The 125,227-nt window shown below is 43.2% G+C and overlaps 4 protein-coding genes across 14 annotated transcripts; 3 read left to right on the top strand and 1 right to left on the bottom strand.

Annotated features, from left to right (window-relative positions):
• The first annotated feature begins 846 nt into the window (after positions 1-846).
• Positions 847-27,369, top strand: RHOT1 (ras homolog family member T1). Of its 6 annotated transcripts, XM_036394508.1 has the most exons (21): positions 856-997; positions 4,612-4,670; positions 6,509-6,590; positions 7,495-7,538; positions 8,308-8,361; positions 8,720-8,772; positions 9,317-9,425; positions 10,001-10,102; positions 11,498-11,596; positions 12,025-12,133; positions 12,684-12,804; positions 14,297-14,381; positions 14,741-14,886; positions 15,498-15,598; positions 15,806-15,936; positions 16,284-16,367; positions 17,094-17,213; positions 17,554-17,756; positions 19,118-19,240; positions 24,621-24,764; positions 26,213-27,369. In XM_036394508.1, the coding sequence occupies exons 1-21, from the start codon at positions 961-963 to the stop codon at positions 26,328-26,330; spliced, it is 2,124 nt and encodes a 707-aa protein (XP_036250401.1). In that variant the 5' UTR covers positions 856-960; the 3' UTR covers positions 26,331-27,369. The 6 variants fall into 6 exon arrangements, with proteins under 6 accessions (XP_054372839.1, XP_036250398.1, XP_036250400.1 ...); XM_054516864.1 differs by lacking the exon at positions 26,213-27,369 and having other exon boundaries at positions 847-997; positions 24,621-25,830; XM_036394505.2 differs by lacking the exon at positions 24,621-24,764 and having other exon boundaries at positions 848-997.
• A 5,257-nt stretch (positions 27,370-32,626) lies between these two features.
• On the top strand, positions 32,627-93,813 carry RHBDL3 (rhomboid like 3). Of its 2 annotated transcripts, XM_054516857.1 has the most exons (10): positions 32,627-32,746; positions 36,185-36,208; positions 54,739-54,822; positions 69,146-69,304; positions 77,110-77,334; positions 78,402-78,550; positions 82,821-82,933; positions 85,050-85,150; positions 87,665-87,725; positions 88,438-93,813. In XM_054516857.1, exons 1-10 carry the CDS (start codon positions 32,627-32,629, stop codon positions 88,707-88,709), a joined length of 1,308 nt encoding a protein of 435 aa, XP_054372832.1. In that variant the 3' UTR covers positions 88,710-93,813. The 2 variants fall into 2 exon arrangements, with proteins under 2 accessions (XP_054372832.1, XP_036250393.1); XM_036394500.1 differs by lacking the exon at positions 54,739-54,822.
• A 1,276-nt stretch (positions 93,814-95,089) lies between these two features.
• C19H17orf75 (chromosome 19 C17orf75 homolog) lies at positions 95,090-101,608 on the bottom strand. Its single transcript, XM_036394501.2, has 10 exons — positions 101,430-101,608; positions 101,099-101,179; positions 100,320-100,445; positions 99,748-99,888; positions 99,492-99,549; positions 98,696-98,815; positions 97,981-98,045; positions 97,727-97,863; positions 97,076-97,179; positions 95,090-96,459 (listed from the first exon to the last, which is right to left on the bottom strand). Exons 1-10 carry the CDS (start codon positions 101,555-101,557, stop codon positions 96,250-96,252), a joined length of 1,170 nt encoding a protein of 389 aa, XP_036250394.1. The 5' UTR covers positions 101,558-101,608; the 3' UTR covers positions 95,090-96,249.
• A 1,376-nt stretch (positions 101,609-102,984) lies between these two features.
• ZNF207 (zinc finger protein 207) lies at positions 102,985-114,636 on the top strand. 5 transcript variants are annotated; one of them, XM_036394329.2, is made up of 12 exons: positions 102,985-103,152; positions 104,565-104,691; positions 105,128-105,266; positions 105,816-105,983; positions 106,647-106,722; positions 109,067-109,167; positions 110,136-110,296; positions 111,083-111,175; positions 112,372-112,614; positions 113,255-113,417; positions 113,572-113,755; positions 113,976-114,636. In XM_036394329.2, exons 1-11 carry the CDS (start codon positions 103,112-103,114, stop codon positions 113,730-113,732), a joined length of 1,473 nt encoding a protein of 490 aa, XP_036250222.1. In that variant the 5' UTR covers positions 102,985-103,111; the 3' UTR covers positions 113,733-113,755; positions 113,976-114,636. The 5 variants fall into 5 exon arrangements, with proteins under 5 accessions (XP_036250222.1, XP_054372822.1, XP_036250224.1 ...); XM_054516847.1 differs by having other exon boundaries at positions 113,572-114,636; XM_036394330.1 differs by having other exon boundaries at positions 102,986-103,152; positions 109,067-109,137; positions 113,572-114,636.
• The last annotated feature ends 10,591 nt before the right edge of the window (positions 114,637-125,227 follow it).

Genomic DNA, 125,227 nt, shown 5'->3' on the forward strand with positions numbered 1-125,227 from the left:
AAAACAGCATTCCCAAGAAGCAAAAGCTTTTTCAGGAAGACTCTGGCATTCCAGAATGGACAAAATAAATAGTTTATTGTGAATAAAGCGTGTGGGATTCAACTATTTCATTTAGTGGAATGGAGCTCCTTGTCTTTTAAAGTAGTTGACAGAACTGCTGCTCACCATCAGAGTTACTCTGCTGCCACGGAACACTCTGATGGCCTAAATGCACATTTGTAAGACCCCAGGGTGTGCCATTCAGCATCTCCAAGGCTGCGGTGGCTTTCCTGAGATAGCCAAAGCCACTGCCTTTGTAGTGTTGAGGGGTCCTTTGCTGGTTTATCTGGAAAAACAACAGCTACAGCATGAAGGCGCTGGACATCCCTAATTTCCCATATACCAGTTGCACCGTAGTGCCCAGGGACAGCAATTTGTTGTGGTTTGGATCACAGCAACACCACACCTAACAGCACACAGTGCAGATGGGAACCCTCTGTGTCACTATTTGAACATTGGGAAGAACTTCCTGAGTAGGTGATTAAACTTTGGGACGGGCTGCCTGGGTTGGATCACCCTCCCTAGCGGTGTAGGGAAGGACTGGGCTTGGATCTCGGTGCCGTGGGCTGGGTGACACGGTGGTGTTGGCCATAGGTTGGACGGGATGATCTCGGAGATCTTTTGCACCCTCACTGATTCTGTGATCCCGGTGTGCTCCGGGTGCCCCGGGCCGTCCCTCAGCGCTCGCTGCGATCACGGCCGGCCCGGGGGAGCCGCCGCCTCCCGCCCGCGCCCTCAGGGGCGGCCGCCGCCCCGCGCAGCCGCCGCGCAGCCGCCGCTCGCGGCAGGTCCCTCGCGAGCCGCCGTAGCGCGCCCGCCGCGTTCCGTGAGGGGAGCCCGGGCAGCCCAGGCCGCAGCGGCGCCGCCGCCGCCGCCCCGCCCGATGTGAGCGGCCCCGGGCCGGGGGCAGCGAGCGCGGCCATGAAGAAGGACGTGCGGATCCTGCTGGTGGGAGAACGTGAGTGCCGAGGCAGGAGGGCCGGGAAAGGATGGGGGCCGCCGGCTGTCACACCGCCCCGGTGCTGCGGGGCTCAGCCCGGCCCGGGCGGGGAGCCCGGGGCAGCGGCGGCCTGGCGGGGCGCGCAGGGGTCGGGGCTGGCCCGCCGTGACCGCTCGGAGCTCGGCCTGGAGCCCCGCGGCTCCTGCTTCGGGCACCAGCACGGCCGGCCCTTGGTGGAATTGTGCAGCTTGGACGTCCCTGGAGATGACACCGAGGTGAAATTCTTGCCTGGTGTTTGGCCACGGCCGATTTAAACATTTGCTTTTATTTTTCTTTATTTCTTTCTTTCTTGTTTTTTTTTTTTTTCATTTTCCTTTTTTGCCCATGTGAAAAGCACACTTGCACGTTTCCCATTTACTGACTTTGGAAATCAGTGGCCTGATGTGCTCCCAGGGGTTCTAGGTCGGCTGTTGTGGGTTTGTGGCCAGGACAGGGCCAGAGAGTCCGTATCCCTTTTTTTGCTTTTAACTTTCTGTGTGACCTTGGATAAACAGCGCACACGAAGGTGCATGCCAGAGGTACTGTGGGTCTGGATTCTTTCATGTCTTCTTAAAATTGTGTCCTGAAGTTCACGCTTAGGTACCCAAATAATTGACAAGGCTCACAGAGGCTCAGCTTCTCATCGGTATAAATAGCAGAGAGGAGGTTCTGTTAGTTTGCAAAGAGAGCTTAAGTTCCTCGAGGGGAAAGAATACAGAGTAATTACCAAGGGTGATTAGTAAAATTACCTAGTTATACTAAGAATGTGGTACTGCTAACAAAGCTTTCCTGAGGACTGAATGTCCCATATATATTTATAGTGCAGTTTTTGCTGTTGTTTCATAGTGCAGGTTGGCTCTGTCCGTACTGCATAGAAAGGCTCTCTGTAACTTATAGAGAGGAGTCTTGAGGGAGCTGTCACTGTGCAGAAAGAGCTAACTCATTAAGATTGTATTTGGTTAGTTTTGCATGACTGTGTTTGGGAATTGATGCCTTTGAATACACAGTTTAATTCCTCTTTAGAATACATGCCTGATTTACCTCATTGTCTTTGGCAAGGCTGTGTTTTGGGCTGGCTGTGTGCAGTGGTTTCAGCACAGGTGTAACAGGTACTTTGTTTGGCAACAAGGGTCACAGTGTGTCCAAAGGGAATTTTAAAGACACAGGTTTCTTAAATACAGCAGTGTGTACTACATGGCACACATCAGAGATTGTGAGCATTGCTATGTTACACTTCTGTTTGACTCTAGTGAGGAGGAGGGACAAATGTGTTTTACAAATTGGTAAAAGTTGTCAGTTACAGTGCCAGTCCTGCTCTGTGTATGTGTCTCATGTGTATTTTTTAGTCTGAAACCACAAGTTAGTCCAGACCATATAACACTTTTTAATGGTAACAGCAGAACAGGTTCAGAATCTGAAATATGCCAAGAACTCTTTATTGTAAGCCTGTTCCAAAACTCAGCCTTTTCCATTCCCAGTGGTCCACAGTTTAGATTTAAGTTGGTTTAGTCCTCATATGCTGGGTGCAAACATCAATTTTTAATAGCCAGTAATTTTCAGAGTATGTCCAGGATGTTATGCAGCATGATGTAAAAGACTTATATGTGAGGAAAAGGACAAATTAATTATCATAAAGTGCTGTGCTGCTTTCCTTCATCCCAGTCAGCTGATACTGTTTAGGCTGTTATTTCTAAGACTCTGAACAGATTGGAAAAGGCAGAGGGTTGACCTAGATTTGAACAAAATAACCCAGATCTCTACACCAGAACCTATGGATTTTCATAAAACCTAGGACACTAGAAAGTGTATCAAGAGCTTCTAAATACTGAACATTTACTCACCAGCAATACATAATCTATTTTCAGTCATGAGAAGTTGGGTTTCTACATCTGCAAAACCTGTTTTGCCACTATTTGAAGCTAGAACTGTCTTGGTCAGGTGCAAAACACACATCACTATTTTCACTAATTAGTAACTTTACTTACCTATAAGGAAAGTACTCATCTTTTTTCCCTGTGGAAGTAGGAGAGCTTCTGAAGCTCTTTTGATTCTGTCAGGATGAAAATTAAGGTGGAGTTGATGCAGGAGGATGCCTGGCAGTTTAAGTTAGGATTTTATCTCCTTTGAGTATCTTTGATGGAAGCACAACTGCACTGCTGTTGGGAAACCTGAAACTGCTGCTCTGCAGGGAGTACCACTGGGGAAAAGTGTGCAGCTGTTCTCTGTAAGGAAAACAGAAATCTTCCTCCTTAGAACAGCTTCTCTTTGCTTTTCATAATTCTTTTACAACTACTCTTCATCATGGTCAGTTAAAGAGAAGGTTTTATTTCTGGGTGTCAGAACATGTTACTGTACCAAAAATAGGCCTAGATAAGATGAGTGTACTCTGACTGGATCATCAGTTCAGTAACACCAATTCCTGCACAAAATCAGCCAGTGGTACAAATCACACCTCTTCATCTTCCACATTCAGAATTCTATAGAGTTAAACAGAGAAATGCAGTGATATCAGCTGCACACCTTCTGTCCCCTGGTGACATTTTCTGTGGGTTTCAGTAGGAGCAGTGACACAGGCTCTGCGTGCTGGGGAGCAGTGCCTTGGCTGGTTACACATTCCTGCTGGCAGGGGGGCTGCTACATCCAGGCTGAAATGAGTTTTGCTTGAATTGAGAGGTGTTGGAAATAGTCCCAGAGGGTATTTGAATATGAATATTTTGGTTTTTAAGAAATGTCTCAAAACTAAACAAAGCAGTAATAGTCCTACAGGGCTTCTAGAGGGCCAGAAAATTCAGAGATCAGGAGGTTTAGAGAGAGTGGAACCCGGAGAGAAGTTACCAACTCTTGGTTTTAAATGGTCACATTAGAGCTGGTCAAAAAAAGCAACTAAGTTGTGATAGCACTAGTCTGAACTTTGCAGGTAAACAAAGTAATTTATTTGACTGAATGGTGTTGGGTACTGAAGTTGAGACCATCATCTTGGACTGAGAAAACTGTGACTTTAGAAGGGTTGGTGGTTTGGGGTATTTTTCACTTTTAGTGGGGGACAGCTCATTTGTATCAAAGGGATTAAGCTCTTGCACTTTTAAAGTTGTCAAGGTACTGCAGACTTGGTTCCTGTCCTCTTGTCCAGCTCTCATCCTTGGGATTTTAGGACTAAAGTGCAATTATCATCTCAAGAATTCTGTAAAAACAGTTAATTTCTGCATGCTTTTCTGACTGCATTCTTTGTATTTCTGAAGTTGTATTAAAGCATTTCTAGTTTGTTTTGATTATTTGTTTGTTTAAGTGTTCTGTGTTAAGGTTAAAACCTGTCAGTTTTTCTGTGTAAAGCAGAGCAGAATTCACTTCCCTGCTGGAGGAAATACAGAAGTGGGAGATGGAGCCCAAGTTTTTGCAATAAAAGAATGAAGAGAAAATTGCTGTTGTCCATATTTAATATGATTGATCATATTTAATATGATTAAACAATAGCTTAAAAGATTTTAATGTGGAGAATTGGAAAATGTTTTTAAAATCTTCCCATTTTAAGATGGGGTGCAATGTTAAGTGTAACAAAACAAAATATCTAATATCTGTTTTTAATGCTTTTGCAGCCAGAGTTGGGAAGACATCACTAATTATGTCCCTTGTCAGTGAGGAATTCCCAGAAGAGGTAGAGCACTTTTATTTGTTTTCTAAGTTTTATTTTTATCCTGTCATATACTAAGTTAATAGACTCTGCTCTAAAGTAATGTTTAAAAACAAAATCATGTTTAAAATGGCAAAGATGACTTCAGGAAGAGTGATGTAGGTTAGTTTAAATCTGTCTCTGCATGAAGACATGAAATTTAACTTTTATCTAAGTTCCTTCCTTATTTTTCACATTGTTAATTAAACAATTTCTTTTATTTGTGATGAATGGTAGGTTTTTGAAGGAGCTGTAATTGGTCCAAACTGTCAGCATATTTCAATATGAGAGACACATAAATGGGAAGGTACTGAAAGAGACAAGACCATCCATTATTTTGGGGGGGGTGTTGCACATTTAAAGAGCAATTAGAATGCAAAATGATAGAGAATGAGGAATTAGAAGTCACATTGTATAACTTTGCCATTTTTTATGACTAAGCAAGACATTGCCTTTACTTCTGTCTTTGAAGAATATTTTATTGACTCTTGAAGTAAAACCTGCAGAAAAAGCTACTTCTACATATTATTCCTTTGAAAAGCAGCACATAGTTTTCTTTGTACCATAAAAAGAACCACAGCTGCTGCAAATAGTTAAGCTTTTTACATATAAACATGAATGTTTATTTCTTCTGATCACAGGTCTTAAAATAGACATCATGTGCTGCTCTTTGAATCTACTCTGCTCGGAGTTTAATGCAGATCAGTAGCTTACCACAGTTCAGGAGTCAAGATTGGATTGCAAACATAACTGAATTTTGTTAACATATTTGAATTTAGTTCCTAACCTTGCAGTTAAAAAGGAGATCCAGTTCCTTTGGCAAGTTGTTTCTTATTGTACTTAGTGAGTTGTAGTCCCCTGTTCACTTCTCACTTCTTCCTGCAGTATAACCTAGAATAGTCAATTAAATTTGTGTGTAGAGAAAAAACATAATTTATGTATAACACGAGATCTTCCTGAAATTACAGAAAAGTTTTTGTAAAAATACTGCATCCTATAGAAGCTGCTGAAAGAGACCTGCCCAGTTCCTCAGGCTAGTCAGGCCGATCAGAGCAGCATTACGGGGTCTAACAGGCACTTCAGGCTTGGAAATAGTCTTTAATGTAGGGTGTTATCAGTAATCACTCTTGAGGGAGATCTGAGCAGAGCCTGAAGCTTTACAAAGAGACATTCTTGTGGTGATTGACTTTTCTTTTTCCCTTGATTTACTCAGAGTATCATGAGAGTTCAGTGTCAACAGGTGAAAGGCAATAAATAGATATGCAGGAGGTTTTCATTAAAATTAGGTTTAAGTTGATTGTTCCCAAATATGGATTAGTGTTCTTTGGAAAAAAGGGCTATCAGAGTTTACAGCATTTTTCAGAATTAGCTTTTTCTAGCATCATGTTTTGCTTTGCAGGATTTTCTGGATTTAATGCTTAGCACTGTCAGAAGCAGGGATGTTGTCAGGTTACAATTGTGTAAAAATTGAGATTTGTATTTTGTCTGTCATGCTTGTTTAGGTGTTGGATAGAGTGGGCTTGAGTTTTATAGAAGTATTCATTGAATGTGTCCTTAACAGCACTGCTTTTCTGCAAAGCATGCAGCAAGTTCTGTGTGCAGTAACTAGCCAGGTAGAAAATGAGAAGGTAGCAGTGACTTTCAGTACTTTTAAGAAAAGAAAACCAAACAAATAAAACCCCAAAGTACTGGAATACCTGAACAACTAATAGCAGTTGCACTGTTTAAAGCTGACCAAATGGCAGTTGTATTATAGTGAATGGCTTTTTTCACCATCTGGATTATCTTGAAAGGTTCTTTCTTGGTGTTCCTTTCAACCCCAGGTTCCACCCCGAGCTGAAGAAATCACCATTCCAGCTGATGTCACTCCTGAAAGAGTGCCAACCCACATAGTGGATTATTCAGGTAGGGACTGCTCAGTACCCTCACTGATGTGCTGTGGAATTGTTTGTCTCAGCAGCCCCTGTCACAGGCAGGCAGGTCTGGGACCAGAGCTACAGGTGGGAGAAGCCTGGAGTAAAGTAGAAACTTTCTGAATTTCTAAGTTAGGACACCTCATGATTTTGGGTTAGTTTACTCTTTTGTATTTTTCTTCTTGTATTTTAATCTTTTTACTGAATAGATGAATAGATTCACTGTGAAGGTTCATGTGCCATCATAAATCTGTGCAAGTGTTGCTCAGCTGCAGAAACCCTTCTGCCATTTACAGTGCAAGCCAAGAGTTAGGCCATGTTAGCAGGTACCTTCCTGTCTTCTCTCTCCCATCACTGCTGAGGAAAGATCTCTGATGTGTTTAATCACCTGGAAAAAGAAATCATTTTTGTTGTTGGACTTGATCTTAAATTTATGTGGAGTGAGTTTTTCTTTCTGTTGAATGGATTTTTCATAGATTCAGTTAACAAAAGGTTGGTATCACTATAAAAATCATCACCACTTTAATAAAATCAACATTTGGCATATTCTGATGTAAAAGTTTACATTATAGACGGAAGAAGCTGTTGAGAAATGTAGAAGGATGCAAACTATGACTTGTTCCAAAGAGAACCTCTCTACAAATATAATTATTCCTCTTCAAAATAGCTGTAAAAATTGTGTGACTGTTTCTGTCTTACAAATTAATGGACCAATTTAATTATTGTTTTGGAAGGAGCACTCATTAGAGTATTTTATAAAAAGAAGTTTAAATAACAAGGCTTTGACAAAGCTGCCTCATGAGCATTCTGAAATACTCGAGTTAAGTTTCAGAAATGTTTTTTTAATTTTGTTTGCAAAAATTGTAGTATTAACGAGTAACTTCTATCAAATGCAGAAGCAGAGCAAAGTGACGAGCAGCTTTATCATGAAATATCACAGGTAAGTGTATTTTAGTGTTTGCTAGAAACTGGTTTTGGAAAAAGTCTTTTCCTTTGAAGTTCTCTGCATTAGATGAGCTTCAGTTTGAATTGAAGGAAAAAACCTTTCTTGCTTGGCATTTTCTGTTTTGTTTTGTGACTTGTGCTATAGGAAAGGTATCTCTAAGAAATCTTAAAGAAAGTAGGTACTGGCACTGTGTTGGTGAATTGAGCTTAAGCTTTGTCCTTCCAAGTTAAAGGACAGAACCTAAATATCCTTTAATCAGCAAGCCAGTTTTGTATAAATAATTCTATCCTGAAAAGATCCATTTTGCTGCTTTCTGTCACATGGTACTAATGCATTTATGAATAGCACAGGCTTCTTGGTGACTTTGTCATCCCTTCTGATTCCTATTTTCAGTTCTTTCTGGGCACCTTTGCACATTTTCTGCACAGTCTGTCATGGTGTTGTGTTCCATTTCTGGCATTTAGTTTGGTGCTTCAGTGGAGGCTGCACATTATGACTCTTCAGTTTGGATTTCCTGGTGGCACAGGTCTCTGCAGGCACAAGCTGTGACTGTCACACTGCAAGAAAGGCTTTTTGGCACTTCTCACCATATAAGTTCTTTGTTTTAATCTTGTTGATCAGGCTCCAAGTAGCTTAAACAAGCCTGGAACAGAGTTCTCTAGTGAGTTTACTCTGATGTTGTTATGTATGGTCTTTAATGATCTGTGTTGCTCAGGGGTTCTGAGCAGTGGAATTCCATGCCTTTCCTTTCTCTTCATTTCAGGCAAATGTGATTTGTATAGTCTATGCTGTTAACAACAAGAATTCTATTGATAAGGTACAGTAACACATTTTATCCCATTATTGAGATGTAACTTGTGCACTGTTAACTGATGTCAAGCTGAAATCTGGATTAGACGTTTGAAATGCCTGAGATGGAGTTTGAGATCAGTTTTTAAGAGAATGAACAGATGTGGGTTTGCTTCTGCTCCATTTTCACATATGAGTTTTTAGTAATTTCACTAATCTGAGAAAGTTGCTCATTAATCAGCTCCAATCTTTGTTTTCTTCTTTGTGGGGTCAGTATGTGCCTTTTTGGGAAAGAAGCAGTAGCAGTTGTAGTGAAACTTGTGCACAGTTCAGTCACACTTAATTTGAATATGTATTTTTCATGTCTGTTTTTAATCCCACTTTAGGTAACGAGTCGATGGATTCCTCTCATCAATGAAAGGACAGACAAAGATAGCAGGTGCTTAAGTAAAGATGAGAAGTGTGAATTAGGCTGCACATCGATGGGTGTCAATGAACAGTGTTGAGGATGTTAATTGTTTAAGACAATCAAATGCTAAACTTAAAGTTTATATAAGAAGTCCAAGAAGCAAGAGATCTGAAGTATGTAGGTCTGTTACATGTGCCAGCAATGTTCTTTACTTTGAATTTCATGGGCAGCTTTTACCAGGTGTGTTTATATTTGCTATGGTATAACTGGCTTTGGCTCTAGGGTCTGTATAGCTTTTCTGCTGCTGCTGGTTTGGGTAATAACAATGGGATTAGTTACCATTGTATGTAATGTGTGGGTTTTGTAGAATCAACAAGAAGTACATTTCTGTCTAAGTGTATATCAAAACACTTTATTTAAACTGCTGCCATTTAGTTTTGCCCATTGCCTCCAGTGGCATTTAATTACATCATGAAAATATTACAGTGTTTTCTGGTGGGACATAAAATGCTAAATTAAGAAACGTATTTTTGTCCATCTGTCTTTAAAGCTCTTAATATTCTTTTGTTTTTAGGCTGCCTCTTATATTAGTTGGAAACAAGTCTGATCTAGTGGAGTACAGCAGTATGGAAACTATCCTTCCCATTATGAATCAATATACAGAAATAGAAACTTGTGTAGAGGTATGCAAGACTTTCTGAAGTTAAAGAAAGTAACAGAAAATACATTCTTGCCTAGCATGTATGGTAACTTTATAGTAGAAAAAGGGATTTTTTTTTTTCAAACTAAATATTTCAAACATGAGTAATTGTAATAGTGAGTTTTTATGTTAACTTTCTTTAGGGAAGATTACATGGTTGTATAATCAAATGTTACTGTCAAATTCTAATATTTAGAGCCTCCTCACATACTTCTCTTTAACAAGGGTTTTCTATTTAATATTAAGCCAGACAGATGTCTGCAAAGAATTCAGAATTGATTTAATGTGTGGATATGTCTCTTTTTTTTTTTTTTTTTTTTTTTTTTTTCCAAAGCAGATACTGCTTTTTGATTTCTGTTCTTGGTATGACAATAGATTGTTGTGAAACCTCATCTGTTAATTAATTGAGCAGGTACAGGGGCTGGTCTTTTTTCCAAACCAGCCCTGTACTGACAGGAGGGGATTAAGTCTTTAAAAATTCGATGCTTACTTAAATTTCAGAAGAAATCGCCAAATAGTCAAGAAACTAGCTCATCAATGTGAGGATTTCTCTTTCAGTGTTCAGCCAAAAACTTGAAGAATATATCTGAGCTATTTTATTATGCACAGAAAGCTGTTCTACATCCTACAGGTCCTCTTTATTGCCCAGAGGAGAAAGAGGTATTTATCCATAGATTCTCAGAGCAAATAATTTGGGGGGAGTGAATCACTTTCCTGTTGTTTCCTTTTCAGTGGATTTTGCATCTCTTAGTGTGTTCTGTTACCAGCACCCCACCCCAAGTGTCAGGCATTGCATCCCAGAACCACTGAGGCTGTTTTGGGATGTATGAACCTGACCTGTCTTTCCTCTTCCTTCAAAGCAGTGAGGACAGTTTTTTGTTGCTTGTGTGAACTGCTGGGTAAAATGAGAAGCTTTGCTCATGGCTTTGAGCCAAATGTAATGTGACCCAAATTATGTCTTCAATTCAGTTCTCCTTTAGATGTGCATTTCACAGGAACTCCATTTATTTCAGGGAAAACACTCTAGACTTGGCCTGATCTAAGAGAATTCTTTTTTTTCTGAGAATCTTGGGAAACTTTGGCAAAAGGGATGAGAAACAAGTGATGAGTGTGGTTTTTAGGGATCAGGTGGTTAGCTGAGGATATTTTGAAGGAGTATTTTATTTTTTTTAAATTTTCTGAGCAAGTACAAATAGAATCTCCAATTATATCCATTTAGTATTGGGAAGTAGGAAAGTTGCTTCAGCTGTAAATACTTTGTTAAGTAGAGAATCAGAGAATAACCCTGTTTTGATTTCTTCCATCAGAATCATCTATATGAGTTAGTAATGTTGTGATAAAGTTGTTGTGCTGAAATCTTTTTGGTTTTCCAAAACCAATGTCTATGCAATCTGTGTGACCTCTGTGAAGAGAAGAGTCCATCATCACGGTAGTTGTTGGGAGAGCATTGCCAGTGTGTGTTGTCCCTCACTTGGAAGGTATCCTAGCAGTTCTTTTGTCCTAGAGATAGTCCATATGCTCGATGCTTTGCCTGCTAGATGAATGAGCCCTGTGAAGGTTTTCAGTATTTGATGTTTGAAGTGAGCTGGCTGTAGTTCTAGACCTATTTAGTTTTGCAAAGCACTGGGACTTTAAGGTGATTTTTTTTTCCCCACCAGAAAATGTTTTGGGGGAAAAAAAAAAAACAATTTATTTAGTTGTTTCTCAAAGTTTTCTATAGCAATAAGACTGAATTTAGAGAACTGAGTTTTATTTTTTTTAATAACAGTAGTGCCACCTTCAGCTTGTGAAGAGCTTGAGATTTTTCTAATAATGGAATAGAAAAACATTTAATGTGGAATAATTGTTTTAAATTTATGGATATAAATTTGCTAAATCAATTTTTTATTTCTTCTTGCTTTTTACTTTTGTGTACATGTGAATGAATGTCTCTGTTCTGAAACTGTAAATGAAGACTAGTGTGTGTTTCCATGTGATTGAGCTGCCTGGTGTCATTCAGTGTAATCTTTCTATATTCAAGCCTAGAAAGATACTGAACTTCCTTTTATTCCTTAGATGAAACCTGCCTGCATTAAAGCACTGACTCGCATTTTTAGAATTTCTGATCAAGATAATGATGGTACTCTCAATGATGCAGAGCTCAACTTCTTTCAGGTACCTCTCTTGCTTATGTTTCCACCATGCTTAAAGGTGCTATGTAATGCTATATATATGCTATATAATTCTAGAAAACAAATGATTGGTTATTGAATAAATAATAGAAGTGTGAGCTGTAAGGGAATCAGGCCTAAATACTAGGTTCTCAAGTGCAGCATAGAAGAATGGATTTGTACAAACAGAAATGAAATTATTTTTATTTCTAACCATTGTTCAAATTTGAGTTCAAGACCGAAATTTAAAAAATCTATTAACGTACTTAAAAATAAAATGCAGTTTTTATATCTTTATTCCCACTAAGAGATTGTGTTGTTGTCTTTAACCAGCTTATCAGAATTTTTAAGGCTGTATTTCATACAGGACATACTGTTTGTCCAGCTCAGTAGCCAGTGGTACTAACATATTGTTTTTGGGTTTTGTGTTAGAGAATTTGTTTTAATACACCACTGGCACCTCAAGCTTTGGAAGACGTAAAGAATGTAGTCAGGAAAAACCTAAGTGATGGAGTTGCAGATAATGGATTGACATTAAAAGGTGAGTCTTATTTAATTCTTAAAAGATTATACAGTTGATAATCACTCTTATGTGAAAAAGGTGGTCTTTTGGAATATGATCTCTGTCTTGATTTTCAGACTGCAAGAGCTGAGCTTGCTAAACAGTGATGTCTTGGTGTTCTTTAAGCCCTGGGAAGTGCCAAACAAAAATCTTATCCAGTTATTTTGATACCAGAAAACTCAAAGCAGTCTTCATCAAACTGCCCTCCAAGGCTCCTCCAGGCCAAAGCTTTCTGGTTTAAGCTGTTGAAAATACTGGGTTTATCTTCATACAGCTCTAAAATGCTGGTACTGGAAAAAGCAAACAACAGAAAACCAAGGGATTGTTTGAAGGAAACGGTTCCTTGGAGAATACTTTTACAAATACCATGATTTCTGAATGTTCAGTCTTGTAGATAATGCTGTACTATCACCCAGGAGGTTTAAAATTGTAATGTGTATTTTGAGTATCTGATACTGATTCTATTGAAAACACTTGTAGCAGGTAGAGCACTTCAGAGCCTTAAGATTTCACCATTTTTGATTTTTAGGTTTTCTTTTTCTACACACACTTTTCATTCAGCGAGGAAGGCACGAGACAACCTGGACTGTTTTGCGTCGCTTTGGCTACGACGATGACTTGGAGCTCACGCCAGAGTACCTGTTCCCTCCGTAGGTACCACTTCAGCCTCCTGAGCTTCAGTTCAGGCTCTGCTGCTCCTGCTCTGGCAGGAGGAGAGGGTTATGCCACTGTGTTTATTTAACACATTGTTACATCAAGTACCTCCCTTGCTTAATGGCCACCCAGCCAAAACCACCATGTGGCTGAGCACGAAGGAGGAACTCCCTGTGCCAAATCATCTCTCCTCTCCTCTCCTCTCCTCTCCTCTCCTCTCCTCTCCTCTCCTCTCCTCTCCTCTCCTCTCCTCTCCTCTCCTCTCCTCTCCTCTCCTCTCCTCTCCTCTCCTCTCCTCTCCTCTCCTCTCCTCTCCTCTCCTCTCCTCTCCTCTCCTCTCCTCTCCTCTCCTCTCCTCTCCTCTCCTCTCCTCTCCTCTCCTCTCCTCTCCTCTCCTCTCCTCTCCTCTCCTCTCCTCTCCTCTCCTCTCCTCTCCTCTCCTCTCCTCTCCTCTCCTCTCCTCTCCTCTCCTCTCCTCTCCTCTCCTCTCCTCTCCTCTCCTCTCCTCTCCTCTCCTCTCCTCTCCTCTCCTCTCCTCTCCTCTCCTCTCCTCTCCTCTCCTCTCCTCTCCTCTCCTCTCCTCTCCTCTCCTCTCCTCTCCTCTCCTCTCCTCTCCTCTCCTCTCCTCTCCTCTCCTCTCCTCTCCTCTCCTCTCCTCTCCTCTCCTCTCCTCTCCTCTCCTCTCCTCTCCTCTCCTCTCCTCTCCTCTCCTCTCCTCTCCTCTCCTCTCCTCTCCTCTCCTCTCCTCTCCTCTCCTCTCCTCTCCTCTCCTCTCCTCTCCTCTCCTCTCCTCTCCTCTCCTCTCCTCTCCTCTCCTCTCCTCTCCTCTCCTCTCCTCTCCTCTCCTCTCCCCTCCCCTCCCCTCCCCTCCCCTCCCCTCCCCTCCCCTCCCCTCCCCTCCCCTCCCCTCCCCTCCCCTCCCCTCCCCTCCCCTCCCCTCCCCTCCCCTCCCCTCCCCTCCCCTCCCCTCCCCTCCCCTCCCCTCCCCTCCAGCAGAAGACATTCTTAGTACAAAACTGGAACATAAATTTGAGCAGTTGATTATTGTATGTGATAAATTGTATTATTATTAAATTCTAAAAGACTTGTCAATATTTTCATAGCATTTCAGACCTATTTAAAATCCTCAAATTAAAAATAGATTGATCAATTCTGTGGCTTCTATTAAAAATGTAATTGCATCATTTTTTTTTTAAAAAACCCAAACCCCGAAGTACAAAAATAAAGCAAACCAACAAAAATGTGATTACTGTAGAGCTATATATAAAGGCATATATAAAGAGCTATATATAAAGGCATTCACTCATCATTTTAGAATTCCTAATAAAAAGTATGTGCTTTAATCTATGTGAAGATAAATTATTAAAGTTAAGTGCCAAGTCAGATACTAAATGTTAAAATTCATAAAGTATATATTTTGAGTTTTAATATTCTGTATTTCATAAACAATTAATGCTTCTTGTATCTGTTTTTGTTTTCTATGAACAGCCTAAAAATTCCCCCTGACTGCACAACAGAACTAAATCATCATGCATACTTGTTTCTTCAAAGTATTTTTGATAAACATGATTTGGTAAGCATTTAATTTGAGTGTGTGTGTGTATGTGTCTTTATGTTTACAAGCCTGGGTTTGTCAGGAGTTTTGCTAACAAAAATGTGTTTTTATCATGATGTTATTTTATTCAGGTTAACCTATAGAGTCAGAACTAACCTGCAGCTTACGATTGTCTACAAGGAGAGTTGGCAGTTATAGCAGTAGTACCAAATTGTTTTTAATTAGCTTATACATTTAATCTTATTAAAAAACAAGGAAAGAACCATGATTAAAAAGAAATAAGCTTGGTTTCTTGAATCTTGCAAGTGTACAGCAAGAAAATACCAGTTTAGAATAGGCACTAATTAAATTATGTCTGATACTGTATTTTGTTTCAGGATAGAGATTGTGCTTTATCTCCTGATGAATTGAAAGACTTGTTCAAAGTCTTCCCTTACATGCCATGGGGACCTGATGTGAACAACACAGTTTGTACAAATGAAAGAGGATGGATCACGTACCAAGGGTTTCTCTCGCAGTGGACGTAAGTGTGGTACAGGAGATTTTTAGTTGAGAACTTTGGGTATGATCATGTGTTTGTGGATTCCTCTTAAAAACTATTGGAAAGAGTAGAAGTTCTATAGTTGAAAATTGATCCAAACAGTCAAGTTTTTGTATCCATCCAGTGGCCTGATCTTCAGACTGTTGTTATAACCTGTTCAGGGTTTGGCCAGTATTTACTGCTAACAATGAAGAAGTGTCTCTTCAAAATGTGGAAATCCCTATGATCCCTGTTGAAATGTTACTGCTGTTGTTCTGCCCCTTAGAGATGATTTGAAAAATAGTGCTCAATAATAAGTTTTTTTTTTCCCAATTTTAAATACAGAAAATGAGGAAAATGTTGTTTGGGGAGATAAGAAAATACAGTGTGGGTTGACAGGCCTCTGCAAGTACTGCCTTTGTAGAGTTCTGGTGACCAGTAAGACTGATTATCACCCCTTACTCTCAGAGACTTTTGTCCTTCAGTACTGCATAGTGCCAGGAATGTTTCTGTCATGTCAGTCTGGAGATAGGAGACAAGGATTGTTTCAGTACTGTGAAGAATTGGTACCCCAGATGGTGACAATTGAAAATTCTTTTTGTCCCCTCTGCCAGACTAACCACATACCTGGATGTGCAGCGTTGCCTGGAGTACCTGGGTTATTTAGGGTACTCCATACTTGCAGAGCAAGAATCTCAAGCATCAGCAATTACAGGTAATAAAAATTTGATACAAGACAGAAATTTAAATTTAGAAATATACTAGAGAGTAAATTGTTTGATGGTTCATCTATTTTCATTTACTCTCTTTTACTTTCTGCTCAAGTGAAACCTTTAATATTCTTGGAAGATTGTTTTGTGTGCATTTTCATGTCTTCACATGCATTTATATCTTGTGAAAAATATTTGTGTTTTTCCAAAAGTGACAAGAGATAAAAAGATAGACCTCCAGAAAAAACAGACTCAGCGAAATGTCTTCCGATGCAACGTTGTTGGAATGAAAGGCTGTGGGAAAAGTGGAGTTCTTCAAGCTCTTCTTGGAAGAAATCTAATAGTAAGAAACATACTGCCTCTATTCACCTATATATGCTCTTGAGTTAAGATTAGACAGCAGAAGTGATTGATCTTAGAGCTTGAATGGTTATTACTCAGTTTGCTGAGTTCTTCAAGGAGATGCAGAATTACTTGGAGGAGTTTGGGTTTTTTTGGTTTTGTTCTATTTTGGCAGTGGCTATTGCATGCAATAATGACTTGTACATCATAGATTATAGCTGTGCATTTCCTTGCAAAAACCCCAAAGATAACTATAATTTTAATTCATTAAATGGAGTAAACCAGCTGTTCAAATCTAACTTAAAGGGAAAAGTTGCTGTGGTCTAACATGAAATTCTGCTTTTTCAGAGACAGAGGCAAATACGTGCAGAACACAAATCTTACTATGCCATTAATACAGTCTATGTATATGGACAAGAAAAATACTTGCTGGTAAGGCTGCCTCATTCTTGTTTGCCTAAGACTGGTTAATGTTAAAGTTCTGTAAATTATTCAGAGCCTTCTACAACAAACTAGTTTTAATTCTCCTTAATGTGGATTCCTCCCAAATATTTTCTGTCCCAAGTAACTTCTGGGTTTTTTTGTTGATAATTTAGCCGAACCTGGTCAGACCTGTTATTTTTGAAACGTTGACATGAGTTGTACAAAACCTAGTCCATTTATGGTTACACTGCAGGGTATCAAATTATAACGTGTGATAAATGATCAGAAGTCAGTCTACCTATTCAGTATCTGTCACACAGAGTGATTAGAATGGCTAAAATTAGTATTCAGTGGGAGAAATCAGTTCTTTAAGGCTTGTTCCATTGTAGTTCTCCTTTATGATAATATGATCTCTTTCTTTGTTTTCTGAGATCTAGTCCTGCTCTGTGGTTTTCCTCTGTAGGATGAATGCCCATTTCTGTACTTTAAAATCTTTGTTTTAAAGTAAATATCACTTTTTATGTTGAGGTGGTGATTGCCTGCAGGTGTGATGTTAACAGCTCACATATGCTGGCTGTATGGTAAATTCCTCCTGTTCTTTTTCATTGATTCTGCCTATTAGTCCATTAGTTTGAAGGATACATAAAAACAATAAAAATTATGAGACAAGTTTCAAAATTCCTTTTACTGCATAATAACAAGCTTTCCTCCCTGTGCAACCATCTTTTTTTCCAGCTACACGATGTCAGTGACTCAGACTTTTTAACTGATGCTGAGACCATATGCGATGCTGTCTGCCTGGTATATGATGTCAGTAATCCAAAATCCTTTGAGTACTGTGCCAGGATTTTTAAGGTTTGTAGAGTTTATATTTACAAACCTCTACATTTGTTTTTCTTCTCTTTGACTACATATTCAGTATCAGTTACCTGACCTAAACACTGGTTCTAGTGCTTAAAAGACATTTTATTTCCAAATGCTGGTTATTTATCAGGATGCCTTGGCAGCAGTGCACTTCTGTTACTCATACAAAGCAAACATCTGCTTTTCTATGTAAACTACTCTGCTTCTAGAAATGCCTGGCTTCAGTGGCATGAATATATCTTAATGCTGCTGCAACCAGTGTAATACAGCCTGTTCCAGGTTGAATTTTTCATATACTGTTTCTTTCACTTCTTTTTCTTTAAATTTGCAGCAGCACTTCATGGACAGCAGAATACCATGTTTAGTGGTAGCTGCCAAGTCCGACTTGCATGAAGTTAGACAGGAATATAGTATTTCTCCTGCTGAATTCTGCAGAAAACACAAAATGCCTCCACCCCAAGCCTTTACTTGTAATACTGCTGATGTGCCGAGTAAGGATATCTTTGTAAAACTGACAACTATGGCAATGTATCCGTAAGTACTGGAGCTGTTCTGTTTTCCATGTGCATGGTCACACAGCAGCACTCACTGCATGCCATCGTTAGCCACAGGATGGAACTGCCTCACCGAGCTTTAGCAACAGAGAGACACGACTGGCCTCAGTAGGATCTCTAAACCATTTCAAATTGAGGAGCTAGGCATAGATCCAACACAGAAATCAGTCTCAGATATTGTTGCCAAGTTGAAGAATACCCTAGTTCATGCAGCTCATGATGCAAATTCCAACAAACAGGCTTCTGTTTGGTCCATATTGGGAATACAAAAAGTATATAAGTTTTCATATCTTGGTATTTTTGAGAGCAAGTTGTACTGTAATCCTTGTTGGTAGCTCGACAGCTGATTGCAGTGGCCTCTTAGTGCAAACAGTTCCTCCAGTCCACTGCTTAAAATACTTTTTGTTTTCAGGGTGTTTATTACTATGTGCTACAGGTCATTCATCTAATAAATATTACAATTTTAATAGAATTTTTGTATAAATGTCTTTGGACTTCAGGTACAAGATACTTAAGCTCAGATTCTTCTTCATTACACATCTCACTGTTGCTAAACTCACTTTGCATCTTTTTTTGGTGGGTGAAGCTTTTAATATGGTGATGAACTACATAAATATTACAGCAGATGGAGTCTAGTATGACAGCTGACATTTGCTTTAAAATAAATAGAACTAATGTCACTTTCACCCAAAATAATAGGGTATTTTAAATTATTTGAAACTGAATTTACTGAATTATATCTGTAAAGCTTTAGTTTTGGTTTTGGGTTTGTTTTTTTTTTTTTACTCTTGTGTTCATTTTGTAGCACTGGAATACTGGGAAACCACCAAAGTGTAGCACTGACCAAATGTCTGTCATATCAATATTCCTGCTTCTCCCTTAGTTTTCAAGCATGTGTGTTTGGTAGGGTGGGAAAAACAGAGGCAATGCTCACCCGGTAAAGAGTGCATTCAAAGTGGTAGAAAATGTGGCTTCCTTTCCTTTGAAAAAGGGGTGTTATCTATTGCTGTGCAGACATACTCAGAAGCCTTTAAATGCTTCCCTTTTATGGGAACTTGTATAAATTCATCAGACATTTTCATTCATGTCTGTGCTTTGCTGTTAAGATCTGTATATGGTGGTGATGCCAAATGTCCAAGACAGTACAACCTCTAACCTTTAAATTCTGCACAGCTGTAGTTGTACCCTTTCTTTCCCAGTGTATTTTTTTTTCCTCCTCTCCCTACTCATTCAAATGTACCTTTTATTCCTAAATCTCTCTCTTGGTTGTGGCACAGTCCTAATGTGCACCTGATTTGATGAGCAAGATTTCAACTCCTGTCCTTCTGTGTGTTTTCGCAGCCATGCCCGGTTACGCTGTATGTGCGCCTGCAACAGGTGTACATTTTGCATCTGTCAGAACTTCCTCAACTCAGACTTGCTGCAATCTGTAAAGAACAAACTCTTCACTGCAGTTCTTAACAGGTCCTTAACTTTATTTACTAGGTACCAGGTGTGCTTTTAAAATAAAGGGTGTCTTTGGAATACCAATTGGTAACCTTATATACTGCAGATTTTTCACTCCATATCCACTAAATAGGCCAATACTTTAATAATTGTTATAGAATTATCAAACTTGGTTTAACTTGGAGGTTCTTTTGAGCTTAGTTTAGGCATTTTTGTGAAACATTGCTGATTGGTTGTTGATTCAGGCTCTTTGTGATTGCAGAAATAACGTGCAGGAATTAGGACTGTGTTTTTAGGGAACTGCTAATAGTCATTAAGTAGTGTCTGCAAATCTGTGTAATGTTTCTCACTTGAGACATTACAGGTTTGTTTAGTATTGATTAGAGGTAGTGCCTTTTAGATCCCAGTTACACAGATATTTTCATAAAGGCACAGCTTGACTACAGCAGCATCATGTAATATATGACATGTTTATAATTGCTAATTTGATATTTGGGAGTTCATAGAATTTCTCTGTGTGTGTGTGTTATGCTTGGTTTACACAAAGAGTGGGCATTTTGTCTTAAAAATAATCCAGATCTTTAAACGTCCAATTCCCCTCTGAATGAAATGCAAATGTAAGTGGTAAGTGCTTAAACATTTGCATTTCCAGATACTTTTGGAAAAACAATTGGTAAAGAGAGATAACTGGTTTTCAGCATTGAAAACAGTGCTATAACTTGTCCTGCAGGCAGTTTTGGACACACAGGATTTACTAACACCTCAGCACTTGTCATCACACCCCAGCAAATGGGAGTTCAAACCAAACAACTGTTGCAGTGCAATGGTTCCACCCTCCATGGCCTTCTTGGAGGCTTAGATGGGAAATGTGTTTATTTGAAGGCCATGGTTCAGGTATCCTGACATGCTGCTGCTCCATGGATGTTCCTACTTCATACAGGCTTCAGATGTAGCTGCTCCAAGTAAGATTAATGCAAATGACACACTTGTAGGAGATCTGCTAATACACCCACCTACAGGATTGAGCATTTTTCTTGTCAAATACCACTTTAATCCAAGATACAAGCGTTAACCACAGAGTGAGAATTCAGGGAAGGGTGAAAAACTCATTAGCTTAGGAAAAGACTGAATGAGTGAGGCTCTTCATGCTGCATCTCTTCTACAGCACTCATCCCATAGACAGAAATACCTTGAAACAGCAATCTCTTTGCATACTGTCACTCTAAAACTTCATTGAGCAGTCACTACTAGAAAATCCCAGCTCTTCATTATTGAGGCTGAAATTTCCTCTAACACATCTTCATTTTTTGGAATGGTGTGGGTTGCTCCATTTGCTGTTGCGATTTGTTTCTCTGTTTTATGGGGGTTTTTGAGTCTTGCATTAGACATTGAACTTCATTCCTCTGAAGTGCTGTCAGGGTCTCAGGGTACTGAAATATTTTATTGAGGTTTGAGATGCTGTCATTCCACACCTTATCACTAGAGAGTCTGTAACAAACATAGGAATCCACCACTGCCTAAAAAGTCTGTAATTCAAGGTGAGGAGAATTCCTCACAGACACTTCCCTCCTGAAAGAATTATTTGCTAGAATGCCCTTGCTCTCTCAGTCACTAGAGTTTGTTGCAGGTTTCCAGCACGCTCACTTCATCTCACCAAGTCCCTAACCAAACACCTTGCTGAGGTTATTTACCATTCAACACATGAACTGCTGCATAACAGCACATGTGGTAGAACTGGGATACCTCTAAACAGGAGGAAATAGCTCCCAGTTGTAGGCATATGAGAGTAGAGATGGATTTCTTGTCTTATAAAAATCATACATCCAATGATGTGCAATTAGAGAAAGCATTTGGATCAAGAAGGACTTTCTGATTCAGTTAGTTTCTATAAATTTTCTTACTCTGCTTTCACAAGTGCTTACCATTAAGTCAGCTAGTTGGGCAAAAGTTAGATAACTGATGGGGGAAGGAGGTTTCTAGTGAGTACTTAATCCTCCTGATCCCCTTCTATTCCCTTAGGCTGTGGAAGCTTTTCAGGTAAACTGAAATTTTTCACATGGGACCCCTTCCTGTGCCCTTTGTTGCTAAGTACCCCCTACACACTGTTACCAAGGCACAACAAAAACCACATTTGAATATTCCCACTGTAGTAATTAAAGGAAGAACATTGCCTCTGTGCAACTGAGAAACCTGCTCATGCCCCCCTCAGTTTCTTTCTGTGAACAAATTTCAGGAGTTCCCCTGAGGCTTGCAGGCTGTCACAAAGGCAGCTTCAGCCTGGAGGTTGCTGTGTTGGTTTGAACTGCCCAGGGTCACAATTTATTGGTTCCTTGAGGAAGGAGGCACAGCATTCAAAGCACTGGACATGCATGTATGAGACTTGCTAATATCCTGTAATATTTTTATAGTTGTAATTTGTTTTTTCCTTTAGGTGTTCACTTGAATTTGGCTGGCTGGCACCTAATCTCTTTTTACTACATTGTTTTACCAAAAGCAGTCATTCTAACCCTTTCTTTAATGATGAGCTTGGATTTTTGGCTTTTTTTTTCCCTTGGTTTCAAATCATCCATGTTGCCTTTTGCTTGTACAGTAGTGGCATTTTTCTGTCAGCTAAGTTCATTTCAAAATAAGATGATCCTAATGCATGAGAATTGTGTTCATCAAGGAGACTTCTTGGAGGATGTTTTTCTTTAAATTTTTTAAAACACCATGGAATGAAGTGAAATTCTACTTCCATATGAAACCTGGTTGTTTCAGGAATTAATAGTAAGGTTTTGGTTTCTGTGACAACCTTCCTTCTGTGAAATTAAAGTTAAGACAATAAATTATTATTGTGTTTTCCTGTAATAATGGTGAAGTTTTAAGAGTATAACCCAGAATTTGCCTTTCACTATGTGCAGTGTACACAGTTTTTTTTTCAAAACTTGCATATTGCCTTTAAATCTAATTGCAGAAATCTGTCTCTACACTTAGGTGTCCCCCAAATTAGGACATTGCTAAGTGACATCCCCAAAATCACATTAGGGCATTAGAAATTGCTAATTTATTTTCCTTCTTCTCTAAACTGTTTGATGCCCCAGACCACATAGAAATTTCCAAAGCTGTGTCCCTTGATTTCTTTCTAAACAGAGTGTAATGAATTGGCATTCCACATCCATTTTTAGGTTTTGTGGATAATAAGATGCATTTGGAGCTTTTCACATTTTAGATTACTAATGCATGGGGGAAAATTCTAACTGCTGGACTTAGTTTGCAACCTAGGAAAATATGTGCCTGAAGGGAAGCTGCAGCAGCTCGTGCAGGTTATGTGATGCTTTTGGAATTCAGTTGCTTATATTTAATGCTAAGAGCCTTTGTCAGAGCAGGCTGCTGCATGATCTTGCTTTGAGTTCTGCTGTGAGCAGCCTGTTGGCCTCAGCACTGTGCTTTTAAAATGCTTTGGAAGTTGCTATAGGAATGTTTTTGAAGTCCTGTATTTAAGATAAACCTTCCCAAACCTGGGAATTATTCTGCTGCTGACCTTGGGCAAAGTGTCAGCATCAGTGTGTAACTCAGCAGTTTTCTGTGTGTACCGTGGCAGGCATGCTCAGTTAACTTCTTAGCAAGTGCATGTGACAAACTTCCTGTGAGTTGTTAAAGTCTCTTGAAAAAAAACCTGTCCAGATTTCAGAGATCTTCGTCAACGAGTGGCAAGGTACTTGACTCACTGTTAAGAGTAGGTTCAATAAAAATATGCCTTTTTCTTTCCAAAATGCGCATTAAAATCCGAATTTTGTGCCAAAGGCAAAATTTCTAGACTTTCATATATTTGTGGAACTAATTGTATGGTTAATTACACACAGCAGCCTGTTTGGAAAGTTTGAAACATCATTCTTCTTAATAAGCAAGAGTTTCAAATGCAGCTTCATTTATGGAGTCCTCACTACTACTCTGTGTAAAAGTGCACATCTATTTAGATGTGTTACCCTTGGAGAGAATATTTTTTCTAATTCAGGGTTACTCTCTTACTAACAAGGCAGTAGTAATTTCCACCACTGATGAAAATTAGTATCATAAGCACAACTAGACTGAAGTTAAGTTTGAACGTTATTTTTTGAAAAGGTAGAATTTTTCAGTATGTATTGAGAGTGGGTTTTGTGCATTGTAGCCACCTTCATGTCAAAGAACCCACACTAGAAACAAATATTGATCCTTTTTTATTATCTCAGATTTTTTTTTGTTCCTTTAATGGCAGCTAAAACAATATTAGAGATTAAAGTTGTAAAAATGGATTTTATGACAGCATAAGGAACATTGAAAGAAGAAAAATTGGATGTTTATGAAGTTGTAAAGCAGTTAGACATCCATAATGTTCTGAATTTCAGTAAGCATTTTGAAATTTGGATTTTCAGGCTGAGACATTCAGAGTAGATTGCCTTGAGGTTGTAAGACGAGTCCCTGTCTCGAATTAGTTCCTTATTTAAATGAAAGAATCTGCTATTGTTAGGCTTAGAAAAGGGATCAAAGCCAATTTAGTCTCCCTTTAGACATTACAAGAGGATTTTATCATGGCTGAGAACATATTAATTGTTTTTAGAAGGATGAAGCATGCTCAGCAAGTTTCTTGCATATTATTAAATATGGGCATGTGCAAAACAAGGCAAATTATAGATAGGAATCAGAAAATGTAGATGTGAGAGATAATGCTTTTGCATTGCCTCATAAAGCACTAATTTGCAATTTAAACATTGATTTGCATATTTAAAGGGATGGGGTTTTAAATTGTACAAATAGTTGGGCATTTGAATTAACCAAATTAAACTGGAGACTTGTTAGTTACACAAATACTCATCCAGCAGTAGGACAGGCACTGTGTACTATCCAACAGAGCTTGTCATGTAATCTAGTAAAATCATGTTAGCTACAAGTGATTCATGTTACATACACAGATTAGTTTTATAATTACCTGTCTGAAGAAAAGGATTTCACAGCCTTTTACTAAGAAATGACCCCAAACTACCACTGGAGTGATAAAATACAGTCTTTGAGTTCTCAGCAGTAGTGGGATCTCATTTTTATGGCTGATGTGTGTATGGTGCAGAGGTATTGCAGTGTCCTGTGTGACACGTGGAAGTTGAGGCTGTGGAGATGGAGTGGGAAGAGAAATCCAGTTTCATAAACAGGTTTCTTTGTCCTTAAAGCAATGGCATTTAGCTACATGAAATCATACATTTTACTTTGCTTATTAAAAGCACAAACTTGATTTGTTTCTGGTTTTGCTCAAGACTAAGTTTTTAACAACTGCACAAGAATCAGGGGCTAGGTGGCTATAAATCAGAAATTCTCTGGGCTTTCTGGTTTGAGAGGGTTGCTGTTGTTGAGCCATGCAATGAACTGCACTGTGCATGTGTGTGAAAAGGTTAAGAGCCTACCTAGCTGAGGTGGGGGCCATGCTGTTAGCAGACGAGGAGAGCAGGATTATGCAGCAGGTGCACGCCGTCCACTCTGTAGAAGATTCCATCTTCATGGAGTCATCTCTTGGTCCACGTTTGCTTGAAGACAGGTAACAACAGCCAAACCCAGGTGACCTTGCCATTGCCTTTTCCCTTTCTTCCCCTCAGCAAGCCACCTGACATCCAGTTTGCAGAGACTTTGTCAAAACTAGCTGTAGAAAAACTAATGCTTGCAGGAATTCTTGGATTTGGTCTGTTCTATAACCCAGCAAGGCATTCTTAAATAAGATCAGGATTTTTTAGACTAAAGAGCAACTGTGTGTGCATCAAAGAGCCTGTTCTTCAGCATGTGGTGTGGCAGAACTCTGATTAACTATCTGGCTGTTACTGGCTCCTGCAGAAGTCTACTAAAGCATATCCAAAACTGGTTTTTTGTGTTTTGATAGCAAGTAGCAATTCCTGCTCTGTTAAACAGCTTGTGAGCTACAGCCCTGCAGTTCTCACTCTATGAACTCCTGTGTGTGCTTAGGATCTCTGTGCTCCTTTCCTTAACCCTCCTGCAGCTTCACTGAGTAACCCATGGCGATTAACACAGGCTAAAACATGTAGGCTAGTGAAGTTCTGTTCTATCTCTAAAGCAAACAAACAAAAAAAATCAACTTTACTATTGTTTAGGAACTTCCTGTGCTTTGAATTATGGCATTTATGATAACTTGTTTTAAATGGTAGCTCCTGCTTTCTGGTAAGCTGTCATACTTCAGACTGCTGTTAAGGGTGGCCAGCCTTGCTTAACTGAGCATGTTCACAGACTTCTTGCAATATTTGGGAGAGTTGGGTCATTGCCTGTCTCCACTGTCATGTGAGATGTGGATTTTTCTGTCATACAGTCACTCCATACTGTCTTTTTCTGTTGGTGCCATCGTCACTGCTTGTTTCACTCGCACTCTCTCTTAGCTTTCAGCTTGGTGTTGGATGACTGTTGCTGTTCTTGTGACTACTGGGAAGAAAGGGATTTTAAAATGGTTTGATTCTAGCTTTTGGAAAGATATTACTTGCTACTTGTCAGTAAACTTTTTTGGGGGTAGAATAAGTAGATAATCAACAAGACTGGAAGTTTTTAATGGAAAAGCAGAAATATTAAACTCAACATTTAGAAAAGAAAGAAAGAAAAAAGGATTTTGCTGGACAGAGTTGTTCTCACTATGAGTTACTAATTATTTGTAGCTATTTTTGCTTTCCTTTCCTGAATGCTTGCTGGTACTCTCAAAGGAGACACCCTGCCCTCCCCACATCCATGAGTAATGATCTGCTCCTGCATTTCTCCTCAGCCGTGTGAGCGCTCTGACTTCAGGGAGATTGGATGTGCTCAGGGCTGCAGATCAAATCCTGAGCTTAAAGAAAAGCAAAATAAGTGTAAAGTGCTTGTAAGGCTGAATTGTGAGCTGTTTGCCTGTGACAAGTGTAGTGATGAATTTCCAAAAGCAGAGTAGTTTAGCACAAGCTGTCTGGAGTTCCTGTCATGGAATTAACCTGGTTCTGTATGTGTGTTAAATTTCAGGCATGTGACACAAGCGGACCTCAAGAGCTCAACGTTCTGGCTCCGAGCAAGTTTTGGTGCTACTGTGTTTGCAGTTTTGGGTTTTGCCATGTACAAAGCACTACTAAAGCAGCGATGATCTGAGAAGAAGCACATCTGGCCCTACCAAATAAATAAATAAAAAACCACTTTTATGTACATTCTGAATGCTTTAAATTCTGCTAGAAATATTTATATATGCAGAGTTACTTTATTAATATTTGTAATTCATGCTTAAGATTATTTTAAATTATAGCTCCAATTACAGTATTGCATAATGTGTGGAAAAAAGGAATTGCATCTTAACAGCCAGCTAAAATGGCTTAACTTGTAAGGCCAAAAGGGAATTCGTTGTAAATAACCTGTACATATTAAAGCAAGTAAGACATTGCTTCCCAAAAACCTATTCAAAATACTGTTCTTAGATGTTCACCATGGTGACATTCTAGTGTATAGGTGAAATTCATTTTCAGTAGAGTAGACTCAACTCAAGGATCATACTTCCTCAAGGATTGCTTATTTATTTCACATTCATCTGAAGTGACTTCATCTTTTTGGACTATAAGCTATAGCAGGCAGAATTTGTGATTTTTGTTCATATTTTTAACTGATGAACAAATTTGCCCCTCTAATCATGTATTTCAGGAAAGAGTCACCTTTGCTGTCCTGGCCTATGATTTTGTATTTTACATGACCAGTGACATATTTAGAGTCTGGTCTCTTTTAAGAGGAAAAAGGTAAAACTTTGAAAACTGCCAGACCAACTTCATACACTGTGTGTAACCCGTGGTTTTCATTTTTCACTACGTTGTGTTTTATAACCCTCATGAATCAGACAAGCAAATTTTGTATGTTCTAAACGGTTATAATTTGGAAAGTGTTGCAGTTTAATTTCTCACATCTGTCAGTCATACTCATTGAAAGCTGTGTATAAGAGAAAACTACAATAGTACACAGTGCCTATTCTACTGTAGTATATTAGTTGCATGGATCACAGTGCATTCTGTAATGGTCTAGAATTATCTATAGACACAGCTTTTTTAACGATCAAGTAAACCAAACATTAAATTCCTCATGACAAACCTATTTTTCCATTGCTGGCCTTTTCAAGTATTTCAATAAAATAACTGTGTACTGTGTCTGTTTGTCTTTTTCTTCTTTGTCTTTAGCTTCCTGTGCCCTGAAAGGTGGAGTTTACCAAAACTTTGTCCTTTACATAAATGGATGCTGCTGGTGCCCTCACTTGTTGGAGGTTACATATCTCAGCAGTGCAGTTTTTATCATGCCTCCAGTAGAAGTTTAGTTCTGATTTATATCAGAAGACCAAAGTGCCTTCTGTGATACTTAGAAGCTGAAATGCAAATAGTCAACTATGAACTTCGAATTTACTGTCAAGGACAAAGACTGGGAGAAAAGACCAAGTAGTTCAGTGGTGTGTAGGAAGCTGTGGGCAGTGAATTGGTTCATATTTTCGTGTTGATTAAAGAGGCTCCAGCAGTGCGGCGTTCCCGGGGAGCTGTGGGGAGTCCCGGGATGCTCCCGAGGGAATCCCCCCGAGGGACCCCAGCCCGCCCGGGACCGGCCGCCAGGGGGCGCTGCCGCCGAGCTCACGGGGCCGCGCTGAGCTGGGACCGGCGGGAGCGGGAAACGGCCCCGTCAGCCCGGCCCGGAGGGAGCGGGAAACGGCCCCGTCAGCCCGGCCCGGGGGGAGCGGGAAACGGCCCCGTCAGCCCGGCCCGGGGGGAGCGGGAAACGGCCCCGTCAGCCCGGCCCGACGGGAGCGGCTGTTCCCGTGAGGAATGAACGGCCCCGTCAGCCCGGCCGGGCCGGAGCGGCGGCTCCCGTGAGGAATGAACGGCCCCGTCAGCCCGGCCCGGCGGGAGCGGCGGCTCCCGTGAGGAATGAACGGCCCCGTCAGCCCGGCCCGACAGGAGCGGCTGTTCCCGTGAGGAATGAACGGCCCCGTCAGCCCGGCCCGGCGGGAGCAGCGGCTCCCGTGAGGAATGAACGGCCCCGTCAGCCCGGGCCGGCGGGAGCGGCGGCTCCCGTGAGGAATGAACGGCCCCGTCAGCCCGGGCCGGGGGGAGCGGCTGTTCCCGTGAGGAATGAACGGCCCCGTCAGCCCGGCCGGGCCGGAGCGGCGGCTCCCGTGAGGAATGAACGGCCCCGTCAGCCCGGCCCGGAGGGAGCGGCTGTTCCCGTGAGGAATGAACGGCCCCGTCAGCCCGGCCGGGCCGGAGCGGCGGCTCCCGTGAGGAATGAACGGCCCCGTCAGCCCGGCCCGGAGGGAGCGGCTGTTCCCGTGAGGAATGAACGGCCCCGTCAGCCCGGCCGGGCCGGAGCGGCGGCTCCCGTGAGGAATGAACGGCCCCGTCAGCCCGGCCCGGAGGGAGCGGCTGTTCCCGTGAGGAATGAACGGCCCCGTCAGCCCGGCCGGGCCGGAGCGGGTTCTGCCGCCCCGCTGAGGGAAGCGCCCCTGCCCGGAGGCGCTGCCTGCCCTCCCTCAGGCCCGAGGCGGGCAGTGCAGGTGAGGGACGGAGCGGATCCCCGCCTGCTCATATAAAACAGGCTTTCTCCAGTGGTTTGGGGACCGGAATTTTCTTAGGGAACACCGTACAAGTCCTGCTATCCAGCTCTGCTGTGGCCTTATCCAGGCGGGTCGCTGGTGTTCCGTGAGGGAGCCCTGGTGCCGCTAGCCAAGCCCTCCTGGATCCTGTGAGGATTAGAGTTACCGTGAGGGGAAATTCTTCTTCTCATGGAGTATATAATGAAGAATGTCCAAAACTTAGCTACTGCAATTAAGTGCTGGGAAGAAAGAGCAGCACCCTGGCCCACTTACTCTCAACAGCGATTTGTTTTCTTTCTTCTGGTGCCGTCAGTTTTCTAACAACTTCTTTCATTGTATTTTCACAACCAGACTCAATTTCTTCCTGCTCAGTCTGATGTGTGAATTGCCTGACCATGGTGTAAAGTCACTGAGAGGACAAAGACCTTGATTCATCTTCCTCGGAGACACATCCTTCATCCCTCAGCTTTGACCTCTTGTCTGAAAGCTTGTCAGTTCAGGATCAATAGTAAGCAAGACTTGATTTTATGTTGGAAATTAATCTTAAATTACTAATTGGTCGCCATTTTAAACAATTATTTTGTTTAGGAATGAACCTGTGTTATGATCCCAGCAGGTGACAGGTAAAAACAAGCAGACATTTTAAAATACCACAAGGCTGACCTGATAGGAGAGCTCCCTTTTAAGACAACTGCCCCAAAAAAGGGTTAGTGGCAGATTTAATTATTTCCCTAACAATAACCAAAAAGATAATTTGAACCAGCTGCAACCAATAACAGTTACTGTGGCAGAAGAGGGCTGCAGGTGGAAAGACTAGTGCTTTTTCAGTGCTGCACTTGGAAAGTTCTAAGTACAACATGGAATAGGGAGGGTCATGAGGATGGTCTTTCAACACAAGTTAGAAATCACAGAGGAGATTTGACTTTATTTTTTCCCACTATTCCTTCACTTCAGGAGGGAGAGTACCCATGAGTCAGGGGGAAGCCAAATGGTAGTACATATAGTCTAATTCAATTGGCTCTGAAAGGTAAACTCTGAAAGGTAAACTCCCAGCACAAGGAGTGTGATGCTCAGAGTCCTTTACCACTGTTACCTTTTGGACTTGAGTTTAAGCCCGTCTCAAACCATCTGTGGTCCTTAGAGGTTTTTAGCTGAACGAATCTGAGAGGTCTGATCCAGTCCCAGCTGTGTATGTGCTATCTAATACCCTCCTAACGTTGTGTTTGTGTGCAGCATTTTGGGGTTTTGATCCAAAATGCTGCATTTTCCTTCAGAAGTTGCTCCCCAAGTCTGGCCAGCTGGCTGAGCTCTGGTATGGAAATCAAGCTGAGTAGCTTTCTCCACACAGTTCCAATTGTCAGAACTGGGAAGTTTTGTAAAAGCTACAAGGGAAGAATTGGGAAGCTGCTTCTCAGAACTGGGAAGTTTTGTAGCTTTGGGGCTCCTTCGGGGTGGAAGGAGGACTGGTGAACAAAGTGTTTAGGTTCACCCCAGAGGGCTTAGCTAACAGATGTTGGCTGGGTCCCTACTTTGAGGGGGGGTTATTGCATATTCATGAGCTGACCTTTTGAGCCACTCCCAATGCAGGGAGGACGTACATCTACATTTTATGTGCAGTATTTGGAATATAAAAGTTGCCTATATGACTGAGTGTGAAAACAGATTGGGGTTTATTATCTCAAGTCCTTTCTGCCTGCATTTCTTCTGAAGCCCCTCCTCTGTCTGCATCTGCTCTGGGGTGGCCCACAACCCCCCCAGTTTATCTAGCAATTACTGTCTTCCAAGGTAGAGTCACCAGGGTATGCAGTGGGGAGAAATGACATTCTAAATTAAGAGCCTCTCACACACTTGCAAGATGATAATTTGTCTGTAACAAAACTCCTCATTAGAATACTGTTAATTTCCTTTCTGTGGCAATTATAGCACAGCACTAGCTCATATGTGCAATGTGCAGAGATATTTCCCTGAAAAAAAAAAACAACCCAAAACCTATCATTACCACTAGTGAAAAACAGTCCTTAGAGAAGAAAAATGAACTTGTAATTTTGCAGCAATTTCTCAATTTAGTGGGAGTTTGGTGTTAAGGTAAGGAGTTCTGGGGGTTCTCCCTGTTGTTGATTGCATTCATGTTAGACTTTACAGTTGGCATTTTCCCACTAGCATCTGGAATCAGAGATGATACAGTCCCCAACTGAGTGGAACCTGTTACCCCTGAAATTCAGCTCATGTATTCTCTCTTTACTCTAAAAACTCACTTCCCTCCTCCCTACAGACGTCTTTAAATGACTGCTGTTTCTTCCTGTTGGCATAGCATATTTTTGCTTATCCATCTGTTTTGAAGTTTTGATGAGGTTTAGTTTTTCAATCAAAAAGAGATTGTTTCTATAATCACTGTTTAGTGCCTGGAATATTTTGGCAGGAGTGGTGTGAGTGAAGTGGGTTGGTGCTTCTCAGAAGTGCTGGATTTGGTATCCTGTTCTTATGCTTCAGGAGAGCAGGCTGGACAGGCTCTAGACCAGGGAGAAATGGCTCAAGGAATTGCCTTTAAATGTGCATGTGCAGGACGTCTGCTCTGTTTCACTGATGTCACTAAGGGGACAGAACCCCTCCTCTTCATCAGCTGTACCCAGGACCTCAGAAGAGCTTTTATTTTGTTGTCCTTTTCCTACCTGAATCCTGAGCTTGGAAAGTTCTCTTCAGGTCCAAGGGCTCTGGTTTTACTTCTCTGCTGTATGCTCTGCTACTGCAGCATGGAAGATCCTGCTCCCTTTTCCAGAGGTATTCTAGCTGGTTTGTTTTACTTTTTGTTTTTGTGGTTGGTTGATTTTTAAACAGGTTGTAGAGAAAAGAGGGACTTCCAGCTTGTTCTGTACTCGTGGCTGAGGTGTGTCTGATCTGGTACTGGACCTTTTCATGAAGAAAACATGGCCTGTGGTGCTGGACTCTGCTCTGACTGTGCTCTGTCTGGCTTTTAGCAGAAAGCAGAGGCACTGGCACCACGTGGATCAGCCTGGCTCTGCTCGCCCTTCCCCCTTGCCAACCTGCTATTTCTGTACTTGATTGCAAGAAGCTAAAACTGCTGGATTTTTGCCGGCAGTCAAGGCATTCCTCAAGTTCCTAATCCAGGCTCCAGATGGTTAAGTTAAGTTGTCCATCCTGACATATAGGAACGAATAATTATGGTAAAAGACTTAAAACCGCGCACCAGCCTCTCACGGTGAGACTCTAGGACAGAGAAGTCGCCTGCAGGGAGCCCCGGTGATCCGGCACGTCTGGTCACCTGTCCGCGGGCAGGAGGGCAGGGTGGAACCGGCCGGGCCCCGCCGCAGGGGCTGCCTGGTGCCGGTCACGGCCGAGCCTCCGCGGGTCACCCCGTGGGAGGCGGTGCCGGCCGTGGGCAGGGGCCACCCGGCGCTGCTCCCCCCGCGACCGCCCAGCCCGCATCCTCGGACGTGCCGCAGCTCCGGGCTCTGCCTCCGAGAGCCCCCGGGGCTCCCCCCGCACCGGGAAGGGCGGACCCCCGTCCCCGGGCGATGGCTCGGGGGAGGCGCCGGTCGTGCCCGGGCCGGGGGCACCGCCCGGCCGCAGGGGCGGGAGGCGGGGAGGGGTCACTGCCCCGGCCGGAGCTCGGCCGCGGGGATGCCGCCCGCCGGCGCTGCCCGCGCTAATTGGATGTTCCGTGGATGGAGGATTTCCTCCCCTCCCGGCTGCGGGAGTCATGAAGGCAGGCTCGGCTGCGCTTGAAAGTTTGCCAACCAGCAGCTAGGTTTAATTTCTTTAAGGATCTGGGGAGAAGGGGGGCGGGGGCTGGAGGGGGACCGTTTCCAAGCATGGGAGACAGGCTGCCGGAGCCTCACGCCAGCTCTTCCCCTGCTGTGGCTGCAAGCTCGGAGGCGGAAGAAATCGAGGTGCTGGACTCCGAAGATGTCCTACCTATGGCCGCAGAGGATGTAAGTTTCCTTTGCTCGGTGTCTTCCCCCCTTTCCCCCGGGCCGGGATAATCGGCTCAAGCTATTCATAGCTGAAGCCCGGGATGGGCACAGGAGCTGGGCCGGTGACCCTGCGGGACCAGGGAAAGCCGCCGTCCCCGCCGCCCTACGCGCCTCCCGCCGCTGGGTGTCTGCGGGCTCCAGCAGCCGCCGGGCTGGCTCTGTCCCCGGGGCCGCAGCTCCCGTCCTTCCAAGCCCCGGCGGCCCGCACAGGCTCCCGGTTCGCTGGGTGCCCGCGTCCGGTGGGGAGATGCCGGCGGGTGGCGGCTGATCGGGCAGGGGCATCGGACTGGAGAGGAGCTGACGCCTTGTCTCGAGGGGCTGCCGGGGGACAGAGAGCTCCTCCAGAGTCACAGCTACCCTGAGGGTGACAGATGTGAAACGCTCTCGCTCTCGGGAGCTGCTCCCTCTTCCAGCCCCCGAGCAACAAACAGTCGAGTAAGTTTTCTCCTCGGCTCGACAGGGCTGATGGCTTCTCTCCACCTTCCGAGCTCTGAAGGCACGTGGGGGTGGGATAACTTAGCACCGGCTCCCCGCTCACCCAGCCCAGAAGGACGCGAAGGGGTCCTGCGCACTCCAGATCTGCTCCTGCCGTGCTGAGCGGCAGTGCCTGCAGAGCTCGGGCAGTTGTTCTGCATCTGCCGGACCCGGAGGCAGGAGCTCGCCGTGCACCTGTCTGGGAGGGAGTGAACGTGAGAGCTCCTGCATTCCTGGTGCATCCCAGGACTGCTCACAGCTCTCATTCCCAGCAAACTTGGCTGGGATGAGGACTGAAAAGTGTCTGCTCAGTCTGCAGCGGTAAGTGCAGGGTCTGTTCCAGCCTGTCAGACATAAAGCAGAGATATTAAATGTCTTTCCTGAAGCGGGCTCTGGCTCGGGTCTTGCACCACTGCAAAAGGGGCACTTGGAGCTGAACGTCCAGCAGCGGCACATCCCCTCGGCCCTCTCTCAGCCTTTTTGATGCTGCTGGAGGAAGCCGCCCAGGCATGCTTAGGGACAGAGCCTGTGTTTCGCCCCCCAGCCCTTCTGAATCACCTAGAATTCGGTTGCTGTTGGATTTTCCTCCCAGAGGGCAATGGAGGAAGTGCAGTTGCTTGCTAGAGCTGCATTCCCCAGTCTGTATTCCTGAGCACAGTGCAGTCAGGAGGGAGCGTGTGATGCACGTTGACCTCTGCTACAACACAGTCAGACAGTCCTAAGAGGAGATGCCTGACTCAGGGGTGTGTGTAACTTTGACTTGGAAAGAGTGGATTTCCAGGAGCTTTTACAGTCCAGGTTTCCAAATCCCATTGCTGGCTTACGTCAGACTGTGACCTTTTCTTCTCTGACAAATTTTGTGCTTGTCTGGATGGTCCTACAGGAAAGATTTCCTGTTGTGATACATGTGACGCCCTTGGAGTTGCTCCAGCCTCTACACAAACGCAGCCATTAGCAATTCAATCCTGCCAGGGGGCCCAGGAGATGCTGAAATGTTCAGTGCCTGGCAGGATTGGGCTCCTGGGACAGGAGCTGTCCCTCATGAAGTCTAGATTCTCATCCCAGTTCTGCTGCTGCCTTCCTGCTTGACCTTGAGGTAGGAGAGCTTGGGTCAGATCCAGCTTGCAGTGTCTTGCCATTACTTGCATTGTTATTTGACTCTGGTACCTTGTTTTCTATAATCAACAAAACTAAAGCCTGCAGCTGCACTGGTTATGGGAAGCTGCTGAGACCTGGCAATAGATGATGTGACAGAAGCCTGAGGTATCATGTATCATCTGCAAGTCAGAAAAGCAGGAAGTGGTGTAAATGCCCTCCTTCTACTCTGCCAAGATTCCCTGCTGAATCAAGCAGGCTACAGAGCATCATCTCTGAAATTTTCAACTGCTCTGTGCTACTCTGTGCCCCCTGAGACCTAACTGGGGGTTGATTTTGTGTTGTTGCTATTACATCTGAAAGCCTGACAGAAGCTCTCTGGCTTGGCCAGCAAGAACTGACACAAGGTCAGTTCTTTATGTGTTATTAACCACAAAAATATAACACAGTGGAGGTTTTGCTGTCACAGCCTTGACAGTGTGGAACAGCTCAGCTGTGATGTCATTGTAGCTCTCAGAGCAGCATTCCATAAAGCCAGGATTCAGACAGTCCCAAAATGTTCTGTTTAAAGTGCTGGACTGATTTATGATGATAAATGAGAGCTTATAAATGGAGAGAGACATGGGGAGGAGGGGAGCCAACAACTTAACTAATGAAAAGTTATTCAGTGACCTGATACCCCACTGTCTCTTCAGTCAATTCTGCTTTAGATTTGCCTACCATGTGAAAGGAAATGTTCTTCTAAGACTAGATAGGACTCTAACCAGATTTCTGCTTTGCTAATAGCACTGTGAGGAGATTTGCTTATAAATGTCTGATATTTGTTGTTTTACTCAATTTGTTTCTTTTCTGGGAAGGTAAATGAGAAAACAACAGACGTAGAAACGTGCAAATGTTTCTGGGGATCCTAAGCCAGTAGTTACCCCAGTGCTGCCCCATGGAAGTTGCTGTCTTCTCAACTGGCCCCTAAATCCAGGATAGATGAGAGCCTTAAACAATTCAGTTGGAATTTCCTCTGTTTCATGGGACAGTGAGGCAGCAAGTCTGGGTCATGGAGATGAGTTGATATCAGTCTCTCTACAAAGCAGAAATCAGAGCCAGTTTCCAGCTATTTTTTTCTGTTTCTAAGTGACAAGGACTTGTGGAGTGTTCACATGGTTGTGAGCATCAAAGTGGAGCCTCCTCTTATACAGCATTTTTAAGGCAGTTCTGACAGAACAAAAGATATGGGGTAAATCCTTGCAGTGGGCTCTCTCCAGCCTTCCACCCTCCCACCTTGCACAAGAGGAATTACCTGTTTTTCAGATGTGGACATGTGAGGCTCAGAGAACTGATGGGTTATCAAAAGCCTGCAGAAAGCCAGACTCAGGAGCAGGCAGTAGACAAGGCTCTGACAACCCAGCAAAGGAATTGATGGGTCAGTGTTGGGCCACAGGATCTCAGAAAGTGATCTGGAAAAACATTGCTAATTCATCCATTCCCTCAATAAACACAGAGCTTACTTGATCTCTGTGAGTAAAAACCCCTTTTTTCCTCGCTTGCCTGCAAATAGACATAGTGGGAGAAAACAGAATTAACACATGAATGTTTTGAGTTCATCCTAATTTAGATTTGTAAATGAAAACTGTTCTCCCTGTGTTTGGTAGATTCCCCTTCCTCCTCCTCCGGAAGGATAGGTGATTCTGGGATGAAGAAGGATGCTGGAAATGGCATTAAATCATTTGGTTATTTCTCTGTTAGAATATCCTTCTACAGTTTACTGCATGTTAATGTCATTGCTCTTATACCTTCTTTTTACTCTTTTTCCTCCCTTATGCTGCCTCTCAGCACTGGAAAGCCCTATTTGATCAGGTATGTGAACAACTGATATATTCTCTCTGTCTTGTGAGCAAAGAGCCTAACCTCTGGTTAATTTCCTCTGTACTGGCTTTCCCTTGCATTTAAAATACAGCCTAGGAGAAATGTGCTGCATGCTCCCAGTTCCCAGGATGCTGGTGTGCAAGTCAAAATTATCACGGCTGCTTTGGGCCTTTCTCTCTGCTCCTCTTCAGAGTAGCCAGGGACAGTACTGAGCCCATCCCTGGTGGCTCAGGGGCTGAGCCAAGGTGCTGCAGCAGGTGCTCTGTTTCCTGCCAGTTGTGCTGTCCTTGCTTGGGGATTAAAGGATCTTCTGCTCTTTCAGGCAGGCAGACTAAGACTTATAAAACCAGCACAGGGTTCTTTGAAATGGCTCCCCAGCTGCTAAACTGACTTCTGCAGGGTTACATCATCCAGGCAGGACCTGCTGCTTTAAACTTGCACAGGATTAGCAAAGAATCTGCTTCTGTACCAAAGACTCTGGTTGTCAGGTAAATGCCTTGGGACAGATCTGTAGCTGGCTGAAGTCAGCACAGCTCTGAAGAGCTCCAGACTATAGCTGCTGAGATTTTGGGTTGTGGGTTCTAGTTTGTAAATTATGTTTTTAGCTGCTTTAATGGACACGTTTGCTTTGTGGTATCCCTTCCATCTGCTGGGTTGAAATGTGTAGCAGCTATAAACAGGGATTTTTCTAGGGTTGATTTGCTTCTAGACTGCAGCACTCTCTTGATGTCATAAACTTTTGTGCTGTTGTGTGTGCATATAAATGTCACCTTCTGTGAGGGAGCTTCCTCTGATGCTGGCATCATCCTGGCAATAAAGTTCGGATGGGATTTCATCCCTGCTTTATGAAGCAATAATCTTGCCCCTGTGTCTGGCTGCACTACAAAGCCAAAGCTGTGGTGCAGCCTGCACAAGGATGTCCTTGGTACCCTGGGGGTCCTGTTATCATTCAGCTATTAACTGGGGCTGCCTGTTCTGATGAGTGCTCATTTATCCAGGGTTAGCTGTGACCAACTGCTAATCCACGTGTCTGGACTGCAGCAAGTTGGCTGTGCTACAGTCAGCGGGCACTTGGGAGCTGGGTACTATGATTGTTGATCACACCTAAATTGTGTGGTGTGTTTGAATCTGCTGGGGCACATAGGGGGTGCTGCCACTGAAATGGTGGATGCACAGTAAATTGCTTGTGGTCTGGGCTGAATGTTTGTTTCAGCTGCTTTGAATTCTCCTGTCTCCAACACTGGCCCTAATTTGGAGTCTTATTCTACAAGCATCCTTTGAAGTCATTGAGTCCTTGTGGGATGGGGCTGTTGGCTGGTAGCTACCTCAGGCTCAAAGAGAGGAATCTGTAATTTCCCATTGGACTTATATGAATAGTAGATGGCATTTTTTCCTTCTTTTTTTTTTTTTTTTCTTTTTAAGGGGAGGGAGTTTGACTGTTGGATGTACAGAACACTAGCCCAGTAACAATGGAACAGGCTGTAAAGACAGACCTTCAGTAATTAGCTGTGTTTCAATTAGGGCTGCAGCTGAATTTTAAACCTTGTCTGTAAGACTTTATTATCAAAGAGAATGCAACCTGTGACAATTACACATAAGTCCTGAATAAATCAATGATGTCCTTGTTGCCTGTGGGCAAAGCTGACGTCTTCCTGGAGCATTATATCAGCAAAGCAATGCAATTAGTCCTGCAGTGAATTGCAAGATGCTGTTTGTGATGGAACAAGGTTGCTATTCCCAGCAGCAATGTGCTATGAGGAGAGGGGAGCACTTTGTTTAGCTCTGACTGGCATACACGTGAAACATGAGGACAGTCTTAATAACTAGAGAAAGCCTGGTGTTGACACTGGGAACAGTTGCAGCTCTCCCTGGGAGTCAGGACCTGACTGGGTGTGTACTTGGAGTGGCAATGGGTGGCCCAGGGCGCACGAGCATTTGTGACTCCTGGGCTGGGACTGAGGTTTGAGAGCCACCTTCTCTGTTTGACACATGTGCCTCTGCACTCACCACCTGCCAAGAGAGCAAGAGAAGGCTCTGGAGAAAGTGTTAAGAGTAGCTGGGAATTTACAGGCTGGTAGTCTGCAAGTGGCTTGTTGCTGTTATACTCTGTCATCCCAGAAAACTCTGAAGGGGAGTTCAGTGCACATACACCCAGCCTTTGAGAGGGGAATGAAATTATTATTAATGGTTGTTTGTTTGGGTTTTTTTTCTCTGGGGAAGTATTTTTAAAACTTTCATTTAAGTTTACTGACCAAAAAAAGCAGCAAGTTTTCTGTTTAACATACAAAATTAAAGGGGTTTGATTTTTTTATGATCTCCCCCTCCCCAGCTTAAATTAAAAATTCAGAACTTCTTGATGGAAAAATTGCTGCTCAGCCATAAAGTAGTGCTTTTTGCTTGGTTATTTTAGGAGAGAGAAGTGACTGACCATGTTTTCTGTAGGATATTTTTATTTGTTTTGATCCAGCTCTAATCTGTCACACCGGGAACTGTCAGTATCTCAAGCCAAGATCTTCAGCCACTTGCAGATTGATTTTTTTAAGAAGTAAAGGAACTTAAATTTTACAAAAACTCAGACCCAGAGCTGCTTCCTATGGTTTGAGGTTCAAAGAAGCCCTTCCCAGGACAAAATCCTGACTACACTGAAGCAAGTAGCAAAATTCCTCCTGGATTTAGTGAGGTCAGCACTTCACCCAAGAGTTTGGGAACAGGCAGACTCACAGCTCTTCAGTGCTGCAGCCAGACAGTTACAGTTCAGCTGCTGCCTCGTACTGTGCTTGCAAGATGTGGTTTTTATTACAAGGCCATGGCCCTCGGGCAGCTCTAACTCACTTTTATATGGGAACTTTTATAGGGATTCATACATTTATTTATTGTGCTCATAAACACCCTCCACCCCCACACACACATTAGCTCTGCATCTGCTGCCTTCTGCAGTGCCTGCACCATCGCTGCGTGCTCTGTGCTGTCTCTGTGAAGAATCTGAGCTCTGAGCAGAGCAAGCTCTCTCCATCCCTCTGCAATCACTTGGGGTTTTCTTCATTTGTTCTTCAGTGGCCAAAGCCCCATTTTTTTGTTAATCTTCTGGTAAAGTTGAAAACGCGACAATCCCAGGAGCAGCTGCTGACAGTTTCATGCTTCTCTGTGTTAATAAGATTTGTTAATTGCCTTGCACTCAGACATGAGAACATCTCCCAGTCCTTGCTGAAGCCAAGTTGTCTGATGGTTGGAGAGTGAGTCTGCAGATGAGTGTCCTGAGGGGCTGTTCCTGCTTTGCCACATCCTCCCCAGGGCCTCGGGTGCAGTTCTTTGCCACCGTGTCCCCAGTGCCCCTGCTTTGGCAATGACTGCAGCTGGTTGCTGTTATTCAGCCCTTGGCTGGGCTGGGTGAAAAGGGCTATCTAGGACAACGGTGTTCTTGGGACAGACCTGCCTTCTGAAGGTGGCTTTTAACCTTGTTCGATGCTAAGAGCTTCTATCTTAGAGTATCATCTTCTCTGTTTCCCCATCCCCATGGCTGTTGAGATTTTGAGGATGAATTAGCATTATCAGCCCTCATCTTGGAGTTCTCACTTCTTCTCACCCATACCCTGGTTTGTAGTCATGACAACAAACTTGTTTTAAATAGACACACAAAAAACTCTCTAAAAAGACCCTCCTTACTGCCTCAACACCTTGATCCTATTGCTTGTCAATCCAGGCTGTGTTGTTGTTGCAGCTGCTTTAGAAATCCTAGATTCCTCCCTGAGACTTGTACGTGGGTGTGATGGCAACAGATGAACAGAGTTTATGGGGAATGCAGAGAGATGCCAAGTTACCCAGTCTGTGTAGGCAGCTAATGGAAAACTTGAGCACAGAAACAAGGCTGTAGAGAAAGACATGCACTTGCCAGGAAGAGTTCAGTTGCTGACACTACCAGCAGTGGGTGCAGCTGAACCTGCTCCGCCATGGTCTCATAAAACATTAAAATATGCTTTAAGAGATGCTGACTTTGCAGCTGACTTAAATCCAGGGCTGGTTCCTGCACAATTGAAATTGCAGAGCAATCCATAAAATTGGGGCAGCTATTATCATTGTTGGTGGTAGCCGGGGAAGAGAATTATTTTGAACTTAATGATCTTTTATGTTAACTGTCCCTTTTTTCTGGGTAGCCTTTAGTGCAGGCAGGCAGAGCTATTTCCCACGCTGTAAAAGAAATTCCAGTTTATTTACTGGGGCACTGTTGAGCTAAACGTGACCCTTCACTTCAAAACGTTCCCCTGCCTATTGTTGCTGGCAAACCCCTGCCAGCAGTGGCTGCAAAACCTCTCCAGGCAGGTCTCACTGAGCTGTAGGCAGTGGTTTGTGCCTTGAGATTTCACCTCTTTCTCTAACAAACAACTTGTGCCTCACTGCTGGTTTGTTGGATCACTGGGAACAGGTGGAGCACAAACTGTAATATAAAGAATAGGAAATTATGGCAGTGATAGCAGCAGTATAGCCAGGGGGGTTGAGCCCAGGGTTTTGTGTAGCCTTCAAGTCCTTGCCTGAATTTTGGAGTATTGCTGCCTTTAGTGTTCATTGGGACATCTGTCCCCCTTTAAACGGAGTGGTGCTGCAGATAGGAGGCTATTGAAACTGTGATTAGGAAATAGTTATCAACTTGCCACTTCATCTGCTAAGGTGACTGGGGCATCATGAGGTGCTGGTGGGAAGACTGTCCATGGTGATAAGAGATTAGCATCCAGGCCCCAAACCAGCATCTGCCTCGTCTGCCATATCAGATGCTTCTGAGAGTGTGACAGGAAATGTGTCCCCTTCTCCCCCTCTGCCAAGCTGTGCATTGTAAAGGGAAGAGACATTTTAAAATCTACAAGGGTCTCTTTACAATGCACAGAGGGGGTTCTGCATCTGCCCCACGCCTTGAAGTCTAATCTCATTTACAGTTGTCAGCGTGGGCTGCTGGAGGAGATGAAAGGCAGAGGACAAGGAGGGAGAATAGATTAGTCTCGAGCAGAGGGCACTGGGAGTGCACCTGCCTCTGCCCCGCTACCTTGAGGAGGGGCGGCAGTAGCAGCTGGGCATGTGTCATCTGCTGCTCTTTGAGGCACCCGGCCATGGAGCACACGATTAATGGCTCAAGGGGCTGGGCTTTTGTGAGTGATAAAGCCCTGGGATTTGGGCTGGGCTCTCAGGCCTTTTCTCTGAGCAACACCATCACTTTGCATTTCTCAAGTGGTGTTGTGGTCGCAGAGAGCTGTCTGTGGCCACAATGCTTCCCTTTCTCCTCCCTCCCCAAACTGGGCTGACCTTTGCCATACAGCATTAACCCTTTGACTCCTCCACTTTGGGTTATGGGGTTGGGGGAAAAAAAAAGAATCCCTTCAAATTCATTGCCCTGTGGATAGCCTTGAAGGGAAGAAGGGGCTGGTAGATGTGTTTTTGCTGAAGGAGATTGGTTTGCTGTTGCCCTCTAGATTATCAATTCCTCACTGCCTTCAGCCAGAGGCTTTTTTGAATACAGCCTGGGAAAGGGGAAGGGAATTTATCCTTCCCTCAGTCAAGGAGGGAAACTTGGGCATTAAGCAGCAAATATATGTCCAAGTGACTATTTCCTCTGCAGGATAATGTCTTTTACCATGCCTGGATTAGCCTCTGTCCATCCCCGGTATTGTTACAGTGGGTGGCAATCTCCCAGCACTTCCAGGCTTATACCCAGATTTGACTTTTAGCCAAAATACCCTGGAGTGATGGCTCGGCATGAAAAAGCCACATGGAGGTCATGAATGATCTTCCCACCCTTGCAAGTTGAACAGCAAAAATGTCCCAGGTTCCTCCTTAATCTTCTATCTCTGTACACGGAGCACCAGCCAGCCCTTACGCTGAACGTGGATCTCTACAGCTTGAAAAGTTTGTGGTCAGCTATCCCTTTCTCCTTTCCCTGGCTATTTGGGCACTCCTCTCTCCAATCCCACCAGCCTGTACACTGACTGTTGACTTTGACTAGTGCAAAAAGTTGGGAGAGGAAGCCATCAGTATGAACCAGATATTGGCAGCATAGCAAACACAGCACTCTTAAGCCTGTGCCAGTAAAAGCAGGCATCTCCTGAAATGTTTCAAGGAGTCATAACAAACACACCAAAAAACACATGGAGGCTGAGTCAGTCTTACACAGCTCATGAGTTACTGGCAGCTTGATGTCTCTAGATTTGTAAAAAGCCTCAGGAGGCTTCCTACTCATTACACATTTGTGTACCTTCCACGTCTGAGCCTAGTAACCTGCACATTGGAGTACAGTGTCCAGAGCCTTGTGTCTCTGCTGCTTCCTGATCCCAGCTGCAGTGAGGGGCTTTGGAATCTCTGCTCTGCTGTTTCAGCTGGATGTGTGGGATGGGATTTAGGCACATAGATCCTTGCTAATGCATTGTTCTCAAATCCTGTCTTGCACATAGAAAATCACTGAAGCAATAAAAACGTTTAAGCCTGCGTGTTTAGAAAGAAAGGGGAGAAAAAGCCATAAACACAGAGTGGATTGATGCTGTTTTGCAAATCAGCTGGTGCATTGTGCTCTGTGGCTGTGTGCTGTCATGATAGAGAAGGGGAAGAGATCATCTCATCTCCAGAGGAGCAAGCCAGCTGCTTAGCGAGTGGAAACAGTTTGGAGGTGCTTTTCTACACCATCATCACTTATTCCTGTAACATTTACAGGACCTTTAAAGTTACTCTCTATCAGACAAAACAAATGCTTCTCCTCTACAGTCGGAAGTATGATGTTCCCATTGCTTTCTGGTATTTGCAATCAGTGCAAAAGTACTGGGGCACGTTTGCAAATTAAATGCAGCAGTGGGAGTGTTTGACGGCAGCCAAGAAAGCTGTGATCTCTCTCTGCCTCCTCACTAGGTGTTGTACTATATGTTGGTCTGAAATCAGTTAAGTAACAGCAGACCATGAGACAAAGTTGATGGGATTCAGCTGATGGGCTGTTTTCCTGCACCACTGTACATACAGGCTCCTGAGGAAAGCTGATTTCTGAATGTCCTGGATTTTTGTGTGATTCAAACCTTGTTGTGTTTGCCTGTTCAAGCTGTAGCACTTCTTTCCCTCTCCCTGTCTCTTGAGTGGTGGCATCAACCCCAATCTGGCTGCTCAGGGTGACACAGGGAATATTCTGTTCACTAGACACAATATTTCTTGGTGAAAAGTGTAGTGAAAGTCCTGAATGTTTGTGATCCCTCTGAGTCTCACTTGCACCTTGAATTCTTTCAACTTTAAAAGTAAAACCCCACACTAGCAAGACACAGAGAATTTATGAGTTCTTAGTGTCCATTCCTGTTGCTTAGGAACAGGTATCTGCAGTGACCCTGTGTTGTTGGTGAGAAGAGTAATGATGTATGAAACTGATGTTAAACAAGCAAGATCAATCTTACCCCTAGGAACTGTTCTTCATGTTCTTTGATACTTGACATACTTTGTAAGTAGCAAATACTCTGGAGCTCCTGAGTTCACGAGGGAAAGATGAATGTGACAGCTGGAGGCAGAGCTGTTTGTGACTATCATCAAACCTCTGGTCTGATGCTTTTCTTCAGGGCAGTGTTCCCTGAGGAAACATCTCTGCCTCAGTGAGCCTTCACAAATAGGTACCAGTGATGAACAGGAGTGCCTGGTTTGTGGAGCATACTTGTTTATGATGTACAGTGGTAGTGGAAGGGTTTGTTGATGGCAGCCTGCAGCCACTGAGATGTAGCCTTGTTTGCCTCTTGGCAGAGAAAGGATCAATATTACAGAGGGTGAAAAACTGGAACTGTCACAAAAACTATTGGAGGACCTGATCCTGAATGCTCTGACTTGGTTTAGCAAAGCACTTGAAAACAAGTGTGACAAATGTCCTGGATTGTTTCTGCGTCTGACATAAACTATGTTTTGCCAGGGTGGGTATCAGAATGGGGTGTGCCCTAAGGAATTTAGAGACCAAAGTGGGTTTTTAGTTCTGCCCCTTGGCTCTAAGACAGAGCCAGATGCTCTGCCGCTCCTCTCACGTTTGCCCTCACACTGAGAAATAATGGAAATTAGGACTTGAGCATTTTTTCTCACTTCTGGCAGTGGCCTCCATGGAATGATGTTGGGTTTTAGCCTTGTCTTTTGCCCTGGGGAGGAAAATCAAAGTGTTTATTGTAGTTCCTTCTTCCATTTGAACTGCTGCCTCTTCCCTCAGCTACTGCTTCCTAATTGCTGATAGAGGAGTTGCTTTTGCACACAGTCCTGCTATCACTGGATTTCTGTCTCTGGGTCGTTCTCCTCCCTGTTAACAGGGAAGGCACAAACATTTTCCTTCATATGTCCTCTGACAATACTATCTAGGTCTTGGGGAAATGTTTATTTTTGCATGGATTTGTGCATTTAGGCAGCCCTTTTGGGGGAGACTGCTTTGGAGAACATGGGAGATAGTCCTGCTGCTGCTGTCCTTGGTCTCTGAGCTGTGCTTGGAGACCATGGCTGGAGGAATAACTTCCTTCCAACCTAAATAAAGTGTCTGAAGAATTTTTATTAAGCTGTATTTGCTTTATTACACTTGGACTTGCCAGCCCTGGGAACTATTTGGCCAGGACTTGTGCATATGTGCTGTGTGCAGGATGTGCCTTTGACATATTAAATATTCTGGTGTTGTCTCTTTTAGGGCTTAATGAAACAAATTCAACAAGACCAGTGTTCTGGATGGCTTGTTCCAGGGTAGTGATAGCCAAAATTCCTCCCAAATAATTGTTTTAATGTATCTGAAACAGTGTTTTCCATCTTTATTCCCCCTGTGCTCCATGAGCTGAGAGCTGCCATTGCTGCATTGATTTATGGGATCTTTTAGTGTTGGTACTGGTGGCCAAGAAGAGCCAGAAAGTCATTTGCCAGCTGCTGATTTATGACCCTAGTGAACAGTCCTGAAAAGCACAGTAAGAATTTTCTGGGCCTTACGCAGTTCGAGCTGCCGGGAAGCTCCAGGCTGTTATCTGACCATGTGGAGTAATAAAACTGTGAAAACTAATTAACTTTTGTGCCTACTGCAAAACAAACAAGATCATGCAAAAATACTCCACACTTGCAAGCAACAGTGACTTTATGGGTTTTATAAGCCTGTGTTTAATGACCAAGCATGCAGTGCAATGTGTGAACTATGTTCCTTTTGCTGACTTCCAAAGCTGAACAGAGCATAACAAGCTTTACTGATCACTGAGGCTCTGAACACCAGCTTGGGATAAAGTTCTCTTTCATCCTTATTAATTATGTAGCTGATGTGCAGGTGGAGGTTTGACACAGAGCTGCATTGGGTGGTGTCTTGTAGTCTAAAGCAGCCTGAATTACGCTGAGCTGCTGCAGTTCATTCAAGGAGAGCTGCTCTCTGCAGTGGGAGTACCTGGAGTCTTTCTGAGGTCATTCTCTGCTCCTCACATGTAGGTGAATGAGCTCTTTCTCAGTGGGAACACCGAGGTGTTTTTCTGATGTTAGCAGACGAAGAGTCAGCCCTGCTCAGGACCTGTGTCCTGTGGTGGGGATGCTCTGTGTGTGCCAGCTGTGATGTTGACATCAGAGCAGAGATGTTTCTGACTGCCCTGGTGTTGTGTTCCTCGCCAGTGCCAAGGCACTGCCCAGCACTGTAGATCCAGCCTCTGTCATCTGACACCAGTTCAGAGGGGGGCAATGACTGCCTGTTCTTCTCCCTTCATCAAATTACTAAGGTAACTCTCCTTCGTTCTCCTCACTCCTGCATTACTCAGTAGCCCCTAATACTGGATGTTTAACTCTGTCTTGTTAGACTCAAAGCTGTTGATTCCTGTTATCATTTCCTAAGATCTACCAGTTTAGCTAAGATATTTGTCATGATTGCTGATATGGGAGCAGGTATTTGGAATTTGAAACAGAAAGTATTCTAAAAGCAGGAAAACTGTGATGTGACAAGATTAAAAAAAATTGTTTATTCTCTTTCTGATGGATGTGCTCAAGTTGTCATGGTACTCAGTACCAGAGCACCAGCCAGCCTGGGTCTGTCCCAGCTTTAGTTTTCTCCACAAAGCATAGTATTATTGCAGAGCTATTATTAACCTAAAAGAAATGTGTGTGCATACTCACTGCTATAGAATTCTGTTTTTCACACATCAAATCAAGCCCCTGTGTATTTTCACCTTCCTCCCAGATCTGGCAGACAGTGAAAAGGAGAGCTATTTTTAATATAAGCTATTTTTATTTTTATTTCATTTAAGCAATATTCTGAAATGTTCTGTGTTTTGAGTCCAGAGTATGAAAATGTAGTTTTTCTCCTGACAGGTCTCATGGATTATTGTATAAAGCTTCATGTCTATAAAGGAAGGATAAAATTTCCTTCAGGAAGGGCAGAAGTTCTGATTTTGGGGGATACAAGTTTTAGTTTCTTTTAGAAACTGAAAAACAGTGGCAGTCACTGTCCTCATATTAAAGAATTTACCAAGAAGGAGGAACAATTAATCAGAGGAGACAAACAAAAGTCTTGTATGGCAGAGTGGTATCAAAAGATCCAGTTCTCTTCCAGGGGAGAAGATGACAGTCACTGGATTAGGAATCATTTGCCTGAAACAATATTTCTGGCAACCAGAGAGATTGGCATTACTGTCAGAATGGTGCTTACAAACATTTCATCACCTTCTAGCTGTCACTACAGTTCTGTTATCCCACTGGAGCACCTGCTCCACCTGTCTTCCTGAAAGGCTGGCATGTATTGTCCAGGAGAGAAGATGAATTTCTGGTCCAAATGCAGTCCCTGCCCAGAAGAAATGCATATAGAAATGTTTCCTCCTTTCCCCAGTGAATGTGCCTGAGCCCTGTCTGATGGGCCAGAGGGGAGGTTACTCTCCAGAGCAGGTCCATCCTTCCATGCTGAGTGTCCTGCACCTGGGCTGTGGTGATGGAATAGCAAATTGTTCCCAGGGTGCAGGTGCTGGTCACAGCAATAAGGGCTGAGGCCACTGGCTTTGTGCTCTACAGGGAGGAAGAGGGAGAGAGGCAGAGCAGATCTGACTGTACAGGAAGGCTGGAGCTGGGGAAAAGCAGAGTGCCCAGTTTTGCAAGGTAGCTTTAGGTCAGGACTTCAGGCAGTAGGCAGGAAACCTCGGGTGCAACAGGAGCAACATTCCCACATCAGCACTGACCCAACAGTGCTGGGGCTGGTTCAATGCAAAGCCCAGCTCAGCTTTTCCCTGGCTCCCAGTGCTGAGGGGGCTGTGTGTGACAGTCCAGGTGGTTTCTGTGCTGGTGCCCCTTGAACTGGGACAGCCCTCACCCGCCCTGCTGCAGCCTTTTTACACACAGAGTCACAGCTAATGAAACACAAGGTAAGAGGAGCTCCTTGCACTTGTATGGGCAGAACTTTTCCTTACTGAGTACATTTCCAGCCTGGTTTCCACCTTGCAGCACGTGGTAGGCACAGCCCTGGTCCTTGCTGCGAGGGGTGTCTGACACAGCCCATGGGTCACAGCATCCTGGCACCTGATAAGGCTGAGGGGGACAGCCAAGCTCTGAGCCCAGCAGCTCTCCCACGGGGCTGCCCTGCAGTGTGCTCCACTCTTTTCTGCCTGATGGAGCAGAAAAGGGAGGAGCAGCAGTTGTCTCCTGGGGCTGGCTGGGTCATTGGTGTTTCTGCCTGGCCATCCACTTGCTGGTGTTGCTCACCAGACATGTCACTAAACAGCAGCAGAGAGAGACCCAGTGGCTCAGATCTGATTAACCTCTACAACTTTATGCTGTGTCTTAATTGGATTAGCTGCAGGGGGGTGGTTTTGCTCTTGTTCCTGATTTTTTCTTAAACAGGTACTTATCACTGTGACATCTGATGGAAGCAACAAGTTTGAGTAGCAAGACCTGTGAATAAATAAGCAGTGTTTGCTTCTTCCCCACTGCTCAACTAACAGCTCCTGCCCTTCCTTTCTAAGGCACTGCTGTAGCTGATGCCTGTGAAATGGCTTTGAGTAAGCCCTGCAGTCAGATCTCTTGGGAGGTGTGGGCTTTGCCTGACAGCCTGAACCCAGAGTCCCTGATTGGTAACCACAGTTCTTTCACTTTTGGGAAGGATTTCTGCTCAGCAAATGTTCAAAGCAGTATTAACTTTCCATGTTCAGTTTCTTTCATCTTTTGTCTGAGCATTTTAGTTTCCTTCAGAGCCTGATTCTTCTGCACCTCAGGGTTTTTGCATGTATCACCACAGTGGCTGTGGGTTGTAGGGAATTGGCCTTATTCAGCACTGCAATAGCCCTTCCTCTGCCAGGACTTCAAAGCTCATTCTCCAGTATCAGTTCATTTAGTTTCATAGATGGGAAAATGGAATAAGGAGATCAGTAATCATATTCTGTTACAGTGGGGAACTGCCTGCTACAGACCTGAAAAAGGAATTGAATTCATTTGATTGTGGAATTGCCCCTAATTCCTCAAGGTGTTGTCTACCTGTGTGGCACCCAATTGAAAAAAATGCAGAACCAGTTTAGGGGAGTCTTCCCCCCTTTGTCTATTCTTCTGCCTGCAGCACCCAGTTCCCTTTTCAAGAAGCTTAAAATAGGAGCCTTTCTCCCTGCCACAGCTGTAATTGGTGCTGGGTTGGGCGCTGGAGAGGTGATGGAGGGGGTACAGGCTGCTGAGACATTCTCTCTTACATCTCTTCCTGATAGCTGTGCACAAAGAGTGAATTGTAGGTGTGGTATCAGGCCATGCTTCTGTTCCAGGAGGAATAATAGATGTACCAGCAACAAACTGCCTGTTTCAAGATCAAAAGTGCTGTTACATTAAAGCTGGTAATACTGCCTGGCTTGGCAAAAGCCTGACAGAGCGTTCCAGGGTTTTAATGTATATTCAGATAAACTATCTTCCACAGGGAGGTTCAGGCCTTTGAATTTAGTCCATGTACAATAGCAAGGGTTTTAGTGACTTGGTAAGAAGGTGGCTCCAAGGAATTCCCTCTTGGTACGGGGCTTGAATGTAATTAATTGGCGAGCACTGCTTGCAGTGCAGTTACAGTCTCACAGCAGAGAGTTCAGTGCTTCTTGGCACCTGGGGTGCCTTTGCAGGGTGTGTGGTTGTCAGGCATGGGCTCTGCTGCTGCTCCTAAAGAAAACATGATCATTAAGTTGAGGTATAATGGACATTAGTTTCCTATCTCAGATTTAATGCATTCATGTATTTTGTGTCCACTGGCCCCTCAGCAGCTCACAGGCTGGATATGTAAATTGGTAGCTGCAGAGGATGACTGATCTGTTAATGGGTGGAATTTGATGCTCATAAAATGAATGCATTTAATGTTGCATGGCAATGGTTTACTTGAATTTTTAAGTCTCCTGAGGATCTCTTGAAATTCTGTGGCTCTGGCTGTATTTGTTACAAAAAGCAATACAAATGGAGAGGCTCTGTGGTTTCTGAGGGCTGGCTGTTCTGTTGTCTGTGAGTATCACTTCAACTTTTTCTGTATCAAATATTATTCCAAGGAAGTTGTGAAAGTGGGAAATGCAATGATATCTGAAAACAAAACACTGCAGTAAAATTCGTGGTGTCCATAGAAATAGCTGTCTTTGGAGATCTGTTCAGATATTATTTTTCAGGAAAAGCCAAGTTTTAGTAGATAATTTTTCATTATTAGGCTTTTGTTGAGGGATACAGAGGACTAAATGATTTAGTGGGTCATTAAAATAAGTACAGATCTGCCACTGTGGGGTTTTAAATACAAAATTAAATCCTGGCCTCTTGGAAGGGGCCTCCCTTGCTTCCTTTGGGCCCCATGCTAATTTCATTGCTGGTTTCAGAAGGGCAAGGACTTCCACTGATTTTAATTTTACAATGTTTCTTTTAGTATGCAGGCATTGAAATATTAAATTTCTTTTGCTGAGGGTTTCATTAAAGGAAGCTGTATGCCCCTTCCATGGCAGAGCATTTGTGTGATAAATTGCATATTACAAACACATGAAGTGGTATGATCCCTCAGATATTGCAGAGTTACACTCTGAAAACATTGGTGCTTCTTGTTTTTCCCTTTAGCACTGTGAGGCAAATACTTCAATTTTTCATCGCTTCCACAAGCCTGGGCTGAAGGGACATTAACAAATATGCAGGGAGAATATTGTGATATGCACCATAAAGTTGTGCCAAGGTGAAAGGAATATACAGGCTCAAATGATCCCTTCCCCTGAGGCTTTTGTGATTTATTTTAATATTTTCTAAGGTGAAGTGCTGGATCCAAGCCTTGCTACCAGACAGCATCTTCCATGTCAGACAAAAAATCTTTTACTTGTGTCTTCCTTGGCCACCACCCCTCCAGATACTGGTGATTTCAGCACAGCAGAGTTTGGCTGTGGAAAGTCTGTCACTGCTGTCATGATGTGCTGCTCTGTGGGGACTGCATCCACCTCTGCCTGGTCTGTTCTCAAGGGATGTGTGCCAGGGTTAGACTGAACAGTGTCTCAGTTTTGCAGCCTGAGGAAAGGGCCCTGGTTTGCTGTGTTTCTGAGAAGGCCATTGAATGAGGCAGATTTGCTGTGTGGGCAGCAGGAATAGAACCAGGGTGAAGTACCAGTGTGGAGTGGCTGAGGCTGTGGGTGGCACCTCCATGACATTTCTTTTTCTCATTTGAAAAAACTCCCCCAGAGCCAAGCAGGGGTGCCTGGTTATGATGTTTTGGCTCTGAAATTGGCTACTTGTGATTGCAGGGATCTGCAGCCTGCTCTGGGCTACTGTAAACACATCTTTCAACTTGTAAGAAACTTGCTGTGTTTCCTTGAAGGACATCAGCGAAAATGCAGGCAAACCTCAGCTGCTTTTCTTCTGGAGACTTGGTCTCCCAAACAAGATTCTCATGAGTAGTTTCATATTTGTCTCAAGTCCATGAATTCAGTGGCAGCTGAAGGTATTTGGCAGCTTTGGGTACCAGTCACTCCCTGGGGCTGCAGAAGGCAGCATTGCACTGTGGACAGGTCAGTGTAACCACCAGCTCCGGTGCCACTGAGCTCTGTGTCACTGAGCTCTGTGTCACTGAGCTCTGTGTCACTGAGCTGAGCTCTGGCTTGTGCTGCCTGAGCTCACAGCCCTGCACACAGCTGATGAGGCTCAAGGGGGAAGGAACAGTGAAATGTGGAGGGCTGAAAATGATCTCAAGAAATTTGCTCCCTTCCCCATCAGCCCCCCACCGCAGATTAAAGTTATCTAGAATGTTCCTTTTCCTTGGTGTAGGAGGGATTCTCACTTCAGTTTGTCTGAGACCAGGACCACAAGGCCTGGGAAGGGAAGAGTGAATGGAGAAGCTGCTCGCCAGGACCTGCTTCTTCTGGTGACATCAGGTAGCAGTTTCTGAAACAATTTTTAGCTGCCTCCAAACTCTGTAGAGTTGAGAACTGGATCAAGGAATACTGGTCAATTAAAATGGCAATACAATTTTAATTGACATAATAAGACTAAGGTATAGTATAATTAATTTTTTCATGCAATAAAATAGGACAGGAATTAATCTTAGCTAAGTTACCAGTCTGTTGTACTTCCTTACCTGCTACAATGAACATTTTTCTATGCAGTGAGATTTTCTAGCAAAGAAATGCTGAGAGTAGAGGGTGATGGCCATGGGCTTGCTTTCTAGCTGGCCCAAGCATGCTGATGTGTAGTACTTTACTGAGGGCTAACCAAAACTAAAAATCCTGTCTGTATCTCCTGCCCAGCTCCTCCAGATCAGTGTGATGAGCAGAGCCTGTTCTGTTCTCCATCTGTCCCTTCCTTGTCATCTTCACTATCATTAATTGTTAATGTCTGGCCTGAAGAGATTGCCTCTTAGCACAGTGCTGATGGGATCTTTCCATGCAGGATTAAGGCTGGAGTGGATTGGCAGGAGACAGTATCCTTGCTGGGGGAAGTTTGCCAGATGCGTGCATGCTTGGTGCTGCTGCTCTTCCAGTTACTCCAGTTCATATCTGGACATGGGCAAGGGTCAGTTGCAGCTCCATGACCTCTGACCAGTACATCAGGTCAGACATGGTTGGTCTGGGTTTGGGAGAGGCCTCCTGCACCCAGCTGCTGCACATGGCCTTCAAGGAGACTTTCTGTCTGTTTACATCAGCTGCACCATCCCTGGTCAGGTGCAGACCACTGTGTGATCACAGAGCTTTAATCAGGGCAGTGATAACGCTAACAGAGTAGTGGGAGTGCTGGCAGGGGGAGTTGAGATGTCATTTCTTACCATGTCATGGTCCCCAGGTGGTTAATGTGGCTGTAAATCACATAAGTGCTTTCCCATAGCTTTGCTTTCTGCTGCTGCCTCAGCTTTCTGCTGCTGCCAGCATTTCAAGGGGCACAGATCTCCAGATCTCAGCTTGTGGCAAAAGCGTGGCCTCCTTTCCCTGTCAAGGTACTTGGTGTACATTTCCAGTGCCCTGAAGCCTAGCTGAGGGCCCTGCTAACCTCACTGAATCCAGGCTCGGAGAGATTATATTTCATTTTGTTTTATCAGGTTTGCTTTCCTGTGGAGTCTGTATTTTTCCCTGTGTCTGCACAGGGAGCAGGGAAGTATTCCATGGCATTTCAGGAGGTTAGGAGTTTCCCCTTACCTGGCTGGTCTCCTGGTCTGCTCCTGGGAAGTCCTTGGAAACCCTTGTTGCTCTTTCCCAAAGGTGTCCTGCAGTAAGCAAAAGCTATCTGTTACCTAGCAAGGGCAGCCTGGGCCCTGCAGGTGCAGTTGCTGCTGGCTGTCAGTAGCACAGGTGATGACTCTTTCTTCATATTCAGGACAGACTGGCAGAAACTTTGTGTGCTTTGAAACCATCACACCAGGAAGGGTTTCCATGTGTGTTGGTGCTTTCTACAGCTAGAGCAGCTGCAAAAATGTCTTCTCCCAGTCTAGAGGGAAACCTTTATCTCTAATTCATCTCAGACTCTAAATCATAAAGATAGCCAAGTAAAACCAGCAGAATTTGCACCAAAGGGCTCAATTTTGTTGGTTTCTTGAAGGGGCTGTTAAGAGATGTTCACAGTGTTTAGAAGCATTGTTGGTTTTATTTGTTTATTTTTCTATGAAAATCTCACTGGTTGGTATTCCCATGTCCCTTTTAAGCCATTTGAGATGAAAAATTTATTTTGTTTCTTTCATTATAAAACTATTTTTATCCTGGCTCATGAGACTGTACAAGTAGAAATTGAAGCACTGCTTGGTATTTCCTTGCCCATGCTATCTGTTAGTCATCCCCAGCTCCTTTCAGCTCTCCCCAGCTCCCCCCCCCTCCCCAGCTTGCCTTGAAGGGCTGGGAAAGCCGGCGCTGGCACATTATGTTGCCTGTCTGATTGTTGTGGGGTTGTGTTTGTGTGGGGAAGGTCACGAGACAAAGAGACCACCAGGCAGGGCTGGGTGGGGGCTGTTCAGTCCCTTTCCATTCAGGCCTCTTGGCAATGGGTGGGAAGAGTCTTGTTTGCATGACAGGATTTCAGGGGGCCATTGCTTTTTGTTTAGATTTCTTCCACTGCTGCTGCAATGGGCCCTGGAGGGCTACAACAAAGGTAGAGCTTGTATTATGAGATTCATGGGGCAAAGCTCTCAGTGCAGGAGTGACTGAGCCTGACCAGCCACTGTGCTCCTGCAGCCTGGAGACTGCCAGCAATCGCTCCAGCTGGGCTGTTTGTGCCATGTCCAGTTGTGGCTCTGGTGGGAGCTCTGACTCTTGTGGGCTGAGATCCTTAGTGGGATGAATGCTCTGCAAGCATTCTGTCTGTGGAATGAGGGTTGGAATTCAGGGGACAGCTCCACAGACCTGCCACAGTGGCTATGCTTCCCTGAGTATTTCTGAGACTTCCAGGCAGTGACTTTATTTGCAGCATCTGCCTCTTTCCTTGCTATCAGGTTGACATTTTTGAGAGCATTCTTGTGTATAAACAGTGCTTACTTCCTCATCATCCCTGTGAGAAGCTGAGCTGCTGTCCCTGGGTGCAGCTCTCCCCTCACCTCATCCTTAGAAAGCAGCTCAGTCTATGTTTACCTCTGGTGTGCACAAAGGCAAACATTGTCAGGGACTCATTGTAACTGTCCCAATTACCCTAATTTCATTTGCATAAGAAGATCGACCAGCCTGTGGCAGTGGTACTGCCTTGGCTGTCTGATATGGGACACTGTCATTTGGGAAGCAGGAAAGAACTGGAATTCCCAGGCTGGATGTGGGATGGGGAGAGGGGGCTGTTTTGGTCCCTAGCAGCATGGGTGCTACAGCAGCCCTTCCTGGAGGCAGGATAACTTGTCAGATCTCAGGCACTGCAAGTCCCTGACGGTGTCTGATTCAGATGTAAGAGCTGCCAGCTTCCCAAAGATGCAGATTCCAGGTACCCCAAGCATGCCTGAGTGTCTGGCTGTCCCATACAAGTAAATCCTTCCCCTGTGTAGTGTGTATGTGTGTATTTATCTATTTTTTGTCAGTAGGCGTTGACCCTGCTCGAATGCTTCTAGACTAAGCAGTGGCCTGCTGTGTTTGTCACTTCCCTCAGGCACATGTAACCTCTCCTCCTTGTGTTTGGATTTTTTCCAGAAAGGTAGCTGTTCCTGCAGGCAGGCACTAAAGCAAGAGGAAAGCAGCTGGGATGGAGCAGAAGTCAGGAAGCAGGCTGAAATGGTATGATCTCTTGACCCAAAGCAATAGCTAGTGCTGGTAGGACTTGCTTGCACTGCAGCAGCTGCACAGTTCTCGCTCCTCTCATTGGACTGAGAATGAATCATATTTTCTCTCCCTTCCTCCCAATGCCACATGTAACATGATCTCCCTGTGCCCAGGCTGGCAGATGGAAACCCAAAACTCTTCTGTTTGCAGTAATGGTTCTTCATGGGCTCAACTGGCCTGTGAAGCTGCCGTGTTCAAGCTTGTGAGCTTTGGCAGAGCAGCTTTTCTGTCCCTGTGCCCTGCTGTGTGTGTGCCTGCACAGACCCACATCCAGGTCTTCATCTCCCTGCTGCTTCCAGGAGAGAGCCTTGCTCTTGGACATCTTTCCTTGTTGCTTGTGGATATCACCAAGCTTAGTGTGCTTCGTGGAGATGCTTTGAGCTTTACTCTGTCTTACCCCATCCTTCAAAGTCCCCCCTCCAGTATTTGGCAATTAAAAATTTTTATTAGTTAGTTACTAGGTGGCAATACAGGAGTGTGTCATGGAGGTGGCTGGAGCACAGGCACCTCTCCTCAGCTACAGTAGCATTTTAAGCCTCTTGCATCCTTGGGTGAGTTACTTTGGTAATTACTTGGGTAAATTACTTTGCCTGTTTCCCAGTTCAAAAGTGGAACTCCTTATGAAGTGATACCACTGTGAATTGTAAAGAGCACAAATTATCATTTCAAAATGTACTATGTCCTAGAGACCTGATTGCTAACAGCCAGATCCCAAGTCTCTGTCCTTACATTTTTGTAAGGGATTCATCAATCTCTGAGGGATTGATGATCCAGCCCAGATTTCTCAGGAATTCCTTTGTTCTTTCTTTGGCAGGACGTGGAGCAGGGAAAGAAATCCTTATGTGTTTTCTCAGATGAGATGCTGCTTGTACTCTGACTGCAGGACACTCACATTTTTTGCCTGAAATTACCCACATTGGTATTGTAATGTTTGCTAGGTGCAAGGAACATCAAAAAAGAAAGGGGCAGAACAGAGTCTCAAGTTGGGGCACAGATGGGCCCCTCATGGTTCCTCTAGCAACCCTTTAAAAGCTAGTTTGTATGTTTGACTTCCCTGATGTGTTGAAAAGGCAAAGTAAGGTCAAGTCTTACATTTAAATTTGGGTTCTTTCCGTTGTATTTGTTTTTGCAGGGAGTGTCCTACCTTCTACTGCATTTCTATGGCCTCTCATTTTAGCTTATGTGTTAGTGGGGTCTATTAATAAGCAAGCAAAACACGTGCTCCAGACTGAATTAGCTTTTAAATCATTGTTCCTAACAAATATGAAGTGAAATACTGTGATTTAGGTACTTACACTATCTCTTTTAAGCTGAGTCACTGTGTCTTTTGCTTTGTATTGGGAAAATAACTTTGGCACATATTCACACAGTGGTGACTGATGGACCTAGGAGGAAAACAGAGACACTGGCCACCCAAAGAGGAGAGGAGGGCATCCAGTTTTCAGCTCTGCCAGTGAGGTTCAAGTAATAAGATGTGCCCTTTTAAAACGCTTTGTTTTCCCCAGCTGTGCAAAGGGAGGAGGTGGATGAATAATAATACAGAGAGTTTTGTTTGAAATTCACCAAAAGGCCAAGGGAAACAGTGCTTTTTCCTTTTCAAGCAAAATATTTAATTTGATTTGAGCTGAACCATCTGGGCACTCTGAATAGGAATGTAAATGACAGTTTTTAAGGAAACATTTTGAAAATGGCAATGTCCAGTGCTTTGGAATTTTAGAATCTGAAGGAACTTCTAAACAATCATTATTCAAACAATCAGTATTCAAATTTAAGGCAAATTCTCAGGAAAGTCTTGGTGTGACTGAAATCTCAGGAAATCTCTTTGCTTGGAAAAGTTTTGTTTGGAAAAACTTTATCCTTGCCCTGTAAGTGGTAGACAAGGCCTGCAATAACACTGCTGATAAACATTATATTCTGCATATAAACTGCATCTTGTCCTGCCCTTGGAGCAGTGTTACACTTGCATCTCTTGGGCTGCTGCTTGTAATTATCCTGGTGCTTTATCCTGTCGGCCGTTTCCATGTCACTGGCTCAGTTTTGCTACAGCTCCCTTTGATGGGGGCAGTCTGACCTTTGGTGGCTGCTGTTTGATTTGCTCTGGGTTCATGAGAATTTGTTGGCTGGGAGCAAAGGAGGTGCCCAATGGTGGAGGGATTATACAGGGACAGACCATGGTAGCACTGTCTGCTCGAGGCAGCTTTTCTGCTCCTGGATTAAAGTTCATGCTGTGCTGCTTGTCTGTCTCTCTAAGGCCTTGTCAAGTCCATGTGGGAAGCTGTTCTGTCTGCACTATTTCACTTTGTGCTGCTCAGGTCTCTTCTTGCCTCATTTCTCCTCCCTCTTTCCCCTTCCATTCAGGCGGCATCTTTCAGTCTTCCCCATTCAAGCTCTGTCTTTGCTCTCTGCCCTGTGTAAAAGTTCCATGCCCTCCCTACCATTCATCACCTCTTGCTCATTCACCTCCCTGCTTTCTTTTCCCCATTCATCTGGGCTTCCCCTCACCCAGGCTGGGCTGCCCTCTCCTCCTGCCCCTTCCACAGTCCTCCTTTTGTGTCTCTGCACTCCCTTCTCTGTGGCTATCCAAAGCTCAGCAGTCTGCAGTGTGCTCTGTGAGGATGCTCTTCTAGAAGTTGGCCCCAGCTGATGAGCAAATTAATCCTCAGTGGAAGCCTGGTGGGACTGTTGTGGGTGGATTTGTCTCTCTAGTTACCCTACAGGTGAGAAGATTTCTTTTCCCTCCACTTCCTGGAGATGCATCATGATGCATGAACAGGAAGAGCATTACAATTTCCTAACCTTCCTGTTCAGTCTGGTCTTTATGTCTCTCCCTCCTGGCTTGTTTCCCCTTTGTTTGCAGCTCTCAGGTGACTCCTTGGGAGGTTGGTTGGATTTCCTCATTCCTGAGGAACGCCACATGAATTTTCTTAATTATGCTGGCTCTGTAATTATGGTTGTTGCCTGTGTCTTCTCTGCTTCCTTCTTTTAAATCATCTACTTGGAGGCTGTATCAGTTTTGTCAAGCCATCTCTGCTCTCCAATATGTGTTTTAAGTGTTCCCCAGGAAACAGAGCTTATGAATTGTATTAGCCAGGCCTTGTTGTTTCTGGGTCTCAATGCAGCCACGACCCTGTGCTTGTGATGCAGACACAGGAAATATGGACCACAGCCTCTGCCAAAGATTTCCCAGCTTGCTGAGCACCTGGTCCCCTGCAGCTCCCACAGTGCCAGCAGTGTGCAGACATCACCCCATGGTATTGAAGGAGCAGATCTCTGCTGCAGTGTGGCAGGAAAACAAAGTGGGAGGTCTGCTGGCCCATGGGTGCCCGTGGGGGGCTTCAGCTTTGCATGGTTAAACTGCATTCAAGTCAGTCTGGTCAAATAAAAGGGCAATATTAGAGCCTGGGAAGAGTGGATAGGCTTGGAGGAAGCAGGTGCTCTGAAAGCTTGTGTGCTCCCTGTGCCTGTGGGAAATCTGATCAACTCAGTAAAGGAGACAGAAATGAGGTGGAGACAGGCAAGGAGAGGGGCTCTGTGAGTGGCTGCAGGTTTGACAGGACGAGCTCTCTCTTGTGTGGGAGGCTGTGAAAGGACCATCCACTGCTGTCTCATGAGGCTAAAAGGAGTCCCTGATGCAGCCTGGCGGGGCCAGGCTCTGGGAGGACTTGTCAATTCTCTGAGAAGGACCCTTCCCCTGATAACTGTCTCAAAGTGGGATTTCAAACCCTGCTGTGCTTTGTTGTCAGGCTGGTGAGTGTGTAAAAGAGATTCCCCGTTCGTAGTGCTTGTGCCCTGCAGAGACATTGAACCTGGCAGGGCACATCAACCCCTGGCCAGCTCCAGGCCAGCCCTGCATCTTGTCACCTGCAGGCAGCAAAGCTTGGACTGGGAACCCGGCACAAACAGCACTTCTCCCTGTGAAGTTAGTTGCATTCCTGTTGTGGAGTTTATTTAGTCATGATTTGCTTTAAAATGTCAGACTCATTTTCTTTCTGTTTGAAAACTTGTGACGGAGAGAACCCTGGAAACACTGCCCCTTGTATCCAGTAAGAGCATATAGGAATCCAAAATGCAGCTTGATTTTTCTGATTTGTGGTTTTGCAACTTTGGCACTTGGACAGATCTCTTCTACCCTTAAACCAAAGCACATTTGACATAGCAGACACTGGTAAAGTGCAAACACTGCAGAAATTACTATTGCAGTTCAATGCAGGGAACCTGCAGTCTGCGTGTCATCCAGGAATGATTTGGATACATCACCTAAGAAACAATTCAAACCACCACAACTTCCAGCAGTCTGGCTCCTTCCTGGAGCTGTAACTCCTGTGATCACCCTGGAAAGATGCAAGTCAGGATTTCTTGCTCTCAAGCATTTAAATGGTAGAAGTTAAAGAATAATGAATGCTCCAGCTCCAGGCTGCATTTGGAGCCAGCCTGTCTGCAGTACCTTTGAGATGGTTATGTCGTTGCAGTGTAATGCCAGTGCCTACAAGACATTTCAAGGAATCATGTGATAGCTCTGTCTCCTCTTCACAAGGCTGACTTAAACTTCTGCTCCAGTTTCACTTGGAAAGCAGAGTTTCTTTGATAGCTTCTAGTCCCCATGACTGAGCAAAGCCAGTTGTGATACCAATAGGAGTTCAATACTGCCCAGTCCATTTAGCAGGAGTTTTGCTCCATGGCTGTTGCTGTAACCAGGAGTGTGGTTTGAATTCCAGTACAGGTGGGTCATTTTGGCTACATGTGGGCTATGGCACTTGTTAGCTGGAGCTTTAAATTAATCTGTTTAGCTTGAGCTTTTCTGAACCCTCAGAACTTGCTGTCAGGTCAGAAGAGAACTGTTGGGATCATCTAGTCTCTCCTAATGTAGGCAAGATGGTTTTCTGAGTGATCTTCTGCTTCACCTCAGCCATACCTCATCTCCTAGGAGAACTTGCAATTTAATTTTAAAACTTCTGGTGAAGTTAGTGAGACATTTCTTTTATTAATAATAAAAATAATCAACTTAAGCTGATCTAAGGCTGTCCAGTTTGACTTCTAGCCCCTAGATGTGATTATACCTTTGTCTTGGTGGAGACTCCTGTACTGCTAAATATCTGTTCCTGTGGACAGTGATCAAGTCATTGCTTAACCTTCCCTTTCATAAGGTAATGAAGTGAGCCTGTCAGTGCAGCCAGTCACACTGTACCTGTAAAAAGCGCCAAAGAGGTAATGTCACCTCATTTACAAACCTGCAGGTCACATTTCCTTTTTTGCAGGCAGTGTTACCTTGAGAGCACTCTCTATAACAAGCAAGGTTTTTTTTTCCCCTGCTGGGAATGGCTGCTGCTGAAGATGGCATTCCCCACCCTGTGCACTGGCTGGCATTCTTGGCTCCTGTCCAGATGGCTTTCTGTTTATTTTTAGTGTAATATATATTGTTTACAAGTACCAAAAGACCTTGCTCACACTTAGTAAGTTGCTGCTTTAACTCATCTGTGAGCATGATAACAGACTTTTCCTCAATTTGCTCCAAAGTCACTAATGAGAATTCAGTAGGAGGAAGATGAATTCTCATGGGACCCCATTAGTGGCATTGCCACATGATGGTGGCTCTCTGGCTTAGATTTATTTTTTGAGACCTGTCAAATAGCCAGATTTCAGCATGTTGAATGTATGACAGCCTGAGTTTGTGTCACAGTAAATCCTCAGACTCAGGGTTGCCTGGTGATGTCAGATGCCCTGCAGAAATCAGTCATACCAGTGACCTTGGCTTATGATCTGTGCCCAGTTTGTGTTCTCATCCAGATAATATCAGCTGGGCATAATCTGTTTTCTATGGCCTGTTCTGACTGATATAAGACCAGTCCTCCTTCAAGTGTGTGTTACTCAGTATTTGTTCCTTTGCTGTGGGTTGCTGTTAGACCATCAGGACCTGCTGTATCCCATTAAATTCTTGCTGGGCAGTTTAGGGAGCAGGGTGTGTGCCTGTCACTGTGATTGCACAGGAGTTTGGGAGCCATGGTTGGAAGGGCTGTACTGCTGATTCAAAACTGGAAGAACGGGAGCAAGCAGATCTTGATGTTCTTCCAGTGTTCCCAGACTTGCAGAAAATCAGTATTTGTAATGACTTTTTAAAACCTTTTGGATGAAAGTTACCTTGACCTGCTGATTCAAAACTAACTTTAGCAGCTGCTGTGTAACATTCTCCAGAGTTACTGCTGGAACAGAAAGTGCATCATCATCATCATCATCATCATGTGATAGAGATAATTCATTGGGCTTTTGTCCACATAAAAAACAATAACATTTCAACTCCTCTGACTCTTTCACACTGATATCACCTATGCAACTTTTTCCAGATAATATCAGACCAAAAACCTGTTTTGAATGAGAAGACTCACAGACTCATATGCTAGACTGTACTAGCATAGATGCAGCTGTGACAGGAGACATTATCTACAGCAGTGAATTTTACAGAAATCTTATGTATCATTAGTTGACCCAGGGGTAAGCAGGGATTGACTGCAGGAGCTTGGTGTGAAATACAGCCTCCTCTGAACAGTTCTTCTCACTGTTGTGTGTCAATTTCTGGTTTGCTTTGGGTTGGTTTTTTTTTAGCTTTTTTTGTAGCAGTAGTGATTAGAGCCTGTCTGTCTCCCAGTTGTGAGATTGACTGTGCATGCTTATGTCTTCTGGTGAGTTATGTAATGCAAATCAATGCAGCATCTCACCCAGAGTGTGTTGCATTTTGGATCTGAATGAAATAACTTACATATTACATCCCCTCATCATGTAGAAGCCCTGAGAGATTTAATTAATATTAATAGAGAATTTTGAGATTTTCCAGTTAGATATGTCTAAAACCACCTAAACAGTAATTATGTGGTGGTGAATGAGAATATCACGTGTCTTATGATACTATGGATATTGCTGTTTTCAGCTTTTGATATTTAATGCCTTACACCATCCGGATGAAAAATGGAGTTTATTTTATCTAGACGGCAGAACTCATTGCTTCAGGAGATTGTGGAGGCCTAAAAACTGGAGGAATTCAAAAGGGAGAGCAAGAGATTGGGCATTCGTACATTAAGAATGTTGGGGCCAGTGCTGACAAGCAGTTCTGCAAAGTTATAAACCCCTTGCCTCAGGATTTAAGAAAATATTTTAACTGTTCATGTGAGTTTGGTCACACCAATCACTAAGTGGTCTCTTGTTGGCTTCATCTTGTCCACAATCACAGGAATGAGAGCACCAGAGCTTGGGCTGGTGCTGTTGGATACGTGACTCACCTGTCTGGGTCACAGCCTGCCCAGGCTGTTACTGCAGCTGAGACAACTGCCCATGTAGGAATGTGCAGCATGGTCAGTGCTGGATCAAGATTAAAAAGAATATTTTCACCTAAAAAAACCTCACCTGTGACTTTTTAGAGTGCCTCAGCTTCTTTCCAGTAGCCTTAATGCACTGCCATAAATAATAAAACAGGAAGAAGCAGAGCTGGAGAAGGCTCAGTCTATAAACATGTCTCTTTGCATTAGGCCTTGTGGCGTAATGGAGGGCATCTCCTGCCACCCATACTGTCTCATTAATCATGTCATTATCTCCCTCACTTTCAGTGCTGCATCTCCTTCCCTCTCAGTGATGCTGGTAATGGAGCTTTTATTTACCCTGGCTTCTTTCTGGGAGCGGCTCTGGTTTCAAAGCCAGCACAGTGGTATATTTTGAATAATTTAGTTCTGGGTGGCTTGAACACTGTCTGTAATTCCCCAGCTGAGACTAGAGGCTTGTTTCTGGAGGTATTCTGCCAGGAGGCTGATTTGGAGAGAGGCAGAGGGATCGCTCAGAGTGGTGGGATGTCGAGGTGGCTGAGGACTGAAAACCCACTCAGTGGGTCTTGTGTGCACCTCTCAGCTCTGTCCTCTCTGTCTTAGCAAGGACTTGCAGCAAGAAACCCACAGGCAGAGGATGGATAAGGAAGAGAGTTGTGTTAAAAATGAGCATGGAGTCAGAAACATGAATTTGGGTATGTGGCTGAGCATGATAGGTTTCCCCTGCAAGCTGTGGGTCAGAAATTACTGGGGTCTCCAAGTGTAGGATTTGCTTGACCTATGGTGGCTATGGACCAGGTTATGCAGACCTCTGTAGAGTCAAGAAGTTCAGTGTGGTGTCCAGCTGTCACTGGCTTTGGGAAGTCTGATAGTTTTCTGCACCTGAAACCTCCCCAGGAGGCCATCTCTGTTCACAGGGACACTGTTGGCAATTGCCCTTTGCCATCCAGCCACACTCTGAGTTCTCCCCAGCCCTCACTGTGCTGGATCACAGAAACACAGGTGTGGTGTCTGTGCCCTGTAGATGGGGAAATCACAACACCCCACAAGTCTGTGGGCTCACAATCTTGGCAATACCAAAAATCAAATCTGGCTCCTAGCCCTCTTTCCAGTCTGCCTCAGAACTGAGTAGGGGCACACTCCTGAGAGAATCTTTTGATTCTCTCATTCTTGTTGAATCTGTGCTTCTACTGTCTGTTTAGATGAAGTGCTTCTGCAGAAGGTAACAACAGATGGTAGTAATGTAGGTCCCTTCCTTGTCTTTATGCCTAAGACAGTAGGAGAAAAAAATTAAAACAGAAATGCCTCTATAGATTGGCCAACTAGCTCATGAACCTGGTCTTTCAGGCTATTCTGCTGTTCAGGGAAAAGAGAATCTTATACCAGCCCCATCTATCTCCACTTTGCCATGTGCTACATGCAGACATCCAAATCCAGGTGACAGGCCCTCTTCTCTGGGATGCCACCTGGCCTAGGTGAGAGCTGAGCTGGGCAGCTCTGTGCTCTCACTGCATCTTTCCTGAGGAGCAGGTGTTTCTGGGAACACTGCTTGGTGAGGGACTATCCTCTGTGCTTAAAAGCAATCTGGCTTTTGAGAGCTGGGTGATGTTTCCAGCCCTCGGGTTCACCTCAGGTCAAAGCAATCTAACATGCCCTAAAAGTACTGCTGGACAGCCCTTAATCACTTTATATTGTCTGGGCAGTGGTGAGTAAATTCATTATTTACAGGGGAGGCGGGCGTGCGTCACTGGAGCCAGCACTAATGGTTTACCATGTGTGCTCAGGCAACTCAGATGAGGTGACTTTAAATGGTGGGAAGCTGGATTTCATGGATTTACATTTACCTCTGACTGGCCTTCCTCTCTGTTGGATCAGGATTTTTCACAGGCACTTCTCTCCTTTAGAAGAGAGAGTGGGATCATTAAGTATTCCTAGACTGCAGAGACTGTGCCACCTGAGTTCCATCCAGCAAAGCTCAGAGTGGTTTCTGAAATCCTTGAAGATGAAAAGATGTTGCATGCAATTTCCACTTTCCAGTGGAAAAGGACCTACATGTAAATAAGAAACAGGCCAACTATTGAGAGCTTCTTTCTGGTGGGAAATGAATCAGGGGTTTCATTTCTATATAATAGGGAGGAGAAGCTGAAGCTCAGGGCAATTTCTTTGCAGAATCTCCTAGTCTGGAAGCAGAGCTGGGGTCAGTGCCAGGAGGCCTGACACTGCCAGGCCAGTCTCTCCCAAAAGTGAAGACACCACCGAACCTTAGAATGACTCAGATTTCAAGGAACTGGTCCAACTCAAGGCTAATTTCCAAATTAGATGAAGTTGCTTGGAGCCTTGCCCACTGGAAAGACAAGTGGGGCTTTGGTGATGTTGAGACAAAGCCCTTCAATGAGGAAACTATGGGTGGTAGCAAACTCTGTCCTGCAATCCTAAAGGCAGCCAAGGATCCTGCTGTTGTGCCCAGTTCAGCTGTTGACTCTCCAGCTGCCCCCATGCCCCTGAGGGCTGTTAGCCATGGGGAGAGGAGCAGCTGGCTGCACTCTGAAATGTCTGAGCTTTCCCAAGATACTCATTGTCTGTCTGCAGCACCAGCCTCCACCCTACTTGCTCACTCAACCGTGGCTGATGTGTCTTTAATTAAAGAAGAGGAACAATTTGAGATTTCATTTTCCTTCCTCAACTGAATTTTCTATTTTCATCACACTTTGTGAGGTCCCCTCACCTTACTTTTATCTAGTAGTTTTGCTGTTAGTTTCTGGTGTGTCTTCTCTAATACAAGGAAGAAACAGGAGAAAAACAGATTGTTTTGGGCCAGGGAATTAAGATCCTGGGTCAGATGGCTGCTACGGTCATTAACATATTTACATTTTTGCTTAAGAGCCTGGTTGAGGATCAAGGGAGTTAAGGGTGATTGTCATTGAAATGCGGATGAAACCTTGCATGAAATTGCCGTTAGTGTCCCATTGTCTGGGGGCACGAGGGGGGGCAAACGGCTTCCTCGTCCCTGATCACTTGCCTGCCCGAGACCGTGGACAGGCAGAAGGAGCTGTGCTGAGGGAAGGCTCTGTGGTGCCTGTGCTGTGGGAGCTTTGCTCCCCGTGGGGCTGGAGCAGGCTCAGCACGGCCCTGCTGCTGCCTGCAGGCACTGCCTGTCCCCGGGTGAGACCCTGATGCTCGGCTGGGCTTGTGGGACAATTGGCCCCGGAGGAGATCGCCATGGATAAATGCATGAAGCGCCTAGCAAAGGTCAGTTTTCTCTTGTATAATTGATGGAGCTGAGTGTTTTGAGTCTGCTGTCACATGTTTTTGCACTGGTGCAGCGTCACCTGGACTGCTGTGTGTACTTTTGGGCATGATATTATGAAAAAGACATGAAACTGTTAAAAAGTGTCCAAAGGGGGCCATGAGGATGATGCAGGGTCTTGAGGGGAAGCCGTGTGAGGAGTGGCTGAGGTCACTTGGTTTGTTTGGCCTGGAGGAGACTGGGGAGAGACCTCACTGTGGTCTTCAACATCCACATGTGGGGCAGGTTCTGATCTCTTTGCTCTTATGACCAGCAACAGGAGTCAAGGAGACAGCTAGAGCTGAGTCAGGGATAGGTCTAGGTTGAATATCTAAGGGTGGTTGTGCACTGGAACAGGCTCCCAGGGCTGTGGTCACAGCACCAAGCCTGTCTGAGTTCAAGAAACGTTTGGACAACACTGCCGGGCACATGATGGGATTCTTGGGCTGTCCTGCATAGGGCCAGGAGCTGGATGGAGCATGGAGGACTCGATGATCCTAATGGGTCCATTCTAACTCAGCACATACTGTGATTCTATGATTTGCCTTGTGTAGGGACACAGGATATGCAGGACCTGCTCAACCTCTTGATTTTTGTGGATAGCTGTGATATCAGAAACAGGGTTTGAAGCATTTTGAAGTATTGGTGTGGATTTTGAGTGGTGACAGATGAAATTTTTACATGCTTTTTATAGCGAAATGTTGTACAATTAAAAATTTGTTTAAACATAAATAAGAGGACTTCTTTACAGCTGGGGTTGACAGTAAAACATTCTGCTCCAGATTGTGGAGCCTGTGCTGCCCTGCTCTGAGGTATTTCAGTTCAGATGTCAGTTGATCATTGTTCATCTCTTACTCTCACATTGCTCAGATCCACTGTTTTACTTCACACTTATTTCTAATTATTATCATTAACATGGTGCCAAAAATAATTATATATAATAACATGGAAGAGGAGAAGAGACTCGATAGCCAAATTACACTACAGAAAACACCAGCTACCTTCTGCCACTGCTTTGACTTTTGTGGAGCAAGCAGCAAGACTTCAGTGAGCTGAAGGAGGAATGCTGGTGCCTATTGGTGTGAGAAAGAAGCAGATTCACTTGTAGCCAGCAGACAGCTACAGCTTCAGCTGTGCCTTTGGAAGGCAGCAGCCAGTAACAACAACATCCTGAGTGACAGGATGTATCAGCTCCAGCACTAGTGAGCCTGAAATCATTAGTGTGTCCTTGTGGGCTGGGTTGAAGCTCTGAAGCCGTTGTGTAATTTCTGTTCTTGGTTACAAAATGCTTCTTTTCGGAAGGCTTGAAAGCAGAACAAAATCTGGGAAAAGTGGTTTGTGATCTCAGCAGCTCTTTTGTTCTCTGGAGGCCTGTGTGCTGCAGCTCTGTATCTCATCTGCCCTTTGAAGGAATAGCCATATTCCCTGGGGCTGCAGCCTTTGGTCTTCCTGCAAAGTCAGTGACCACACAGCATGGGGAGAGTCCCACACCTTGGGTGCTGACCCTGGCCCTCAATGTAGAGAGGTACTTAAGCCTTCAAGGAGCAAATGGTTTTATCCTAGACAAGCTAGGTTCTGACATTTTAAATATCAAGACACAGTTAAAGTGGTGCAGTTAAGTAAGATGTTGGTTAGGTCAAATATTTTTGAGAAACAGGGATGAACAGAGCAGTATCTATGGGGCTGCAGGTCTTAGATCCATTCACTGAATGACTCATCTCACAGCTCCTACAAATTCCCCTTGAGAAAGGTCACCCCAGGTATTGTGCTAATAATACTTTATTTCCTGGGTATGTGTGTCTGGGATTGTGCACCACAAACAGGCTGGCCTGAGAGTCACAGCAAGAGCCAAAACTCATCAGAGCTGAGCCTGAGTGCAGAAGCCCTGACTTTTGGGGTTGGTTTTAGAGTTTGATCTGTTAACTCAAAGCATCAGAGTGGGCCAGAGTAGAGGAGCTAAACTTCTCCAGGGATTTATATTAAGCCTTTGTTTAACAGTAAACAGCTGATGAAATCCACCTTTGGCTCTGGGTGCCATCTGTCAGGGAGGTACATCCAGGCCACCTCACAAGGGCAGGACAACCTTTGGCAGAGAGCAGGAGAGAGTGCCCAGCTCTGACTGTCCGCAGGTCACTTGGTTTATTTTGTTTTGTGTAATCCCCAGCAGCTTTTTCACAGAGGGGCTGCTGCTTTGACCAAAGGGAGATAGTCCTACTCCAGCAAGGAGCTGTGACCTCCCCTCCTCAGGTTAGACAGCTCCTCCTCAGCCAAGCAGCTGGGGAGAGCAGAGCAGTGGGGCAAAGGTGTTCAGGCCAGAAGGAGATGGAGCCAGATCCTCACACATGGGCACTACAGCTTCTAAACAAGCAGCCCATGCCTGAGGCTGCTCTGTTTTATAGCTGTTCTGCTCAGCCCTGCTGCTGGCAGGCTGCATCCTCTGCCACATCCTCCTTCCTACCCCTCCCTTGCCAAGGCACTTCCCTCCACTGTGTCTGATCGAAGGCCCAGCGCCTGCTCAACTTTTGTTCTCCATTAGGAAAGAGTGAGGATTGATAGGACCTTTTTGGCTCTGCCAAGGCCTATTATGTCCCAAATGTTTCCATGAAAAGACTCCCTCCTGACCACCCTGCCCCCTGACAGCCATTCAATCCAGCCAACAAGCTTGATATCATTATCTACAAAAGGAGGCCAGCGAGCACCAGGGTCCTCACAGCCAAGTTTGGGAAATCAAAGGCAAAATCTCCCAGCAACAGAAAACTGGTAGAGATCAGACTGCACCAGGGCTAGTGCAGACTGGTCTGGCAGCTTGCAGCCACTCGTTTTCCAAGCACATCAGAAAGGTGCTCGGTGTGGTGCCAGCACTGCCTTTGTCAGGGCTGAGGCTGTGCCCTGTGAGCTGGCAGCCCCTCACAGAGTGCCCTAGAGGCCACTGGAGCAGTCATTAGTTTGGACAGCCTTGTAAAGGTGTCTCTTTTCATCAGTGGCATGTCTAGATTACCCACTTAGGCTCAGGGAAAACAGTGATGTTTTTGGTCAGAGTGGGATTCACTCCAGGTCTCACCTGGGACTTTCCTTCTAATGACTCTGGCTTACATTCTCAAAATGGTGTGTGGCTGCTTTGTCACTTTTAGTTTGACATGGTGTTCATCTGCTTTGCTTCCTGTCCAAAGATTTTCTTTCCCAACTGTCTTAAAATAGCTCTTCAGCAGTGAAAGCACTTACCATAGTGAAGGCATCTGTAGAGATGATCTGGAAAGGTGACTGTCAGAAACACTGAGCATGGAAGGGGCTTGAGGAGGGGTGGCATATTCCTGTTGTGCAATTGTGTTAGGAAATAGTGGAGTAAAACTGTTTTCAGTGCATTTTATCTCACACACTGCATCTCTGGTTTGCTTGATGTTCCACATAGAAAGAGATATAAAAAATAGACAAGAGAAATGATGATGCAGAGGGCAGGAAGGTGAAGGGAGCTGATGTAGCTGAAGCTTGGGTGGATGATGATGCCTGGACTCACCCCTCTCTGCAGCAGGGTGCTTTCCAGTCCCTGGGTGATTGCAGGGCAGTGTCACCAAAGCCTAGAGCAGCCCCTGGGTCCCTGTGGGTTTGCAGTGGGTGATGAATGCACAGGAGGACAGAGCTGTGTGTAATGTGGGGTTGTTAATTGTGGCACTCTCCTCTCCTCTCCCAGTTTGATCCTGACAACACTGGCTACATCAGCACGGAGAAGTTCCGCTCCCTCCTCCAGAGGCACGGCTCAGAGCTGGACCCCCACAAACTGGAGGTCCTGCTAGCCCTGGCAGACAGCAACTCTGAGGGGAGGATCTGCTACCAGGACTTCGTCAACCTGGTGAGTGCTCTGGCTGGTAGGGCCTGTCAGTCCTTGGCTCTGCTTAAAACATGGGCTGTTGAGGCACAGTGTCTCTTTCCCTCCCTTTATTAACACCAGTGTTTGCTGCATCATATTCTGCATGGACTTGCTTCAGCAAGAGTCAAATTGCTTCTGATTTTTCCAGGGAAACAAATTTGCATGGGAAGGAACTGTGGGAACTGTAGTAATATCATGAAGGAATGGCTGCTGCTACTTTGGAAGTTTTTGCTCTCAGTATCATTTGCTAGCTGCTATAATGAGCCATTTGTTTGCAAGCAGAGGTCTGTCAGTCTGGATGTCTCCTGTTTTATCTAGAGATTTCACCACTTCCAGACAAAAATATGTAGCTAACGTGTTGACATGCTGGATGGAGTCATATTGCACTGCTGTAGGCATCAACAGCAACAGGGATAAATTGTTTCTAGGTCACATTCATTTTATGCCAGGTGAGGTGTCTCAGAGTGCATGAGTCATGATCTGGATGCCTCTCTATCTCTACTAATGAGTCAATTAGTGAAGGGATTGCTCTGTTTCTTGTCAAGGCAGTTTGTTGAGTCAACACAATTGCAGACATGTGTTGTCAGGTGCCCAGGATGGCTTAGAAATGTTGTTTGCAATGTATCTTGGACACTGGCCATTCAGAGGCTTTGCCTTGTTCTTACTCTGTCATTGAACACCTGAATCCCAGATTTAGTGCAATATTAATATAAGCCTGGGTGACAGAGTCAAAGAGGAATGGAAGTTGGTGACATCTCTGAGGTTTCTGTGGCAAGCTGGATGTGTCCTTGTTGCTGAACACAGTAATTTGTATCTCTGTGTGTTCTGCAGACAACGAGGGATTTGATCCCTTCATTTGTCACGGTCACTCATGCACATGTTCTTGGTTTAGAAAGAGTCTTGCATATGTCCTGTTTTCACATTTATCAGAGAAGTATGATAACATGGCCCAGCTATCAAGGACCCAGGTCATGACCTCCATCAGGCTGTGGGCAGTGTCAAGGTGAAGTGACTTTATTGGAATGACATAAACCTGCTGTATCTAACCAGGCAGTCTTGTAAGCCCCTTGCCCATGCCTAGGGACACAGTAGAATAAATGCAGCAACTCTTAAACAGATTACACAGTGTGAGGTTTTCCTCAGCTCCAGCATAACAAACAGTGTGGTCCTCAGTGCTCAGCAGAGTATTTATAGTAACAGCTGCTTGTTCCACAGTTGGGGATATTCAAAGTACTGTGCAAGCATTCACTAATTGGGCTGCACAACACTTAGGTAGCAGGAAGAGGCATCATCGAATTTCTTTTACAGAAATGATGGCCTAGGGCCAGCCAACACATTGGCAACAGGCTCAGGAATAGAACTGGGCTTTTTTCTCTCTCCTTGCTCCACAGGGCTCAGGAGCAGCACACACTAATGAGAGGTAGGTGGGAGCTGAAATGCTTGGACATTCTCCTCCTTTGGGAATAGGTGGCTGTGCCAGCTCACACCCAGGTGATGTGGTTTTTGCAAAACAGCAAATTTCTTTCACTACTATTGAATGACTCCTATAAAGAAGCCATTGATTTTCCTGTCACCAGCCCCTCTATCCTCGTCTGCATTTTTTGCACTTTCTAATCAATAGGCAATGCAAATGCCAAAACATTAAACTACTTACAAATGACATCTCTTTTCTCACTTCTCCTCTAGTTTCTATTGATTTCCAGCATCCAAACTTTTTTTTAGGGCTCCTTCTGAACTTTCTTTTGAACTTCCTGATGGAAAGAAGCAGCACAGTTGATACAGAATCACTGTGAAATTAGGGATTTCCTTCACCTCCTAGCTGTCAACCATCGGTGTGATGGTGTTTAGGTGCATGTTTGTGCTTGATGATCATTAGCCCTCTCTGCTTTATGCTCAGGTTAATTTGTCTGTTTCAGTAGCTTAGCAAGAACTGATCTGCTGCCAAAAACGATGTTGCTGGGTGTGGGGATGGAAAGGCTGACCTTTTACTAAACCAGAAGCTTTACAAGCAAGGCTCTGTAATGTATGGTTTTCCTTTTCTCCAGCATCATTATGAGCAGCAAGATCTCTGCCTGCTCTCTCAGGCACTGTGATCCCCAGCTAAAGGACTGCTATTGAGCAAAGCTTTGTTATCCTCTGATGTCCAAAATGTTTTGTGAACTTCTAGATACATCAAAAATGTAATTATAGGACTTCTGACCTTAATAGCAACATCCACACGTATGCCTGCTCTCAGCAAAGCAACTTAAATTTATGAAATTGATAAGTTTTAAAATATGAGACTAGACGCCAGAAAGCACTTAGGAAATAAATTGAGAAATGAATAAATTCAAGGAAGATGAAAACTCCTGGTGTGATCTGCAAACAGAAAAGGCTCAAAAAGATAAGATAGGCAGCTCATTGGAAATTACTTCTGTGTGTATGAAATTCAGCTCATGTAGTTGTAAAACACAATGCTGCAATCATATCCATTTCTGTTTCTGCACTGTGGTTTGTAGTAATGGCAGAAAGCAGTTTCAGATGGGATTTCTTATGCTGTGTCTGAGACAGTGCAGAGTAACAAAAGTGTTTCCTGTACAAGTGGAGACATCTTGTGCATCTCTGCTCTCTGGTTGCTTTGCAGCATTGTGAAAAGAGATGCGCAGAGAAAATTCTGGCTGTGAACAGCATGGGCCACAGGAGGAGATAGTGAATCAAGGTGTTTAACTAACTTTGCTACTTTCAGAGAAGAGACAAGCCAGGAGTTAATTATACTTGAGATATTATTTGCTGGGATTCTTGCTGAACAGCAGTTGCTGTTGGCAGACCTGGATTACTTCACATAATATCCTGTGAGCTGTAATAGAGCTTTTGCAGTAAGTAGTAAGCTCTAAGACAGAGTTCATGTGACTTGGGAAAAACAAAACACTGCTGCTTCCATCAGAAATGTTTAGCTGTGGCTTTGTAGTAACTTGAAGTTGATGTAATATCTCAGCAATGAGCAAAATATATTAACTAATTAAATGCACATCCTTTATTTTCCAGATCAAGAATCACTACCTGCTTTGCTTTCCCTGGCCTTGCTGGCTTCTAGGGACAGGCTAATTCTACCTCATTTTTAGCGTGAACAGTGCACATTTTTGAAGCACTGTGTGACAATGTTATTTGGACCACAATGTTAGTCTTGTCCTGCAAGCAATGTTCTTTCAAGTAACCTTGCAATTTGAAAGTGTTTTACCTTTTCTATTGGAAGTGCTGGAAGGCCTAAGCCTGGCACATTTAATAGGAATCAGGCAAAACCTTGAGCAGGGATAATTTATTTTGTCTCTCCTGCGTCTTTCTTTGAATCCCTTGAGTAAACCACTGCTCGGTCAACCAGATCAGAATGTTGGTATTTGGTATTCAGGTTTTTTTCCCTTTGATACTGTTTGGGAAAGTGCTACCAGGTTGGCTCAGAGGATGTGAACATCTGTGACAGATGAACTTAATGCTGAGATATGCATTTTGGGGAAAGCTGTCTCTACCCACATTAGCATTTTGTAGAAGTGTGGGCAGAGGGAAGGAAATAAATGTGAATCTTGAAAGCAAAATTGATTGGAGAGGTTGCATTTGTAAGTAAAGTGGGTTATAAAACTGGAGCTGGCAGAGCCTTTTAAATGCTTGTGCTAACTTCTGATTTAATGTTCTGTGTCTTGGAGGATCAGAGCTGGAGAGCTGAATGCATTGCCTGTCACAGAGCTGCCTGTGTTAAAAATAGCTTGAGACCAGTCTCAAAGATGCCAATAGGTAATCGGCAGAAATCCGTGTTTTCCAAACCTTCTGAGTGAGGCTGAATAAAACCATAAAAGGGGTACTGTGCCCCACACAAGCCCTGAAATTGGAGATGGGGGAAATACTACATGACTTGGCTATTGATTATCTGAGGTAGCCACAGTACTACAGATATCCAAGGAAGACAGAGAAATTGGTCTGCCAGTGGGGATGGACAACTTCCTTTGCAAGCTGCAGATTATCCCAGAGTAATTTTGGAGTGCCATGTGTGCTAAACAAAGGCAGGGCTTTGTACTTCATCAAAGTTTGTCACTGTTCTACTCTTGCCATCCTAAATGTTGACATTTTCAGTGTTGAAGACAGGTTCAGATCTAAGTAGGAAAAAATGTTCCATTTGCATAGAGGTATCAAACCCAGCTCTTGAGCAGAGCTCCAGCCCTAAGCCTTGGTTTGTTTGGGTAGGGTGATGCCAAAGGGCAGAGATGGCACCACCTGGGTACCAGTCAGCTCAGCCTGGCTCTTCTGCAAGCGAAATTTCTTTCTCTCTGCAGAACACCATTTTGCAGGCAGGAAGGACTAAGGGAATGTGTTGTTCCCCACTGCTATCTTCTCTCTCCACATACTGTTTGTTGTACCCATCTGCTTGCAGCTTTAATATCACACTCATTAAAGAAGTCCTAGATCAATTGCATGAAGAGAAGTGGGGTGAGCTGCCCTGGGCTCCTGGAGCCATGATTATGTGCAGGCCAACAATGGGCCAAGTGTTCTTTCAGCTGATGATTAAATACTTGACTCATAAATACCAATATTATGTAATTCCAAAATCCAGTCAGCAAATTGTGACCATATGCGAGACTCTGTTTGGGAAGATTTGAGTCTTCCAAAGTCAGTCTGAGGAACAAAATAGACTTCTCATCAAGAATTGGTGAGAGCAGCAATACTGATTTAATCCTCTGCCTCTCCTCATGCCCATCTCCTCCTAGCTTGATCCAAAGACCATGTGAGTAGGGCCAGGATTGCTGTGTTTGCTTGAGCCCTGGCAGTCAGCTGTGCTGTTTCTTTGGAGATCATCTCCTCTTGGTGCTGTGGGCAATGCATGCAGGTGGGGACCAGCAGGATGCCTCCTTCCTGAGAGGTCTGATTTTAACAAGGGCTCAGTACATACACTCATCCACATCTTGAGGGATTGTGGGGGCTTTTCAGCACATCTGACACACTCCTGACACTGTGTCCCTGCCTTATTGGGGTGTAAAACCATGCCAAGACTGCAGCATGTAGAGGGAACTTGGACCTTCTCTCCATATCCTTTGCTCTAAAGAGGGTCTGGCAAATGTTTTCCTGTCCCTTCCATGTTAGCTTCTGTGTGGGCTGTGAAATGTCCTGTGATTTATCTTCGTCTCTGGAAAAAGGAAGGCAGAGCTTTCTGCTGAACAGTAGTCCAGTTTCCCATCCTCACGAGAGCCAGTGGAGGCTTTGGTCATCTGAACTGTGACTTACCGTGATCCTGCAATATTTTGCTCGTAAATCTAAGAAGACCTTTCCCTGTTTTGTTTTTAGTATATTGAGGAACATCTTCAGAAATGTCATGGTGATGAATTTGCAGTGCCCTGGCTGTTTTCTGGGCTCCATGGGCAGCACAAGCATTATTGCAGAGAGGACACTGGACTGATGGGGCTGTGCTGAGTTCAGATGACTGAACTGAGCCAGTTCCTTGTAACAGTAACAAACGAGTTCAGGGTGCCTCCTTAGGATCCTCTGCTCAACAGATGCAAAGAAATCTTTGATATGATCCTAACCACGGACAGAGCAGCCTTTGGAGTTTCCTGCCCATCTCCCTTGGCAATCTCTGCACTGATGAGGTGATCATCTGCTGAGGGTGGCCAGCACTTCTTGATGCTGAAATGATGATTTTCCTTGACTCTGGAAATTATTATCTTTTCCACTGAAGTGCTGCAACAGGGAAAAGCACTGAGTGTTTTGTGGTAGGCAGGAAATCCCATTTATCACTGTAATTGGAATAAGCAGATCAGCAGCTCCAGTCAACTGTCTGGCGTCTTCAGGCAATTTTATAGTTTCAGTCTGAATTTATTCCTGTCCATAAGAGGGGCAAAGCCAGAGAGAAAAGAATGAACTTTGTAAGAGAGCACATGCAGAACATCTCTAAAAGGCTGTTCTGAACTAACCTGGAATTAAGCTTTCTTCTGTGGACACAGAGAGGTCATTAAGTGGCTAAAAGTATCTTCGAAACAGAGGTACATCTCTTACCTAGCAAAAGGCATTTCACACATGCTAAGGAAAGCCTTGTACCTGTTGGATGTTTCTCTATGAAAATATTATCCTTCAGTATGAACAGGCTTTCTTAATGCAACAGAGGACCACAACAATTTTTCCCCCCTCATCTTCCCCAGTTTTAGATACAGGCCTTTGGATGATAGACATGAGAAGACTGAGAGAGAGACCTTGTGAACATTTTTTTTCCTTCTTTGTTTTTCTGCTTTTTTTACAAGAAATGTTCTTTTTTTAAAGTGTTTTCTAAATCAACAAAGGAAAGAGAGAGCAAAGGAGAAATACCACAATGGGGAGAGTTGTTAGGGTAAAACATCTTCTCGCTGAAACAACTCAAAGAGAACAACAACAACAAATTTTTCTTCAGTTTAAAAAAAAGTATAAGAACATCAACTGATGGTCAGTGCTCCTCTGTGTTGGAGGGACAGGCTACAAATGAATGCTAAGGAGGGATGGGCAGAGCAGGTCGCAGTGCCATCACCTCAGATGGCCCCTTGCCTTCCTCCAGTGATTAACAGGAGGTGGCTCCCTGCAGTGATTACTGTATTTAAGCAGCTTGGTCCAGCTTGGAGCAATTCCCTGACTGCCTGGGCACTGAGAACACAAGCTCTGGGCTTTGCTGGCTTTGGGATATCAGCTGAAACCAGCATGATCCAAGACAACTGCTGCTGAGTGTCTTCTCTCCCTTGGTTCTGGGAGGCTGGATGTGCTGGTGGTTTGAGAGCAGTTAGCAGCTCTGTCAGAAGAAGGACCAGGCTGTCATGTTTGCTTTGCTGCCTGTTACAGTGGAAGGTCCCCCTGCTGCAGCCTGTGTGCACAGTGAGCCTTTGGAGCTCCCTGCCAAAGATTCAGCCAGTACAGACAGTGGCTCTAATGCAGCAGGTTTGTTTGACATCAGGGCTAATTAACAATTATACAAATCTTGGAGCAAGCTCTTTCAGACCTGGTTTGTTCCTCCACCCCCAGAAGGCTAAGCATAAAATTCCATCTGCCTAATTTGCAAATGCAATTGCTTTAATTATGCATCCAAACTGGTAAAGTGTATACTCAGAAAGATAGCTAAATCTATGCATGTAAGGTGATAATGCATATACAAATTAGCTGTAAGCCTGTGCCATCTCAGAGCCTGCCCCCACTGAGGATAATTTATAAAAGAAGCCTTGTAAAGACTTGCAGGCTTACAGGAGCTAAGACAGCTTGTACAGGCGATTAATTTGTTGTTTGTTGCTGTTGCTCAGGCAGTTTTGTTTTACACAAAGAGATCATTTTCTTTGCCCAGAGCTAACTCCTGCCCCAAGGGTTAGATGTGCTGTGAAAAAGCCTGCTGCTACATTTTTGAGAAATTTCCTGCCCTGAGACTGCAGGGAAGTTTGATAGAGCAGGAGGAGCAGAGGAAAGGAGGGCACAGGAATATGGATTGTGATAACTGATGGTGAAGAAAGTGCATGGAAGGCTGGAGAATGGGCCATAGAGCTCAGCCAGGTGCATCAGCAGCCTCCACTCTGCCTTGCCAGATTTCTGCCCTGACCTCATTTGTTGACATCATAATGGTAGACTGTGGTACTCGTTTTCCTTGCACCCCAAGTTTTCAGTGCACCCTGTCATTGTCCCAAGACTTGGTTCCTAAAGCTCAGCCTGGTGGTGCTTTCCTGCCTGCCTGGATCTGGTGCTGCCAAACTGGCACTATTCTCCCTGATGACTGTGCCAGGCCTTGCTTTGTACTCACGGTTTCTTCTGTTCCCTTTTACCAGATGAGCAACAAAAGGTCGAACAGTTTCCGCCAGGCCATCCTGCAGGGGAACAGGAGGCTGTGCAGCAAGGCCCTGCTGGAGGAGACGGGGCTGAGCCTCTCGCAGAGGCTGATCCGGCACGTGGCCTACGAGACCCTCCCGCGGGAGATCGACCGCAAGTGGTACTATGACAGCTACACCTGCTGCCCCCCGCCCTGGTTCATGATCACCATCACCATTGTGGAGGCAAGTACCTCCCTGGGAGCCTCCCCACACTGCCAGAGGCTCTGCTGGGACACAGTCAGGGTTGGACAGGTGGAGCCATGATATTTTCTGAAAAATCCTTTCCTGAGGATTTTTTCTCCTGAGAAGCTGAGAGGCCTCAGGAATAAAATGTAAATAATGATTATCTGCTGCTATAGAATACAACAAGTAAATCAGTAATTAGTCTCATGTGGTTGTTTCTAATTAATAGCCAATCACAGTCCAGCTGTCCCGACTGTCTCGGTCAGTCACAAGCCTTCGTTATCATTCTTTTTCTATTCCTAGCTAGCCTTCTGCTGAAATCCTTTCTTCTGTTCTTTTAATATAGTTTTAGTATAATATATATCATAAAATAATAAATCAAGCCTTCTGAAACATGGAGTCAACATTTTCGTCTCTTCCCTCATCCTAAGACCCCTGCAAACACCACCACAGAGAGGGACTTGTTCAGACCTGGACAAGGACAGACATGAAGCTGGTGGCATTTTGGTTGCCTGTTGGAGTGTGTTTAAGTGGACACTGTGATCCTGTCACTGGAACAATCTGTTTATGGGACTACACAGTTTGGGAAATGAGAGCAAAACTGTTTGAGGTGTGAAAACAGGACAGTTCTAGAGAAATGGATCAGTCAATGGAATTAGAAATTTCTGTACAGCTACCTCTGTTCTGTGAGTGGAGAGAAAAAGGAGGGGAGAGAACCTCTGGGTTAAATATTCTGACCTGCTCATGTGTTGCAAATGAGATCTTTGCACATTTGCTGAGTAATGTGCTCAAGTAAATACAGAGTAGGATATGACACTGATAGTAGGGTGCTGACTGGGAGCAGGTTCCTCTGACTCAGGGGCTGGTGTGTTACAAATACAGTTACATGTGTTCAATACAGTTAAATGTGTTGCAGGTTCCTCAAAACAGGGAATTTCATGCTGTGTGAAGCTGTCAAATGGGAGAAAAGTTCTTTATATATTACTTTTTCTCCATTATTTTAGCTAAAAGGTACTTGTTGGTGAGAAAAGGCATTTGGTAACCAATGAATCTCTCTGCTCTTCTAGGTTGCCTTTTTTCTTTACAATGGAGTGGTCTTAGACAGATTTGTGCTGCAAGTCAGCCACCCCTTGTACCTGAAGAATGCATTACTGTACCATCCCCAGCTTCGGGCCCAGGCTTGGAGGTACCTAACCTACATATTCATGCATGCAGGGTGAGTACTTACAACAGTTCAGGTTCCCCAGAGTGATAGAGGAAGTGACAGAATCAGCTCAGAATTAAATTTTAAAAGCTCAATTATAAATTGTGTGTAAAAATCTGAAGATGTTGTGGGCTGGTGGGCAATGAAGTGCAAACCTTCACAGCTCTCTGAAGGGACGAGGCAATAAAAGGAACTTAACAGATGCTGCTCTTCTCCCCAGCAGTGTTGGGACCACACTTTATTCTTACTGTGCACTTCCTAAAACCAGGTCAAAGCCCAGTGTTCCACTAAAGGAGCTGTGCAGGTGGTAGGACAAGTCTGAAAAGATGCTGGACTGGTATTTAAAAATACAGGATATTGGAAAAGTCAGTTAAATTCCTGTGCCTGGGCCCTGTCATCACTCAGTCCCTTCTGTAGGGACTGAGCTAATGCCTAGAAAGCTGTGTCAAGCCTGAACTCCCATTTTGTACACACTGGGCAAACTGAGTATTCCTGAAGAGTTGACAGTCTCGAGTGACCAGATGGACACAGAATGGTGTCCATGCAAAATGAAGGTGCACAATAAAATGAATCCTCCTTCATCCCATGGGAGGTATGTAGCAGACTTAGGAAGAATATACAAGGTGTGGGGATTCTAACTTTGTTCTTCTCAGCTGTGCTAGTCCTCACAAAATTTAAATAGACTTAATTGTGTGATGTTTGTGATGCCATGGTGATGAGCAAGTGTCACTGGAAAGTTCATCCCTGTACAAAACATTCTACCCCCTCTGAGCAGTTTCTCAGATTATTATCTTCACACATTCCTGGCAGATAATTGCAATTTTCTTTAATTCTGTCATTGAAAAATGACAGCAGCAAGCCTTTCAGCAGTAGTGTAGAGTTTGAAACTGCATAAGGACTCTTTGTTCTTAAATAGAAAGCCTATATTTCCATCAGTCAATGTTCTTCTATGAAAGGCCAGAAAGATCAAGAGATGTGCCTTTTTTCCACATCTCTGATGGAAGACATGCTGATGTCTCTTCCCTGCCATGGAATAACTTCCTTGGTGTGTAATTACCCTGGAGCACAAAATGTGCCCCAGATCCCTGGATAAAAACAGACTCCACCCAAGGGAAGAGTAGGGAAAAGGTTTTAGAAGAAACTTTGAATGTGACAGCCTCTCTCCTCTGCATGCTGAATCCCTCCAAAGAGCCCATATTACATAGACTTCATCCTGCACGTGGGGACTGCTGGGCTTAGACATGAGGCTAAGGTTACATGAAATGCGAAGTGGAAATTTCCATCACTGAAAATATGGGGAAAACTGGGCTTGTAAAAGAAAGAAACACTCGATTTTAACTAATGTTAGTTAATTTGTATTTGGGCTTTCTTTTGATGGTGGTGGTGTTTTACCATATTGCTTCTATAACTACAGATTGCTCTAGGATACATTGGAGGAGAAACACCTGCACAAGGACAATTTCCCAGCATTAAATGCCTTTCTGTGGCATGCTTTCCTAACCTGTGCCAGGTCACCCTTGTAGCAGGCAGTTCCCTGGCATTCTTCACACTCACTGGCCAAAAAATCCCACAGGTTTATTTCACCTCTGGCTGACTCAGAGTGGAACAGTGGAAGGTGGTGAGCAGGGGACTCGTCATGATGGATTCCAACTCCTTTAGCTCCACAGCCTTTAAAACAGTGGAGAGTCCCACTGGAACAATAAACCTTGTGATTTATCTGCAGTATCTGGAGTTAAGCTAAATGTTCCTTTATTTCTAACTTCTCTGTATTAAGCTCTTTCTTGTGAGGAAAACAGATAAATCTTGGAAAGGTAATATTGTCTTTTAGTGGACGCCCATCATTCTCCTCTCATTTTCGAATGAGAGGATAACACAATGCCATGGGTCTATTGTTACCCTGCTTCCAGCTGAGACTTTTAAATGGTAATGTGGACTGCTCCTTAATTTAGTGCACTCAGTCTTTTTTTGAAGAGCAAGTGGCAGCCGGAAGGTGTTTGAGAAGGCAGCAGTTGCTAAGGCTTGGCTGGCTGTGCCTCTAGAAAGATTCCAAAAATGTACAGGCTGTGTGTTGGTTCTGATGGAGGGAGCTTTGTCAAGGGCTGAAAAGGCAAAGTTGTAAATTCTGCCCTTCTGTTTTCATGGAAAGCAGACGTTGATAATCTGAAGCCCACACATTTGTATCACTGCCATAACTAATGACTTGCATTGATGCTCAGTCCCATTTGTTTGGTCCCAGGGAAGGAGAAAGTCCTTAATAAATCAATGAAATTGTCATTTCAAGAATGACACATTCAGCACTGGCAAAGGGTAATTATATTTTATGGGTACTTATTGACTCTGGTGCCTTCAAAGCTCTTAGCATGATGTGGAAGAGAAGTGAATGGGATTGCTCCTGGGAAGTCTTTTAAGAACAGCTGTGAATCAGAGCAGTCACTTCAGAGTCCAGGATAAACTTTGCTGAACTCTTACAAAAGCTTTCTTTGAAAAATAAGACCCAGTGCTTTGTGTGGAAATGTCAGGTGCCACCTCATGATGTTGACTGTGTGCCAGCCAAAGCCTCTTCCCTCCCCTCTGTGAAAGGGCACTTGGATGTTTGGACTCATCTCAGTGATCTCATTTTGACCTTTGTTGGTTGTTCCTAATTTAATTCCCAGCGTTCTGTGAGCATGTGGGATCAGAGTGAGTGCTAACCATGCCCAGTGGCTTCAAAGGGCTTGAGGAAGGTAATGTAAGAACTCAGTTACAGGAGCAGGTTCCCATGATGAAAAATTGCAGTCCTGAGTGTATTGTGCAGGAGGGAAATTCATCTTTGGAGAGAAATTCAATGGAAATAAACTTATTAAGATATCAGGAGAGGATTGTTCTCTGCAGTATCATTTCTAGCACTTTTTTTGCAGTCCAACTTTAAATTCTCATTTATGAGACTGTTCTGTCATTACTGAATCTCACCATCAGTGTTTTTCTCTGCTGTGTATGGGAAATTGCTATGGTAACATGAAAAAGATCAAAACAGTGGAAATGCATATAACTTAATCCAAAGTTTGCTAGTGCCTGCCTGTGAGCAACCCTTTTCTTGTATAAAATAGGATGTATATTTCCAAGACATTAGGTACTTTGCTCTCTTTTCCCCAAAAATGCTGGCCTCCTGCATTAAGGGTACCACTGTGTCATTTAGGTCCATCTGTTTTGTAAGCAGGTTCTCTTCATACAAAAAGCAGGATACCCTTGGCTCCAGTGGGATGTCATCATTCAGTAGGACCTAGTCCTGTGAGCCCAGGGTAAATCTCAGACACTAGCAGAGTGTTGAGGATCCTGCTCAGGGCTTGGTGCTGGTGTTACCTCACTGGAAGACCCTACAGATGAATGTCTGTACAGAGCTTTGAAAAGTGGCAGGTCAGGTTTGTTAAGTAATATTGATTGAAGCAACAGAGAACTTGAATTGAAGCTGTTGATTCAGCTCAGGGGAGATCTGCTGCACTGGAGTCTCTACCCAATATACACATCTGAGCTGTCACTCTGCCTGCAGGCTGCAAGTGGTCCTGCACTGTGTGGTAGTGGGGCTTGCTGCAAGAGTTCTCTCAGCCCAGCTTTTTCCTGTGTGTTCAACAGGAGTTTTGGAGTTTTGCTATTGGCTGTAATGGGAACAAGGGTGGGTGAAGAGCGAGCATCAGTGAGTACACCTGGGCACCTCAGCAGAGATCAAAATGCCCTCTGCTTCCCATTCTGACCATTGAAGTAGGCACAGCAGAAAAGGGTGAGGGTGAGACACCCATGCTGTAAAGCAGCATTACAGCACCAGGAATTGGCAGTTCTCCTGGAACTTCTACATTCACCTCATTCTTAACAACCATTCCCCATCATGGCAGTGTGGTGTGTGCAGGGAAAAGTGGAATCATTAGGAGGGGAGAAGAAAGGAGCAGGTCAAATTTCTGGCTTCTGTTCCAGGCTCTGCTGCCATCTTGCTGCTTTTTTTTTTTTTTTTTGACAAGTCATTTAACTTTTTCAAGCAAAGGAAAAGGGAAAAAAAGTCTGACTAAGAACCAAACATTGTACGAGGTTTTTAGCTGAAAGGACCTGCATGGATATGGAAAAGATAAAAGCAGCAAGGAGGGAAGAAACTCTGGGTCTGATTTTTTCTGGAATCACTGTTTTTCCCAGTGTTAGTCTACTTATGTGAATTGGGTGCTATTTGATTTTCTTTCCAAAATATCTGTGTCTCAGTGGTAGAGAAAGGAGATGAAGAATTGGAAAAGAGGACAACTGTTGTTTTTCCTTGCTGCAGGATAGAACACCTTGGGCTCAATGTTGTCCTTCAGCTCTTGGTTGGGGTTCCTCTGGAAATGGTGCACGGAGCTGCGAGGATCAGTTTTGTGTACGTTGCAGGAGTTGTGGCAGGTAGGTGACTCCTCTGCATGCCCCAGGTGGAGGAGCAGTGAAAATGGTCTGTGCTGGCTTTTGAGTTGGAGAAATGTTTTGTGATATTTGGGATTAGGAGAGGAACATTCACTGATCTTCTGTGCATTGAAATCCTTTGCAGGGCTGGACACAGAAAGTATGGTACAGCTTGACATCTATTTCTATGTAGCCATAGACTCTGTGTTTAGGAGACCTGCTAAAAATGCACCAACTGCCTGTTATTTTAAAATAGCCTTGCTTTAGATGGTCTTCCTGAATATGGAGTCATGCTGGTCCTGTGGCAGTTCTTCCTCCTTTTATCCTGTCTGTCACCTTTCTACAGCCTAAGTAAGCAAGAAGTATTTGGTTGTAGATTGTGAGCAGTGCACAGAAATCTGGAAAATTAATTTCATCATTAAGCCATGGGGTCTGATTGATTTTTAGTTTGCGCTGAATTGCTTTTATTTATGTTTGGAATTTCCAGCAGTTTGGAGGTGATGGAAGCTGTCAATAGATCAAAATCTAGTTAAAGCAGAAGAAGGGTGTGAAAACAACCAAGAACTTTACAGTGGAACTCAGTGATTGACTGCCTTTATTCAAGATTTATAGTGTTTGTTTGGTTTTTTCCAGCCATATAATTACTTTTTCCATAATAAGCAGATAAACCCTTTGCAGAATAGGCTGCATTGGGTACTAATAAATCCTGCATTCCAGGAGACAGTCTGTGGAAAGAATAATTGGACTAGGACACAGGATGAGGCATGGTACAAACATCAATGATATTTAATGCAGAGAAAGGAGTTAGCAGAGCAGCTCCACTGTCCCCTGGCTGTTATTTTAACAAACACTAACAAAAGTGGTGCCCAATGTGCAACTTCCCAGACATAGCTTTTCTACACAGAAACACCTACCAAACCCCAGGGCTTCACTGATATCTTAGCCAGCTACGAAACATCCTTTATTCTTTGTCACGTGCCAGGAGAGAGGAAAATTCATGCTGAGGCAATATAAAGATAACTCAGCTGCTAAATAATCAGGGATAGACAAAATGTAGTAAAATGTAAAATGTAGTTAGACCACTACTTTTATGGTTCTTTCTCATTTGTCTGGCTTTACTAAGAAGACACATTAAGAATGGAAATTGAGGCGCTCAGTGCAGTGTCTGAGGACTTAACTGCAAGTTCTTATTACTCCTTCCTTTATTTCTCATTAACTTTTTCCTTAATGGCGGTGTTTAAGAGCTGAGAAGTCTCAGGGCCATACAAGGAAGGAGGGAGCTATCAGCAGAGTTGGCTGGGAGAAGCTCAGCACTTTCTTGACCTGGAATCAGTTGGGCAATTAGCAAAGAAGTTCATTAGATTCTGTGCTACCAAGGACTCTCTCAAGATTTGCCAATATGTCTTTTTCCCATTCCCAATCATCACAAAGATCTTCATTATCCCTTCCTTGTGACAGCAAATCTGCCTTTCCCTCTATCACTTAAATTATTCTTAAAGTCAGCAATGAAAGGAGCTTTGAGCAGATCCAAGCCTCCAAGAGGGATAAGAAGAAGCAATGTCTGTGTTTGGCTGTATTGTTATTAGTGGTGCCTTTATGTACTTGACCTGTCATTTTGCTGTCATGTGCCTACTGCCTCCATCCAGGTTATTTTTGACTAGTTTTACTCTGAAGTTTTACAGGTAATAGACTGTGCTTTGATCAGAGGTCTGTGCTAAGTTACAAGTCCCTAGCTCCTTCTCCCTGTGCTAATATTTTTCTTGCCGACATGGGAGCTACTTCTTTTTATCTTCAGGTGAGAAACAAACACAGACATTTGTCTGTCTCCTGCTCCCTTGTTCCTTCAATCAGGGAATAAATGCCTTTTTGCAGGACAAGTTTAAAGACACATTGCTGCCTTGCTTGGCTGCTTTTAAAGTAGGTGCAGAGGAATCAATCAGTCACTGCCTTGACAGGACTGAGTTGGCTTCCTGAGTCAATCAGTTTCCTCCTCCTCCTCCTCTTTCTATATTCCTGACCTGCAGCAATTAGCACAAACAGGCCATAGCAGGGACGTAGGGTAGGAGAGGGTGTGTTTATTTGGTGGGCAATTGTCACAAAGCCTTGTTGTTTCCCCCAGGGTCCCTGGCAGTGTCAGTGGCTGACATGAGGGCGCCGGTGGTGGGCTCCTCTGGAGGTGTGTATGCTCTTGTCTCTGCTCACCTGGCCAATATTGTGATGGTGAGTACCAGAGTGACTGTCTGACCTCAGAGTGAGCCACGTCTGGTGGCCCAAAGGGGCTGGAAGTAAGGCCTGACCCAGCTGTTGGTCATTCAGAGCTTGCCCCAGCTAAGAGTCTTGTCTCAGTGGTGTGGTTCTGGAATGGAAATATTACCTTGCACTTGGTGGCTTGGTACCCTGATAGCTGACAGTTTGCCAGGACAACCTAAAGGTGTTGGTAATCCACGATTTATCAGTGTTCTCCAGGCTGTCAACTCTCCATGCAATGGCTGACAAATGTTTGAAAAGCAGACTGGCTCTGCAGAAGTGGCAGACCTGTTCCTGTCTGGATGTGCTATGTAATTTTAGTGACTATCTAAGGAAATTTAGCATTCAGTGGATTCATGTGCAGAATATTCCTTATCTCCATTTGTAAAACCCAGACTGAAGATGAACCCTGGGTGATCTAATGATGCATCTCTGCTGTTTCACCTCATGAAATACTTTACAAAGGTGAGCAAATACCAGCATTGTCATTCTTCTAAGGTTGGAAACGGGAGTTTATCCCCATCCCTCAGCTGGGTGGTGGCAAAGCCCAGCACAGCTGCCTTGGGAACTCCTCAGCTGACACTGGGCAAAAAAGGCTTTGCTGATAGAAGATTCATGTGTGTCCTGTACCAGCAATATCAGAGCAGAATAACCATAAAAATGAGGATAATGCTCCTCCTCTGGGTCTGAGTGGGAAGATAATGTGAGGTGGCTGCAGTAGAGACAGCAGATCTGTTCTATGGGTGCTGGAAGATGTGTGTGTGTGGTGGTGGTGGAGCCAAGCCTAAAAGAAAACCTTCTACTTGATGCTTGTGTGCAGTAAAGTCAGCAGGCTCCAGCTGTGACCCACAGTGGTGCTGCTCCAGACAGCTTGGTAACAGCTGGGAAGTGTGAGATATCCTGAGCAGAATTGGTCTGCTTCACCCTCTTCAAGCTTTTCAGAGCATGAATGAGCTGAGGCTGCTGTCCAAATGAGAGAGTTGAGTGGCTGGCAGAGAGGTCAGGAGTGGAGGAGAGGGGCTACCCCTATAGCACAGGGTTTCTGCTGGGGAATTGCACCTCTACATTCAGTTCTGAAAAGAACTGAAAAGTGTGATTTGTGTTCCCTGCCACTGTGCCAAGGGAAACAGGAGGGAGCTTCCTGTGTCTCTCAGTGTGGTAACACAGACACAGGGTTTTTAACACCACAATTCACAGGGTTAGAAGGGGACATTGGAGGAAATTTTAGTGTGCTTTAGAGGAACAGGCTCTTCCAGAGGCATGTGGAGAGTCTTCAGCAGTCACCTTCCCTGAGTTCTTGGAACATCACAAAGTGATCTGTCATTTCACTTCTCATTGGCCTCTGCCAAATCTATTTAGTGACTGCTACCTTAGCATCTTTATTTCTCCATTATCCACTGCCTCTCTTCTCATCTGAAATTATTTTTGCTGCCTTTCCAGTTCTGGTGGAGGGATGTTTTTGCTTTCCTTTCCCTGCCTTGTCTCTCTGTGCTCACTTGTTATCTAGATGCAATGCTCCTGCACACTGAAAGGCATTGCTGGCTGTTTGCTGCAAAGCTCAGTCTGGCACAGCTGGGGACAGCAGGCACTGTGGCAGGGAGGGTCTCTGGAATCCTCTGTTCCCTCCTGGCAACCAAAGGAAATGGAAGCATTCCTGCTTGGAAAAAGAAATATTATTGGAATGAAATACATAAAATAACCAACAGGGGGAAGCAATAAAGCATGTCACCCCAAGGAAAAGAGTGAGGGGAGGGATTCAAAGCAGCTACATGGAAATTAAAAGTGAAGGAGGCAGCACAGTATTAATCAGCATGAGCTCAGAGCTTTCTGGCTGGGTTAGATCTCTCTGTGGAGAGAGAAAATCAGTTACTTATTTTGTGGAGGTTGCATTTTTTGCCATCCCAGGTGCCCTTAGAGATAGTCTGAGGAGTTTACAAGCATTCTTTTTCTTTCTTCAGTGTGACAAATAGGGAGCTTTTAACAAGAAACATGATTATCTTGGTATCTCAATCTGCCTTCAATAGGCAAATTTTCATTTAGTCACATAATAGTAATAATAAAATAATAATAATGTTGTCATACATCTGAATTTCTCAAAACATTATCTCTTTTCCTGCTTTAAAATTACGTGCAAGTGGAAAAGGAGGACTTTTAATATTTCTCCATTATTTCTGATTATTATTCAGAGATTTTTATTCCACTATATTGATTAACAGCCAAGCCTGAAGACAGAGGAGACTAAGTTCAGGCTTTCTTATGGCACTGTTTCCTTGATATGCTTTTATTGAAGTCTTTATTGTTTCTCTATGCTCTGCCAAAGATCTGAGCTGCAGAATTTCAGGGAGCCTGAGGCACAGAAAGTAGCATTGAAAAAGCACAGTAGGGCTTGAATGCACTGAGAAGTTGCCTGACAAGTGACAGATTTAACTGTAATATCCCTTCAGGTCTGTGTGCAGCATTACTTTGTTTTCCTTGTCTCTTTTCCAGAACTGGTCAGGAATGAAGTGCCAATTCAAACTGCTGCGCATGGCTGTTGCCTTGATCTGTAGTAAGTACCACACAGTGCTTGGCACACGTGCAGCCAGTCCTGTTTTGTTTGTCCTTGTCATAATACTTCATGCTGATTCAGAGGGTTTTGACTTTGCAGCAGTTTTGGTAGGAACTTGCAGCTGGACCTTCTGGCAGCAGGAACCACATTGCTCTCCACTGCAGATTTTGGCTTTCAACACAAGCGTTTGTAAACAAGGATTTGTCATTAGCCAGCATCTGTAGCTTGTGGTGTTTGTGAAGAAGCTTAAGCATCTTCTCTTTGCAGTCTCAAACATGCAATGCTTTCATAATGATAATACTTGGGTTTCCTAGAGCATGTCCTGTCTGGGATGGCAGCAGCATTATACCCACACTGGTGAATTCTCTTCCAGCCCTATCCTCAGGGGGGCACAATATGGGAAACTAAGCTGTGTGTTCATCACAGACAACTGTCTCTAAATTCTAACTCATTTTTGTTATGCCTTTGGTATAAATTTCAGAAGGTGAATATTCCCCAACCTATTTACACTCACAAACCCAGACCACTTTCCAGCCACTGGAGAGACCTCATGTCTGTGTGCCACAACCCTGACATAGCCACAGCTTCCCTGTGCTCACCATACAAGGCAATTTGTCCCTCTCTGTCTCCTCAGGGATGCAGTGCTGCTCACAACATGGACTTAAGAAGGATAAACCTAAACAATTAACTCATTTTTTATTCTTTGTTCCAGTGAGCTTTGAATTTGGAAGAGCCGTGTGGCTGCGATTCCACCCCTCTGCTTACCCCCCCTGCCCCCACCCCAGCTTCATGGCTCACCTGGGAGGGGTGATGGTTGGAATCACCCTTGGTGTTATCATCCTGAGGAACTATGAGCAGAGACTCCAAGATCAGACTTTGTGGTGGATCTTCCTTTCTATTTACATCATTTTTGTCTTGTTTGCCATCTTCTGGAATATTTTTGCCTACAGTCTGTTGGATCTAAAGCTACCTCCCCCTCCTTGAAAACATGGGACAGAAAACTGGAGGGCAGAAGTCATCTGTCAGCTGTGTTAAATGAATGAAGATGGAGAATCTATTTTTGTATTTCACTTGGGAGGATGATTCTTCTGAACACATGAGTGTCCTGGAGGAGGTGCTTAAAGATCTCATGAAAGAATGGGCTGATCAGTTTGTTCACAAATCCAGCAGGTTCTGTAACTCTGGCTGGCCATGCTCTGCAGTTTCTGCCCTGCACCTGGGCACTGACTGCTTGGGTTGTAATCACACATCAATATTTTCTATGAGATATTTGTATTTTCCAGGTCAGTGCTGGAATTATGGCCAATTGTTCAGTGAATTTCCTCTATGTTACTGAACACTAAAAGGGAAAAAGATCAGACATTTACTAATTAGAGATCAAATGGTACTCACAAGGCAGCTTGAGTCTGGTTTCCTTGGACATATCTGACTGTTCAGCCATACCAGTGCCACTGTCTAATTACTTGAATGGTTCCTAAGGTATTTTAGCCTCTGCTGAAACTTGTCTTGCACAACTTTCAAAGGAATCAGCAGAACTTGATCACACAAAGTGATGGAGACTGATCTTCAACCACAGGTCAAATGAAATTGCACTATAAACATTGGGAATCTTAGAGTGTTGTGGATACCCAGCCAGAAGTGACTTTTCCTGTGCATGTTTCACTTGATTTTAATTAATTATTCCCCCTTCCCCAGCCTGCTGTGGCTAGAGGGCGTGGCTGGATTGTTGGTTTTTTTGGGGTTTTTTTTGAGGGATGAAGAAAAGGAGTGCAAATGTTCATTTGTGGTTTTATCAGATGACAATCAGGTGCTGTTTTCTTCTCATTATTTTTCCGACCACACTGACCTAACACCTGGCCTGCAGTGAGCTCCTAGCAAGGATCTCAACTCTTCCAGCAGGTTCTTACTAGGAACATGGGACCATGATCACCTCCAGCAGCCCAGGGTGGGAACCAGTCTTTACAGCCATACAATCCATTTGGGGCCAAGTCCACTGAAGGCAGTGGAGTTAAATGAGTTTGTATGTAGCACTGGTTTCCCAATGAAGTGGAGAGGGTGTTATTTGCTACAGTGATCATTGTGAAATGGATAAAACTGTTTTAATATGACTTCTAAAATTTTGAGGATGCCTCCTCCCGAGGCAATGGATGTTCAGGAGCCCACACAACAGTTTGTTGCAGTGATGCCTTTTTCTGTAATGTTGGTCAAGCCCAGTTCAGGCAATCTGTGAGTGGGCTATGGCACAGTTCACACAGTTGCCTGCACAGACTTAGGGACCAGATGGGGACATCTGTAGCACAAGCAGAGATTATAGGTACTCTTCTCTGTTAGGTGCTTATTTTGCTTGTCACTTCAGAGAGCTGCCAAATTACAGTCCAGGAGTGTGGGTGCCCTCCTTTTCTCTGCCCTTTACCCACCTATCCAATGGTCTGGACAAAGCAGCCATAATAGTATCTCCAGACAAGCTCCTCTCTTCCTTTTTCCTATTTCCTGCTGGTGCCCAGGCACAGCCACCAGAGTCTTTCACAGCACATCCCACGGGCACCCCAGCAGTTGTGTTTGCTCTGTAGAAAAATGTCTCTGTGTTGTGGGCTTTATTCTCTCAGCTATGCTATCCATGCTGCCAGATGATACCACAAGCTAGTAGGAGCCTGTCCTTCTAGAGAGGACATCCACAAGTGCTTATCAGCTGCCCCCTTCTTTGCCTCTTATGGAAAAATAACTGTAGGTTGAGGGGTGAAGTCTTCTCCTACCAGATGCACTCATAAAACTTCTGATCACTGATGTTGCCTCAGAAGGAGGGAGAGAAAATAAGTGTATCTGTAGCCTGGAATAATCCTTAATAATTTTTGGCACCTTTGTGCACAGAAATGGGATTTCTGAGGGCAATTGCACTTTTCTTGTTCTGCATGGCCAGTACATTGCTCATGGCCCCTCACTGAGGACCAAGAGAAAGGGATAAGGGATCAGAGCTCTGACCATTTTGGAGAAGGGATTGGTTCCCTGAGCCATTTCACCTCTGCAGTTTGGGTCCAGATCCCAGCAGTCACAAGGGTTCCTGTGGATTGTTGCAGGTGCTGGCCCAGTGAGTGTTGTAGCTGTGGATCCCCCTGGGAGCAGGCAGGAAGGAGAGTGGGAGCAAGGAGAGTTCTCACATGGTTATCAAGTAAGGAGGACATTCCTTCCCTCACCTATTGCTAAGCCTTTCTCATTACAGATGCCTTGAAAACAGAGGTGACCAGGAATGGGAGTTCTCCTGAAATCTTAGGAAAGCTTTTAAAATTTTGGTAGAAAATTTCAATTGCAAAAAAGCCCAGATTATTTTGCCTATAATTTACCGGAGTGCAATGTGCACCAAGTGACTTTTATTTTTGGTTTCTCAGCTGAAAGCTACTTATTGCCCATGAGTTTCTTACCAGTAAAGGCTTCCATGCCTTTCCTGCTGCCAGTGTGTGCTCTGAGGTGAAGCAGCAAGATAAAAGTTCAAGAATCACCAGTTTCTTGATCAGCTTGATCACAGCCAAAATGTCTTTACTCAGCTCAGGAGAGGGAGAGAGCTGAACAGAGTAATGCAGACAGCCTTCCTTAGTCCTTTTTCCATAGATGAGTGTAGTTTACATGAACTGTTGAAAACAGCTCTAAATTTGATCTTATGACTTGCTCTTTTAAACTGTTGTTCATCTTTCTGACTTCATTTTGTGTTCCCATACCCTGCCTGAGCAAGTTTACAAACAACCCTGGGGATCAGAAAGGCCAGACTTTAAGGCAGTGTTAGATTTATGGTAGGTGAAGGAATGAAATCCTCTCACATTCTTGTTCATCAGAGCTGAAATCTCCTCCCATACATGGAGCAGTTTGTGCACAGAGCCTGTTGTCTGCTAACAATCAATCAGCCCATGGAGCCAGAAGCAGCACAAAGTGCTTAAGCTTTTTAATTTTTTTTTAATCATTAAAATTACAGTGTGAAAATTTGCTATGTTTTTACAGAGTACCGTAAATTCCAGTTATGCTCTTTTCTAACACACCCAGGAGTGCCACAGTGCTGCAGCACCACAGAGCTAACAGCAACCAGGCTTTTCTGTTACCTCCAGATGTCCTTGAAGCTGCTGGCTCATGTTGGAGATGTAATATTCTCCATCCTGCTCATTTGTGTTTCCAACCTGTCACAGTCAGCAGCATGTTCCTGAAGGAGCATCCACTGAGGGACTGGTTTCAGTGATTTGTTGTGGTTTTATTTCAGCTACTACCAGGATTTTCTATCAGTGAGATAAAACATGAATCTATTGAAGCTTATGACTGTGCAGTGCTGGAGCAGAAGGCAAGGACTGTCACCAGGGTAAAGGTTTGAACAGAGCACCTCGGAGCAAGTTATTTCACGCTGTGTCCTTGAGCGAGGACACAACACCTGGGGGAGAAAAGAAAAAAAGTGGGGGTGGATCTCCCGTGCGGTGAGTTCATTGCAGCAGAGGTCGGTCCGTGAGGATGAGGAGCAGTGCGGCAGGGGAGCAGCCGGCGCTGCAGGCGGGGCTGCCAGGGACACCTGCCGGCCGCGGGCAGCAGCACCGGAGCGGCCGCCGGCGGGACACGGGGCTCCGCAGCCGGGGGCAGGAGGAGGAGGAAGGAGGAAGGAAGGAGAAGCAGGCAGATCAAAGTGCACGGGGACTGCAATGGCACCTTTTATTCCTAGACAGGTAAAGATTAGTGTTGCACACAGCGGTAATAACACAGACCTGAGGAGGGAGAGAGTTGTGATGCAGTGGTGGGAAAGGAGGTTTCCAGAAACAATCTCTGAGTGAGGTGTAGTAGTCATAAAAATGCTGATGAATTTACTTTTGCTGAGTTTTTAAAACAACATCTTGTGTCACTGTTTCCCTGTCAGTTGATGAGGAATCTTAGCACTTACGTGGCATATTGTGCTTTTTCACTACTTGCTCCTTTGGCAGTGAGAAGTATGTTATCAACAGGGAAGGGGGAATCTAGAGAAATTGTTACTAGAAATAAAGCTCAGGGATTGTGTATCCCAACACCTTGCTGCTTCTGATGGATTATACTGCCCGTGTGTTATGGAGCAGATTGGGCCCTTTCAGTTTGAACTGTGCTCTGGAGGATGGGATGTGACATGTTCAGAGCTGGTACTGACATGACAGCTGACCTCACAAGGCAGCTGCTGTTCTCTGCCAATATTTAGTCTCACAAGATGGTGGGTAGGACTTTCACACATCCTTCAGTGAGTAAAGAGCTCAAAGTCTGTTCACAAAGATTCAAGCTCAGCCCAATTGCTTTGGAACACCCATCCATTGGCTTTGCCCCAAGTGGAACTGGAGAATGGGGACGTGGCAGTTCAGCACCAGCCACCTCTGGGGGCAAGCTGGGACTAGAGAGCCCAGGCCAGCACCTCTGAATATTGCTGCTCCCCTGCTCCTCTTACAGTGGTGGCTGCTCTGCAGTGCTTTGTGTGGTAGAACTCAAAGATTCCTTCTCTGATCACTGATGCCAAGAGCTGGTTATAAAGGAGTGCAGTGTATTTTGCAGTTCCATATTGAAGAATCACACCTAAGACAGAAACCAAGCTTATTTAAAGGCAAATGTATTTTAATGTCACTATTAATCATTGGCTTTTAATTGGAAAAAGCTTTCTAATATGCCAGTAGGAGTACAGAAAATTTATGTTTCAGGGTATTTACAGCACAAAGCACAAAATATTCCCTATGATTCAAGTAGCTAAAGTACCTTATTTTCAGCGAGCTTGATAGACACGTTGTCACTGACTCTCTCCTGACTCCCACAGTGTCTGTTCAGTTTGCAAATAAAGCCAGATTTATGCAGCTTTTCCTTTGCTTACACTACTAATGCTAACAACACATCCAAGTGTTAAACACAAAGCACTAAACTACATAATTTTCTGCCTTAAAATACTGAACAAATGGTACTTTCCCTGTGAAGGGCTAGTAAAGCAAAATGATATTTGCAAGGTAAGATGCTATTGTATGTTTCCAAATATTTTTGTATTGTGTACATTCTGTATATTTTTGTTGTGACGATATTATTTGAGCGCAGAATCCATTAAATTTTTTTGTGGTTTTCTTTATTTTCTGTTTAATTTATCTTTTTTTTTTTTAATAAAATTGAGTTGTTCTATATCACAAACTAAAAAAAACAACCAAGAAAGAACTTTCAAGGACAATTTTGTAAGTTTCTCTACAGTTAACATAGTTTTCAACAAAAGAGCCCTTGGTTTGGAGCTCTGCCATGTAATCTTCTAATAATGACATTGGTAACTCACTTTTATGTCTGTCTAACAGATAAAGGGGAGAGTGAACTGCAGCTTCATTTCTCCACAAGATCTAATGAGGATGCAGAACTGGCTTGGGACTTGTATGGAAATTCAGGTGTTGTCCCACCTTTTGGCAGCTGTCCCTTCACTGCCGTGACCTCAGAACTGCAGGGAAGTTGATGACATTTGAGTAATTCTTTTACTTGTTTTTCACATTTGAGTAATTTTTTTTACTGGGGAGGAGGGTTGTGCTCTTTTAACATCGGGCTCTACTGAGTCTTTTCAAATCTGAGAGCCAACTCGTATCTTGAATCAAGAGTGGAAACAACATCTCCAGAAAAAAGTAAACCCCCAGCAAAAGTAAACCCCCAACCGACCAAAATAAAAATCCTTCTACCAGTGTGAAGGCAGAGGCTTATTTTGAAAAGTAAGTTGTGTTTTTGTTGGGAAACACTGGCTTAAAGTGTAATCTATAGGAATGAAGATGTATGTAGGAGCAATTCCTGTCAGATGTGCTACTCCAAAGGGAGGCAGATCCCTGCTACCATGTGTGGGACTCAGCTCTTGCTGTCAGTTCTCTGCACTGAACTTAACTTTCTGAGACACTCAAATCACTCTATTCATTAGCTGAGGACTTTCAGCATGAAGGTAAGGTGGGTTTTATCAGCTTTTGTCAATTAATATAAAAAGTGTTTCAGCCTACTAGTACCATACATTTTCTTGCTACCTATTTTTCACATCCAACTTACTTTTTTAAGCACTGAGCTCTTTCTTGTGCCCTGATCAGCCAAAAAACTGAACAACCAGTGCTCCAACTTTTTTAGAACATACAGGAGCAGCAAAAGGTGACATGTTTTATTGAATGCTGCTGCTGTACTTACTCATGAAGGAAAACACTTGTTTCTTCTCAGAGCTCCTGCAAATGACTGAATGAGGGGTTTGTTTTCTTCACACTACTTTTCCTCTTCAATACATTATATGCCACTATGGCTGTTAATGTCACACTTGCAGCTCCTCTGCATTGAGGGATAAATCATTTTCAGCAGGAGACATCAAGGACCACACTCACTGACAATTTACAGGCACACTGTTGAGGATTTCAACGTGTTTTATTGTCAGCCTTATTATAGGTTCAACATGTGGTGTCACAGGAAAGCAGCAACTCCTGCCCTCACAGTACAGAGCACCAGAACAAGTCACACTGAACAACATTAGTTACAGGCACTGTTTCAGGGGAGTTCAAACACCCTCTGCTGCAAAGGGAACCAACAGGGAATTCTGCTTGTATAGGTTTGCAGATATTGCTCTCTTTATGAGCTTACTCAGAGACTTCATGAGTTTTTATTCCAGCTGTAGCCAAAGATTTCCTTCAGGTATTCTGCTGCCTATGTGTCCCATGATGTGGGTAAGAATCCATTGCTGATACATTGAAATGTTTTAAAGTCTGAGTAATTAATTTGGGAAGTTCATTTATTTCAAATTCTAAAAAAGTCTTAATATTAAATATTAAAGAAGAAACGTTTTAGTTTCTTCATGACTGAAAAACATAGCATTATTTACAGTTATGCAAAACTGTAATATAAGAACATACAAAGAAGGTCTTGATCACATCTCAGACTAAGGAAGAAGAGGATACATCAAATAGCCTGGGAATTTCAGGTACCTGTTGTGTGTGTGTATGCACACATACAGGCACATACAAACTGATCACTGCAATGGCTCAGTCTTCAGGCAGCTCTGTTTCATACAACTACCAACTTGTTTATCCAGTGGCAGCAGAACAAACCAGCAGTTTGAAAGAAGAAACCAGACACAGACTTGGTACCTAGGTTCTCTTATCTAAATTAAAATGATTCTTCATTACCTAGATCTAGCTAGATGTTTGTACTTCTTTATAAAAACAAAGCAGCCAGATCTAAATTATTTTAAAGATATTTAAAATATTTAGAACAGTGACATGCTTGCCACGTAAGGGATTTGGGTTTGGTTTTGCAATGACTATAAAAATCAAATGTCATGATTTCCTCAGAAGAGGAGCAAGTCAGTTGGAGAATCTGAAAACTCTGCAGGAGTTTGTATTATCTGATATTTACATATTAAAAAAGCTCATAGTGCTTTGTCTAAAACCAAGAAAAGGCAGGTGAAACTGCAGCTAAGGTTTGACTTGGGCAATACTTTTAAATATAAATTAAAAATCCAGCAATAGCTGCACTGCACAGAAGAAATGAATGATTTATACATAAGATAATTTTAAGCCACTGATGTTTCTCTCATGAATTCCTCCAGGACGGTCACTACGTTCCTGGCCTCTGGCATTTCTGCATGTTCTACTTTCACAATCTTCAGCAGGATGTCTCCACTGCCACAGTTCTTTAGGAACAGGTAGCACTTGAACAAGGCGTAGTGGTTCATTTCAGCCTGGCGGATAAACCTCTTCAGGTTGTTAATGTCCTGGATAGCCTGGGCAAAGAGTAACAGAGCATTTGCTTATCCTCCTACGTGGAATGAAAACACACTCTTGTGGAAAATAAAGGATAAACAGCAGGAGAAGCAAAAGCATTTCCAACAGAAAATTTGTGTTACTACTTAAGAGTAATGTAAGAGTTGAATATTGTCTTGGATGCATATTATAGCTGGAACTGTAATGATGCAAAATGTGTGGACACAACGTGATGTGTCCAACTTGTAGCATGAATTCTGTTATGGCAGCTCACCTAGGAATTGTTAGCTACTGAACCCCTGCTACCAGTTACATGAGACTCTGTGTGCAAGTCTCAGATTAACAGTATTTGAAGAAAACAACAGCGACAATGAAGGTGGGTCTTACTTTAAATTTGAAAAAACACCTTTGGAGCATTCACTGAAGAAACTCTGACACTACTTTACAGCTGTTCTTGTCAACTACTGTGAGCCAGCCCTCAAATTAAGCTTCAGAGTTAGTCAGTTAACAGACATACAGACATCATAATAACCTAAAACTTTTATTCAGTGCAAAATAATATTTTGCATGTAGTATTTGCTCCCACAATAACCCAAATATCTTCTTCAAGTCCTTAACATATATATGAGCAGGTACCTTCAATTTAAAGTTTTCCAAAATCTGCCGGAAGAGAAATGGATTTCCACCTTCAGCACCATTCACAAAGGCTTGCATCCAGTCCTCACAGAATCTGTTGCTTCCTGTTAAATGTGCAACAGAGAAGAGATGAGAAAAAGTAAATGAGCTCCAGATAAATATACAGCTGCATCACCTGGTTTAATCACTCTCACATAACAAGTGATAGCAATATACCTGGGCCAGGAAATGAGTCTTAAGGAAAACCAATACACATGGAAAAGAAAAGCAAACACAGCTACAGTGATTGCACAAGACTGTGTTCTGATTCATGAATCCCTTTTCCCAACATCTGTCAAAACCACAACAGGAAAAAAGTTCTGCAGATTCCCTGAATTACAAGTCACACTTCCCTGAAGTACAAGTCATACTTTCATGGTCCACAAACTAAATGTACTGTGGATTTTACTACCAAGCATTTTCAACCCAGAATTCCAGTGTGTCTGGTGTAACAAACTACACTCATTGGAAAACAGGGTACCTCATAGGAAAACAGAACCTAAAGGTTCTGGGCCTGTGATCTGAATATCCTCAGCTGCCTCTAATATCACAGCTCTCAGCAGCTGATGGATCCAAGGGAGCAACAGGAAGTGTTCCCTGCTGTAATCTCACCTGCATTATGCAGCTGGGGCTGAGGTCCACTACAGTCTATAACCATGGACTTGTGCTGTTCCTCTGTCATGGCAATGCACAGGGAGGTCATTGTGCCTTCCTGGACAAGTCCTTGGAGGCTGGCAGCTGCCAGGAACCTGACACAGAAAGCTCTTGTCAGCTGCTTGCTCCTTTACAGCTCCTGCACACTGAGGGGATGGTCAGACACAATAGCCAAGTTACTCAAAGGTTCCTTGGGCTCTAAGTATCTTTACCTGCTGATGTCCTTTTCTGTTCTTTCATCTGCATTTTTGACTTCTACAGGAGTGTAACTCAGAGCCTTAAACAAAAAAAAGAAACAAAAAGAAAAAAAAGGAAAAAGCTGGATGCAACTTCAGTATTACTTTTGTAGCTATATTGCAATTATGAGCAATTAATACATAATGTGGTACTTTAAAAACTGTTCTTGTCAAGGCAGTACTCTGTATTATTGCCATTACAGCTGGTTCTGCACTCAGAAGAAATTCAGCAGTTACACTCTGTTAGCTATTCCATCCAGAACCTCCTCAAACTAAGGGACTAGAGCTAGGATTACTCTCTTTTCTGTTTCCAGTGAAGTACACAAGACACATACACAATAAAACATCCCTTTTCATTCAGACAATTATGGCATGGACAAACTGCTCATGCTATTTCTGATTTTCTTACTCTAATTTCAGTGTGGACAGCATTAAGTAATTTTTTTAAGTGACAGAAGGAATTGTTATGTGCTTCTTTAGCAGTAAGCAATGGAAAAGTGCTTGCTCTGAATTTAAAAAACAACAAAAAAACCCAAAAAAACCCAACAAAAAGAACAAAAAAAACGAGGGCTTTTAATTTTCTCCTGCTGGGAAAGCAAATGAAAGAAATATTTCAAACATTTGGAGTCACTGAGATGTCTTTTGAGGGTTTTTTAGCTTTTTTTAGCGAGCCAGTTTCAAACACACTCACAGCATGTAGCAGAGAGGCAAGTTTGTCCTGGAAGAGCTGCACAACCCTCTGGATAGGGCAGATGGCATCCTCAAACCAGCTCCTCAGGTAGGGGCTAACACAGGCCTCCAAGTTTTTTTGCTGTAACACATTGAAACATTAAAACTTTAACTAAAAATCAGATTTCTACATCAATAGAAGCCTATTAATAATCTACTCAATCTCAGATAATTGGATGTTGGAACCTTCTTAATCTCAAACCACAGTGAACTAAAATAATGAGTTTGAGATTTAAAGCCTCACTTTATCAGCAATGAAAGGCTCTGCATTTTAAGAAACAGCCAGAACTGTACTATTATGGTATATATAGAGTGAAAACCATGCAACAGCAGATGGGATGACAAAAAAGACTTAAAATGCAGAACTTCCACTAGAAAATTGTGACAAGAAACCCACAAACGTCCTTTCTTAACATTCAGAACTGGTAAGAACTGAGGTGGACATTGATAAGTTCCTTATAGACCATCACCTTTTATTGGTTACTCTTCTCTCCAAATTTAACTGTAAGTGACCTTTAAAAGATTTATGACTGACACAAAAAGATCCCCCCTTTCTATTTTTCTTTTGACTTGTGTGGCTGATAGCACCTTAGACATTCATTGTACTACAGTGAGCCAAGTATCTCTCCCTGTGTTTCATACTGGTACTTGAAACACCTATTTTGTCTCTATAGATTAGATCTTCCAGATGGTTTTAGCAATTAACCTGAATAAATACTAATTTTCACCACTTAAAAAAAAAAAAAGTTAGGCTTTACCTCCAAATCAAGATTCCTCTTCAGATTTTGAATGTATTTGTCCAGCTCAAGTCTGAAAGTATCTTCTTAAGGAAAATAAGATGCATCAGTTAAGACCTGTATTTTTTCCTTTCAGTATATGGCTGTTAGTGACTTCTGCAGTTACTGAAAGGTGTGCACAAACGAGTGATTTCAAGTAGGAACAGACAAAATGACAAGATAATTTATACATCGTGCCCCTCTCCATACACGTAAAGAAAATTCAAGGTAAGGATATAGTTCCAGACCTTTCTCTGAGCCACCTAAGAAACAAACCACATATTCTGGAGCATTGATGTCCGATTCCAATGTTGCCATTTCCAGAAGACTTTCTTGTTGGAAACGACAGTAGTAACACCCAACTTTACCTTCTGGTATGCTATGGGAAAAGGAAAAAAAAATTACTTTCTTCCACATACATCACAATAAATGAGTGCAAAAAGCAGACATACATTATTTCTGAGGTAATTTTAACAGGTAGCACTGTTGGCTCCTATGGCAGTGGTAGGTGCAGCCATAGGTGCAGCTCTTAGACCTTCTCTTTTTTCTTCTGTGTGATAAGAGTTGTTTAAAAGGAAATAATCATAAACATCTGAAGTATTTTTAAAGTATTCAAACAGTAAATTATTTAAAACAGTATTTTTCTCAAAGTTACTTAAAAAAGGAAACTGCCATTGTGTAAGGCTATTATTAACAGCAACAACAGACTGGGAACATGGAATCAGGATTAAACCTAAGTGCAGCAGCAGGCAGGCAAGATGTGCCAATGTTCCTTACAGCTCTCATTCTCCAATAATTTCAAAATTTTACCTCAGCGCCACTGATGCTACATTCCCCATTCCTTCAAAGAGCGCTCCTTTAGTAAGGCGCTTAGAGATGAAACTGCGCAACTCCGTCTCTGCTTCGGCTGGTAAGTTGGTGTCCAGCAAGGAGAGGCTTTAAAAACCAGAAGAAATCGTTACCAAAAGGCAAATGTTTAGCATCTCTCAGGATGTGCAGAACCTGCCTCTAGCAGGGGCTCCCTGTGATCTCTCTCTGGTATCAGCTAAGGCAGCTCTGTGACTTTTGGTCCAACGTGAGCAGTCAGTGGTTTGCCCACTGACCAGGAGTCTGGAGATGTGGTGTCAGCTCATGCTGACCTTCCCAGCAGCTACAGACAAGACACTGCCCTCTTTGTTCCTACATTTCCCCAACTGTAATACAGAGTTTATGGAAAGATGTCCTTTGAAAATTAATAAATTCTTGTTGTATGTTACCTACATGAAAAACTAAGTCAATACAGCAATATCAAGTACTAGTAGCAAAAAAAAAAAAAAAAAAAAGAAAAAAAAAAAGAAAAAAAAAAAGAAGAGTTCAAACTCAAAGATGATAGCTTCTGTTTCACACATTACTTGAGCTCTATATGTGTGTCCATTCCCCAGGTATTCCAAAAGAAGTGCCATGGGGACTCCAAAATGCTTTCACAGGGAGGTTGTGTTTTGAAAGGAGTGCAGAAGACCTACCAGTGATCTGACAGCAACACGGCAAAGACTTAAAGACTTCAAATCGGGGTATTCCCGTGATTGTGCTGCTCTGCAGCTCGGCTTTACCTGAAGTCCTCGGTGGAGGGTGCGTGTGCCACGGCGCCACCGGCACTGCCATCCCCGGCGGCGGCTCCCTGCTGCGCGGACCTGGAACCCGAGGGATTCCCGGAGTGAGTTTACAGCCGTGACACGCAACAGGGAACAGCGGCTGCAGCAGAGAAAAGGCACGGCCCGAGGGCGAATAAAAGCAGGAGTAGGGAATCCGTGCATTGTGGGAGGGAAAGAATCTCACCGGGGAGAAAGAGAGGGGGGGAAAAAAAAATAAAGGGAATTCAGGGAGCTGGGAATGGCGAAGGCCTGGGCACGGCCTCCCCGCGGGGTGAACCCGGCGCCTCACCTGCGGTAGCCATAGAGGCCATGGTAGGTGCAGCCGTGCCGCTCCGGCCGCCGCTCCTCGCCCGCGCCGCCGCCCTCCTCGCTGCTCTCCAGCTCCCGCTCATCGCCATCCGGCAGCGCCGGCAGCATCGCGATCGCGGCCCCGGCCCCGGCCCCGCCTGTGCCGCAGGGAGCCACCGGGCCCCGCTGCCGCCCCGCCCCGCCCGGCCCCGCCGGCTGTGCCGTGAACCCGCACCGGGGCCCGGAGCTGGGAGGAGCCTTCGGAGCGCACGGGCCGTGTCCTCACCCCACCGAGGGCGGTACCGAGCCGTGCTGAAACCGCTCCGGCTGCCGCAGCTCCTCTGTGTAATGCACAGAAAAATGCAATACAGTCGCCACAGTGCCTCTGTCAGTACAAGTAATCCTTCAAAACCGGTCACTGACTTAACGGCAGGATCTACTCAAATCACATTTAGAATTATAGAATGGTTTGGATTGGAAGGGGATTTGGTAGGATCAGCCATGCCGTCTGCTTTTAAAAAGTTCTGCTTCTGAAATACTTTTTCTGTGTTAAAACAGCACGTTTGTTAACTCGGCCTTGTGGCTACCGAGTAGTTACAGAATCACAATCACAGAATCGTTGGGGTTGGAAGGGACCTCTGGAGATCATCCAGTCCAACTCCTCTGCCAAGGTAGAGTCACCTGGAGCAGGTGACACGGGAACACATCCAGTTGGGTTTGGAATGTCGCCAGAGACGGAGACTCCACAATCTCCTTTTGCAGACAAGCCCTGCAGGGAGCAGCTGTGACCCCTATCTGCGCAGGGCCACTGTCAAGGGCTGGACGTGGCTGATGGCTGGACTTGATGATCTTATAGGTCTTTTCTAACCTCAATGATTCTGTGATTCTCTTCTAAGCACCTGGTAAACATCTAAGAGACCTGGAGAGCCATGGGGGTAACACAGACACACACCCTGATGGATTCTCACTGTAACAGAGGGACCATCCCCCGTGCAGGTACACGTAACTCATAGCTCAACACATTTAAGTCGGTTTTATTGTGTTCTCACATCCAGCAACACAGGCACAGCCGGCACCAGAACACTGCACAGAGCAGCCACATTCCTGCCCAGTAACATTTAATGGGGAAAATAGTTTCTCTGTGACGTGAAATACGAAGACAAGCAACAGTTTAGATTAGGAGGAAACTCGTTGCTCTGAGAGCGCAGAGGCCCTGGAACAGGCTGTCCAGAGAAGCTGTGGCTGCCCCATCTCTGGAAGTGTTCAAGGTCAGGTTGGACAGGGCTTCGAGCAACCTGGTCTAGTGGGAGGTGTCTCTACCCATGACAGAGGGGTGGAACGAGATGGGCTTTAAGGCCCCTCCCAGCCCACACCACTCCGTGACTGTTCCCGTGACACGCTCAGGTGCCGCAGGCAGAGCACTTACAGCCCCGACTGGGCAAAATGGCGGCGGCGCCGTGAGGCGTCACGGGACAGCCCGGTAGGGGCGACCGCGAGCGCGTCACGTGGGCACCGCCCGCCCTGCTGGCGCGGGGCGTTCTGGGAGTTCGGAGGCCGCAGCGGCGCCTGAGGAAGCTCGGCCGCCATTTTGTGCCTCTCGCTCGGTCCGGGGCGGCCGCGCGGGCGCTGCGACTCTGAGGGAGCGCTCGGCTCTCCTGCTTTGTAGGTCGGGGTGACGCCACCATGGGCCGTAAGAAGAAGAAGCAGCTGAAGCCTTGGTGCTGGTATCCTTCTGTGTGGGACGCGGCGGATGCAGAGAGCTGGGTGGGGGAGGGTAGCGGCGCGGCCTGGCGCGGTCGGGGCTCGGTCCCGTTCCGTCTCGTACCGAGATGGGGCTCAGCCCTTCTCCGCACGCTCCTTACGGTTTGTCTCGGTGCTTGGCCCTGTTCCAGCCCTGTGTCTTCGGGATGGGGCCCAGTCCGTGCCCTTCCTGTGCTCCCCACCCCCCTCACGGCCTCCGGCCCGCTCCTGTCGCTCTCGCCGAGGCCGCGGCCTCCCGCCCGATCCTTAAAGCCGGGGCAGCGGGAAATAGAGAATTGTCTTTATCCCTTGCGAGGGAGGATGTTAAAGGGAGAAAACCCTGCTACTGATAAATACGTTTATTCACGGAATAAGGTGGGATGTGGTTAAAAGAGAATTTTTAAACCTTTTTTTTTCTTCGTGACGGGGGGAGCTTTCAATTTATAATTGCTGCATCATGATCAGGTTTAATTTTTCAGTATCCAGAAATACTGGTGAATTTTTATATGATCGCTCCTTCAGAATGTACTCACTGTTGTGGAGTGATTATAAATCTACTTTCTCTCTTACGTTTCTGTCCTCTAGAATTGTTTAATAAAGACATTTAAAAGGTGCTCCGAGGTGTTTTACCATTTACAATCTGTGATTGTTTTAGACATTATTTCACGTTTTGGTGGAAGCAAGGAACACACTGTGTTAGCAATGTTAACATTTTCTTAATAATAAATAGCTAATGTGTATTTTTCTCACCTAGGGAAATGTGTGGAGTGTTTGCTGAAATATCAATGCTGACCCACAGAAAAGAAATGCAGTTTGTCTCTTGTTTTATGTAGATGTCCAAACAGTTCTTTGCCGAAAATATTTCTTTTTAAAAACAAAGAATTCTTCAGTTACTGCGGCAAATTATGCTGTGTCATAAAAATTGATACCTGGATAACTGGAAGAGGAAGGGAATTTTAAACTAAAACCTTTGTTCTCTTTTATGATTGTTAATTACTGGTAATTGATTAAAGAGGCATTTCTGAGTGATTTGCGTAATTTCCCTTTTGCTGATTTCAAGCCTGTTTCTCCTTTAATGCTGTAGCAGCATTCACACCCCTGAAGAGAAAAATAGGTAGGACTTGAAAACCATGAGTCAAGCAATATGGAATCAGATGATGATTCTGATTGTCTGCAGACACCTTCCCACTTCTCTACCTGTGTAAAGAGGGGTGTGCTGGACTGGATGAGGACGTTTGTTTTCAGACATCCGTTAAATATTTGTCACCCTTTGAATGCTCAGAGATGCTTCTTGTGCTTTTCTTTTGCTTCAGAAAAATCACACTGATGCTCATTATCTTAGTCCTATCTTAAAGGTCACTTCCAGTATTAAATGTTTCCTTAACAGTCTTCATAGGTATTGTAATAGGGATTTTGATGATGAAAAAATCCTTATACAGCATCAAAAAGCAAAGCACTTTAAATGCCATATATGTCATAAGAAACTGTATACAGGACCTGGTTTAGCTATACACTGCATGCAGGTAAGGAGTTTTAGATTTACATGAGCTTTTCTTTACAGTATCTGAAATATAAGCTAAGTGTCCTTAAGAAGGGAGGTTGGGGGCTTCCAGAGTCTGTAAAACTGGTGAGAAAAAGACAGCAATGGCCTCTTTGCAGCACAGGAGTCCTGCTGTGTCAGCAGTCAAATGGCCGCTGTGCAGCAGAGATCTTTCTCAGGAGTGTTTTGTAGGAGTGAAGGAATTGTTGTCTCAGTTTTTCTAAGTTCATGTAAGCTGGTTTTAGGGGTAATAGTAGTTACCAGAGATTAGGAGACACAGATCAAGAAAATGCTTGGCCAGAGAGATTAGTCCCGTTAAGGATGTTCCTTTTCTGTCTTCAAACTGCCTGAAGAACACAGAGAATTTACCCTGAAATGTGGTCAGCAGGATTTATTTAGTTTTTTTTTTTTTTCTTTAGGTACATAAAGAAACAATAGATGCTGTTCCAAATGCTATTCCCGGAAGAACAGACATTGAACTGGAAATCTATGGAATGGAAGGCATTCCAGAAAAAGACATGGAGGAACGGAGGAGGTTACTTGAACAAAAAACTCAGGGTAAGGTGGAATGTGGCTGGTTGTCTGTCATTTCCCTGGTGTGTTCCTTACTCAGCTGTGGCACTCAGTGAGGGTGGGATTTAATTCCTTCTCTGACAGCAGCTCCAGGCATTTGCCAGCCACGTGGGAGGGATTTTTCCTTTCCTGTTCAGAAGTAGCTGCTGCCAGAGCAGCTCCAACAATTGCCTAACGAATATGGACATGGTCATTTATTTGTGAGGGTCAAGGGGAGGAAAGGCTGGAGGTAAAACTGTCCTGATGATTCCCAAATGCTTCAATTTCTTTGCTGTTCAGGCTTTTGGTTGAACTGCTTTGGTTTATGCAGGACAGCATGATATTGATACAAGGGCCGATCCCTCTCTATGTTCAGGGTAATGGCAGTGTGAGTCATGCTCCTTCCCTTTATTTGTGGCTGCAGGTGGGCTCCCACAGCATTCTTTCTTTGTATTTCTGTGACTTTTTGAACACTGGCAAGGTTTGAATTTTGCTGTTAATTTTATGGAATATAATTTGTGTTCAGTTTGACCATATGCATTGTACTGTCTGCAGAGAGCCAGAAAAAGAAACAACAGGATGATTCTGATGAGTATGAAGATGATGAATCTGCAGCTTCAACTTCATTTCAACCCCAGCAAGTTCAGCCACAGCAGGGGTACATTCCCCCAATGGCACAGCCAGGTTTGCCTCCTGTGCCAGGTGCACCAGGGATGCCTCCAGGTGAGTGGCTGTGTTATGTTAGGTCATTGCTGAAAACCTCTTAGAAACATGAATTGCTGCTTGTATGCTTGAGTACTAATCTGCCCTTTTATCACTGGGGTCACAGAATAGTTCTGGGAGGTGCAGATAGGTAGTTTGTTCATTTTCTTCCTTGCTCTGTGCATGAGCACATCTTCCTTGGTGGACTAGATTCAGATCCCTAATGCTGGCATGTAGATTGAAGGCATCTGGTAGTGGGACAGGTTAGTGCTTCAAACAGGAGTCTACCAGTGATACTTGTTCATACTATTTATAACCAGGTTTTGGAAATAGGGCAAAGCTGCTGTGCATCTGGAGACTTCTAACACAGAACAGGCCGTTCATACACAGGCCACAGATACAGTGAGGAAAGAGTTTTGATCAGTGAGTGAAGAATGGTCTCTTGTAATAAGATGTCTTCTCTGGAGACACTAAGGAAATTCCCAATCTTGCAGGGCTGAGGACAATCAATCAAAGTCAAATTTGCAGATAGTACCTATATTGCACTGTTTGTAAGCAATATTACTTCAAAACCCAATTTTTTAGAACTTGCTGTAAAGCATTTATCCAGTGTAAACTTATTAGATGACATCTGTTTGCAACTGTATGTTATCAGAGTTGTTAAAAATTTATTTTTCTTTTAAGGTATACCCCCATTAATGGCAGGTGTTCCACCTATGATGCCTGGAATGCCTCCAGTTATGCCTGGAATGCCACCTGGGTGAGTAGCAAGAAAGACTTAATATTACATGTTCATACTGTGCATTTTAAACTGTCACAGAAAAAGTAAAGCTAATTAAAAGAATGTACAATAGGGAATTGTGAACTCTGTAACTTAATATTTAAGACTAACCAAAAAACTGGATGGCTGTAAACCAACATGTAAAATATGGCCAAACTGGGTTTATGTATAAAGTATCTTGCCTTTCTCCTGACTTAATAGTTATTAAGTAGTAATATATTAATACAAAATTTTGTTGTGTTGGTTTAGAGCCTTCTGTGAGCCACTATTCCCTTGTGTATTGCACATATGTTGTGCATCTGGTTATCAGTCATCAACATAACAGGAAAAAAGTACTGGATAGTTTATATTTTTCTTGTGTTTTGGGCAAAAGATGTTGGTTTTTATGCTTGTTATGGGGTTGACACCATACCCTATCACAATGTGTTCGGAAATTCACAGTTAGATTTTTGATTTTGTCATAAATTTTCACAGATTACATCAACAGAGAAAATACATGCAGTCATTTTGTGGTGGAAACATGTAAGCATCTCATTAATGTAATTCTAGGTACATTCATTATGCCATTTTATGTCATGTTTTTGATAAGCTAGAAATTGTTTTACTGAAAACCTTTGAATATTGCCTAAGAATTTGGGGAAGGTGTCTAGTTAGGTTTTGTTACTGTATAATACATGAAGGTTTTATGTTTTTATCTAAATGAATATTACAAAACTGTATGTGAAATGCATTCTACAAAATATAAACCAAACAGACCCTTAGAGACTTAAAGCCTCTCCTGAGCCAGAGCAGCTCCATGTGCTTGATCCTTCACTCTGCAGGACATTCTGCAGGAACTCAGTTTAATCTAAACTTCAAGTTAACTGAGGTGAAAGCTCGTTGACTTCTGAGACATAAATATTGATTTAACAGCCTTTGAATTGAAAAATCATATCATAGTCAAACATGGTGTGGATGCTGATCAGAAATTTAGCTTTTCTGGGTGGAAACTCAACAGAATTTAATCAGGTTGTCAGACACTTAGTTGTCATTAAATTCCCTGTTAACTTCAGGTGAATGTTATGTCACCTGTAAAAACGCAAATTAATTTGCCAGAATTTCACTGCATTTCATTTTGGGGGAGAGGACGAAGTTGCATTATGCTTTTGTCTATTCTAATCTAAAATTTTGCTTTCTTAACCTGATTAAATTTTGTTTAACAATGACCAAAGAATTAGGAGAGACAAAGCAACTTTGGTGTTAGTGTGACAGCAGTTCTAGCACTATCTGCAGTTTCTCAGAAGTCATTCTGGAGCAGCAGGCAGTGAGCATCCAGCACTTGTTTTGATGTCTGCTGGGTGCCAAGACTGACCTTGCCTTCTCCATGGGTCTGTGTTCCCAGTCACTGCTGCTTCTGCAGTGGTTTTTCCCTGTGTAGCAGTGATAGATGAGTTGAGAGCAGAAATCAGACTTGCCAGAAAGAATGCTCACTTATTCATGGGATTTGATCTGAAAACAGCAGTGGTGAAGGTGTTTTAACTGTCATACAAACAGAAGCTGCTTCTAAGTGGGGTTTTGGTTTGTACTGGAGTGCTGCAGATCAGCTTATCTTGCTCCCTAAAGTAATAAACATTCTTTTATTTTGTTTCCCTAATCTGTTTTTAAATGTCTGCAAAAGATGAAGCAAAATTAAGCTACACTTGTTTGTTCCCTGTAGAGGGCTCATACATATTCATTTAGGAAAAGAAACCAAATGGTTTCTTTTTAATGTGGAGAAAAAATACGTTACAATGAGGATGTCTCATATTAAAAAACCAAAATCCCACTTTATCATTAGTGTATGGATTGTTTTCTGTAACTGAAATTCTGGGAGCTTTCTTGTCCTGTGATCTCTGCTCTGCCTTTGTCAATGTTTTTTGGATAGTTCTACAGCTCTGGGTTATCTGCCAGTCAGTGTCAGAGAGGAGTAATGGCAGATACACAGTGATTGTAGTGTGATTGGAGCTAGCTGGTTTTCCTACATTCAGACTCCATGAATGTACTGAGATCAGGCTCTTGGAACACTCAGCTGCAGCTCATAGTCTTGACAGAGATTTCAAGAGACACTAGTGCTGGAAATCTCACATTAGAGAAAGTGAGATCTTGAGAAATTAAAGTTCAAATAAGTGTTTGGGGTTTTGGGTGCTGGGTTATGTTTTATTCTTGTGGAGCTGGTTTGGAATTCCCTCTCTTGAGAGCTTCTTGAAATTATTTACCATTATTTTTTGTCTAATACAGGGATGTGCCAATTGTCTTAAAACTTTATCATGTGTGTTCATACCAGTGCTCATTTTCTTTTCAATAGGATGATGCCAATGGGTGGAATGATGCCTCCTGGGCCAGGAATCCCACCTCTTATGCCTGGTATGCCACCAGGTAGGTCAGGGTTGTCGAACTCGTACTATGGTGAGAGTTTAATTATATTTATTTCTTTCTATTAAGATTTAGAATTTATGTAACGAACATACAGACTTATGCCACCACCCACCACCTTCATGTGGTTGGACTGCCACAGAAGCCACTCTGTGCAGAGGTGGTTGATTTATAACTTTTGATTATAAATAATTATTTTACTTTTATACTATTGTTAAAGTAAAAAACAGAATACTGTTTCTTTGATTTATTGCATTTTCTCATACTGTTGTGTTGCTTGGTCTCCCTTTATCCCTTTTTTTTTAAATTAATGTTTGTGGCTGCAGTTGGAAAACAGTAATGACTGAAAATGTGGGAAGTGGGGAATAGTTGGGTGGTTCACCCAGCTAATGAGCCTGCAGTGTGAAGAAACTTAACTGACATTTTGGTCTCTTGCCATAGCTAGAAGAGATGTTTGTTGAGCTTGTGCAGCTCTTAAGTAGCCCTAAGTTCCCTGGGTGTTCCCTCTGACCAGCAGCTGGAACACCTGATGGAACCCATGGGAGCTGTTAACTTCCCACTGACCCTCTCCTAGAGCTCCACACACACCAAGTGCAGGTGTTGTGGTGACACTGTAACGTGTCCCAGTCCACTTTACTGATGACCCCAGTAAAGCTGGCAGTGGTTCAGTCAATTCAGTCAATTCATACCTGCAGTGTGTCAGAAACAGTTACTGCATGAATTGTATTGGTTTGTCGAGAGCACAGACTTCATTATTGCAGCTTTAGTAAAAATCAACTTAATCCAGCATTGTTCTGAAGTGTTAGAGGTTACTCCCTGTGCATGGCCATTGACTGTTGACTGCTGGCATTACCCTTTGTCATGTTTTATTTTACTGTTGCCTTAAAAATACATCTTGTAGTGGGAAACTTTGTTCTAAGGAACACTGGGAGCGGGATTGTCTAAAGGAATATTGGTGCTTCCTGGAGCCTGATCCGCCGCCTATTGTTTGTGGTTTGCAGGGATGCCCCCTCCTGTTGGGCCTCGGCCTGGCATGCCTCCAATGACACAAGCACAGCCTGTTACAGCCCCGGGCATTCTGAACCGGCCTCCAGCTCCTGCTGCAACAGCACCAACTCCACAGCCTCCAGTTACTAAACCACTCTTTCCAAGCGCGGGGCAGGTAAGGTATCCCAGAGCCTGGAATGCCTTGTTACATTCTTCAAATTGCCACTGTGTCAGTAGTGCCTATTTATTATTGAGGAGGCCCAAGAAATGACTGGTTCAGGTTTTTGCTTGGGTTGATGTTTAATTCAGTGTAGTGCTTGAATGAATTTTAAAATATTCTTTTGTTTGTCTTAAAACAGCTGTGAAACCAGACAGAAGTTCTATAAGCACTGGGGAAGAAAGGAGTAGGCAAAACACTCTTAAAGACCTTTAAGTTTGTTGTTGTTAAGGGAACTTTGGGTGGGTGAAGAGATGTGTTAGCTACAGGAATCTGATTGCATAGAACTCTACCTTTCCAAGTTAAAAATCTTGACATGACTTGTTCTCACTCATAATGGGCTCTCTACTGATAAATGGATGAATTTTTTCTGTAGTCTTGTTAAACCGGTTAAACATTGCATGAGTTAGGAGGTTTTTCTACTTCAAAAAGTTTTGGAGTAAGTCAGTGTAGTGAAAAGTTAATTTTAATGTTTTGTGGGGGGAAGTGGGGATAGTGGCTTGTGACCTCTTCCCTTTGAATGCACTTTTTCCTGGGTCCTGGAGTTCTTACTTGCTTTCAAGTATGTTGCAGAGGCCTTTGTAATGTACTGTTTGCATTTTGGGCTTCTTCGGGGACGATACATGGTTACAAAAATACAGTCCTTTCATAAGAAAGGGCTTAGTATAAGAAATCCTTTCATCTGGATACTTTCCACCCATTTGTTTGGAGACTTTTCACTGTTTCCTTTCTTTTATGCTACAGATGGGGACACCTGTCACAAGCTCAAGTGCAGCTTCCTCCAATTCAGAAAGTCTCTCAGCATCTTCTAACGCTCTGTTTCCTAGCACAGCACAAGTACGCAGGAAGTCACAGTTTAAAACAAATTGCTTTGCACCTTAACCCTTTGGACCATTCTGTAAAATCTAAAATTGACTAAACATCTTCAGATAATTTTTGTTATATTCCTGATTATGTTTAGCTGGTAAAACTGCAGAGTCCTTGATGATGAGTTGCATCTTAGCAGAAATAAGCATGTCAAAGTGACCAATTTTTCTTAGTGTGAAAGAATGAAATGTAACATCCTGGTTCTAAAGGGTTAAAAGAGCATGAAAGCAGTTAAATGCATTTTAGTGGGCAGTGGTTAGCTTGATGCATGGTGAAGGCTTTTTAGTTTATGTTGTTTAATATGTTACATCATAATGTAGGGGATTTTAAATTTGCGTTATGTGCAAAATGTTAATTTTTTCTTTTTTGATTGAGAGGTTCAGATAGTTGTAAATATCCAGTGACTAGAAACAAAATCATTCTCTCATAACTAGAGTTTGCTTTGGAGATTGCTGTGTCTTCAGACAGCAATCTGAAAGACAGCTTTGCCAAACAGACTTCTACAGGGTTTTTGTAACAAAAGAGTAGGAGAGATGAAATGTTGGAATCTCTAGTGGACCTCATACCTGCTTCCATTGATTCTTCATTCAGAAATAAGATTAAAGTTCTGTGGATAGACATAGTACTTTGTGAAAGTACTACGTTGTGTTTATAGAGAGAACGCTTAAAGCCCTGACACAATAGAGCTTTCTTAAATATTTGATTAAAATATTTCTTAAATACCTAATTTTAATGAATACTAGCACTTTGAGCTGTACTCTAAACTAATGGTTGCTGAAATATGTTAATTTAGTGAAAGACTAATAAACCTATACTTAGAGGCTCCTAAAAATAGTGATTCAGGAAAGATTTACATATTTGCCAAATTCAGGGTTTGAGATAAAATAGTAGGCTGTTTTTTTCTTTGTTGTTCCTTTGTTGTGGTGGCTTTTGACCTGCAGATTTTAGACTTTCCTGTGTGTATGTGTATATGTGTATATACTGGGGTTTATTTTGTCTTGGTTTCAGTTGCTCTAGTATGCAATAAGGCTGAACTTTACTTTTGTCAAGCTTGTATAATCATATCTCACTGGAACGTTTCAGAGGTCTAACAGTCATCATTTAAGTTTTCTTAAATGAAAACTTTATTTGAGAAATAGATACTGACCTGTCTGTGTGTTTCACAGGCTGCAGCAGCTGTGCCAGGGCCAGTTGGTACTGATTTCAAACCTTTGAATTCTACACCTGCGACAACAACGGAACCCCCCAAACCAACATTCCCGGCTTACACGCAGTCTACAGCCTCAACCACTAGCACGACAAACAGCACTGCAGCTAAACCAGCTACTTCTATCACAAGTAAGCCTGCTACCCTCACAACAACCAGTGCAACCAGTAAGTTGATCCATCCAGATGAGGATATATCACTGGTAAGTAACATGTTTTCATTGTCTTACTGAAAAATGCAATTTGTGATGATATGGCAGGTTGAATGGAATTTCATCTGTGCTCTGCATTATGTGTATTTTAGTAATGGTGAGAGTGCAAACCATGCAGAGAAAATGTAACTTGAGTTATGACTGGCATATTGGCAGTGATCTTGCTGCAGTCTAAGCCTTAGCTTTGGTGGTGGTGGGAAATCTCTCAATCCAAAATACAATTTGGACTTTACTGCATTTGGACTTTTGTGTAGAACAAAAGACTGAACACTTTGAAGTTGTTTTGATGCTATTACAGCAGTTAGAAATATGGAATTTATGGATAAAACAAACGAACATTAATTACAGTTCAGAGATCTTAAGATTTATGTTTTTAAGAGAAAAAGGCTTTATTCAGCTGGGGGAAGGGGAGGATTTGAGTCCCATGCAGAATACTCGAATTGGTCTGTATTAAGGAAGAAAGTCTGCAGAAAGGGGGGCAAATCCTACTGCTGCTGGGTAATGTTACTGGTAGTCTTTGAATTTGTAAGGTAGTTAAAATAGTTTAGTAATCTACTTTGTTGCACCTCTATTTACTTTGCTTTTGGTGAGTTTTAACACGATGTGTTGTGGTTGTCTCTTCTGCTTTTAGGAAGAGAGAAGGGCACAGTTGCCTAAATACCAGCGCAATCTTCCTCGACCAGGCCAGGCTGCCCTGGGTAATCCACCGGTTGGACCAATTGGAGGTATGATGCCACCACAGCCAGGAATTCCTCCACAACAACAAGGAATGAGACCTCCCATGCCACCTCATGGTAATCATACGTTTCCCAGCTTCCTATTTTTGAAAAGATTCGTGAAATTGCCTATGCTAGCAGGGAGGGGTGAAGCTTTTCACAAAATACACTTCTCACTATTTAAAAAAAAATTTAAAAATTATTCTTTGCATCTTAACTATTCTGTTTATAGGTCAGTATGGTGCTCATCACCAGGGCATGCCAGGATATCTTCCTGGAGCAATGCCTCCATACGGTCAGGGACCTCCGATGGTGCCCCCGTACCAGAGTGGACCTCCTCGCCCTCCGATGGGAATGAGACCGCCCGTAATGTCGCAAGGTGGCCGCTACTGATGCTCCTACTCACGCTCTAATAGGTTTGGAGATTAAACCTTTTCTCATCTTGTGCTGTTAATATAGCCAAGCTTCCGTCAATTAAGGCTTCATTGTGACTCTTATAAAAATAAGTATCTTCCCACATGCAAGGAGCTGTTGGACATTTTATTTTACATGGGAAAAATTATTTGGAATAATAACAGGAACTTTTCCTGATGTTGCAATTTATACTGTATGGCTTCTTTTTCATGTTTCATCTAGGTTTTTAGAAGTGAAGTATAGTAAATATGGTTCGTTAAATTGTGAAGGCGCTGGAATTACATGAACATACCACCTTAAAGGCAAGTTCTGTAATGTTACGTTGCTATTTGTGAAATGATGCCTTCACAGCACTTCAAGTGCTGTTGGACTTCATGTCCCCAACATAGTTTGGTGAGGGCTGTAACTGTTCCCAACTACTTGTACATTAAAGTCTGAACTTGTAACAATATTTAATGTATTTAGAGTTCCTCCTGTTCCAGGGTTTAAGTAAACTGACCCACTAAGGTCATGTGACTTTTCTGTACTGTTATAAACTTCATTGTAATAAAAGAGGAGAAAAATTTATATGCCTTTTTATTCATGACCAGCTGTGGACAACTGCCTGAAAGGTTTGTACAGATGCATGCCGTGGTAGCCATTGGTGTAATGAACACAGTTATTGGTGCTGTTTTGATAAAGTCTGAATTCCTTGTTCTAAAAAGTCACTCCTTAGCTGTACGTCTGAGTAGACAAAGACCTGTACACTTATTAACTGACTCCTCAAAATTGAGGCTGCAGGAGGCACATCCTAACTCTTGGTTGTAATTTCTCTTAATGCATATGTTTCTTTATTTGTGCTTTCTTGTCCTCAATAAATTTTAAATGATTTCTAGTCCTTGCACTTGCTTGTAGGATGTGAAAGTGCTCTGAGATACATCCTAGTGCCAGGATGTGTCCCATTAGTTCACTTTGCAAATGATACTTTTTAATGTGCAAGTGGAGATGAATTTTAGGATCCTTTAGGTGAAGATTTCTAGAAGCTTAGGTGCATGGCACATGGGTGAGTGACTTCCAGTTAATGTATTGAAGTTGACCTGCAAAAGAGAAATAGTAGCTTAACCCTCTTAATGCACAGAAGAGGCAAAGCAGGCAAGAGTAATGTGTGATATGCTGTGTTTTTACTTTAAATGTTGAGAATTTCATGTTTTTGCAGTCTCTGAAAGGTGAACCATCTGTAACCATCTGTTGTGCGCTCTGATCAGATGTTGTCTAAGTTTTCTTGAGCCATTCAGTGAAAGTTTCTGGAGTGAGAGACCTTTTTATCAAAGAGACATCTTCCCTCTATGAATTAGTCATTTCTCTGTTCATAAGAGTAGAGTGACAAGTTCCTCTTAAGGTTGTAATTAAGTCTGACATCAAGTGTTCCTTTGTTACACCTCTGATGAGAATGTAGAGGGAGACTTTTTAGAGGGAAGTGAGAGCCTCTCTGGCTTCTTCTCAACAGGGAAAAAAGAGTGGTGAATTTTTCATTTGCAGGTCAACTTTAAATACATGTTCCAGCCTCAAGCCTTATCTGCAGTTTAATTAATGGGGATATCTCTTCTTTAGGGTGGGGTAGAAGGATCATTAGCATTTTTGTGTCATTATATTCATAGACGTTTTTGTAGATGGTGGAATCTTTCACTTAATTTTCATACTGAGCATTATGTCTCTGTTTCTTGGAAGTCTTGAGGTTTTGTAGCTGCACTAAAGCACTTCATGTGGCTCTATTCTGTACTGTCTCTTAAAAGTACAAAAATAACAGTACAGCTAAAATACTACATTGTCTCAGCTTCTAAACTGTGGTCACAGAATGTCTCCAAAGCACTAGAGAGAGCATCCAGTGCAATCTAGTTGCAGCTGAATGGCCTTAGTTTAACCATTAAGAATTGCCAGGCACCTTTTTCTGAAGTGTTCCGTTTTAAGACCATAAGTCCAAGCCTCTGTTGAGAAGCAGTTCTCTCTGATCACTGCTATCTACTGATCACCTGTCAGATGTGCAGTATTTGGCTTGCAAATGTTCTGAGTGGGCCTCGATGTCAATTCTTTTGTTAGCTCTTCATCTTGCTTTAGACGTAAGTCTAACAGATAACTTGTTTTGCTGAGGCAGCGCTTTCATACTCTGGTTTTCTTCTGTTTACCTGATTAGAATCATTACAAAATACTGAAGAGATTATTATGATGTCTTATATTTGTACTTTTTATAGTATTACACATAAAATTTGTACATTATAAAGTGATCTTAACTACTGCTTGTAAAACTATAAAACTTCTTGCCTTTTTCTGAAGATCATACTGCTGCTCTAAGGATGCTTTGCCCTTCTGCCCCAGTCAAGTAATTTCCTTCTCCCTTTGGTGTCTTTCTGTAATTTTCCATATGTTGTTTCCAGACCCCTACTTTTCCTGGGATAAAACCTTATTGCATGCACTGTTAACTTGGCATATTCTGCAAGTTGTATTAGTTAAGTTTCACTCTTTTAAACAGTGAATGTCTCATTCTGATAATGGTACCATTTTGTAACTAATACTGCATAGACTTAAGCTTGAATGCATTTTAAGAATAATATTTCCTTAGTAGTGATGTTATGAAAGCCCCTTGAGTAGGTACTTCCACGTGTATTTCATTGGTACTTGCATACAAGCAGGTGAACAATTTTTCTGTGATTTTCACGTGGATACTTCATTTCCTGCTCCTGTCATTCCTGTGCAATAAGAGCTGTGATGTGGCTGCCTTCAGTCTTCAGTTACTTTTTGTCTCTTGTGTGATTCTTCTGTAAACAGGCAGATGTTTCATTGCCTGCATTGTCTGTTGGTCCCTGCCTTCATTTCTTTGGATACTGCTTCTTAATGTTCAGAGAGTTGGATTTATGGTGCATTTACCCAAAACCAGTAAAACTACTTTGAACGTAATAGTTGCTTGTATAAAGACAAAGACTTGGTTTACAGCACCAAGTGTAATCAACATAGCTCTGCCAGCAAAATCCCTGATGTAATGCAGCCATGGAAATAGGTTTTTGCTTTAGTTAATCCTTTCTTGGAAGGAGATTGCAGAAGCCTTTATGATTACAGAAAAGCATATCTTGTGGAGCTGTTGCAGGACCCTAGTGATGTAATTACATAGGCAGAAGCTTTGTTTTTCAGTTGTTGCCTAAATCTGCCACGGCAGATCTTGCATTAAAATTCACACTTGCAAGTGCATTTTGACCAGCCTTGAAATTGCAATATAATGCAAATGTTGAATACAAAGGATTAGGCTACAAGAAAATTTCAGACACAGGTGGGAAAATAGGTTTAACAGAAAGCATGCCAGAATTTATTACATCTAGGATTCTGTAGAAGGTTCTCAATTATTTTATGCATGGTCTCAATATTATAATAAGCAGCTGATCTTTAGGGCAAAATGGATGAGACTGGCATGAAAGAACCTTGAGAAAGGCTGGGTTAGATTTTTAGAAGTCTTTGTATAACTCTTCCATACAACCATTAGAATAGCCTTCTGCCATTGGCAAAGTTGCTTTAAATAAAATACTACTTAGCTGGCATATGTAGGCTGAAAATTTCTTCTGAAACCTTTGGATTACTTTTTTTTTTCCCCACAGATGATAATTTAGGTGCTGATAATAAATTTGAGGCTGGGCTGTTATAATAACAGTGGATAACCATTCCTCGCTCTGTGCATGCATGGGACAATGTCAACAAGCTTCTAGAAACACATTCAGCTGCATCTGCCTTCTGTGGTTTCTGCCAGGATTTTAGTCTGTGGAGCTCTTGAGCAGTACTGACACAGAACTGGTTAACTTACTGTCTTAAAACCTGGATGAAATTGAATGGCATAGATAACCTGCAGTTACTTTATAGGAATCAAATAATTTGGAGACAAAATGAAAACAAAAATACCAAGTTGACTTCAGTTTTATGAACAGTAAGAAGGTCGTTATGACCTTCAGTTAAATTGAGACTGATAAACTATCCATGAGCTGGGGCCACAATTTGAAATGGTAACTAATGACACTTAGTAAATGTCTTAATAATTGTACTGGTCTAGTTTCTACATGAACACTAAGACGAGGGTGAGCATTTTCAGTGGCTGGTGGAATCTTTAACTCAACTTTCCATGAACTAGTACAACAAATACTATCAGTTATGTGAAAAATGCCCCAAGACAACTGACTGACGTTCCATTGATCAAGATACAAAGCAAAACAAGCTGTCCAATTCAGACATAGCTACCAACAACAAAAAATATTGTTTGGACCTAACAAAAGAGGTGCTATAGCAGTAATTTTCTTTTGTTTGCTTGATCACTGGAATTTTATTAATTTTTAATGCATGTCTTTCACTTAATTGGGTCATGTTTTTTCTAAAATTCAAATTTTTCTTCTTCCTATAGCCCTGCCATAGGACAGGCTGAGGCAGAGTCTCAGTGTTGCCCTGTTCAGTCTGAGGCAAGTGGGATTTATTTTATTCATTCTGGGGGCTTTCACAGCTTTATGGCTGTTGGATATTTATGTCCCCAAACTTGCAGCAAGTTTGGTGAAGGCCCCTAAATTTATTTTAATTTAGGTTTTTTATTCTCTTTTGGTAGATGGGCTCTATATTAATATTTATCTTTTTATTAAAACTGTGTTTTTAAGAGTCTTAAGGGGGGAACCTGTTTTAAGATGTGTGGGTACCTTTTCTCTTAATGGAATGCATTTCCTTCAAGGCTGCTCAGGTAGTCCTTAAGACACTGCCCCTCCCCATTTTCCCTGCATTGCATTTGTGCTGTATTTGGTTCTGGGTTTGGTAGTGTTCATTTTGTGTAGTCTCTGAATTAGTGGCATGTAAATACCAATTATTCATGTTTTCTCTTCTGAGGGATATGTATCTATTGAAAAGCTTAAAATAGATGTGAACTAGTAAGTTAATTGCTACAAAAAGTTGTAGCCCAAATTACAGAATACAGTTTCTTTGAAGAAGGTTAAGATGTTAATACTGCTGTGTTTGTGAGCTGCACCTCAACAAATATTAATGTAGAGCCCTGCGAAGAAATAGAGATCAGATCCTTGTTGGTAACACAGAAGAGTGAGAAATCAAAGCTGCAGATTTTTCAGCTTGCCAGTTTCAGAAGAACCTTTTTCTCAGTCTCTTTTTCCTCAGTTCAGGGAGAACTTTTTCCTCCATCTCAAATACGTCAAATTTGAAAATGTTTTGACTCTTGCAACAGTAGTAAGAGTTGAAAAACTTTCTTTTAAACCTTGTGAGATTCTGTTGCATATTCAAAAGCTTTATTTGAAGTTCCTTCTTTCACGCAGTGCCTAGCAAAAATTTCTACCCTTTGTGAAGAAAAAGGTGCTTATTCTGTTGCAGATCCATTGGTTGTGAATGCTTGAGGTTGCTTAAGGAAAGCTTCAGAACAGCAGGTTTTGTCTGAAGAGGTCTTGTAGCATACAAGCAGTGAATAGTAAATAAAGAAATGTGGGAGTCTGGTTTGACATCCTTTTTAAAGTTTTTGGGATATTTTTCAAGTTTGTGGTGAGGCTTTTTTATGAGCATAATTGTTTATTTTTTCAAGATTTTGTTTAATAATGACCCCTAATGGGATTTCAAGTAATTTTAATTCAAGGATAGAGTTGTAATTAACTTAGAGTGGATTGCACATTGCTGTTGTACCCTTCTTTGTTTGTACTCTGCCCTTTGCATTTTTCCTGTAGAAGGCCCCCCCAAAATCCTTGTCTGACTGGAAAATTGACATGTCCATGTTAACTCTTTCAGAATGGTTATTGAGCATGGTCTTGCTTTGCTAATTCTCGTTGTGGTGCTCCCCCTGATAACAGTGAAGATGAGAACAGTTCTTCAAGAGAAACTACTGCAACTAGTACTTCTTGCTTAACTTATAGGACCATTTGGCTTAGTTATTTTTTCCCTAGAATGTCTAAGGAAACTGTTAAACTCAAAATAATACATTGTGGGGCTTGTACTTCTTGCTTAAAGTATCTGAATCTCTTAGAGTTTCCAAATAAAAAATAGGCAGTTTTGAAATGCCTCTTGATTTTGAGGGATGAAGTGTGTTCTTAGTTACATTCCAGTATTTCAGCTCTCATTGCAGCAGTTTGTGTTTCACAAAGTTGGACATCTTGCTGTTAGTGAAATTTCTTTACTAAAGGTAACAATATTTCAGTGATGTGACTTTTATAGATATTAACAAAATGAGGTCTTGGAGTTCAGTTTTTTTTAAGCATAAGTAGGGGCACATAACTTTCTTTACGGAGCAGGGGTTACTGATACTCTGTTAAATTGGGTAAATTTGCACCTGATCTGTTAAACAAGAAAAATAACTTGGAGATGTGGTCAATAAAGTACATACCACACATGGAGAATTTTAAAAAAATCTCTATGCTTGCAATCAAAATAATCAGACGAGGGAAACAGTGGTAGTGCCTGGGTTGTGTTAGAATGCAGCTGCCTGTGACTGACTGTCATGGGTGGGCTGAGTTGGAAGTAGTTCAGAGGAAAGAAGAGTTTTGGGACAGCCGTTTAAGGGATCAAGAGGAATCAAAGTGTTTATAAAGTGTAATGTATATAAAAGTTCTTTCTGAAGTTCTGAAAAACACTTGGTGAGAGGTTTCTGGCACACTGTAAGCAGCAACTTACTGCAGTCTTGATTGCCAGAGCACAGATTCCCAGTAAGGCTCTGTTACAGGAAATGCAGTTTTACTGCACTCTTGTGAAGATGGGGCTGAGGGGCTGAGCACTGGAGCCTGCTGCTCTGGCAGCCAGCCATATCCTGTCCTGAGCCACAGGATCCAGGGGGTTATCCTCATGCCATTTGTTCCTGGCATCCTGCTGAGTCAGTTTTGACTGTCCCTGGTATGTATGAATAATTGTCAGGCTTGGTACTTAAATACCTGGACACTGTGTGAATAATGAGGCCCTTGTACCTTCTGAACAAGTTTACAAAACCACCTAAGTTCTTGTGGGCTTTCTTGCAGTAGGGACAGTCCACAGCACTGCTGTTTTAATGGCAGTGAATTTGACTTTTGTAGAAAAACTGTCTTGAACTTATTTATCTTAAGGTTTTTCTTTCTTGAGGATATAAAGAAGTAAAAAAGTTTTGAGGAAATAGTAGAATTTTAATGCAAATATCATCTTAACTGACATGACATTGAGAGCTTGAAAGCTTTGTTAAAAATTCTCTTGTTAGCAGTTAAAGCGTGTCTGACAGCTAACTGCCTTACACAAGGTTCAAGCTTCTGACATCTTAAACTTTTTTCACTTAAATTTTGTCTTAAATCTCTACCATATTCAGAAAGGGAGCATGGGTTGTAGAATTTCAGCTTCTCCTGCTCTTAGTAGCCACTGTGTAGAACTGTTTTTTGCTAACAGTAATTTTAATTACCTGAAATGAATGCAGTACTACCAAAAGAAACGATTTCACCATCTTCCAACTTAGGAAGTTATGTAATGGTTTGAGACAAAGATGTCATGGAGAGCTTTTTTCTTTTCTCTTATTTTCATTGAGTTACTTGCACTGAATTCTCTAGGCTCTTTCTCATAAACTTGAGTGGGAAAAAATACATTTTGCTCTTTCACTTGTAAAGTCGAGAGTAAGAAACACGCTTTAGGACTTTATGAAGGAACCCGGCAATGTAAGTATTGTAATTTCCTTTATGTTTTTAGTAGGCAGCTGGTGACCTTGTTAAACGTATGGGTTATGTATGAACAATCACAAGGGCAAATTGAAAGTAGTTTTACAGTTGCCTTTACTTCACATGCTTTTCTTAAACAACAAATTGCAGTAATTGAAGTTTGGCAGCTTTTTTTTTTTTTTTTTTTTTTAATAAAAACTAAATTATGGGTAAAACACCTTGGTTTAATACAATTTGTGTTTCTGTTAACTAGCAGCAGAATTTCAGCATTTGCTACTTACTGGTAGAGAAGAAAAATTCCACAGAACTGCCAGTACAGGTTAGTTTAATCTGTAAGTACCTGATGTTCCTATTTGAAATAATTTGTTCAAATGATACCACATAAATACCCGAGGGGAATTTTGGTCTCTGAAATGTGATTGTTACCTACTACTGATTCCAGTAGTGAGTGAACAGACTAGACTTTTTTGGAAGATCTATAATGGATTTAACTATGCTTGTGGACAGGTAAAAAATATCTGCAAGCACCTTTAAGGAAAATTTAATAGAGAATTTTGACAAGCAGCCTTTGATGTTACTGAAGAATGTGAAAATCTGAAGTCAAAATCACTGTGGTAACATGCCAGTTATTACTGAGGCTGTTTTTTACCAGCAAACCAGCAGGATCCTGTGTTTGTTGTGTTGGGGATTAAGCATTTCTGTTTCTAAGACTCCATAGCAGCTTGTAATCTTTACGTTTTCTTTAGCTATTGCTAATTACCCTTTCTTACCCACAGATTTTTACTTTGTTAGGCTGGTAAGCCAGGAGCTTGTTCTTCTGTGCTTTTTTAATTACTTTTGTTGGTTCATTTCAGCACTTCAGAGGCTACCTACAAACATGGTCTTGTCCAACTGTTTTATCTTACATCAGAGTTACTGCTCTGCCTCTATTTTAATTCTGCCCTATTCCATATTCCCAGAAATTCTGGTATTTTATTTCTATTGTGTAGAATGTTTTATACCTTAAAATAGGAAAGATTCTCTGTGAATGAATAAAAGATGCAGCTTTCTCTGGAATGGCTGCATACATTTATTTCTATTTAGACTTTGTATATCTCATCTCTGCATATCAGTAGAAGAGATGAAAACCTTTTCTATGCTGTAAGCATGAAGCAGAGATCAACAGCAGGATGGGCTGTAAGATTGTGCTTTAATTCATTTGTGAGGCCATGATGTCCCACTCTGAATTTGAGGGGCTTTTGACATCACTGGTGGGTAATTACTTAGTCAGCAGTGGGAAAGTCATAGTTATGTGGTAGCTGAACAGACACTTGAGTTTTCCCAGCTCATCTGAAGGGTCTAGAATGGGTTTATGAGTGACTTGCCACTTCCAGCAGAATTGCTTGGTTTAGGGTTCCAAAATCTTGAGCAGTGCTGCAGAATTCATCATAAGAACATGCACAGTTTCAAGGCAATTGTATCTTCCCACGTTTCAGAATAGTTACTCTTGCATCCCATTGCCTGTTATCTTCTCTACATCAGTTCTTGGTAATTTACACTAAATTGCTTTATCTTCAAAATGAGCTGCAGGCAAATTTTGGACTAATGTTGCATAGGTTTTTCTTCCTAGAAGGGGGAAAATTGTGTATCTTAATTATATACAATATACCTTAATATTTACAAATTAGCTTTATCTCTCTTTGCTTAATCTTAATTGCAGGTATGCAAGAATAAAAGGGATACCTTGTTGTGAGGTTAACCCTGTTAACAGAATGTGTCTGTATTTCTTACACCATCTGTGGCTGACCCTAGCTGATGCTAGCATTAATGCAATGCTCAGTACTAAGTTGGAGTGAGTAAATGCTTTTGGCTGCTCAATTACCTTATCAAGTCCTGGTTTTGGCAGTGGCTGGATGCAGACCTGCACTACTTGTACCCTGGCCTGGCAGTCAGTGGGGGATAACTAAAGGGCAGAGTGTGTTCCATAGTATCTTAACAAAGAAAAAGTGCATTTCTCCAGGACAGATCGTAGTAGAACTCTTTGTGAAATTTTAAATGGCAGTTACTTATGGTACTTTTTGGTAGAATAAAGTTTATTTTCTTTTGAGATAGGACCAAAACAAGACTGGAAATTTGAACTTTGATTACCAGGTAAACAGTGTTAAATTGTAGCTCAACTTCTGACACACCATTAGAGCAGCTGTCCATTGTGAAGTGGTTCAGCAGTCTTCCCTCCCAGTTCTGGTACTGTGTATTTGGAACAGTTTGTCATTTCCCACTTTTTCCTTAGACTCTTTGCTGACTCCCAGTTGCCCTTTTAGAGTTTCTGGTCACTGTGCAGCAAACTCAAAATGAGCAAACTCCAAGCTGGTTTTAGTACCTTGATAAAGGACCTGGAAGCACATGAGTGAACAGTGTCCCCTCTCGGTAGCAGTATGGCCACAGAAGTTAGTGTCTTGTGAAGGGCTTTTTTCTGTAACTTAACTGATACTGCTTTTGTGTTAAGTGGTATGAAAGGGCTGGGATTACCGATCTTTTTCAAAAGACAGGTGGTGGCAAAATACTGGTGTTGAATTTAATTCAAGAAAGTGAGAGACTGGTAAGTATGTGCATCACTTTAATGCATGCAAATAATAGTAACAATAACAAGCTTAATTTTATAGCATTCACTTTACAAAGAAGATTAAAAGAAAATGTGGAGCTGACATGATTTGCATCCACTGGGAACCCCCTCTTGAACTGTTCTTCTGGAATGGGTCATTGCACACACAGCCATCTGTAATGTGTGACATTTTGTAAGTCTCTGATTAAACAGAAGTGAACCACTGTTTCTGTGTATTTTTCTTTTCTCCTCTTGAAAACCTATTTAAATTATTAAATTATTATTGCAACAGCTGTCATGGTGAGAATAACTTGGTACCAGCTTTTTGATTCTCTATAAGCTGCAGAGACTCATTTGTGTGAGTTCTGACTTAAAGTGGAGACAAACATGAATCCTAACTTCTTGACCTGTAACTTCCTTTTGCTGTTGATCTGCTGTCCTGCTGCTAAGCAGACTATAAAAGCTATTGAAGTTAGAAGAGTCAGAATATGGAGGAAAAATTTCTAACAGTGTTTTCATAAAAGTTGGTGGCATGGGCATGCTGGGAGGTCTCTGTTCTAAACCCTTTTTGAGCAGAGAGATGAGGTAGCTTGGGAAATGACACCTCCCGGGTATAGGGTGAGAATGGATTACTGTGCTAGGCTGGTTGGGCGTATTTAGCTACCACTGTTCACCCATGGGTTCGTTTCTGAGAGCTGGTAAAGGGAAGATAAAGAGATATCTTTATGCTGTGGCATGGACCAGTTGAAGGCATTTTGCATTGGCTATGTGTGACAAGAAGGAGGTGCAGTAGAGGACCCTTCAAGGGAACACTGCTGCTGTGCAGAAGTTCCTAATGCATATTTGTCCTCTGGCCCTTTCAGCTGCAGGAAATCTGAGAGGCATTTGGGAGCTGCTTTGTACCAAGAGCCAGTTGTGTGTTGCCTGGCAGGTTAATGCCCTCCCAGTGTGAACATGACTGGTAGTAGGAAGTAGAAAGGGTGGGTCTGTGCTTGTTGCACTGTGAGCCTCAGCTGGTTGTTCTTGCAGTGTGGGACAACAAGAGTTAATCTGTAAGTTCACACTTTTTCTCTAAAACTTGTTTTGCTCCTTTTGTTTTTTTTTTTTGTTGGTTGGGGTTTTGTTCGATTTTGTTTGGGTTTTTTTTTTTTTGTTTGGTTTTTTTGGGGGGGGGGGTTGTGGGTTTTTTTTGTTTGTTTGGTTTGGTTTTGGGTTTTTTTCGGTTGTTGTTGTTTTCTGTGGGC

The sequence above is a fragment of the Molothrus ater genome, chromosome 19, assembly GCF_012460135.2.
Source record: "Molothrus ater isolate BHLD 08-10-18 breed brown headed cowbird chromosome 19, BPBGC_Mater_1.1, whole genome shotgun sequence".
Classification (NCBI taxonomy): domain Eukaryota; kingdom Metazoa; phylum Chordata; class Aves; order Passeriformes; family Icteridae; genus Molothrus; species Molothrus ater.

Excerpts from the sequence above, each read along its gene's own strand:
- RHOT1 (XM_036394508.1), top strand. The coding sequence starts at position 961 with ATGAAGAAGGACGTGCGGATCCTGCTGGTGGGAGAAC. Across the intron at positions 6,591-7,494 it reads CCACATAGTGGATTATTCAG|AAGCAGAGCAAAGTGACGAG; the intron begins GTAGGGACTGCT and ends TATCAAATGCAG. Across the intron at positions 15,937-16,283 it reads TTCTTGGAAGAAATCTAATA|AGACAGAGGCAAATACGTGC; the intron begins GTAAGAAACATA and ends CTGCTTTTTCAG.
- RHBDL3 (XM_054516857.1), top strand. The coding sequence starts at position 32,627 with ATGGGAGACAGGCTGCCGGAGCCTCACGCCAGCTCTTCCCCTGCTGTG. Across the intron at positions 32,747-36,184 it reads TACCTATGGCCGCAGAGGAT|CACTGGAAAGCCCTATTTGA; the intron begins GTAAGTTTCCTT and ends GCTGCCTCTCAG. Across the intron at positions 78,551-82,820 it reads TACATATTCATGCATGCAGG|GATAGAACACCTTGGGCTCA; the intron begins GTGAGTACTTAC and ends TCCTTGCTGCAG.
- C19H17orf75 (XM_036394501.2), bottom strand. The coding sequence starts at position 101,557 with ATGCTGCCGGCGCTGCCGGATGGCGATGAGCGGGAGCTGGAGAGCAGC. Across the intron at positions 101,180-101,429 it reads GGCCTCTATGGCTACCGCAG|GTCCGCGCAGCAGGGAGCCG; the intron begins GTGAGGCGCCGG and ends CTCGGGTTCCAG. Across the intron at positions 100,446-101,098 it reads CCCTCCACCGAGGACTTCAG|CCTCTCCTTGCTGGACACCA; the intron begins GTAAAGCCGAGC and ends TGGTTTTTAAAG.
- ZNF207 (XM_054516847.1), top strand. The coding sequence starts at position 103,112 with ATGGGCCGTAAGAAGAAGAAGCAGCTGAAGCCTTGGTGCTG. Across the intron at positions 103,153-104,564 it reads CAGCTGAAGCCTTGGTGCTG|GTATTGTAATAGGGATTTTG; the intron begins GTATCCTTCTGT and ends CAGTCTTCATAG. Across the intron at positions 112,615-113,254 it reads CAGATGAGGATATATCACTG|GAAGAGAGAAGGGCACAGTT; the intron begins GTAAGTAACATG and ends TTCTGCTTTTAG.